This window comes from Bubalus kerabau, chromosome 5 (assembly GCF_029407905.1).
Source record: "Bubalus kerabau isolate K-KA32 ecotype Philippines breed swamp buffalo chromosome 5, PCC_UOA_SB_1v2, whole genome shotgun sequence".
Classification (NCBI taxonomy): domain Eukaryota; kingdom Metazoa; phylum Chordata; class Mammalia; order Artiodactyla; family Bovidae; genus Bubalus; species Bubalus kerabau.
Genome location: NC_073628.1, coordinates 82,820,367 through 82,961,878, shown reverse-complemented (window position 1 = coordinate 82,961,878; position 141,512 = coordinate 82,820,367). Strand labels below are relative to the sequence as shown.

The window sequence follows — 141,512 nt, the reverse complement described above, 5'->3', positions numbered from 1 at the left end:
CTCAGTGAGAACCGCAGGACATCTACCATTTCTCTTTCCTAACATTTAGAGGTTATGAGATTTTTCACTTAAGGTAGGATCATTTCGCAGTGTGTGTAACTACTACTAACCTTGTGCACTACATAGCTTGCTTTAGGGGAACTCCAGTTCAGGCACACCCATTGTTCAAGAGCACAGCAAGTCCACCAACTTAGGCTCTCACTCTATATCTATCTCTAGGTGGAAAGGAAGATAGAGACAGGAAGAGGACAACAGTCCAGGGTAACCGCATAATGATGCTCCAGACCAGGTGCACTCCAAAGTTGAGGGAAGCATACTTTATTGGTGTTTCTTTGCTCCCACTGTGCAAGGTGGGGACACCCTCTATCAGAAGAACCAGAGAAAAGACGAAGAGCACTGGATGCTGGTCTTCTGTCTTTCAGATGGGAGCCACCTCTTTGTGCCCTACGCCCAGCTCAAAGCAGATGCCTTTGGCAAGTATACTGAAGAACTAGAAGTAGTTTGACCCTTAGACCTTGTTAAAGAAGAGTATGATCTTTTTCTGCACCAAGGCATAGCTTCAATAGGATCTATCTGATGGTGAAAAATGACCCCCTGAGGGCTCATTTGATTATAATACCATCCTCCAACTAGAAATCTTTTGTAGTCAAGAAGGAAAATGGTCAGAAGTGCCATATATACAGGTTTTGTCTTGAGAGAGAAAACCCTCTTATCCAGGAGTTGTGGGCTTGCAACTTCCATGCTGCCTATAACTTCCTCCAAGTCCTCAGGTCCAAACTGTCACCCTTAACCAGAGCTGCCCAAACCTAGCCCGCAGGAGCCTCCACAATCTCTGGTAATGCCCTGGGCTCCAGCAGCAGCTCCTACCCCAGTGGCTCCTAACCCAACACTGGTGATCTCTAGGCTATATCCTCCCCTCCTTCCATTACAAGAAGCTCCTAATGGGGACTTGGGAGCCACAGGAGTCCATGTTCCTTTCCCCCTCTGAGATTTAAGGCAAATTAAATTAGACCTAGGAAGCTTTACTGAAGATCTTGAAAATTATATAAGTGTTTTCCAGGGTCTAAACCAATCTTTGAAATGGCACGGAAAGATATTGTGCTAATCCTGACTAGCGCCCTTACTGACAATGAAAGAAGTAGTAATTAAAAATGCCCAGGGATGGGGAGATGAATGGTATGCTATTGGCATGCAGGAGAGACCTGACAGTGAATTAGCCTGGTTACCTACAGGGCTCCAGGCAGTGCCCGTAGCTGATCCTAATTGGGCACATGACAAAGACAGTGATGACTGGAAGAGAGTTCACTTTATCACTTGCATTAGGGAAGGCTTAAAAAAATCACAAGCTAAGCCCTTAGACTACTCCAAACTCTCTGGAGTGACTCAGGGAAAGGAAGAAATTCACACAGCTTTTCTGGAAAGGCTCAGGGAGGCACTAAGAAAGCACACTATTTGGACCCAGATGCCCCAAACTTATTCTTTTTTTTTTTTAATTTTTACTTTACAATATTGTATTAGTTTTGCCATACATCAACATGCATCCACCACAGATGTACACGTGTTCCCCATCCTGAACCCCCCTCCCACCTCCCTCCCCATACCATTCCTCTGGGTCATCCCAGTGCACCAGCCACAAGCTTCCTGTATCCTGCATGGAACCTGGACTGGCGATTTGTTTCTTATATGATATTATACATGTTTTAATGCCATTCTCCCAAATCATCCCCCTCTCGCTCTCCCACAGAGTCCAAAAGACTGTTCTATACATATGTGTCTCTTTTGCTGTCTCGCATACAGGGTTGTCATTGCCATCTTTCTAAATTCCATATATATGTGTTAATATACTGTATTCGTCTTTTTCTTTCTGGTTTACTTCACTCTGTATAATAGGCTACAGTTTAATCCACTTCATTAGAACTGATTCAAATGTATTCTTTTTAATGGCTGAGTAATACTCCATTGTGTACATGTACCACAGCTTTCTTATTCTTAAAGAGAACTTTATTAATCAGTTGGCTCCAGATAGTCAGAGGAAACTCCTAAAACTGGCCTTTCCAGGTCCTCCTCACCATTCTATGCAAAACAAAGAACTCTGACCTGAAGAAAAAAAATGGACAATAAGGTTGATCACACCCAGCTCCTAACTGGTCCCAGCTGGTCTCCAGAATTCCTTGCCCCAGCTGTTTAAGAAATACCTACTCCGAAGACTTCCCTGGCTTCCCTGTGGCTCAGACGGTAAAGCGTCTGCCTACAATGCAGAAGACCCGGGTTCAATCCCTGGGTCAGGAAGATCTCCTGGAGAAGGAAATGGCAACCCACTCCAGTATTCTTGCCTGGGAAATCCCATGGACAGAGAAGCCTGGTAGGGCTACAGTCCATGGGGTCACAAAGAGCTGGACCTGACTGAGAGACTTCACTCACTCCAAACAACCTTGGAGAAGAACAGGCACCCGTAACAGTAGATGTCCACATATATGCCTATATATACTTACTCTTTTCTTGGGTTAGCGCAGCAGGTCATTAATCTGATGCTGCCCCTTCTTGCCTCATTAAAGGTGAATCCGTTCCGTAAAGTGCCGGTCTCCTTCTTTTTCCGAACCTCGCCTCCTCTAACTCCCTTACCCTACACTGGTAAGAGCTGCCACATCAGTATTCTTAAACAGAAATCAGGAAGAACCTAAAGAAAAAGGGAATAGAGATAAGAGAAAGGCCAAAGCTCTCCTTATGGCCCTAAAGGGAGTTAACTTTAGGGCTACAAAGGTGGGAGGATACAAGCAAAGCCTGAAGTCTTTTTTTGTTGTGGCAAGAATGGACACTTTAAGAGACAATGCCCCCAAGGCAAGCAGAGGCCACCACCAAGGCCCTGCCCCACTTGCAAGGGAGATCACTGGAAGAGTAATATCCCCAGGGACGTAGGTTTCAGGGGTCAGAAACTCAGACACAAGATCAAGATACACGGGGCCCAGGGCTTCCCACTTTGGCTTCTGTCCTCATTACCACACAGGAGCCTCAGGTGACTCTAACTAGAAGAGGCCATCCTGTTAAATTCCTACTGGATACAGGAGCCACTTTCTCAAGCCTCCTGTGTAATCCGGGTCCTCCTTCTACTAAGTCAGCTACTAAAGGTGGCATTTCTGGAAAGCCAATTACAAAATTCTTTACACAACAGTTGAGTTGTAACTGGGATTCTCTTTTTTCTCATGTGTATATGTGCCTGTGCTCAGTCGTGTCCACCTCTCCGACTCTACGACCCCTTGGACTGCAGCCTGCCAGACTCCTCTGTCCAAGGGATTTTCCAGGGAAGAATACGGGAGGGGGTTGCCATTTCCTCCTCCAGGGCATCTCCCCCACTCAGGGATCGAACTTGCATCTTTTGCAATTGCCTGCATTAGCAGGCTGATTCTTTTCTACTATGCCACCTGGGTATCCCAAGTGAGCACAGGGCGCCTGGCGTGCTGGGCGTGGGGTGAAGGGCAGTGGCAGCAAAACTCCACGAATTGAAGAAGGGGGAGGGTGATCAGCCGAGGCCGGGTGATCCGCTCCTCCCATGGGGAGGCCGAAGGATCCCCCACACTCCATCCACTAGGGACGCAGCATCCTTCCCCAAAGTTTTGATGGGGAGACCCTCCTCCAGGGCCCAGGTGCCGGAAGTGGGGCTTAGGACACCAGTCGGGCACATCAGGGACGGCCGTGGCCCCTCACTTCCACCCCCCCAGGGGTGGCGGTATAGGCATGGTAGCCAGCCGGTGACCTGTGCACACTTGGACGACCGCACCGCAGGGGGCTTCGCGCCGGGGGCTTAGGCGCTCTTCCTGGTCCAGCACGCGACAACATCAGCGGACAGAAGGAGGCAAAGGGCAATGGAGACGGGGCAAGGCAGGCCGGGGAAGCGAGACGCACCAGGGCGCAGGCCCAGGGATCAGAGGCTAGGACGAACGAGGCACCAATGGAGTGCTGCCACGTGGCCCACGTGGCATACATGCAGCAGAGGCATAGAACCGACAGTGCAGGTCGGGTGGCCGTCAGCTACTGCGAGGGGCCCGGAAGCCATTCTGAATGACCCGGAAGCGAAGCTGCTTCTGCGTCAGGCCACCGAATCTCACCGCAAGAAACCTCCAGCGCAGGAGTGGTCCCCTGGTACCCAGGATGTCTATTGCCCTTCCTGGCCCCCATGAAGCTCCCCTATCGGGGCTTGCGCCGACCACCGCCAACACCCAGAGCCACAAGTGGCCCGGGAGAGCACTCTCCAGCCATGTACCGGTGCCTCCACAGCCCTCACGTGCAACTTGTTGTGCCCAGCTTCCCCCCTCGGGGACCGAGGGCACTTCTGTGCCCGGAGACACCACCAGCCATGGAGGCCAGGGAAGGACACCACATGAGGCGAGACGGGTTAGGTCCTAAACAGGGTAAGGGGGTACTGGGCGGTCACCAGTGTGGGGCGGGCCGGGAGCGGGGAAAAGCTGGAAGTGACGGGGAAGAGCAATAAACACGCACAGGGAGGGCCGGGGGACAGGGGCACGTGCGCTGTCTGGTGATCAGAAAGACTGAGTCACGGCCGGCCACCTAGTTTTCAAGTAGGAATATTGCTATTTTTAAATAAAAACACGTCCACACCTGTTAAAGGATTTTGAGAGGCAGGTTGGAACCGCTGACCTTATGTATACTATCAGCTGATTGAGTAGAATGATTTGAATTTGTTTCATGAATATAAAGATATTTTGCTGCATTGTTTTCCAAACGTATACTACAGATTTACACTCCAAATAGTAACAGAGATGAATTTCAGGTGTTTAATACATTCATCACCTTTGGGTAATTTTTTTTCTTTTTTATTCATCCTGTTGAGTATGTAATGGGTCCTAATTTTCTTGAATACATATGTTTCCTGATGACTAATGATATTATGCAAGTAAGCTTTTGGGTCATCACTTTTTTTGGCCAAACTTTTGTTGGGTTATTTGCCGTATTAGTACATTAAACTTCTTTATAATTGGGACTATGAGTCTTTTCTTAGAATAATATGTATTTCAAATAAGTTTCTTCATACTTTGGCCTGTGTATTTACTCAGAAAATGCATTTGGTAAGCAGAAGTTCTTATTCATAATATATTTCAGTTCCTTTTATTTTCCTGTGTAGTTATTACTTTTCAAATCCTGGATAAGAAATAATTCCTACTCCAAGATTTTGAAAATGTTTCCTTATGCTTTATCTTCTAAGAGACAATTCTATTTTTATTTGCACTTATCTCTATAATCTATCTAGAATATATTTCTGTGTTTAGGGTGAGGTTGCTGTTGTTGTTTAGTCACTAAGTCCAACTCTTTGTGACCCCATGGCCTATAGCCCTCCAACCTCCTCTGTCCATGTAATTTTCCAGGCAAGAATACTGGAATGGGTTGCCATTTCCTCCTCCAAGGGATCTTCCCAACCCAGCAATAGAACCTGTGTCCCCTGTCTCCTGCTTGGCAGGTGGATCATTACCACTGAGCCACCTGGGAAGCCCTTAGTATGAGGTAGGTGGTTACATTATTATTATTTTTTGTGTGTGCTTATTTAAACAAACTCATTCAATTTCTTAAAAATAGTAGAATTTCCTCTCACTTCACTGCAGTGGAACATTTCTTACACATAACATAACTTTGTAAAGTATTAATATATGTTTGTCTGTCTTCTGTTTTACTGGCCATTTGTTTTTCTTCCTGTTTTTATACTAAGGCTTCACAATCTTATTTACCAATGGTTTATAAGAGCCTTGATATCTGGTGGTAAATGATGATGATACCAGCAATTGATATACCAGGCTCCTGTGTCCCTGGGATTCTCCAGGCAAGAACACTGGAGTGGGTTGCCATTTCCTTCTCTAATGCATGAAAGTGAAAAATGAAAATGAAGTCGCTCAGTCGTGTCTGAGTCTTAGCCACCCCATGGACTGCAACCTACCAGGCTCCTCCGTCCATGGGATTTTCCAGGCAAGAGTCCTGGAGTGGGGTGCCATTGCCTTCTCCAAAAATTGTGTTTACTAATCTTTATAATAAAAAAACTACTTAATCAGATGGTTGTATTGACGGCTATGATGATGTATGTTAATATTTTGCAAAATACAATATTCTCTGAAAATGTATGTATGTATATACACTCTTGAGAGTCCCTTGAACTCTCAAGATCTTGAGAGCTCAAGGAGATCCAACTAGTCCATCCTAAAAGAAATCAGCCCTGAATATTCTTTGGAAGGACTGATGCTGAGGCTGAAGCTCTAATACTTTGGCTACCTGGTGCAGAGCACCGACTAATTGGAAAAGGCCCTGATATTGGGAAGGATGGAAAGCAGGAGGAGAAGGGGACAAAAGCGGATGAGATGGTAGGATGGCATCACTGACTCGATGGACATGCGTTTGAGCAAGCTCCAGGAGTTGGTCATGGATAGGGAAGCCTCATGTGCTGCACTCCACGGGATTACAAGGAGTTAGACATGACAGACAGAGAAGGCAGTGGCACCCCACTCCAGAACTCTTGCCTGGAAAATCCCATGGATGGAGGAGCCTGGTAGGCTGCAGTCCATGGGGTCACTAAGAGTCTGACAGGACTGAGTGACTTCACTTTCACTTTTCACTTTCATGCATTGGAGAAGGAAATGGCAACCCACTCCAGTGTTCTTGCCTGGAGAATCCCAGGGACCGGGAAGTCTGCTGGGCTGCCGTCTATGGGGTCGCACAGAGTCGGACACGACTGAAGCGACTTAGCAGCAGTACCGGCAAACATGACAGAACAACTGAACCAAACTGATACATCAGTTCGGTTCAGTTCAGTCACTCAGTCGTGTCTGACTCTTTATGACCGCATGAACTGCAGCACGCTAGGCCTCCCTGTCCATCACCAACTGCTGGAGTTTACCCAAACTCATGTCCATTACACAGGCCTCTAGGGTTTCCCAGGTGGTTTAGTGGTAAAGAATCAGCCTGCCAAGCAGGCTGACCCGCTTCAGTCTGTGGGTTGGGAAGATCCCTGGAGAAGGAAATGGTAACCCTCCGCAGTCTTCTTGCCTGGGAAATCCCATGGACAGAGAAACCTAGGGGGCTGTAGTCCATGGGATCACCAATGAGATGGACATGACTTAATGACAAAACAAGGAACGGAAGGGTCCTCTAATCTCCCCAAAGGAGGGAGAAGGGGTGGAAGAGAGATGGGAGGTAAGCAGGTTGACAGGAGTCTATCAAAGTTACAACTCATTCTCAGGGCCTTCTTTCCCAATCCAAACTAGAAATTTCAAGCCAATGAACATTTGAAATTACATTATAATATTGCTACTCTCAGGATTAAAATGGAGAACTTAAATTCAGATAGATGTGTTTTCTGCATTTCCAAGAAATTAGAGACTCTGAGCGTGCCCACAGAAGATGTTCTTTGGCCCAAAACCTATAGCATGATTCCAGAAGAGTACAAGGGATAAGTTTTGTGGTTGTTGCTGTTGTTTGCCACTGAATTACACTGACTTCCACTCTCCCAGTTCCGTGCAAAATAAACCATTGCCATCCTCGAACCTAACCAGATTAGACAACGTATTCCAGATTCCAGCTTTAAGGGTCTCTTTCCTGGAATCACTTCTGTAGCATATGGTTTCTATTTTTTCTCTTTTTATCCTGGATTAATTTTTCAAGAAAACAAATTATTATATACTTGGTCATATTCATTCTCATATAACTTAACATCCATGTAGTTGTGTAATTTTTCTTCTCATTACTCCTTCAAATACAAATTTAAATGTAAATATTTATGGGGTAACTCTTCTGAAGAGGAAAGTGTATGAGAAACATACATATATATATACACACACACACACACACACACACATATGTATATACAGATGTGTAAAGTCAAAGAAAGAAAGGGAAGTCACTCAGTCGTGTCCAACTCTTTGCGACCGTATAGACTGTAGCCTACCAGGTTTCACTGTCCATGGGATTTTCCAGGCAAGAATATAGGAGTGGGTTGCTATTTCCTTCTCCAGGAGATCTTCCCGACCGAGGCATTGAACCCAGGTCGCCCACATTGCAGGCAGAAGCTTTATCGTCTGAGCCACCAGGGATAGACAGATGTATATATAAGTGTATATTCACACACACAAATATATGAATTATCCCCTGATATTTGAAGGTGATCTAGTTGATAAAAATTTTTATCCTAGCATTCTTTTTTTGTGATTTTTTTAAGAAGTTTCATTGGAATGTGGTTGCTTTTCAATGCTGTGTTAGTTTCTAATGTATAGCAATGTGAATCAGCATACGTATATATACATCCCCTCCCTTTTGTACTTCCTTGTTATTCAGCTCATCCCAGAGCATTAAGTAGAGTTCCCTGTGCTGTAACATTCTCACTAGTGATGCTTTTAAAATACATAAAATATTGCATTATATAACTACTGAGCAGTCTGATGGCTAGCCCAATCTTTGTCAGAGTCTCAGATGCAGTCCTTGGGAATCTCAGCCTGTTGTGTAAATTTGTGGGTGGGGAAACAGTTGCAGGCAAGACCCGAACTTGTACATATCTTTTCTAGTTTATGCACAAATGAGTGCCCAATAAAAGACAGCTACATGATGTCATGAAACTGATAAAGATCATTTTTCATTACTTCCATGTCCAGCTTCCCCAAAGGGCAATTCCATTCATGGGACTGGAGAGATACTGAATTCATGGTGACTTAGAAGGAAAGGAATAAGAAAGTTGAATGTCCACAGATGTGCTGTTAGTTGAAACCAATATTCATCTCTTCTGATAATGACCTGTGAACACATAGGCTAGGTGTCAAATCTTGTGAAAGAAAAAGATCACAATTATCCTGGGGAACCAGAGAGAAATAAGAAGTCAATGGAAGCATTCCACACTATTCTATTTAATGCATATTCAGTATTCACTGCAACACTGATGCTAATTTTTCCGACCTAAGAGACTCGTTTGTGAACATTTTTGTCCTTAAGCCTTTATATAAAAGCAATTCTAGGGTATATAGCTGAAAGTGGAGTTTTGGGATCATGTACAAGGGCATCTTAAACTTTCTCAGATATTAGCCAAATGTAATCTAAAGTACCGTAACATATTTCTATTTAAATGCAAGCAGTGTGTTAGAGTTTCTTTTACATTTTTATAAAAGAATAATATTTTAGACTATTTTAAATCAATATTAAATAAGTGTATAGTAGTATCATTGTCCTTGTTGTTCAGTCGCTCAGTTGTGTCTGACTTTTTGCAACCCCATGGACTGCAGCATGCCAGGCTTCCCTGTCCTTCACCATCTCCTGTAGCTTACTAAAACTCAGGTCCATTGAGTTGACGATACCATCCAACCATCTCGTCCTCTGTTGTCCCCTTCTCTTCCTGCTTTCAAACTTTTCCAGAATCAGGGTCTTTTCTAAGAAGTCAGCTCTTCACATCATGTGGCCAAAGTAGTGGAGCTTCAGCTTCAGCATCAGTCCTCCAGTGAATATTCAGGACTGATTTCCTTTAGGATTGACTTACTTGATATTCTTGAAGTCTTCTCCAATGCCACAGTTCAAAAACATCAATTCTTCAGCACTCAGCCTTAACAATTAGTATTTTAGACTATTGTAACTCCATTTTATAGGTGGACAAAGGTATCATATAATCTTTTAATTTGAATATTCCTGATCATCAATGCGATTGATGATTCTTTTATTTGTTTTCTGACTATTTTGATTATTCTTCTGCAGATTACCTGCCAATCCAAAGTTTTCATCAATTATGCTCTTGGTCTTTTCCCTTTTTGTGTGTGCACATTTAATGTGTATCTTTGAGACTAACATTGGTGATTTAGTTACATTGCATATTTGTCATAGTATTTAAGGTCAATTTTTAAAAAATAAATTCTTTTCTTCTGTGTGTGTGCTTAGTCACTCAGTCGAGTCTGACTCTTTGTGACCCCATGGACTGTAGCTTGCCGGGGTCCTCTGTCTATGGGGATTGTCCAAGCAAGAATACTGGAGTGGGTTGTCATGCCCTGCTCCAGGGGATCTTCCCAAACCAGGGATTGAACCCAGGTCTCCTGCACTGCAGGCAGATTCTTTAGCATCTGAGCTACCAGGAAAGCCAGTGTTGTTTTATATTTTAGATGTCTAGTAGGTGGAGTCCCCCTTTGTACTTCTCTCTTTTTGACTGGAATGATGTTTATTTTGGAGATTATTCAGGAAAAATAATTTCTATCAGTGATATTGTTACTGTAGACTTATTACCTTTATTTTTGCATGAGCACATTTTTGTTTTAAACTTCAATGTTACTTCTGAGCAATTTCAAAGTGGTTTATTAATATTTTCTGTGTTATATTATTCTTACGATTTTTCATTTTCTGATCACTTTTTTCGCGTTTTTATATTCTGAATTTATAGAGAACTAACTTGGCATTTTTATTTAATTTATTTAATAAATCTTTTTATTCCTTAACACAATCTATCTATCTGTCTGTCTATCTATCTGTCTATCTATCTATATAACCTTTTGGCCATCCTAAGTGACATGCGGGATTTTAGTTACCCAACGAGAGATCGAACCTGTGCCGCTTCAGTGGAAGCTGAGAGACCTAACCACTGGATCTTCAGGGAAATCCCTAACACCTGGCATGTTTTTAATTTGCTTGTTTATTTACTTAATTTATTTTTAAAGATGGATATTTGCTTTTCAGAATTTGTTGGTTTCTGCCAAACATCAACATGAATCAGCCATAGGTATACATATGTCCTTTCCCTCTTGAACCTCCCTCCCATCTCCCTCCCCAAACCACCCCTCTAGGTTGATGCAGAGCCCCTTTTTGAGTTCCCTGAGCCATACAGCAAACTAGCTATCTATTTTACACGTGGTAATGTAAGTTTCCACGTTACTCTCTCAATATATCCCACTCTCTCCCTCCTCCCTTCTCCCCATTTCCATAAGTCTGTTCTCTATGTGTCTGCATTGCTGCTCTGAAAATAATTCCATCAGTACCATCTTTCTAGATTTCATATATATGTGTTCAGTTCCGTTCAGTTCAGTCGCTCAGCAGTGTCCGACTCTTTGCGACCCCATGAATTGCAGCACGCCAGGCCTCCCTGTTTATCACCAACTCCCGGAGTTCACTCAAACTCATGTCCATCAAGTCGGTGATATCATCCAGCCATCTCATCCTCTGTGGTCCCTTTCCCCTCCTGCCCCCAATCCCTCCCAGCATCAGAGTCTTTTCCAGTGAGTCAGCTCTTCACATGAGGTGGCCAAAGTACTGGAGTTTCATCTTTAGCATCATTCCTTCCAAAGAATGGACTGGTTGGATCTCCTTGCAGCCCAAGGGACTCTCAAGAGTCTTCTCCAACACCACAGTTCAAAAGCATCAATTCTTCGGGGCTCAGCTTTCTTCACAGCCCAACTCTCACATCCATACATGACCACTGGAAAAACCATAGCCTTGACTAGACGGACCTTTGTTGGCAAAGTAATGACTCTGCTTTTGAATATGCTATCTAGGTTGGTCATAAATTTTCTTCCAAGGAGCAAGCGTCTTTTAAATTCATGGCTGCAGTCACCATCTGCAGTGATTTTGGAGCCCCAAAAAATAAAGTCTGACACTGTTTCCACTGTTTCCCCATCTGTTTCCCATGAACTGATGGGACCAGATACCATAATCTTCGTTTTCTGAATGTTAAGCTTGAAGCCAACTTTTTCACTCTCCTATTTCACTTTCATCAAGAGGCTTTTTAGTTCCTCTTCACTTTCTGCCATAAGGGTGATGTCATCTGCATATCTGAGGTTATTGATATTTCTCCCGGCAATCTTGATTCCAGCTTGTGCTTCTTCCAGCCCAGCGTTTCTCATGATGTACTGTGTATATAAGTTAAATAAGCAGGGTGACAATATACAGCCTTGACGTACTCCTTTTCCTCTTTGGAACCAGTCTGTTGTTCCATGTCTAGTTCTAACTGTGGCTTCCTCACCTGCATATAGGTTTCTCAAGAGGCAGGTCAGATGGTCTGGTATTCCCATCTCTTTCAGAATTTTCCACTGTTTATTGTGATCCACACAGTGTTAGGATACCATATTCGTCTTTCTCTTTCTGACTTGCTTCACTCTGTAATAGGCTCTAGGTTTATTCACTTCATTAGAAAGGACTCAGGTGTTTCTTTTATGACGGAATAATCTTCCGTTGTATATATGTACCACAGCTTCTTTATCTATTCATCTGTCCATAGACATCTAGATTGCTTCCATGTTCTAGCTATTGTAAATAGTACTCTAATAAACAGTGGCGTATATGTGTCTTTTTCAATTTCTCTAATCTGGCATGTTTTTAATAAGCTTTATTTGTGGTAAATAATAACTATAAAATAATAAAACGTATTCAGAGTTTGTTACTTTTTACAGTCTATTTTTAACTCTGATGCAATATATATATATGTGTATATATATATGTATATATATATAAATATAAATATTGAAGCATAGTTAGAAAATGAACATTTACCAGTAATTTCAAGAACTACAAAAGTATTATTAGTGTTGAATCTAGATGTCTGATCTAGTGTAGTTTAGTTTCACTCTATTTTATTCCATAGTTTATTACTCATTTAAATGTAAGTTATGCTTTCAGATATAATTTTGAACATCATTTTCAGACTTATTTCAAGACTTTGAAATGTTGCTCTTTACAGATTAATTTTATCAGAAATCAATTTTTAGCTGTCAACTTCATTGGGATTTTCAAGATTGCCTTTCTTATTGTTTTGTTTTAACTTTTGTTGAGAGTTCATTGTCAGCAAGAGCTTTTGGATTTTTTATTTTTCTTTTCTTCTGTTTGGCATTTTGAAATTAAGTAGCTCATAAGGAATTCCAGCTTTAAGACATGTTTGAGAGAGTGATTGCTAAGTCACACAGTCGTGTCCAACCCTTAGTGTCCCCATGAACTGTGCCCACCAGGCTGCTCTGTCCATGGAATTTTCCAGGCAAGAGGACTGGAGTGGGCTGACATTTCCTCCTCCAGGGGATCTTCCCAATCCAGGGAGATATGTTTAGTAGTACTTAATTATTTTCCCTTCTTTTATTCACTGATAGAAGTGGAAATACTGACTTCGAGTATTAAGTTAACCTGAGGTCCCCATAATCCTAACAATAAATTGGCATACCAACCAAGAAGGAGCAATACTCATGTGATAGTCAAATTCCTTGTTCTCGGATTTATTTCATATATGAACCCAACTGTCCTTGTTAGCTTTCTTCATGTTTATAGTTGCTCTGATTTTCAATAAAGGGCAACATCAAAGCTATAAATAACTTTCTGTACTGTGCCAGTTGTTTGGGCTGAGTTTCAAAACGGCTTCAGAATCCGATAGAAAAAGCAATTTTCAATTATTGGAAATAAGTACGATATACTTTCACAATATAATAGGTAGCCTAAACTGTATACAAAGGGTCATTCTATGTCATATTGCCTTCTAATTTATGATTTTGAGGAACCATCGAGAATTTTTATGCAGCATTAATGACATTTTAATCTATGCTGATTTATTTCGATTAGAAAATGTTATGTTTTCTAGTTTTGTGGATAACTTCTCAGTAGCATTGCTTGTGTAATCATATGTACTCATATGTATAGTATATCAGCAACTTCATTTTTTAGTTTGAACTGTTTCTGTTACATATATTTTATTTCCTTTTTTCTTTTGGAACAATTACAGTGACATAAAAATTAATTTACTTAAATTTACAAAATGCGTTATAAGAACCAGAAAACTGGTGCCTCTCACTGTGGCCTGTACAGACAGGACTGGAGATTGAAAGGCTATGAGGAACTGATATTCTTTGGGAAGATTCAGCTTAAGCTTTTATCTATCATTAGTGTTCATGTGATAAGTGTATTCAGCTATTCATGAATTCTATGTTTGTTCCACAATAAGAACTACCTAGTCAAATACCTTACCTTTATGACTAAGAAACACAAGGATCAGACTTGTGACATTTGTAACAAACTGTCACAAGTTGGAATGCATTCTTAAGATGATAAAAATTTACAAGTAAATGGATACAGTTCTTTGACATTAAGCATTGTAAAACTGCAAACTTAAACTGTAAAACTCCTACATTAACAATTGAAAAGTATATTCAAGTTTAAGAACTGTGTTCTAATGTTAACCTAATTATTTCTTACACAATACAGTGGCCTGTAGTTGGATTACTTCCATCAGATAATTCAGGTTTAAGAAAACATAATTTAGCAATGGACTGGAATATATAATGGCTGCTTCTGTGTACTATTCTGCTTGAGTGCATGCTGTGTGTTTGCTTGTGACACCAAGGACAGCAGCCTTCCGGGCTCCTCTGTCCGTGGATGTTTCCAGCAAGAATACTGAAGTGAGTTACCACTTCCTCCTCCAGGGGATCTTCCTGACCTAAGGATTAACCCCAATTCTCCTGTGTCTCTTGCATTGGCAGGCAGATTCTTTACCACTGACCCACCTGAGAACTTCATTCATTACTTGCAACAGTGCCGATCTACGCAAAGCAAATTACACACCCTCATTATCCTAAACTAATGTCAGCCATGACGTCTCCGGAATAACAGCGTTTAACTTTCTTAAGGAAATTAGGTGTGACAGGAATGCAGCTTTCCCTTACCAAGCAATAAATAAGAGCTTGTTTTATTTTGGTTAGTCTGTGTGACTTCAAAAAGCAAAAGTTAAAAATATTCCATAAAATGATTATTTTCTACATTATATAGATGTTCTGAAATAAAAGTTTTAGTCAGTACTTTTTATGCATATCAGAAGATGGAATGTAAACAAAATTTCCACTTGAAGGCGGAAGATTAACTATATTAATTTAGATCCACAAAATTTGTTTTCTAAGTGTGAATGAGTGTTATCCCTTTTTTATGTTTCTTTCTATAAAAATGAGATTTCTTGTTTTAAAATCTTCTGCTCTTGGATATGTGCCTTACTCCTTTTCATAGAATTAATGTGGTTTGCATCATTTCTCAGACAGGACTCTTGGTGTCTCTTTCTTTCTTCTGGACTGGTGTGAGTCCATACCTTTTGTAAGGTCTGTATAGACACAGGACTCTTATAGAAAAGTACACTCTAGTTCGCTCTGTAGAGAAAAACAAGTGATGTTCTTTCTGTTCTTCTTGGTCACATTTCTGTCTTATATCAGAAAGTTTGGGTTCATATTCTGATCAAAAGAAGTGATATTTATTATGTCTTATCAGTTATTTTATTCTTTACTATAAAAGTACATTTAATTACACTTAACAAAGTTACTTGCTCACCTATTTTCTGTATTGAAATCTAATTCTGTAATTTCTTTTGTATATTTTCCCTTGTGTACAGGAATAATAATAATTACATTTACACTCATTAGATGTAGCAACTAGTTGAAACACACACACATAATTTATTCTTCACAACAGTTTTATGAAATAGATGTTATTATGTCTCAGTTAAGGAAGACAAGATAGGAAAAGGATGACTAACCACTCCTAGGATACAGACCAAGTAAATGGTAAACTAAAGATTCATCCTCAAACAGCTTAATTTCAGAGTTCATATCTTTTAAAATTTCTTTTATATCTCACATAGCATTTTTAGTAATTTCTTCATTAAAATTGTATATAACATAAAACAAAGTAATTGTTCCAAACAACTGACCGTGTACTTCAGTTCAGTTCAGTTCAGTTCATTTGCGCAGTCCTGTCTGACTCTTTGTGACCCCATGAACTGCAGCTTGCCAGGCTTCCCTGTCCATCACCACCTCCCAGAGCTTGCTCAAGCTCATGTCCATCGAGTCGGTGATGGCAGTGGCACTGAGTAACCTCTCTCTCTGCCAGTAGTGCTTCGAGCCCCATTAGATCTGCTGACCCGTGGGACTTTAGTGGCAGAGCAGTTGCAGCTGGTGCCCCTGGGCGTCCAGTCCGCTGCAGTCTTCCTGTCTGACTGCTGCGTGTAGACATTAAGCTTCAGCTCGGTGCTGAATATTCTCTGACTCTTAATGAGTATTGCTTGTACATGTGAGTAGAAATAGGATGTTTAAATTACTTTGCATCTTCTTCTTCTTCTTATTTATACTTCTATTCCTGTTTATCATGAGGCAAGATACTCTGACCTACCAAGGCACAAAGTCAGGCACGTGTGACAGTGCTCCATTATCAAATGGAAGTGGGAATGAAGGAGACAGGGCTTGAGCAGGGCTGAGGAAAAGTAGCTTGTGTGAAGGAGGTAGCTCACATCCCCATGGCTCCAACTCATATATCACATTCTTGAGCCCAGGAAAGACAGTACTGTGGGATATAAAGAGACCACCTAAAGCTGACAGCTGGGGCCATCTAGTTTCTGTCTGGGGGTACCTCTAAAGGACAGGGCTGAACGGAGGCTCGACCAGGAGACTTGTCACAGAGCACAGCCAAGAGCAGACCTCAGCACAGCCGTACCTGTGAGCTATTACTCTGCACCCTGTTACCAGGCAGCAAGTCCTGTTCAGCCATTTTCAATGGGCTCCTCCCCCCAAGGAAGCAACTGTCAGTAAGTGACTGTTAGTGGGGACAACCAGGCAAGGTCAGCGGAGCGGGGGTTGTCACATGGAAAGTGAGGTAAGAGTCAATCCTGGCCTCCCCTCCAGGGTGCTCCAGTTCATCCAGCCTCAGACCAATGGTGATCTGGGGGCATCAGGGCACATGTGGGGGTCTGTGTCCTGTTGACCCTCCAGAGCCCTCACTGCGGCCTCTACTGGCCGCGGCCAGGCCTTGAGGAGGCAGTGACCCTCTCCCCGCCTCTGCCACCTCCTGGCAGCACCATCTGCCCTGGATACCATCTGCAAGACCTGCTCCCACACCCCCCACATGGCTGGCCTGAGGAGCCTGAGGGCCAGTTGCGTTTGGCGCCTGGCTCCCTCAGCAATGACAGCTGAGCAGGGTCTGAGGACCCAGCGCTGAGGGCGCTGCCAGCTGAGCTCTCACTCTGCCAGAACTGGACCCTGGAGGGTAAGCCGTGCCTCAGGACCTGCCCTTTCTTGTCAGAACAGAAACTAACACTCATGAGGTATTTACGGGAACAGTTACCTGACCCTGACCTGGCCCCCAGATCTAGAGCTCTGACAGCAAGATGTTTAAACACCTCACCATGCTCCTGCCTCAGCTTTCTAGGAAAGGGCTTCCCTGAGAGCTTTCAGGCAGTTTGGGGTTTTTAAGGCATGAGCCACTCCTCTCCTTGCAGGGCCCTCAGTACATCTTTCTGGGCTCCACACCCTGACCTTCTGTTCTTGTTTAGCCTTCCTGTAAGTTGGGCATAGGGACTTGTTTTTCAGTAAAAGGCAGAGCTTCAGTCAGGGTAATTGCCTGTTTGCTTTTGCCTTTAAGGCGAAATGCCAAATGACCAGCTCGATACCAATTCATGAAATGTGGCCAATGGTTTGGTGGAATGATTAGCGGCACAATTGTAAGATTCATGGAAAAAGAATCTTGAAGATGGTCTGTAGGTAGATGTCTTTAGAAACAGGATAGGAAGATATTTGTGTTCCATGTGAATTAGTAAAATGAAAACCAACCAACCAACCAAACAAACACACAAAAAAGAGGTACTTTAGCAATCAAGTGACTAAGATGGCTTCTCCTATGAATGTCTGTGAGCATCCTGCTCAGCCACCTCTGTCTTTGCTCAGTGACTCATGAACAAAGCAGCTCTGGTGACAAGGATGGGATGAGCATGAGGTTACCAACGCTGAATTCTACCCCCAAGGCTGGCCTAGCTGTTGACTCTGTTGAGTGTCCTTATCCCCAAAATGGAGACTGACCCTGAGTTCTCTGAGGTGATCAGCCAGCTACCTGGTGGCAGGCTGACTACATCAAATCCCTTTCTTTATCCAAGTGGGTAACATCTTGCTTTCCTTACTCAGAAAATGAATTTGCTTTCCTTGTCCACAGTGCTTCCCCCTAGACTACCATGACTGCTATATCCACGGTCATGGTTTCCCACACAGCTTTGCTTCTGAAGTAAATCCTGCAGAATTCCCTTTCTAGTGTGTTTCTCCATCAGGTAGGCTGTAAGAGCTACAGTCCTGTGAAACTTCAAGGAGGCTTTGAAATAACTATTTTAGAGTGCACACAAACACACACCTCCTAATGACCTAGTTACACACTCATCTTTGCACTGCTGTGTAGGAGTTTTGAAGCTGCAATGAAATTTATTTAATGAATCAGGCCTAAGAAGTCAATTTGATTAAAAGATATATCATCTTGGGTGGGCCAAATTTAATTAATCCAAAGGCCTTTAAAAGATGGGCTGTGCATGTTAGTTGCTAAGATGTGTCTGAATCTTTTGTGACCCCCTGAATGAAAGCCCACCAGGCTCCTCTGTTCATGGGGTTTCCCAGCCAAGAATCCTGAAGCAGATTGCTATTTCCTTTGCTAGGGGATCTTCCTGACGCAGGGATCAACCCAGGTCTCCTGCATTAGCAGGCGGCTTCCTTAGCATTGAGCCACATTGGAAATTCTGTTAAAAAAGGATAGACCCTTTTTATGTCCAAAGATTCCAGGCTTCATTTCATATAGTTTCCAGTCATGATTTTTAGCTCCTGGCTATATGCCTTGCCAAAGTTCTCTTCTTTAATCAGCTACCAGAAATGGGTGAACCAATCCCTTGTAATAAGTATTGCTTCTTTTATTGAATTTCTGTGCACAAAAGTAATTCATGTTATTAGAGATTATTTCTAATGTGAGAAGCACTTTTGTTAATTACATTTCTTTATTTTTGATTATAATTTTTACAACTGATGGACCAATGTTGTCACCTGATGATTCAGTAAGCACCATAATTTATGTTAGGCATCACTCTTCCTGTTGCACAGTTTTGTGGATTTTGACAAATGCATCATGCCATGTGTCCACCATTGTAATATTGTATAGATAGTTTTAGGACCCTAAAGACCCCTGGGCTCCACTTATTCTTCCCTCTTTCTCCTCCCCTTCCACCAAACTCTTCCACCAAACTTCTGGCAATCCTTGATCTTTTCAACAGCTGTAGAGCTTTGCCTTTTCCAGAATGTCATATAGGTGAAAGCATCCCTTTTTATTCAGGATTTTGAGAATGACTTCTTTCACTTAGTAATAGCTCTTTAAACCTTCTTTCTTTTCTGAACATTTCTTTCAGCCCTTCATGGGTCCTTAGCATCCCGGACCCCACTCTGTTCGTACTTCGCTTATGAACACACTACTTTGCTTGTTAGTGGTGCTATTGAGCTGACAAGGTGCTGTCACCCATCACGTCCAATAGGATTCTCACAGGATCTTGGGATTCTCACAACATCTTCCCTGGTGGGAAAAGCGAGAAACCTGGATGCCTACACCTGGGTTCCTCCCCTGGGCGTCCCAGGCACTTTCTCAAGGGCCCCAGGATGCAGGCTTCTCAGAGATCATCTCAGTCAATACACACCATATACACCAGTCTTGCTCAAGAAGAAGCCTTGAATAAATAAGTACTTGGCCGCCTGATGTAAAAAGCCAACTCATTGGAAAATACCATAATGCTGGAGAAAATTGAGGGAAAGAGAAGAAGGAGATGACAGAGGATGAGACGGTTGGATAGTATCACTGACTCAATGGACATGAGTTTGAGCAAACTCTGGGAGATGGTGAAGAACAGGGAAGCTTAGCATGCTGCAGTTCATGGGGTCACAAAGAGTCGGAAATGACTTAGTAACTGAACAAGAGGGGATGTAGTGTACAACATAATGAAGGTAATTAACACTGCTGTACCATTATAAATGAAAGTTAAGAGAGTCCTAAGAGTTATCATCACAAGGGAAAAATGTTTCCCTATTTCTTTAATATCTTATGAGATGATGGGTGTTCACTAAGCCTCTTTCATGATGTGTGCTGCGCTCAGTCGCTCAGTTGTGTCCAACTCTTTGGGACCCCGTGGGCTGTAGACTGCCAGGCTCCTCTGTCCATGGAATTTTTTTCAGGCGATAATACTGAAGCAGGTTGCTGTTTCCTGCTTCAGGGGATCTTCTTGGCCTAGGGATTGAACCAGCATTTCTTGCGTCTCCTGCATCGGCAGGTGGATTCTTTACCACTATGCCACCTGGGAAGCCCATTTCATGATGTATGTAAGTCAAATCATTATATTGTTCACCTTAAACTTATGCAGTGCTCTATGTCAATTATATCTCAATAAAACTGGGGAGAAGAAAGTGGATTTGAGAGTCAGATTATTCAGTGGTCCTGTGGCCTTGGGCAAGTTACTTACCTTCCAGGCTCCTATCTGCTGCATAAGGATGATAACAGTCCCCACCTTGGAGGGTTGAGATGAGGATTAGATGAGATAAAGGGCTGGGCTTGGTGTCTGGCAGGAGGTGAGCGCTAATGACTGGAGTTTGCTTTATTTTTACTACAATCGTGCAGGTATCTGAAACTCAGGGAAATTAAGCAGGACAGATCCAGAGCCAGGGCCTGGTGGAGCTCAGACCCAAGTGCGCATGGCCCCTGTTCCCTGGGCACCACTGGCTCCAGACCTGGTTCTCAAACCAGTCTGTCACCTGCCTTTTTGTAAACTAAGGGAAATGTAGAGGAAACTAGCATTTTCATTTCCAATCTTGTTACCCTTGACTCTCGAAAATCTGGGCCCCAGACCTATCCTTCCCCATATGCCCCTCACTGTGCTCACCCCATCTCCGCCACTGGAAATGGCTTCTCCTTGTCTTTTCCACTTCTGTAAATGTGGCAGATCCTCATCTCCAACTTAAAACCTCAGAATCAGCAATTCCAAGCCTCAGCAGTGTGGGAGCCACTGCCCAGGACTTGAGAAACAGTTGTTGAGTTGAGCTGACTGTGGTCACAGCCAACATTCCCAGGTATCCATGGAGATAGACCAGAAAAAAGATGAAGACCAGAGAAGAATACCTGCGTGATGACCAGTCAATGTATGTTCATGTAGAGCTTATTGTGGACCCAGAAAACGCAAATTGTTCAGGTACAGTGTGCTCTGTGGTTTGGTGTCAGTATCCCAAGCCACGCAGGGCAGAGAGGGTGGCTGGCTCTCCTGTTACCCTGTGCCTCCTCAGCTGTGTGAGGATTCAGTGGGAGGAGGAGCAAGAGGCACCTGGCTTAGTTCGAACCGCCTGCTTCTTTCTGCCATTCATTCGTTCAGTCGGCTCACCAGGGGCACCACTGTGTGCCCAGCCCTGGAGCAGCAAATGTTATCAGACCTGGTCTCTTCCTGCCCTGATGGGGTTCCTGATCTAGCAGGGAAATAGACACAAATGTCACTGCAAACTCCAGATTACAAGGTGATAAATGCTCTGATGGGGGCAGTGAAGCACCCTGGGAGCAGAGAGGTGTTTGGAAATCTGATGAAGGAAGGGATGTTGGCGATGGTTCTTGAAGGATAACAGGAGTTCTCCAGACAGAAAGAGGTGGCTATGAGCAGAGGTGGACTAAGGAGTGACACTGGGGTGACAAGCACTGCCTGTGTCCAGGTGTGGAGGTGGACAGAGGCCCAGTGACTCTCACTTGGCAAGTGTGAAGGGTGCGGGACTGGACAATAGGTGGGAGACCGTCTACGCGCTGCTCTGTGTAGACGCGGGCCCACTGAAAGCAGGAGCAGCCGGGGAGATTTTAAGCAGGAAGGGATCAGGTCTATTTTTGCTAAAGAAAGGAAATTCTGGAAGCCTCCGGGAACTGTAACTTGAGTCTTGCGGCTATCTGGGGAAAAGACGAGAGACCAGCTGAAGAGGGTGATCCACCGGCTTAAGGATCCCTCCCTCACTTCCCTCAACACACCCCCTTCTCCAGTAGCTGATTGTTTAAAAATCAATTTGTTTAATGAAGGTGCAGATAAGCTGAAGCTCCTTACCGCCCACAGGCTTCCTCCAGGCTGCCTGTTCAATGAGGAGAGCATAATGGCTGTTGTTTAGTAGGTGCTGGATAAGGATTGTTGAGCTAATGAAGCAAACACAGGTCAGCTCCAGGAGTGGGGGAGGCGCGTGGCGGGAGACGGTGTGGAGGCCCCTCCAAGACTCCCGGCTTGGTGGCTCTAGGAACTGACCTGGGAAAAACTGGGTCAGGTTTAAGAGAAATAATAAAAACAACAGCTGCCATTTGTTGAGTCCCAAGTAAGGGTCAAACCCAGGGCTAGGCCTTTACACAATTCTTCCCAGATCGTTGCATGCACCTCTGTTGAGTGGGCATTCTGATCCCCACTTTTACAAGGAGGAAATCGAGGCTCACCTGTTTGCCCTAGGGCTGCAGTAGAGGCCAGAGCCTGTGTTCACCCCTCTCTGCTGTCAGGAGTTCCACTTGGGGTGAGGCAAGGGTGAGGTGGAGCCCTCTGAAGAGCAATCTCAGAAGCTTCTAGAACCAGATGTGGATTTGCAACCTAGCACCATACATTAGAGCTAAACAGAGTTGGAGCTTTGTGGGCATCTGTGTGAGAAAAGCAAAATATTAGCTTGCTAGGGCCACTCTAACTAACCACTGCAGACTGGATGGCTTAAGCAAAAGGTGTTTATTGTCTCATAATTTTGGAGGCTGGAAGCTCCAATTTGCGGTGTCAGCAAGGTCTGTTTCTTCCTAGGCAGGTAGACATTTGCCTTCTTGCTGTGTCCTCACAGGGCCTTCTCTGCATTTGTGTCCTATGGGGTTGGCTAAAATATTCGTTCATTCTTTTCTTGTGAGATGGCTGTAATAGCACTTGTGTGCATGCCAAGTCGCTTCAGTCGTGTCCAACTCTTTGCGACACCAGGGACTGTAGCCCGCCAGGCTCCTCTGTCCATGGGATTCTCCAGGCAAGAACACTGGGTGGGTTGCCATGCCCTTCTCCAGGGGGATCTTCCTAACCCAGGGATCGAACCTGCGTCTGTTATGTCTACTGGCAAACTGTATTGGCAAATGGGTTCTTTACCACTAGCACCAGCTGGGAAGCCCCTAGTAGCACTTGGTTGTCTTTAACTTCTTTTGAAACAATTTTGTAACTTTGTATTGTGACAGTTGTCCTACCAGCATGCATTAAAAAAAAAATATTGATGAGTCAAAAAAATTGCTGCTAATCCTATGGATGGAGGAGCCTGGTGGGCTGCCGTCCATGGGGTCACACAGAGTTGGACACGACTGAAGTGACTTAGCAGCTGCAGCAGCAGCAAGTCACTTCAGTCGTGTCTGACTCTGTGCGACCCCATAGACGGCAGCCCACCAGGCTCCCCTGTCCCTGAGATTCTCCAGGCAAGAACACTGAAGTGGGTTGCCATTTCCTTCTCCAATGCATGAAAGTGAAACGGGAAAGTGAAGTCGCTCAGTCATGTCCAACTCTTCGCGACCCCATGGTCTGCAGCCCACCAGGCTCCTCCGTCCATGGGATTTTCCAGGCAAGAGTACTGGAATGGATTGCCATTGCCTTCTCTGGAGTTTTTGTGTAGCCATTTTAATATTGAAGATGGAAGAAAAAAGCAACATTTTCAGCATATTATGCTTTATTATTTCAAGAAAGGTAAAAGTACAACTGAAATGCAAAAAAAGATCTGTGCAGCATATGGAGAAGGTCCTGTGACTGATTGAATGTCAAAAGGGGTTTGTGAAATTTTGTACTAGAGATTTCTTGCTGGAGAATGCCCCACTGGTAGACCAGTTAAAGCTGATAGCTATGCAATTGAAACATCAAGAGCAACAATGTTGTATGATGCAGCAGATAGCTGATGTACTCAAAATATCCAAATCAAGCACTGAAAATCAGTTGCACCATCTTGGTTATGTTAATCACTTTGATGTCTGGGTTCCACATAAGCGAAATAAACCTTCTTGACCGTATTTCTGTGTGTGAATCTCTACTTAAATGCAGTGAAAATATTCTATTTTTAAAACAAATTGTGATGGGTGATGAAAAAGTGGATACTGTATAACAATGTGGAGTGTAAGAGATCATGGGGCAAGCAAAATGAATCACCACCAACCATACCAAAGACCAGTCTTCATCCAGAGAAGATGATGTTGTGTATATGGTGGGATTGCCAAGGGAGCCCTCTATTATGAGCTCTTTCTAGAAAACCAAATGATTACTTCCAACAAGTACTGCTCCCAATTAGGCCAACTGAAAGCAGCATTTAACAGAAAGAAATTAGTCAACAGAAAAAGCATGATCTCCCATCAGGATAACACAAGACCTCACGTTCTTTGATAACCAGGCAAAATCTGTTACAGCTTATCTGGAAAGTTCTGATTCATCTGCCGTACTCACCATACACTGCACCTTCAGATTTTCATTTATTTTGATCTTTACAAATTTCTCTTAATAGAAAAAAAGGTCAATTCCCTGGAATACTTTAAAAGGCACTTGGGACAGTTGTTTGCTCAGAAAGATAAAATGTTTTAAGAAGATGGAATTATGAAGTTGCCTGAAAAATGGCAGAAGGTAGGTGGAACATAATGGTGAATAGTTGTTCAATAAAGTTCTTGGTGAAAAATGAAAAATGTGTCTTTTATTTTTACTTTAAAACCAAAGGAACTTTTTGGCCAACCCAATACTTTCCCTTCTTATAAGGACACCCATCGGGTTGGATTGGGGCCATGCTAATGGCTTCATTTCAGCATAATCCCCTGTTCAAAGGACCTGTCTCCAAGCATAGTCACATTCTGAGGCGCTGGGAGTGAGGGCTCAGCCCACCACAAGCAGAGTGTGGGGGTCGTGGAGATTCAAGGGCTGAGGGGAGAAGGACCAGAGAGAGCCTGGGAGGCCGGAGAGGGTGTTCTGGTAGTGCAGTGGCAGCTCGTAGGACAAGGATTAAGCAGAAGCCCTTAGGCTGGCAAATGATGGGAGGCTCCATGTAATCCAGGGAGAGGGGACCAGGGTGATGGGGGCTATGTGCCTGAACGCAGAACTCTGGGAAATGGGAGAGTGCTCAAGAGGAGGAGAAAGTGGCTGAAGCGGCCACCTCCAGCTGCTAAAGCATCAGTCAGACCTGCTTCAGAAAAAGGTCAGTGCAGCCATGGAGGCACTTCTGGTCATCACCAGCACGGGCTGTGGTTTCTTCATTGGAGGGGGTGAAGGCCACTCCCCAGAGCTGTGGGAAGGGGTGCCTGCTGCACTCACCACCCCCTGGTGGCATGACAGCTGCAGAGCCAGGGCACAGGGAAGCGGGCTCTCGCCAGGTGTGTCCACCCCCATCAGCACATAGTCCGCCTCAGGCTGAGCCCAAGCCTGGGGCAAAGGTGGCCTAAGCATCACCGAGCCACTGAGCCACTGACCACAGGACCTGGAACACCGGCCCAACCCAGAGATGGCGTGTGAGCCACTTCCAAAGGGGCCAGTTTGGTTTCTTTTCTTTCCCCATCCTGTCCATGTCTGGAATCTACCTCTAACTGCTCCCATGTGGAGCCCGAGGGACCTGTTATTGAACACATTCTGGGGACCTCAGGGTCACCTGGCAGGAGCAACCAGTTTTCCCACTAAAACACGGGGGGGGGGGGGGTACAAAACACGTTTTCCTGGAACCACGAGCTGCTCTGTGGCGGTAGTGAAATTACAGAGTCTGAGGTCCTGCCCTTGGTCAGGCTGTGGTCAGGAAGGGGATTGCACACCCATGTACACACTCACACACACATGCATACCCCGATACATTTGTTTTACTCAACTGCTGCTGACACTGAACTAACACATCCCAGGATCTTCTTAGGGGAAACAGTACAATGGAGTGGAAATAAAATAGAGGCACCTCTGGAATGATTCTGATCTGAAGCCATGGTTGAGAAGCAGTCTCTGGAGGGACGTGAAGATTATACAGGTCTAACCGCTCATTGTCCAGAGTGGGTCCTGGGCTGCTCAAGATCACACACCACAGGCCTGTGCTGAGTCCACTCCCCCTTGCAGGCTCCCTTGGTTTGCATTCAAGCCACAAAACCCAGCTCCCAGGCCAACCTTTGTCAACGTTGACCCACACACAGGCACTGGGGATGCTCCCACCTGGTGCCTTGATTTGAAGTGAGCCTCCAACCACCTGCATGGCCTCCATCCCTCGGGAGGCCCTGGGTGGAGTCAAAGCTCCATGTGAGAAATAAGAGGCTGGTCCCCTGGCCGCCCTGGGGACCAGCTCCTGCCTCGCGTCACATGTTATTTCATTCTTAATTACAGAGCTCAGGCAGCAGAGCCTCCCAGGCTGAGCCAGACATAGTGTTCTGTTTAATTTGATTTTTGTTCTGAAGGAAAGCCTTTGGGGCCCACTGCATGGAACACAGGGTGAGGGAGGGGCTCACTGGGGCCTGGAGCTTGGGGATAGCGGGGATCCTGTGACCAGGCTGGGAACACCCGCTTCCTCAGGCCCTGGTTTCCCCATCTGTGAAGTGAGGTGTGGGCGTGCGTGCCAAGTCACTTCAGTCGTGTTGAACTCTGTGCGACCCTATGGACTGTAGCCAGTCACTTTTCTCTGTCCAGGGGATTCTCTGGGCAAGAATACTGGAGTGGGTTGCCATGGCCTCCTCCAGGGGATCTTCCTGACCCAGGGATCAAACCCACGTCTCTTATGTCTCCTGCATTGGCAGGCGGGTTCTTTACCACTAGCGTCACCTGGGAAACCCATGAAGTGAGGAGATGGACCAAAGCTTCCTCTCAGGTCCCTTCCTGCACTAAAAACCTGTAAAAGCTGAACAGCCCTTTGTGCTGTACCTGCACAGCTTTTCAGGGCTCTGACCTCTCCTCCGTTTCTGGGCCTTCATCTTTTATTGTCGCTCCAGCATTCTTGCCTGTGAAATCCCAGGGACAGAGGAGCCTGGCAAGTTATAGTCCATGGGGTTGCAGAGTCAGACACAACTGAGTGACGGAGCACAGCAGCACGAATGTCTTCTCCTTACTTCCCTCTCCACAAGCCCGTGGCTCTCTGGAGTTAGGGGTGGCGGTGGGGGTGTCTCCTGCTTCTCTACCAGTGCTTTTCTGACCCATTTGCTAGCTTCCTCCTTCTTCCACACCCTCAGCCACTAGTTATTTCCAAGTTTGCCCTTGGCCCCTGAGTCCTTCCAAGCAAGCACCTGGCCACTCTCTTCTCCTGCTGCTCCTGCCTATGGCCAAGGAACCCACACCTGACCTCCAGCAGGTGACTGGTTGTGGCCTCTGGGCTTCCCCCTGACGTCTCAAATGGACTCGGTCCACTCTCTTCCCCTACATTCCCCACCTGCATGGTCTTATTCCTCCCCTGCCTCAGTGAATGGAGCCCCCCACCCCCACTGCATGGTCCGTGCCGTTGGGTCCCGGGCAGCACAGAAGGACGGGGCCTTGCCTCAGGGTGGGAGGGACCCTCCTCTCAAAGCTCCCCATTGGAGCTTGACCCTCCTCCTTTCCCTGTGCCCACTGCAGTTTCTTGCTTTAAAAGTTGGGAACAGTACTGATTTTTTAAGCAAATTTTCTTTCTTTCTCTTTGGTTGTGCTAGGTCTTCGTTGCTGTGCAGGCTTTTCGCCAGCTGTGGAGAGTGGGGCTACTCTCCAGTTGCAGTGCACAGCTTTCTCACTGCAGTGGCTTCTCTTGTGCAGCACAGGCTGCAGGGCACTCAGGCTTCAGTACTCGTGGCTCTTGGGCTCTAGAGCGTAGGCTCAGTGGTTGTGGCACCTGGGCTGAGTTGCTCCACAGCATGTGGGACCTTCCTGGAGCAGGGATCGAGCCCTTGTTGCCTGCATTAGCAAATGGATTCTTTTTTTTTTTTTTGAACAATGAATAGCTTCTTTATTAACCTTTAAATCATTAATTAACCTGTTAACATTATGAGTTACAGCTATTTTCTTTAAAAAAATTTATTTATTTTTAATTAGAGGATAATTGCTTTACAATATTGTATTGGTTTCTGTCATATAACAATATCAATCAGCCATAAATATACATATGTCCCCCCACCTCCCCCGGTGGTTCAGATGGTAAAGAATCCACCTGCAATGCAGGAGACTTGCAGGAGACACAGATTTGATCCCTGGGCCGGGAAGATCCCCTGAGAAGGAAATGGCAACCCACTCCAGTATTCTTGCCAGGTAAGTCCTATGAACAGAGGGGCCTGGCAGGTTACAGTCCATGGGGTGCCAAAGAGTCAGACATGACTGAACAACTAACACACACACACACACACACACACACACACACACCCCTCATCCCACCCCTCTAGGTTCTCATGGAGCACCGACTTGAGCCCTATGAGTCATACATCAAATTCCCACTGGCTATCTGTTTTACATATGGTAATGTATATTTTGGGCTTCCCAAGTGGTGTTAGTGGTTAAAAGGAAAAAAAAAAAAACAACTCGCCTGCCAATCAGGAGATGCCAGAGACATGAGTTTGATCCCTGGGTTGGAAAGATCCCATGGAGAAGGACACAGCAACGCACTCCAGTATTCTTGCCTGGAGAATCCCATGAGGATTCTGGTGGGCACAGTCCTTCGGGTCACAGACACGACTGAAGCGACTTAGCACGCACAGTATACATGTCTCCTTGCTACTCTCTGAATTCGTCTCGCTCTCTCCTTCCCCAGTTGGGCGGACGTCCACCTGGCTTTGACCCGACTCTGTCACCAACTCATAATGGAGAATCTACCTGCCCCCAAGTCTGTCCTCAGGGGAGGCGAATTCTTTACCACTGAGCCACCAGGGAAGCCCAACAGATACTTAGCTTTGAAATTCCAGCAGATCTGTCGGTCAGGCCCCGAGTGCAGAGGCGTCTTGTTATGGGCTGGTGACAGAGTTGGGTCAAAGCCAGGTCTCCAGACTCCTGCCCCCCGGGTGTCCCTGGGCTGCGCTGCACTCCAGGCCCTGTCCCCAGCCCACCACCATCTTGGGCCCTGGGCGCTCTCAGACTGTAGCACCTGCTGGTTTCTGTAGGACCTGCTGCCCTGGGGCTGAGGGAGGCCAAGCCCCTGATGCTGTCTCCAGGCGAGGCCCCCACAAGAGGCACAGGGTACCTGCCTATCAGGAGATGCCTTGGAGAGGGGCAGGGGGGTCTGGGGTGGCCAGAGCCCTTCTGGCCCAGGGAGACCAAACACTTAGATTAAGAGCTTATTTTCTCGAGGAGCACTCAGGTCCCCCTCCTCACCAGACACATCCTGCATGGACCAGGTCAGCCCTGCAGCGTAGAACCAGCTGGGTCTGCTGTGTGGAGCCGGTGCCCCGTTCCTTGCTGGAGCTGAGCGCAGACAGGTGTGAAAACTTCCCGTCAGCACCTGGGCTTGCTGCCTGAGGAACAGTCCTGCCCGTGGGCATGGGCCTGGCGCTCAGAGGGCCTCTGGGCAGAGGCCCACAGCTGGGAAATGGTCAGCCCTTCCTGGTCCTGGAGAGACCAGCATTGGCAGGAGTCTGGCAGCATTTTACACTGGTGGCCATTTGTCCAGGAAGAAGCCCAGACCACCCTTGTTTTCTCTTCTGGTGTTTTGGAGCTGGAAGAAAGTTCTTGTTTATCTCCCTCATTTTATAAAGAAACTGAGATCCAGAGAAACTTGCATGGCTAAACCCTCCAGTGTTTTTTTGACTTCATGGCGTGGCATGTGGGATCTTAGTTCCCTGACCAGGGATCGAACCTGTGCCCCCTGTGTTAGAAGCACAGAGTCTTAACCACTGGACCACCAAGGAAGTCCCTAAAACTCCTATTTTTAAAAATTAACTCATTCATCCAATAAGTATTGGAGCACCCAGTAGGAGGGCTGGACATTGTTCTCAGAACAGGCACGCAGCAGTAAATGGTAGACAAAGTCACTGAGCTCCTAGAATCTACATTCTGACTTGGAAACAGTCAATAAAGAGTTAAGCAAATGGATGAAGAAAGTAACTGTAGATGGTACTAAGTGCCAAGAAGGAAATAAGCCAGGGCGATAAGAGATAGTAACTGGAAGAGACAGGAAGGGTTATACAGATATCTATGAATATCTAAGAGAGGGGCCTTCTGAGGAGGTGCCATCTGATCTAAGTCCTGAATGATAGCTAACCTTGCAGAGGTCCGCATGCAGAGCCTTACAGGCAGAAGGAACAGCTAGTGCAAAGGTCCTGAGGTAGAACCCAGCATGGCATGTTTGGGGACAGTAAGACAGCCCCGTGTGGCTGGACCTTAGGGAGCACCTGATCAGTGGTGGGACCTGAGGTGGGAAGGTGAAGCTGGCTCCAGTCAGTCTCTATTTTAATGACATGGCAAGAAATTTTAATTTTATTCAAAGCGGGTTTGCTTGTTTGTTTTTTGAAATAGACTTTAGTATTAGGTCATGTATGGATGTGAGAGTTGGACTGTGAAGAAGGCTGAGCGCCGAAGAATTGATGCTTTTGAACTGTGGTGTTGGAGAAGACTCTTGAGAGTCCCTTGGACTGCAAGGAGATCCAACAAGTCCATTCTAAAGGAGATCAGCCCTGGGTATTCCTTGGAAGGAATGATGCTAAAGCTGAAACTCCAGTACTTTGGCCACCTCATGTGAAGAGCTGACTCATTGGAAAAGACTCTGATGCTGGGAGGGATTGGGGGCAGGAAGAGAAGGGGACGACAGAGGATGAGATGGCTGGATGGCCTCTCGGACTCGATGGACTTGAGTCTGAGTGAACTCTGGGAGTTGGTGATGGACAGGGAGGCCTGGTGTGCTGCGATTCATGGGGTCGCAAAGAGTCGGACACGACTGAGCGACTGATCTGATCTGATCTGATTAGGTTCAGAGCAAAAATTGATTGGAAAACATAGAATTCCCTTATCCCTCCCTGACCCCCAACATGCACAGCCTCCCTTTTTATCAACATCCCACACCAGGGGGGTACATTTGTTACACTGATGAACCTACACTTACACATCATAAACACCTGAAGTCCATAGTTCACATTAGGGTCTGCTGTTGGTCTATACTCAGTGGGTTTAGACAAATGTGGAATGACACATATCTGATGTTACAGTATCATACCGAGTAATTTCACTGCCCTAGAAATTCTCTGTGCTGTCCCCTCATCCCCCTCCACCAACCCCTGGCAACCTCTCTGATCTTTATATTATCCCCATAGTCTTGCCTTTCCCAGAATGTCATATAGTAAAATCATATAGCATGTAGCTTTTTCAGAGTGGCTTCTTTCATTTGGTAATACGCATTTAGGTTTCCTTCGTGTCTTTTCATGACTTGATAGCTCATTTCTTTCTAGCACTGAATAATGTTCCATTGTCTGGAGGCATCATATTTTATTCATGTACCTATTGATGGGCATCTTAGTTGCTTCCAAGTTTTGGCAATTATAAATAAAGCTGCTGTAACATCCACGTACAAGCTTTTGTGTGGACACAAGTTTTCACCTTCTGTGGGTAAATACCAAGGAGCACAAATGCTGGATCATATGGTACAAGTATGTTTATTATTGAAAGAAAGCACCAAAGTATTTCCTAAAGTGGCTGTACCATTTTGCATTCCCACCAACAATGAAGAATTCCTGTTGCTCCACATGTTCCCTAGTATTTGATGTTCAAGATCTTAGCCCTTCTAATAGGTGAGTAGTGGTATTTCATTTTTATTTAATTTGCACTTCTCTGATGACAAATTATGCTGAGCACCTTCTCACATACTTATTTGCCATCTGTTTATCTTCTTTGGTGAGGTGTCTGTTTGAATCATTTGCCTATTTTTAAATTTAAGTTGTTCATTTTCTTATTATTGAGTTTCAAGGGATCTTTGTATAGTTTGCATAATAGTCTTTTATTAGATGTTTCTTTTGCACATGTTTTCACCCAAACTGTGCAGCTTGTGGTGGTGTTATCTTGACAGGATCTTTTGCAGAGCCAAAGTTTTCAATTTTAATAAAGTCCAGCTGATCAATTCTTTCTTTTATGGATCTGGCCTTTGGTGCTGTGTCTAAAACATCACTGCCAAATTCAAGTTCATCAGGATTTTCTTTTATGTTATCTTCTAGGAGTTTTATAGTTTGGGGTTTTATTTTTAGGCCTATGATCCATTTTGAGTTAATTTTTGGAGGATTTTGGGAATTCCCTGGCAGGCTGGTGGTTAACACTCTGTGCTTCCAATGCAGGGGGCATGGGTTCGATCCCTGGTTGGGGAACTAAGATCCTGTAAGCCATGCAGCACAATCAAAAATAAAATAATTTTCGTATCCCATGGACAGAGGAGCCTGATGGGTTGCAGTTCATAGGGTCCCAAAGAGTTGGACATGACTGAAGCAACTGAGCACACACACACATGTAGGGTTTTAATGGATAGAGTTCATGTGATTAAACCTTGCCTAGGATTACTATTGACTGACAGAGGAGCCTGGTGGGCTGCAGTCCATGAGGTCGCTAACAGTCAGACACGACTGAGCGACTTCAGTCAGACACGACTGAGCGACTTCAGTTTTACTTTTCACTTTCATGCTTTGGAGAAGGAAATGGCAACCCACTCCATTGTTCTTGCCTGGAGAATCCCAGGGATGGGGGAGCCTGGTGGGAGGCCGTCTATGGGGTTGCACAGAGTTGGACACGACTGAAGTGACTTAGCAGCAGCAGCAGCAGCAGCAGCATGGGGGTGGGGAACAGGAGCAGGGAGAGGGCAGGGGCAGTTGCCCAGGTAAGTGATGGAAGGTCACAAACAGGATTGACTTTGCAGGTGAGACCAATGGGGCTTCCTGGGAACTGACTCTGAAGGATGTGGGATAGGAATCAAGAATGACCCTTAGGGTCTTCCCTGGTGGTCCAGTGGCTAAGAATCTGCCTGCTAATGCAGGGGATGTGGATTCAATTCCTGGTACAGGAAGATCCCACATGCTGCCGAGCAACTAGGTCTGTGGGCCACAACTACTGAGCCAGCCCTCTAGAGCCCGCGAGCCGAAACTACTGACGCCCGCATGCCTAGAGCCTGTGGTCCTCAACAAGAGAAGTCACCGCAGTGAGAAGACTGAGCACCACAATAAAGACTAGCCCCTGCTTGCCGCAACTGGAGAAAGCCCCTGAGCACCAACAAAGACCCTGTGCAGTAAAAAATAAATCTTTTTTAAAGTAAATAAAAGTCATTTGTTAAAAAAGAGAAAAAAAAAAGAATGACCCCTAGGTCTGGAGGTCTAGCTGGGTGTAGGGTGGAGCCATTTACTGAGATGGGAACAGGTAGGGGTGGAAGGGTAGCTGGGTATATGGTTCTGGCACTCAGCAAAGTGTGAGCCTAGAGTCATCAGTGATTGGATAGCCAGGGAAGCCAGGAAGCTGGACCACATCACTTAGGAGGAAAGAGCAGCAGGTTCTTTCCATGACCTCAGGCTGTTTGCAACAGCAGGTCAGCCCCCGGGGCCCTACTGGCCTGGGGTCAGAGAGATGATGAGATGCCATTAACACAGGGGACTGATTGGGTGCAGATCTGGCAAGGGGATCAGTAGGGGCAGACACTGGGCAAATCCCCCAGACCTGTTATCCCTCTGCAAACACAGGCCCCTTTGGATGTGGATTCCACATGGGTTCAAGAGTTTTGCTGGGGAAATAAAATAATTGGGCAATCAGCCAGAAGAAAGCCAGTGTGGATTGGGAGGCTTCTTACAATGGGCTGTTAGCCCTCAGGGGTAATCTTTGTCATGCAGAGGAAGGAGCCTGGCTTCCGGCTGAGGATCTAGGGAGAGTCTGGCCTTCTGCGATTGGATTTGTCCTGAAAGGCCCAGAGGGGACTTCCCTGGTGGTCCAGTGGTTAAGACTCTCCCTTCCAATGTGTGTGTGTGTGTGTGTTTGTGTGTGTGTTGTGGGGGCGGGGGCGGGGTGGGGGGAGTTCGACCCTTAGTCAGGGAGCATGCATCATGGCCAAAAAACCAAAACATAAAATGGAAGCAATACTGTAACAAATCCAATAAAGAGTTTAAAAATGGTCCACACTAAAACAATCTCTTTAAAAAGGTAGTAAAGTTGGATCTGCTGGCCTGGAGGACAGGAGGTGAGCGAGCGGTGAGGATGGGGAAACGCTCAGTACCCCTGACTGAGGGCCTGAGGTTGAGGACACTGAAGAGGAGATGGGTGGTGGGAGCCATGCTCACCCTCCTGTCTCTAGAGGCTAGGATCTGACTCCCAACCAGAATCCAAGCTGCTAGCTGAGGCCTGGTAAGAAGACATGAGGGCCAGAGGTCATCTCAGGGGCTTGGTCAATGGGACTGAGCTGGACCTGGACTCAGAACCAAAGAGGACTCAGCTTAGTGAAGGCTGGAGCCAAGGAGTGGGTTCCCTCCTAGATTAGAGCCCAGCATCTGGGGGTGCTCCAGGAGGGGTTCCCAGCCTGGTAGAGACACACTCTGTGGGACCCAGAGACATCCCTAGGCCCAGGTGCCCTGGATACCCCAATCCTGTACCCATCAGCCTACTGATCCCAGACCTGGGGGCCCATGTGGCTCCTTGGGGGTCTCCAGACATGCCCCTGGGTGGGCAGTGAGGTCTCCTTGTCCTCCAAAGCAACTTGGCCTCAGTGTCAGCTAGCACTTCCCAAGGGTTCCCTGGGCTAAGGAGGGGTGGGGACAGAGAAGGACTAAAAACCCAGGTTTCGGTTCATCCAGACCTTCCAGGCGAGGGTGGGTCCTGGGTTCAGTCCTTGCCGTGCCACTCATCAACTGTGTGGCCTTAGGTGGGTTTTCTACCCACTTCAATATGTCTCCCTCTACAACATGGGGATAATGTACTTTTCTTACTCCAGCTGCACAGCACAGCTTGTGGGATCTCAGTTTCCTGACCAGGGATTGAGCCCAGACCCTCGGCAGTGAAAGTGCCAAGTCCTAACTACTGGACCTCCAGGGCATTCCCAATACTGAAATATGAATTTTTTTTTTTTTTTGGACAAAAAACATGTCAGTATTAATGGACAGGTCATCAGAGTGCCTTGCACAGCAGCCCCCACTATGCGCGCGCACACACACACACACACATGGTGCTCAGTAAATGGTAGGGGTCTCTCAACTGATACTAACAATGTTTAACTTTTTAAAATTTTAAGTTAACAATGTCTCTGCATTATTTTATAGTTAATACACACACTACAAAAGTCAAAAGATATAAAGGCTTTTGTGAAAAATGTCAGCCTGTGGGCCCTCCCTGTCCTCCAGAACAGCTTGGCCTTGGCATCACAGGGCTGGCCCTTCTCTGGGGCTCCCTGAGCTGAAGTGGGGGTTGGGGGGGAACTAAGGACCCACGTTCAGTTTCATCTACACCTTCCAGCTGAGGGTGGTCCTGGCTGCAGTGTTCACTGAGCCACTCCCTGGCTGTGAGACCTCAGGAGAATCACTGCGCCCCTCTCTGACAGCTGTCTGTGGTCAGCTGGGTGAGGCAAAGAGGGGCCCGACTTCCGCAAGGAGGGCCAGGAAGGACACCTCTGCAACCAGATAATAATTGCTGGTCTTGACTGTTTACTCTAAGCCATACTTCACTGGACGCTCACCATGAGCTTGCGCAATATGTACTATTAGTATTCCTATCTCACAGATAAAGAAACCAAGGTGCAGGCAAGGTGATGAACTTGTCCAAGGTCACTGGCCAGGGCTGGCTCCCCTCAGTGCTCTCATTAGTAATCTATGGCCTTGGACCAGGGTCTTAACTGCTCTGAGCCTTTGGTGTTCAGTGTCAACAATGTCTTCCTCCCAGGGTGTGAGGGGAGTGAAGCAAAGGGAGATCCCAGACCTGGTGGGGCGAGGGTGTGGAACCACCCAAAACACAGCATTTAGGGAACCCTTGGGCTGCCCCCACCCCCAACTTTCTGGCACTGAACTCAAGCTTCCTCTTGAATCCACTGCCCTTTTGTCTCCTTAGCTGTCCCCAGGATACAGAGAAGGGGCAGAGTCATCAGTAAACATTTCTTTTTTTTAGTTCTATCAGTTTATTGCTACCAACCCATCTCCCTCCACCCTCATGCACTCATGCTCAGTCATGTAACCCCATAGACTGCTGCCCACCAGGCTCCTCTGTCCATGGACTTTTCCAGGCAAGAATACTAGAGTGGGTTGCCATTTCCTTCTCCAGGTAAACACTTCTTAATTAATAGAAGAGAGGGAGGCAGGAAGAGGAAAGTATGGAGACAGATCGCTTCTAGAAGTTCCTTCTTCAGGGCAAGATTTGAGGATAGTTTATGTGGGTGTTTTTCTTTCTGGACATTTTTATTTGGGTTGAGGGGGGCGCAAATAAGAGACTAATACTGATAACAACACTTTGAGGGGGAAAAAAAAGAAAAAAGAAAAGAAAGGGAGAGAGTAAGGAAGAAAACAACTTGTGTTACAATTACAACTGTGTTTTTTGGAATCCAGGAAACTCTTGTCTTTTTTTTTTTTTTTTCCTTAATTTTTCTTTTCCTTTTGGCCATACCACATGACATGTGGGATCTTCGTTCCCCTACCAGGGATCAAACCCACGCCCCCTGCATTGGAGTCTTACCACTGCACCACCAGGGAAGTCCCCAGAAAAGTCTTGTCTTTATAATGGAGAGGCATGTTTGGACTCTACTGCTGGGCAGGGGTGTGAGGTGAGGAGGAGTTAGCGGGGAGTTTGCTGCTGTTGACAGAGAAAGACAGGCGATAGCTCACCAGCAGCAGACCCGCTTTTGTCCCCCAGACAAAGCCTGCCTAGTGTGTGGTGTGGCCGACCACAGGCGGGGATGCGGGGGAGTTGCCCTCACCATAAACTCTCCAGGTGTTTGCTCCAACAAAAAATGTTCATTGACAGATGGAGCCTTAAGCCGTTAAGAGGAACAAAATAAACAAATATACAGAACCAAACAAAACCAAGCCTGCTTGGATCTCTGTCTAGAGGCTTCTCTGTGCAGGTAAACATGGCTGCTCTGCACACGTAACCGATTCCAGAGCCTCCCAGGTCTTCTGCACTCTTGTCCTGGACAGAGTGAGACCCCCCCAGTAAGGCCCACCACAAAGGAAGGAAAAGATGAACTCTTGGGCACATCTTTAATGCTGGAGGGAAATGGCAGGACTTCTCCCTGCAGTGGGAGCAGCGGTAGGCAGTGAAGGAAATGTTGTCGCTTTGATCTGGGCCTGGATTTGATCTGGGTGGCACAGCCACCCCGTCCCCGCCAGCTGCCCAGCCTGTCCCAGCCAAGACCCGGCCCTGGAAAACGGGTGGCCGGTTCACCATGCAACTGCGTCTCCTCTGAGCCCCATTCGCTTAGTCTGGTGTAGATCCCCTTGCCCTCTCAGATGGCATAGAGAAGGGACACTAGGCAGCTGGTGGTCTCAGCTCATGGCAAGAACCTCAACGGCTCTGGCAGCTCCCTGTACCCTGGGAGACCCCAACCCAGGGCCTGGGGGAGCCTGTGGAGGCCACATCTCCTCTGCCAGAGGCCCATGGGCTTGGCAGCATGGGTGGTGGAGGAGTCTGGGGCGGGCGCACTCACTCGGGCAGGAGACAGCGCTCCCTGTGTTAGGGGAGGAAGCCACCCACCCTGGCCAGGCACCACAGTAACCATCTGCATGAGTTATTTTATGACAGGAGGCCCAGTAAGGAACACGGAACTAACACACCACCACCAACCAGAAGAGTTCGGGAAAGGTCAAAAGGAGACACCACGTGTCTGACCGTCTTTCAGAATCCTCTCACTGGCATCCATCTTGGCTGAGCAATGCGTGCGCCACCAGGCAGGACTCTGGGTCAGAAAGACTGGCCAAAGACAACCTGGGAACTGATCCCATTGCCACAGAAGCTGAGACTGCGAACAGACTGTGGCAGAGCTGTTCTCCTGGGTTCCCTTACCCTAACTGCTCTCCACCCGGGTGCCCCTTCCCAGTAAAATCTGTTGCTTTGTTAGCACGTGTGGCTCCTTAGACGATTCCTTTCTGAGTGTTAGACAAGAACCCACACTCAGGCCCTGGAAGTGGTCCCCTTTCCTGCAACATCTGGAGCTCGCAGGGCAGTGTTGATGGGATGGCTCGGGGATCATAGCCTCCCTGGAACTCTCATGGGCTTTAAATATGGGGACATAGGTGGTCTGACAACTCCCCCCACCTGCCCCCACTTCCTCTTCCTGTTGGCGAGCTAAGTAAAGCTCTCATCCAGGAGACAAAAGGGCCGAAGGAGGCTCTGTGGGCTGGGAAGTCGCCCTTCCTCCTGCCACTGCTGTCCAGTCACTCCGTGCTGCTCTTCCTTCCCTCTGAATACACCCCCTCCCCCACGGCCAGCCCCCTCCCTGAAAGCCTCCCAGCGGGAGCGAGTGTCCACCCACTGTCCTGTGGGTCAGGGTACAGCACGTCACTCAGCGAAGGCCTTGGTCCTAAGTCTGGATACCCTTCCTCCAGGCCTCTACCGTTGGCTTCTGGTGAAAAGGCTGTGGAAAGGCAGTTGTCAGGCCAAAGCTATGAGGCTACAGACGGACTTTGTTCTGGGCCTGTGGCTGGGAAAGAGTTCCCCCAGGGTGGACTCCCACACCACTGACCTTGGCCTGCACCAGCAATTGCAGGAAAGCCTCTTCTTCCTGAAGGACAAACCCCTCCCCGCAACTCAATGCCCTCTCTCAGGTAAGCTTAATATCACCCTTCCTTTCAAGGAACTTCTTTTTTTATTTTGGCTGCTCCAAATGGCATGTGGGATCTTGGTTCCCTGACCAGAGATCAAACCTGCGCCACCTGCATCAGAAGGGTGGAATCTTAACCACTGGACCACCAGGGAAGTCCTCAAAGAACTTCTTAGCGAAATTCCTTTGTTCATCAAAGAGCATCTATTGAAGGATGCACCCAACGCTGAGGTGATAGATCGATGACTCACACAGTCCACTCCTTTAACTCAGCTTCTGTGTCCTCCCTTCTACACATTGGAACTGCCTCACCACAAGAACATGACTGTATGTTTCTCCCTAACAGGGGACAGTTGTCCTTCCTACCTGTGCAGCAACTGTCTCTCGGCTCCAAAGATTAGAAGACTCATCATCCCAACGGTTATTGTATCGATCACAGGCTGTATTAGTTCCTCCTCAGGTTTGGTCATGGTCTCACTGAAAATTCTGTTGCCTAAAGTTAACCTTCAATAACTCATGTATAGAGACCTCTCTGGTAGTCTAGTGGCTAAGACTCTGCAACTAAAAAATTCTGAGTGCAGCAACTAAGACCCAGCGCAGTGAAATAAATACTTTTTAAAAAGAAAAAGAATAACTCATGTATATAATTTTTTAAAGAGGGGTAAAGGAGAGAGGAGAATGATTACTTTATACAAAACGATACACTCGGACTTCCTTTTGGACCAGTGGCTAAAACTCCATGCTTCCACTGCAGCAGGCACATGTTTGATCTCTGATCTCTGGTCAGGGAAGTTCTCTAGGTCATGCAGTATGGCCAAAAAAAAAAAAAAATCCAAACCAAACCAAACAAAAAACAATGCGTACGTGGAACAAGCATAGAGAGACTGTGCAAAGCTGTCAGTGAACCCATCCTTTAAAGGGATGATTACACTAAATGAGGCCCCTAGGGTGGGCTGTAACTCAATCTGACTGGTGTCCTAAGGAGAGGACATTTGGACACACGGAGAGACACCAGGGATGTGTAGGCACAGAGGAAGACCGTGTGAGCACACAGCAAAAAGGCTGCCATCTGCAAGCCAAGGAGCAAGGCCTCGGAAGAAACCAAATTTGCTGGCACCTTGATCTTGGACTTCCAGCCTCCAAGACTGTGAAGAAACAAATTTTTGCCGATTCCCTCCCTCCTTCCTCTTCCCCACCCCCCACACAACATTTTGTTATAGCAGCCAGAGCAGCAGCCTGAGACAACCTTCCTCAGAAGGTGGTCGCACAAAACTGTCCCAACCACCCCTGACTGACAGGGATTGAGATACTTTCCGATTTCACAGAGGCAAGTGTGTCAGAACAGTAAGCCCCTTTGAATCAATTGAGCTAACAACACTGGTGGGGTTGGGGGAGTGGATAGGGAGATGATGGGGGTGGCGGTGTGTGCCCGGAATAGCAGAGACTTTTTACTGTACCCTTTAAAAAACAGGCTTACCTTGTGGCTCAGCTGGTAAAGAATCCGCCTGCAATGTGGGAGACCTGGGTTTGATCCCTGGTTGGGAAGATCCCCTGGAGAAGGGAAAGCCTACCCACTCCAGTATTCTGGCCTAGAGAATTCCATGGACTGTATAGTCCAAGGGGTCGCAAAGAGTCGGACACAACTAAGCAACTTTCACTTCACTTGCAAAATTAGAGGACTTCCCTGGTGGTCTAGTGGTTAAGAATCTGCCTACCAAGGCAGGGGATGTGGGTTTGATCCCTGGTCCGGGAGGATTCCACATGCCGTGGATCAACAAAGCCTGTGCAGCACAACTACTGAGCCCGCACGCTGAACTACTGAAGCCCACTCACCTGGAGCCCGTGGTCCGCAATAAGAGAAGCTACCACAGTGATAAGCCTGCGTGCTGCGGCTGGAGAGTAGTCCCCAGCTCATCGCAACTAGAGGAAGCCCGTGTGCAGCAACAAAGACCCCGCATGACCAAAAAACAAATAATTAAAAATTATTATTTTTAATTATAGAGTTGTATTGAATTATAAGAATTCTAATAATAAAATTATAATTTGAAAAGAGGATATGGGTCACAATGATAGATTAGTAAGATTCATGTGGTGGGAAAAATATCTGAGTTTCTTGGTAGGCAGACTGTCTCTGGGGAGGTGAAGTGGGAGACGAGCAGCAAAGTCACAGAGGCTGACATTTTTCACAAACACCTTTGAACTTTTGACTTTTGTACTATGTGTATTAACTATATAATAATGCAGAAACATTAACTTCAAATTTTAAAAAGTTTAACATTGTAAGTTAGTATCAGTTGAAAGATCCTTACCATTTATTGAGCACCTATTGTGTGTGTGTGTAGGGGAGTTGTGTGCAAGGCACTCTGATGACCTCTCCATTAATACTGACAAGTATTTTGTCAAAAAAAAAAAAAGCATATTTCAGTATTGGGAATGCCCTGGAGGTCCAGTAGTTACGACTTGGCACTTTCTCTGCCAAGGGTCTGGGCTCGATCCCTGGTCAGAGAACTAAGATCCCACAAGCTGTGTGGTGCAACTGGAATAAGAAAAGTACATTATCCCCGTGTTGTAGAGGGAGACTTATATTGAAGTGGGTAGAAAACCCACCTAAGGCCACACAGTTGATCAGTGGCACAGCAAGGACTGAACCTACGGCCCACCTGGAAGGTCTGGATGAACCGAAACCTGGGTTTTTAGTCCTTTTCTGTCCCCACCCCTCCTTAGCCCAGGGAACCCCTGGGAAGTGCTGGCCCAGCTGACACTGAGGCCAAGTTGCTTTGGAGGACAAGGAGGCCTCACTGCCCACGCAGGGGCATGTCTGGAGACCCCAAGGAGCCACATGGGCCCCCAGGTCTTGGGTTGGTAGGCTGATGGGTGCAGGATTGGGGCAGCCCAGGACATCTGGGGCTGGGGCTCGGGGTATTTCTGGAGCACCACAGCAGTGCCTCCCTCATCAAGAAGGAGATAGGAGTCCCTTCCCCCTCAGATGCTGGGCTCTAATCCAGAAGTGAACCCATGGTCGGACTCCAGTCTTCACTGGCCTCACAGCTCCCTTTGGTTCCAAGCCTAGGCTCTGGTCTAGTTTGTCCCCATCCACGGAGTCTGCAGGATGACCTCTGACCTCACATTTTCTCACAGCCTTCAGCGGGCAGTCTGGACTCTGGCTGGGATCAAAACCAGCCTGTAAGAGATAGGAGGGTGGTCGTGGGCACCTGGCCCTCCTTACCTGCCCTCCTGCCTCAGTCCCTGCATCCATCTTTCCAGACTCTCTGGGGGCCGGGTCTGTGGCCCCCACCTCAAGATGGCCGGCCCATTGCCCTCCGCGCTACCCTTAGCTCTGGGCAAGGTCCAAACTGGTCCTTCATGGGGTGAAAGTGAAAGTGTTAGTTGCTCAGTTGTGACCAACTCTTGCGGCTCCATGGATTGTAGCCCGCCAGGTTCCTCTGTGCATGGAATTCTCCACGCAAGAATATTGGAGTATGCCCTTCTCCGGGGAATCTTCCTGACCCAGAGATCAAACCTGGGTCTCCCACATTGCAAGCAGATTCTTTACCACCATCTGAGCCACCAGGAAAGCCCAAACCCTCTATTCCCTTGGCCCCTTTCCTCCTTCCAGACAGAAGATCTACCTCGGGGGCCACTAAAGCATCTCCAGCCAACCGGACCTGGCAGGGTGTTGGGCCAGACACAGGTGAGAGTGGAAGTGGGGGAAGCCTGGCTCCTTCTTCTGCATGACAAAGGGTGGGGGCTGCCCTCCCCGCCTGACGGCTAATCAGCCCATTGTCAGAAGTCTCCCAATCCACACTGGCTTTTTCTCTTTGGCCTCTGGCTAGGGTTGCCAGATTTAGCAATTAAAAATATGGGACTCCTGGTGAAAGGTGAAATTTGAATTTCAGATAAACAACAAATGATGTGCTAAAGTATGTCCCAAATTGTGTTCTGTATTTTATCTGGCAGCCCTACCCCCTGGCTGATGGCCCAATTGTTTTACTTCCCCACTAAAACTCCTCTACCATGCAAATCCACATTCATTTGGTGAAGCCACAGGAAATTGAAGGACATGCCCCCTACCCACACCGAGTCCCCGGTCACCTGGGCTGAGTCCACTTGGCTGGTTCAGAGGATTGAACAAGGACTCTGGCTGGAAACAGCTGGAGGTTGTGGAAAAAGCTGTGGGCTAGGAATCAGACTTGACTTCAGGCAGGCATCCATCATTAACTGTTGTGAGCCAGGGATATTGTTGCCTCTCTGAGCCTTGGTTTTCTTAGCTCAAAAACTGGTGGAGGGAATGGGCTGACGTTTTTTTCAACTCCAATCTCTGAATCTGTGAACAGCCAGGGAAAAGGAGAGGATGAGGTTCCTTATTGGACAAAATCCCATTGGTACTAAATTATCCCAGGCTCCCTTGTCTAGGAAGGTCGCCCCTTCCCCCCTAAGCACTGGGAAAAACATTGGGTTTTCCAATTGTGGACAGCCCAGGAGCTCAACAGCCCCCAGGAGTCCTTTGAGCACCAGGCTCAGATGCTCATCCTTGTAGGCAGAATCGGTCCTTAGCCAGAGAGCCAAGGTGTTGGTGTGCACACACAGGAGCTGTAGCAAGAATCAGGACTCTAAGTCCACACCAGGGACTGGAGTTTGCTCTGTGACTGAGGGACAGGGAAGAGAGCACATAGAGATCCTTGCCTCTTCTTCAGGGAACAAGCTTTTTAATTTAACTGGTCCAGCAACCCCGGCCGAGGTAGAGGCACCTGACCACAGTAATACCATCTGTCCACAGTCTAGACAGCCCCCTCCTCGGGCTCAGGGACCTGTCTGGATGCTGAGCTCCCAGGAGGTCTGAGGGGTGTGACCTCCCTTCCTCCCAGCCTCTCCCCCCTCCCACCACCCTGGCCCAGCCCAGGGCTGCTATAAAGCTGGCCCAGCCTGGCTCTCAGCACACCCCGCTGCTGGGACCCTCCTGGAGCCTCCTCTGGGGACACATCCACTCTGCCCCTCCTTCTCCCCAGCAGCGCCATGCGGCCGCTGTGGCTCTGCTGGGCCCTCTGGGCGCTGCCCCTGGCCTGCCCCGGGGCGGCCCTGACCGAGGAGCGGATCCTGGATAGCCTGCTGCAGCAGCTGCACCTCAGCGAGGTCCCCATCGTGGACAAGGCCACCGTGGAGGGGCTGGTCATCCCCGCCCACGTGAGGGCCCAGTATGTGGCCCTGCTGCAGCGCGGCCACGGGGTACGCTCCCGGGGGAAGAGGTTCAGCCAGAACTTCCGAGGTGAGGCCTGCCCTCCTGCTGCAGCCTGGTCCTTGTGGTGGTGGTGGTGATGGTGGTGGTGGTAGCTGTCTGGGGTGCAGGGTCCAGAGGGCGGTGAGGGGGTACCATGGCCTGTGAGGATGGTGGGTCTGGGCTCCTGGTCTCTGTCTGCACTGAGGACCCCGCCTCTCAGGGCCAGGAGGAGCTGGGCCGGCTGGACTGGCTGACAAAGCCAAGGCAAGAACAGGGAATCATGGGGCAGGAAGCAAAGTGGAAAGAAGAGAGATTAGAGAAGAGAAGACAGATGGTCAAGGTGCCTTTGTGCTAGGGGACAAAGAGGCTGGCCTCCGCAGAGTGTTGCCTTAGAGGGAAAGGACCTCTGCATTCAGTTATCACCTCTGGTATTTGTTTTTGGACAAGTCTCCCAACAACTCTTGCGTTTCTTGAAATGAGATTAAATTAGCTTTGACTACTTCCCAGAGTAGTGGGTATTTTATGAGATGGAAGGTACCAGGTCTGAGTCCTATGGCAGCCTCTCACCTCCCCAGGGCTGAGGACACCCACAGATAGACCAGGCCAGGCGCCTGGGGAGACCAGGAGGCCAGTGCTGGACACCTCAGCAGGGGTGACTGCTGGCAGCCATGGGGCTGGCTGATCAGGTGATCGCGCTGCCAACCTGGAGCCTCAGGTGCTGGGATGGATTGCTGGGGCCTCTGAAGAGGGTGTTGTGCCTGACCTCACCATTTCCCTCAGGGCTCGGTAATTCCACAAAAATTGCCCCTGTTCCTTTTCACCCGCAAGAGTCCCCTCACCAAGCAGGGAAACGAAAGTAAATTCAGAGCTCTTTCTCTGCCTCTTAGGAAAAGCCGGTTTCAGCTGGTGACTGTAGGTTTTCACTGGCTGGTCCTCAGCCTTCCACTCTCCATTCCCACTCCTGCCCCTTTGCCTAAAGAAGCCTGCAGGTCTGCAGTCTTCACTCAGAGTCCCAGCCCTTGCTCAGTATCCCAAAGCTGCCCCTCCCCTCACTAGTGGTGAGGGGGGTCACCACTAGTAAACAAGCCCCAACCCCAGATGATGGTTTTTCTAGGAGTGGAGGTGCTCTGTTTCTGGCCTGGCCCATCAGTTTCCCAGCCTCCAAACTCTCCCTGGGGATTCCTGGGGAAACCCTGTTCGCTCGCCCTGAGCCCTGCATCCTCAGAGCTCGCCTGGTGCTCGGAGGGGCCCCGCTGACTCCGCTCCTGTCCCCAGAGGTGGTCGGCAGGTTCCTGGAGTCCGAGGCGTCCTCGCATTTGCTGGTGTTCGACATGGAGCAGCGGCTGCCGCCCCGCAGCGAGCTGGTGCAGGCCGTGCTGCGCCTCTTCCAGGAGCCGGTCCCCAGGGCCGCGCTCCGCAGACACGAGCGCCTCTTCCCGCGCAGCGACCGCGCCCGGGTCACCGTCCAGTGGCTGCACGTCCGCGACGACGGCTCCAACCGCACCGCCCTCATCGACTCCAGGTGCGGAGGTCGCGGCTGAGGTGTGGGGCTGGGGGGAGGAAAGGAGGGCTGGGCCCGGGGCGGGAGGAGGGGCGGCTCGATCCCGGCGGGACACCCTGGAGCGAGTGGGAGAGGTGCCGCCCCCGGGGCCACCCCGGGCAGTCCCAGTCCCCACGCCTGAGCGCGGGCCTGTGTCTCCCTCCGTGCGGTGTCGCAGGCTGGTGACCATCCACGAGAGCGGCTGGAAGGCCCTGGATGTGACCGAGGCAGTGAACTTCTGGCAGCGGCTGCGCAGCCCCCGGCAGCCGCTGCTCCTGCAGGTGTTGGTGCAGCGGGAGCACCTGGGCCCGCTGGCGTCCAGCGCCCACAGGCTGGTCCGCTTCGCCCCCCAGGGGCCGTCGAGCGGCCGGCAGGGGGAGCCCCAGCTGGAGCTGCACACCCTGGACCTCAGGGACTATGGGTAGGTGCTGTGGGTCACTGAGGGTGAACCTATTTTGAAACGGGCAACTTTATAGGGTGCTGTGGGAATGAATGAATATATAAAATATCTCCTTCCACTCTTGGGAGTAATGTCAGCTCTAATTATCATTTTGGGGGTTATTTCTAGTTATCCATCCTTATCATAAATATCCAACATTTTGAACATAATGAGAGATGGCTCATAAATCTTTCCAGGTGTCCCACTAGGTCTCATCCTGGGCCCCATGACCCCTGCCCTCTCAGCTGACCTCTGACTCTGCCTCTCTTTGCTCCCCACAGAGCTCAGGGAAACTGTGATCCTAAGGCACCAGTGACCGAGGGCACCCGCTGCTGCCGCCAGGAGATGTACATTGACCTGCAGGGGATGAAGTGGGCTGAGAACTGGGTCCTGGAGCCCCCAGGCTTCCTGGCCTATGAGTGTGTGGGCACCTGCCAGCAGCCCCCAGAGTCCCTGACTTTCAAGTGGCCTTTTCTGGGGCCTCGACAGTGCATCGCCTCGGAGACGACCTCGCTGCCCATGATTGTCAGCATCCAGGAGGGAGGCCGACTCCAGCCCCAGGTGGTCAGCCTGCCCAACATGAGGGTGCAGATGTGCAGCTGTGCCTGGGATGGGGTGCTTGTGCCAAGGAAGTTGGAGCCATAGGTGTGGGGTATAGTCATCGAAGGACTTGGCTTGTGTGTGTGTTGAAACTGTTCCAGGCGCCAGAAGCAATGGGGATGACTGAACTGATGATGGCATGTGCTCTGCGCTTCGTACTGAGTTCTGACCAGTCAGCTCGCCTTCTGATTTTTGTTTCTCAGGAACAAGACTCCTTGGACACTGGGAGCCCCTGCCCAATCTTCTCTCTTTGACATTTTTTCACTGCACTGTATCCTAAGCACTTACCTGTGTAGATTTTGTAACCTAAGAAGAGAAACCCCAATTTGTCATTGTTTCCTTGTCCTCTTATTGGACCTGGGCTGAGCTCCGTGATATGGCTGGGAGATACAATTGCTGCTCTGGGCTTAAAAATCTGTAGTAAGTAGAGGTTGTGCATTCCTAACTCAAATAATAAGGGTATTCTGCAAGAAACAAATAAAATACATTTTATTCTGTTTTATCCAGAACCCTGCAAATTGTGAGAGAACAGAAAGTTCTGTAGGAATTAGGTCAACCAGATTAGAAAATTAAGGAAAAGACTTTAAAAGACTTGCTCAAGTCTTTTAAACTTGCTCAAGTTAAGTGATACAGGATGCTAGGATTGGAATGCATTGATTCTAATGTGCCTGTCCTCTTAAGATTGAGGCAGAACTTTTTTTTGTCATTGCTGTTGATATTTTTACTTTTCTTGGCACAGGGAGTGGGCTTTATTTCCATTCTAACTGATACAAAATTTTTAAAATCTGTGATCAAAATCATCATCTACAGGAATGTGAATCACTCCTTTAGATTTGAGGGTAGATAAAGGGAGCAAATGATAAAATGCTGATGTAAGATTTTAGAATGCCAAGATTACACTGGCTTTAAACGGAGTTTGATATAGGGTTCAGGCCTGGGGTATGGTTGTCTTGGATTCCTTGCTTATCTTTACAGCTCAAATTAACTGTAAATTCTACATCCTCTAAATTCCCATTTTCTTCTCTATCAGATAGGAACAATCCTTGACTTCTCTGTACTTCTACTGGAAATTTAAAGAAGTAGTGTTTTTATAAGCACTCCACATGCTGCCTGACACATAGTGGGGCTATGGTTATCTCACCTCACATGTTGATCTGTCTAACCTTCTCTTGATTTTGAAACAACCTGCTGCTGCTGCTGCTAAGTCACTTCAGTCGTGTCCGACTCTGTGCGACCCCATAGACGGCAGCCCACCAGGCTTCCCCGTCCCTGGGATTCTCCAGGCAAGAACACTGGAATGGGTTGCCATTTCCTTCTCCAATGCATGAAAGTGAAAAGTGAAAGTGAAGTCGCTCAGTCATGTCCGACTCTAGTGACCCCACGGACCGTAGCCTACCAGGCTCCTCGTCCATGGGATTTTCCAGGCAAGAGTAATGGAGTGAGGTGCCATCGCCTTCTCCGTTTAAACAACCTACTGAAAGTCAGTTTAGAAATCCCTTCCCTCTCTGAAATCAAGGATCCTAACTTTTCTTTTTGTCAGTGTCTCCACCAATGTAATCACTGGGGTTAGAACCTTATACTTCCCTGGACCCCACGGCGCAGGCCAGGGGTGGCTGCAATCATTGAGGAAGGGGAAGAATAAGGACACAAGGTGGAGGATATGCGGGGAAGAGAGTGGACAGAGTCCGTCTGAGGCGCCAGGGGCCACACGCAGGCACCTGCTGGAGGTCAGCTGTGGTTCCTTGGCCCCTGGAGGGAACCGCAGGAGGAGAGATGGTCAGGCGCTTACGGGTAGGACAAGGGCTGTGCTGAGCACAGAGGTCAAGGGCAAACTCTGGAAATAACTAGTGACTGGGGGTTGGGGAGAAGGAGGAAGCCAGCAAATGGGTCAGAAAAGCACTGCTAGAGAAGCAGAAGACACCCCCGCCAGGCTCCCTCCAGAGATCCCCAGGCTGGCTGGGGAGAGAGATAAGGTGAATACATTTACCATGACAACAAAAGATGAAAGCCCAGAAATGGAAGAGAGGTCAGAGCCCTGCAAAACTGTGCAGGTACAGAGTGCGGAGCTGTTCAGGATTCACCGATTTTTAGTGCTGGAAGGGACCTGAGAGAAAGCTTTGGTCCAACCCCCTGCGGAAACGGAGGCCTGCGGAGGAGGGCAGATTGCTGCAGCCGGGGGGCTGTGCTCTTTGGTTTCACTGGGGGCGCGGTCCTCATTGAACGCCGACCTGTGTGTTGCCCAGAGCACACCCCGGCGCCCTCGAGGAGCTTACAGTCCAGCTGCGGGGGCTGCTGCTCATACGGAACTCTCTGGGACCCAGAGCTCAGCGAGCTGGGCTAGAACGGTGACCCTGGCGGCCCAGTATTGGCAGTTCCGGCTTTGGCTCCAGGGCACCGCCGGCAACACTGCGACTTCTATTTGGAGCCAAACGTAGGAACCCCCCGGCTCCCCCCCCCCCCACCCCGGCCCCAGGGCTTTCACTGTCAGGCTATTCAGAACGATAGCGGAGCCGTAGTCTTCCGCTCTGGGAACCAGGTGACGACGGACTACGTGGAGCCGAGGTGCGGGCTGAGCCCACCCGATTTCCCTATTCCCCCCTACCCGGCCCCGATACAGGCGGGCCTAAGAGCTGGTCTAGGAAATTCAGTGCACTACAGAAAAATCAAGAACTTTCGCCGACGCGCTGCCCCCACGTCCCACGGATGTGACCACCCTGTACTAGGCCCGGGGCTCCCCAAGGTGTCTGTCGGGGGTAGGGGGACGCGCCGGGGGGCCGGGGAGAGGAATCAGCCCTGGCGGCACTCTCCTCGGTCTCAGGACACGAGCTGGCCGGGCCGGGACCTGCAGACTTCAGGGAGGCGCAGTGAGCTCAGCTCAGTGGCCCCGCGGCCGGGCCTGGACGGAGGATCGCCGAGGGGCGCACAGCGCCGGGGGCGGGAGGCGGCGGCAGAGCTAACACCCACTCGGGCGTAGCTGCAAATTGAGCAAGCCGTGGACGCGGCTCTGCGCATGTGCAGGAGAGCGGGGAGTTTCACTTTATAACTTTTAAGTGGTCAGGACGCAGCCCCGCCCAACCAGGTGGAGCCAGACAACTTCTGGTCTGCCCGGGTCGCTGCGCCGCCGCCGCCGCCGCAGGTAAAGGGGAAGGGGCGTTGAGAGGGGGCATGACGCCTTCCTCCTTTCCCCGAGACGGGCAGGACCCGGGGTCTACGCCAGGGTGCCACGTCTCGTGTCTGGTTCCGGGGTGAGGCCCTCGTGCCTCCGCAGTCCCAACTCCGGAGCAGGGGTGACCGAGTGGCTGGGAGGAGAGTGTCTGTCCCCGGGCTGCGCAGACCTCGCGCCCCGCTTCCAGCGTCGCGCCTGATGCCTTTACGCAACTTCCCAATCCAAGGCTCCAACTTTTCGCTTTTAAGGCTAATCCCTTTCTCTTCCCACCCTCTCTCTGGGAATTTGTCAGCTGAACTCGACCTCCCAGCCTAGCCCGGGGATCTCAGCCCAGGGGCTCTTTTTTCTCTAAGCGAGATATGCGAGGTGGGCCTGGGTAGGGGCTGAGCATCTGAGTCCCCTGCCCCTGGGAAGGTAGAAACCACTCTTTGGAGTCCTGAGGAGGGAAGCTAGGGGTTTTGGAGGATAAGGGGAAGAGGAGAACTCTGCTAAGAAACCAAAAACGTAGAGGTCCCAATACCTGATAAGCCTGGCTACCTGAGACTCTGGGGTGGCCTCTCTTTCAGCTCAGTTGGTATTCTGAAAAACAGGAGACCACAGGGGTATACAAAATGACACCCCTTCCCCCTTTGCTTCCTTCTGCGCTGAAGTTATGTGACTGTATCCAGCCCCAAAAGTGTGGAAGGTTTGAGGTTAAGCAGTGGATTGTGCTCACCAGTCCAGGCCTAGTGTGTACAAAGGGGCTGTGTGTGGGGGCATCCTGAGGACTTCTTGGGCCCTGACTCAAGCAGAGTTGTGGACTCTTGTTGGGGATGAGGAAAGACTCTAGGTCATCTCTTATTGGAGAAACTACCCGTATTTCCCTCTTCTCCTCCATGCTTGCCTTTCTACTTCCCTCCTCTGACACCTCTCAGAGAGTCCTGAGTCTGCTGCTATCTTGAGGTGGAGTATACAGAAGGAGAGGCTTCTTTCTGCCTTCACACACCTCTTGTCTGGGCTTCCCTGGTAGCTCAGATGGTAAAGAATCCACCTGTAATGTGGGAGACCTGGGTTCGATCCCTGGGTTGGAAGATCCCCTGGAGAAGGGAATGGCTACCCACTCCAGTAGTCTGGTCTAGAGACTCCCATGGACAGAGGAGCCTGGCAGTATATAGTCCATGGGGTCACAAAGAGTCAGACTCAACTAAGCAACTTTCACTTCACTTCACCTCTTGTTTGTTTAGTTTATGGGCAAAGATCTCCCTTGGGTGTTCATTGTGCTCTAACAGGAAAGATGTCAGATGGGGTTTTGCTATCATGTTTCCCATTGTCTGGAGAGGTGACTTAAAATGAAAGCAGATTTGGAGTGCCCTTGAGGGTTCAATTCTTTATGGGCATTGCCTCCCACTCACCCTGCAGGAAGAACTTCATTGTCTCCATTTTACGGAGAAGGAAGCCAAGGCACAGAGTGGTGAAGCCACGTGGTGCTGGGAGCCTCACTTCAGAGCCTGCTCAGGGCTTCAGTCCACTGCAGCGGGACTCTGGGCCATTTCCCTAGTGCTCCACTGCTGCAGTCTGTGGAGGTGAATGGTTGTCCAGGTTCCTGGACTCTGTTTGGTGGGGCTTGAAGGAGAAGTTTGCAACCTGCCATCTAGAACATCAGAGTCTTCTCTTATGGCAGAGGACCTGGAACTGTTCTTCGCCCTGCCATCGTAGTAACAAAATCAGAAGATTTGGTGATGATAAAAATACCCTGAATTTGCAAGAGCTGATGATGCTCACACATTCTGCTCCTGTTTGTGGCAGGGAGGCACAGAGATCTTCTGGTGTGCTACAGGGGCCAGCAGCTGCCAGTTTGTATGGGCAAGGGGTTAACATGGGTGGCTGACTTCTTTCGCAGTTTGGGGAATGGCCATCGCATTGAGCCCTCTGTCCCCCCACCACAACCAGACTCTGGGGTGTATGTGGGTTGAACTTTGAGTTGGGTCCTGAGTCACCTGCTGCTCACCTGACCCCAGGGCCTCAGCAGTATATCTTGGCTTCCCTGAATGAGATGATGAGCAGAGAGCTCCCTAGAGAAGGGATGGATAAGACCAGGCATTTACAATATGTATCTGACAAATATGGGATGACTGAACATGACCAGGCAGGGCACCCATGGCCACAGGGCCTAATTGCTGGTTTGGCCCCTGCCCAGTGCTGTCAGTCTTTCAGCCACTAAGCCAGCTCTCTCCCAGTTGCCACCAGCTGAGTCTCCTTCTCTGCCCCTCCTGCTCCTCCTGAGCCTGGGGGAGGGGGGGGCTGCCCTGTGGTCGATATGTTGCCAGCTGCCCTCTCAGCATGCCCGTTGGGGAGGATGCAGGGGGCTGGCCTTGGAGGCACTGTGATGGTTCCGCAGTCTTGCAGACGTGTAACAGGCGGAGACAGACCTCAACTAAGCAGAAAGGTCTGAGAGACACTGCGGGCCCCCAAAGCCATGCCTGCACCTGGAGGGCGCAGAGGGGACAGGCCACCTCTGAAGATCCCTGAGGTTTCATCCCAGGCTGGCTGGCTGACCTCACTGAGTCCTTCTTATCAAACCTTGTTAAACTACCCGGGGGAGCCTGTTTGACTTAGAGGCATGACAGGGGCGGAAAAGTTGGGGAGGAACCTAGGTCCCTGCCTCACATTAGACTTCTGCTCTCTCAAAGCTCCACACAAAGCAGAATTGGTGAGGCGCCCCCCACCCTCCACCACAGCAGCGCCTCTTGCTCTTGACAATACTCCCTCTGTGACCATTTTATGGGGATTTTTTTCCCCCTACTTCACTGTTCAGGCCTTCCTTGTTGGTTCTGTTGCCTTTTTTTTTTTCCTGATTCTAGTCTTTGGGGGACCTGGAGAAGCCTTCCCAGCTACCCTTGGGGCCTGTGTGAGGTCCTGGACTCCGTCTTCCCAGAGCCTACAGCTCCCAGTGCTGCTGTGGGAGGAGTCCCAGTGCCCTGGGCTCACCAGGGCCTTGAGCCCTCGGACAAGAGGGGAAAGGCTGGAGCTTCAGGTGATGCTGGGGAGGAGAGAGGAGAGGAACAGGGTGCACAGAGGAGGGTGGCCCCTTCATAGCGCTAGGTGCCTGGAGAGAGAGCCAGGACACGAGGGAGCCCGTTGGGAAGAACCGTAGGCTCTGGACGAGTGTTTGAGTTCCGAGACACCGGGCAAGTGTGAGTGCAGGGGATGTGTGCTGGAGGGTTTCACACCGGAACCCTGGCCTGGGTAAAGAACAGCTCCCACGTGACTCTGGTTGTCTCCTGTGTTCCTTCAGGGAAGTCTTCAAAGGCTGGTGCCCTATGACCTCCATCAGAAAAGCCCAGCAGGAAATGAGCAGTGGACCCGAGGCAGCTTGGGAGGCGGCCAGGGCCACTGCTGCTTTTGCCAGCGCCAGTTGAGGCCCTCTCCAGGGGACACATCCACATTTCCTTCCCCAGCATCTGGTAAGTGTGGGGACAGGAAGGAGGGGCAGGCCTTCGCCAGCCAGCGTCAGGCTGGGTGTTGCATTGGGGCGGTGCCACTGGGTGGGGTTTAAAGGAGAGAAACTAAGACCATCTGTTTCCCAGAGGCAGCTTTTGTGACTCTGCGCAGGGCCAGCAACTCCATGGCTCTGCCATCACACCCTCCAGCCACTGCCAAGTCTCTAATAGGGATGACAGAATGACTTGGCCTCTTGGAGAGTCCTCCCATGCCCCCGGACGTACCGTCTCCCTCATGCCTCCTGCATCTCCTGTCCTGTGTGCATGAGATTGTCCCAAAAGAGCCGTCCCAGCGGCCAGAATTGGAAATCACTGGCTCCCTAACACACACCCAGGCTGTATTACTGCATAGTCCAAATATCTGTCTGTTCTCTATACCGTTTCTTGTCTCCCAGATTTTTGCCCCTCTAACATGTAGGAAGACAGACTTAGCCAAAGTCCCCCGGGAATCTAGTCTAACTAGATTTAAGGAGATGGGACCTTGAGAGGAAGGGATGCTGAGCATTTTTCCAGGCTCTTCAGCTGCAGACAGTGTGAAAGCAGGCCAGAACCTGGGCACTAACGCCGGGGCCTTCGGAGTTTGGAGATTTCCATTAGTTTCACCTGCGGTTACCAGGCGTCTCTGAAAGGAAAGGTCAACAACCAGCCTGGAGCAATATTTGCTTTGGAAATGCTGGACCTTCCAGAAAGGCCAGGAGTGTAAGAATGAGAGGGCAGAGCCCGGGGAGTGCTCCAATGATGCACAGTGGGTGACTCAGGGATCCCTGAGGAGGCTTGGGGCCCTGTCCTCCTCCTCCCCCTAGTCCACCTCCTCCCCCTTTGCCTTCTCTGTCTCCTCCTCTCTGCTGCTCTTTCCCTGCCTTTTTTTTTTTTTTTAATCTTTCTTTCTTTTTAAAACATATTTATTTGGCTGCATTGGGTCTTAGTTGCATCATGTGGGATCTTCATCAGCACACGGATTCTCTGGGTGTGGTGCATGGGCCCCAGGGCATATGGGATCTTAGTTTCCTGACCAGGGATGGAGCTCACATCCCCTCCATTGCAAGGCTGATTCTTATCTACTGGGCCACCAGGGAAGTCTCCTTCTCTGCTTTTTAATCTCTCACTGAACAGGTGTGGGTAGTCAGCTGCAGAGGGAATGTGGCAGAGCAGAAAGAGAACTGGCATCTGAGACCCAGAAGGCTGGGTCTGAGACTTGACTCTGCCCTGACCAGCTCTTTAATCTTAATGGAACTCTTAAGGCCCTGAGCCTCAGTTTCCAAGTATATGGCATGGGCCTATCCTTGAGTTCCCAGCTTGACATCTCTTGAGCTCTTGTCCATGGGCCAGTTGTTGCATTTGGACACTCTTCCTCCTCTGTTGATTCCTCTGCCCCATCCTGTCCCCTGCCTTCACTCCAGGCCTCCCAGGGCCACTCCCACCTCTTACCCCTCAGGAATGACTTCCTGACAGTCATCCCTGAGGCTGGAGGAACTTGGCACACCTTAGGCAGGCTCCTGTCCTTCCCTTTCCTCCTATTCATCCCTGCCCTTGGGGAGGCAGCCAGCTGTGTCCTGGGTGAGCCATCTGCCCCATCCATCTGACCCTTGGGCTGCATCCACAATGGAGCTATTCTCTGTAGACTCTGCGGGGCACTCAGGGCTGGTGTCTGCCTCTACCGGATCCCTGTGCCTCAGCAGCCCCGGTGGAGACACCCGCCCTTGGCTCTGCTGGCGCTGGCTGCAGAAACCACTGGAGAGTTGGTGCCCTGACTCTCTGTTGGGTCTCCTTCTCCAAGGAGGACCAGCGTGATGACCGACTCCCCTTTCCTGGAGCTGTGGCAGTCCAGAGCAGTGACCATCCGCGAGCGGCTGGGCATCGGGGACCAGGCCAATGACTCCTACTGCTACAACTCGGCTAAAAACAGCACCGTGCTCCAGGGGGTCACCTTCGGGGGCATCCCCACTGTCCTGTTCATAGATGTCACCTGCTTCCTGGTGAGACCCCCGGGGATCATGTCAGTTATTTGTTTAACACTAACCCCCTCCCCCACCACAGGGCTTTCTGGGAAACTCAGGTGAGGAGCCAGACATCCCTGGGTTTAAGTCCCAGTTCTGCTTCCCGGCTCTGTAACCCTGGGCGTATTACATAGCTTATTGGGGCCTCAGGTTTTTGCTCTGTGAAAGGGGGGTAATAATTCTTATCTCGGAGATTCTTGGAGAAGGTTAAATAAGGCGAAGCATGTAAAGAATGTACATTACTGCTCTTTTGTTTATTATCATTGTTACCACGCTGTCAGCCCGTCATGTGTCTAAGGCCCTTAGGAAGGGTCACTCTGCTGGAATGAGAGAGGTGACTGGAGAGTGTGGATGAGAATTAGAGCAGCTGCAATTCCCAATTTATAGATGTCACCCTTGTTCCCCACTGGGGTCCTTGGGCCTTTAGAGAATCAGACGTGGAGAAAAGGAGAGAACTGGGGGAAGGAGAGTATGCTTTGTTAGCTCCTCACAGTGGACTTTTGTTAATTCAGACCTGCTTGTTCCCAAAGACCCCCACCACCATCACCCAATTTGAAATATGCCGTCTTCCCCCCTAGACTGGCTCAGACTTGCTAGGTGTGATTTACTGGGGTGCAAGGGCACCTTCTTTTCAAAAGTGTCCAAGGGATGGTTGGTCCCTCTTGTCACCTTCTCCTCACATGTAGTGGAGACCATCTGGGTAACCGAGGTAAGAGGGGTGGAGGGAGTGGACCCCCTGGACTGCTTTGGACCAGAGGCACCTGGGAGAGGGGAGATAGGGTATCTTAAGGTGCATGCTAAGTCACTTGGGGGCCCCATTGTCCTAAAGGAGGCGGCTATCCATCCCAAGTTTACTTGCAGGGAAAATGTTCATAGGAAGAGAGGAAGGGAGTTTTCCATTTTCCTCCCTAGGATTAAGGTCTTAATTGTTGCATTAGAGTTTTGGTACATTGTTGATCTTCTACTGGCAGATATGGAAACCTGTGTGCTACTCATGTTGCTTTACCATAAAGGGCTCTTTAAGTGTCAAGTAACCTACCTCTTTGGGCCAAAACCCATTCATAGGTTGAGAACAGTCCTCTCTACCAGGCGTGGTTGGGCAGGGGGAGTAGGCAGGAGTGTGGTGATGGATTTCAGTGTGGGGTTAATGGAGGAGGGTGGTTCTGGAGCTGTTATCCAGCGTCTTCAGGGAGGGGAGAGTCAGGGCCAAGGAGAGAAGTCAGGAGACACAGGCTGGGGTGGGTCTGTCTTGAACAGGGTTTGATGAGAAGAGAGAGTCACTCTCCGTTGGAGTGTGCTAGTGGGGTAGATTTTTATTGCAGGAGATTTGGGGATTGGAGCCAGAGGAGCCTGAAAGACATCAAGTCATGGGAAACACCCACACCACTTGAGCCAAGGCAGCAGCCAGGGCAGAGGGCTGGCGCTCATTGAGCGGCTTTCATATTTTTCTGATGACAAGACTCACCTGCCCTTGAAACTGTATCACCAACTTCCACCTTCACCTTGAGAAAATTCAGCTGGAACTTAGCCACTCTGGAGTCCAAAACCCACATTTAAAAACTGAGTCCCTGACCAGGGCATTCAGGGATATGCTGATTAAAATGTGTCTTTCTACCTCCCTGGATTTTGAAGGGAGGGAGCCTGTCCAGGGTGGGGAGAGAAGCAGGAGTAGGGCAGAGGACCTGCAAAGGAAGGGAGGAGAGAGTCTAGAATCCATGGTTTTTAGAGTGTAAATGGGGTTAGACTTGAGTCCAGCCCCTTCCATTGCCATTGGGCATGCAGGGCTGTGGATGGCCCCTGCTTGTGGAAGCCAAGCCAGCTAGCACTGGGCCTTTGGTGGGCGTTGCCCCCACATGCTCTGTGCCAGGGTCCCCAGGGCTTGGCTCCTGGAGAACCAAACTCAAGGTAAAGATCTGACCACTTCTAGCTCAGCCTGTGGGTGAGGGGCTCTGCTATCGTGGTTCTGTGATTAAAAATGCAACCTGATGTGAAGGCAGGAGCTGGTCCCCAGGGGTGCTGTTAGGGCCTTCCTGCTCAGGGGCCCTTGCAGGCAGACCAGGGCTGAGGAAGGCTGTGGCTGCTAGTACTGCCTTGAGAGCAAAGGATAGGCCCTGGGAGCTTGACTTGGAGGCCACCAGGGCAAGCTCAGCATCAGCATTGATGGGGACAGGAGCTGGTGAAGAGGGTGAACGCAATGTTGAGCTCTTGAGCTGTGTGGCCTCGGGCAACTCAGTGCCTTCTCCGGTCCTCTAGCCCTCTTGAGTCTAGGCGGGTGGCCTTTGCCCCGAAGACAGCTGTCTCTTCTAATTAGAAGCCATTCAATAAGATTTTACTTGGTTTCTTTTCTACTTTTAGTTTTTAATAGCGGCATTTTCCATCATAAGAAGAAAATTCTGGGATTATGGTCGCATTGCCCTGGTGTCAGAAGGAAACAGGTAAAAAGACTCATTATTTCAAGTGTGTGTATGTGTAGGTGGGGGGATGGGGAGAGAGAGCATGAGAGGCTGGGAGGGGCTTGTGAAGCCCACCAGGCTTAGCCCACATGTGTTGCCAGTGTTAGATGGTGCTCATTAGTATGTCTGCCAGGCCTGTACCAGAAACTGTTGTCTCTGCTGTTTACCACAGACCCGTGAGGTTAGCCTCGGTACCTTCTTTGTGGTGGGGAAAAAACTAGGGCCCACACGCCCAGCTCTCCCTTGGGGCTTAGGGCTGGCCATAGCCATGAACCTTCTGCTTCAGACTACAGAAGGAATCTAGTTGCTTCAGATACTTAAGGCTTTCATCATCAAAGAAGGATGGCTGCTTTCTTCCTTGCCTTGAACATTTCCAAGTGTATCTTCTTTGAGATTAATTAGTTTGGGGCTGGGGACAAGGAGAGCTGGGTTGGGAAGGGCAGCAGGGCTGCAGGCGAGCTGCTCCCGTCCCCAGGGCAGGGTCCGCCCGTGGCCCGAATCCACCAGCTTCAGAGGGTCTGCGTCAGAGCACAGACTGCCTTGGCCGGGACTCAGGCCCTTCCACCTCCACCCTGGGCTCTGCTGGCTCTCTGCGCATGTCACCTCAGGGCGGAGAAAGAGTTCTAGGTCTGCACAACTAGAATTTCCAGCTCCATCGGCTCCCCCTCACCCCAGGATTTTGTGTCAGATGCCGAAATAGGAAGTGAGTGGGGAAACAAAGACAGGCCCGGGCTCCCTGTCCTCGGCCTCCCCAGGGGTTCCCCAGGCAGGCCCCCACTCTTGCTCCACAGGTGGCTCCTGTGTTGAAATGTGGTCTGTGCAGGAGGGTCGATGGGGGTTGTCTATCGATGCCCCTCCTTTCCCCACAGTCTCCACTCTGGTTTTGCAGAAGCCTGAGGGTTAGGCTCTGGGGCCTCTTGCTTCAGCTGTATGTGAGCCTTGGGCCATTTAGGGGAACTTTTGAAACACCTGGTACATTTTTGGCACATTCACCCTTAGGAGGACTGAGTGCATGCATGCATGTGTGCTTGGTTGCTCAGCTGTGTCCGACTCTGCAATCCCACGGACTATATAGCCCACCAGGCTTCTCTGTCCATGGGATTCTCCAGGCAAGAATACTGGAGTGGGTTGCCATTCCCTTCTCCAGGGGACCTTCCCGACCCAGGGACTGAGCCTGGGTCTCCTGCATTGCGGCAGATTCTTGACCACCTGAGCCATCAGTATTACTGAGTACTACAGCAGAATAGGGCACCCGGAAATCAGGAGACACCCCCACTTCCATGGCTGTGTCATCTTGGTCGGGACCCTGAACTTGAGCTCGTTGGATTGTTTCCTCTGGCCCTTTCTTGCCTGGAGGATTACCGTGAAGGTCGTATAAGGCAGTTCTCTGGAAGGGCTTTGACAGTTGAGTTTCACCAGGGCTTGTGCCATTAGAAGTGGGTTAGTGAAGCTGGGAGCAGGAAAACAGAGAGAAACAAAACTTAGCATGTTGCAAATACCTCAAATCGGGAGCACACGGGAAGCTTTTATGGGTTACTCAGAAGAAAGGATGTGCCCAAATTAACAACGTAAAATGCCCCAATTTGTCAAGTCCAAAATACATGCTTTGGACATTTTCTCATCTATGAGATTAGGTGCAACCTGTTATCAGTGGTGGTCATAATTTAACTGACAGCATCCTTTCCTTTGTAGTGGTTCAAAAAATAATTGTGCCATTTACAACCAGAGCTGTCTTAGATTTAATAAGATAGTATTTATTCCAAGTTTTACTTGCTATGTTGGGAAATATATTGTAAACAGGCAACGCTTTGATGTCACTTTATGTATATCAGTCACAGGGCTGAGGTTCAAGGGGGTGAAACACAGGATGGTCCATTGACACCCTGGCCCCCTGTTCTCCATCCCACATAGCAGAGTTTCATGTCTCACCGTTCCTTGCAGTGGTCAGTGTCTTTGCCTATATTTTTATGAAGGCCAGTAGCTTTGGTCCTGAGCTCCAAGAGGGAGCAAGATACTAGACACAAGTTTACAAACTTTTAAAATAACTATCTGTCATTTTCCCCTTTTGTGTTTCTAGTGAGTCCAGATTCCGGAGACTGTCGTCTTCCTCTTCAGGGCAGCAGGACTTTGAAAGCGAGATGGTTGGTATTTAAGGGGCTGGTGTGGTTGTGGCTGGGAGGCAGGGCTTTGCATGGATGGGCAGGAATGAACTGGCAGGGAGAGGGCAGTTGTACTCCCGGTGAGCTGCTAACTTCGCACCCTTGACCTTGAGTGGCAAATCTGGTGACAGCGCTTCTCTGCTTTGACAGAGGCACCTGAACTTGAGGATTACTATGGCACAGATGGCGGCTGAGTGACCCACGATCAGGACACTTGACTGACTCTCAGGCACAAGGCTGCAGCACTTGTCTGTGTTACCACATTTATGACTTTGTGTGACAGTTAATTATTAACTTGCCTGCTGGTTTATGAGTCGGCTGCAGGCAGGAACTAAGTCTTATCCAGCTCTGTTCCCCATCTCCTGACACCCAGGAGGTCCTAAGTAACTGGCGAATGAATGACGAGCAAATAATTGTCTTTCCCAACTGGGTGACAGTCCAACTTTAAGGCGAGCTAAGTTTAAGAGACGTGTTGGACATTAAAACCCACGACACCCTGTCCCTCTCTAAACCCCGCTCCAGGGAACTGTCCAGTTAAGCAGGCTTGTTTCCTTGGCTTTGTCTTGCATCTCATTCAGTCATTTTGAAAAGAACAGAAGCCCTCATCAACTTCTTCAGAGTGACGCTGAACTTTCATCAGCTCTTGATTTGAATTTCACCATTGGACCCAGAAGCCTGTATAATTCCACAAATTGTCAAAACTTGAGAGGTTTTCCCAAGATTTTCAGGCCCAGGATGCACGTTGCCAAGGACTGGGAGCATGCAGATTCTGTCGTATTTGAACAAGAGCGTTGCTTGCTGAATTGGGGACAGAAGTAATTTGTTGTTTGTTTGCTTATTTTTATATAAAACAGGAAGTTAGATGGTTGTTTAGTGTCAAAGCTGATGATTGTATCTGCCTCCGAAAAACAGAGATTATTGGAAGCTAACCCCTGTTCTCCATTTCCAGGGATTGTGCTCCTGGCTGACCGCAATCTTCCGCCTGCAGTGAGTACAGCGCGGGTGGCTGGGGATGTCTTGTTTGGGTGGGTTTGTTTGGGTGTTTGGCCAGTCAGGAGGAGAGAGCCAAGGTGCTGATCCTGCTGCTGCTGCTGCTAAGTCGCTTCAGTCGTGTCTGACTCTGTGCAACCCCAGAGACGGCAGCCCACCAGGCTTCCCTGTCCCTGGGATTCTCCAGGTAAGAACACTGGAGTGGGTTGCCATTTCCTTCTCCAATGCATGAAAGTGAAAAGTGAAAGTGAAGTCGCTAAGTCGTATCTGACTCCTAGTGACCTCATGGACTGTAGCCCACCAGGCTCCTCCGTCCATGGGACTTTCCAGGCAAGAGTACTGGAGTGGGGTGCCATTGCCTGAGCCGGAGTCTCTTAGATACTTTTCAGGCCCAAAGCAGTATGTGGGGGCAGAGAATTAAAGTGGCCCAGGCAGCCTCTATGCAAGCTAATTAAAGCTAATTTTTTGCTTTAGGCAGTAATTCTGTCTGCTTACCATTTATCACTGATATATTTGCATGGAAGTTCTTCTAGGCAGCATCATATGTCTTTGAATTGGTGAACAATGGAGAAATAATGATTGTTTAATATATTCAGCTCATTTGGTTAAAAGTTTGCTGTTTTTCAAAACTTGGACCCCTTGGAGAGAAAGAGGTGCTTGGGGCCCAGTTAGTTGCGTAGCATGGGATTGGCAGTCATGATACGGGGCTCGGCTCTCCTGCCTGTGGTGTGTTCTATCCCATCTGAGAGGTCGGTGTTGTAAGATGCACGCTATTTTACACAGCACCGAGAATGAGAAAATGCTTTCTATTATGCTGTGATCAGCTATGATCCCACCCCATTTCAGAGATGTTGAAATATGAAAAGATGTTGAAATATCTTAGAACTGATGAAATGTGGTAGTTCCAGGACATTGGGTAAATCCTTCTCTCTGGCCTTCAGTTTTCTCAACTAAGCTGAGAAACACAACATTGTAAAGCATTTGTACTCTCCCTGCCCTTGCACACCCAAAAAAAGACTGAGAGCAACAGCTGCTCTGCCTAATTCAGGTGCATTCATATGTGTGAGACCATGTTATAAAGAGCTGAGGTTGCTGAGGGTTGTTCTCAGGGGAAATGGCAGGAGGCAGTCTGTGCAGAATAAAGCAGAGAAATCTGTTCTGAGGCCAGAGGAAGCAGGAGGAAAGGTTCCTGGCGGGGAGGAGAGGACTGAGGTCAGGAAGGGTGGATTTGCTAGCGTCTCCCATCCCTGCCCATTATGAAATCATGTCAGTGTTTCTTCTTTGCATTGGAAGTTGTCACACTCTGTGTAGTAAGTCTATCACAGACAGAAAAGAATCAGCAAGAAGAAATTTTAGTCACCCCTAGCCCTACCTCTGAAAGGTACCTACCTGGCGCGTTTTCTCCTGCTCCGCCACTCTCCATATCACTGCTGGCTGGGGCTCAGGCGATCCCCACCCTGGACTGTGGCCCCCAACTCTCCACCTGGATCGGGTTGGGGCAGAACAGAAATTTTGACTCATTGTCTTCATGATGACTAGAAAAGACTGCTTACAGTTTGTTCTATAGTCCACACCTATGGTTTCCATCTTTCCATGTCCCCTTCCAGTGTAGACCTCACTGAGTGGGGCTGTAACCTATACAGCTGTGTATTCTGCTTTGTCGTATTAATGCTATTTGTTGTTCAGTTTCTACGTTGTGTCTGACTCTGACCCCATGGGCTGTAGCACACCAGGCTTCCCTGTCCTTTATTATCTTTTGGAGGTTGCTCAGACTCATGTCCATTGAGTCAATGATACCATCCCACCCATCTGGTCCTCTGTCACCCCCATCTCCTCCTGCCCTCAGTCTTTCCCAGCATCAGGTCTTTTCCAGTGAGTTGGCTCTTCCAATCAGGTGGCCAAGTATTTGTTGAGTAAGCACATGTTATGGCAAAGTATATAGATTTTGGTAGTTTATTTAGAAGTGAACACAGTGTAATCAGTTGCAGTGTTTTTCCTCCACCTAGGCAGTAAAAAGGAGGGATCTTAGCAAGCATCCCCACCCAGTGCCAGGTAGGCATCAAGCCTTGATCCTCACTGCCCCTTGTATGCCTGCTGAGTGGCCAGATAGCCAGCAGGTAGCAGCCTCTCCACTTTAGGTCCCAGCCTCCCGTGGTTCCTGTGACCCTCTCTGGAGGTGGCTTAGCTGGATTCAACTGTGGTCTGTCTGTGTAGCTGAAGAGCCCACTCGCCATACCATTCACCACACCTTTCAGACCTGCCTTTTTATGCTGTTCAGTTCGGTTCAGTTGCTCAGTCATGTCTGACTCTTTGCGACCCATGGACTGCAGCACGTCAGGCCTCCCTGTCCATCACCATCTCCAGAGCTTGCTCAAATTCATGTCCATCGAGTTGATGATGCCATCCAGCCATCTCATCCTCTGTTGTCCCCTTCTCCTCCTACCTTCAATCTTTCCCAGCATCAGGGTCTTTTCAAATGAGTCAGTTCTTCGCATCAGGTGGTCAAAGTATTGGAGCTTCAGTTTTAGCATCAGTCCTTCCAATGAATATTCAGGACTGATTTCCTTTAAGATTGACTGGTTTGATCTCTTTGCAGTCCAAGGGACTCTCAAGAGTCTTCTCCCACACCACAGTTCAAAAGCATCAATTCTTGGGCACTCAGCTTTCTTTATGGTCCAACTCTCACATCCGTGCATGACTACTGGAAAAACCATAGCTTTGACTAGATGGACTTTTGTTGGCAAAGTAATGTCTCTGCTTTTTTATTTTTTTCTCTCTGCTTTTTAATATGCTGTCTGTTACTGCTGCTGCTGCTGCTAAGTCACTTTAGTTGTGTCTGACTCTGTGAGACCCCATAGACGGCTGTCCACCAGGCTCCCCCATCCCTGGGATTCTCCAGGCGAGAACGCTGGAGTGGGTTGCCATTTCCTTCTCCAATGCATGAAGGTGAAAAGAGAAAGTGAAGTTGCTCAGTTGTGTCTGACTTTTAGTGACCCCATGGACTGCAGCCTACCAGGCTCCTCCGTCCATGGGACTTTCCAGGCAAGAGTACTGGAGTGGGGTGCCATTGCCTTCTCCGAATATGCTGTCTAGGTTATTTATAGCTTTTCTTCCAAGGATAAGTGTCTTTTAATTTCATGGCTGCAGTCACCATCTGCAGTGATTTTGTAGCCCAAGAAAATAAAGTCTGTCACTGTTTCCATTGTTTCATCATCTATTTGCTATGAAGTGTTGGGACCAGATGCCATGATCTTCGTTTTAAGCCAGTTTTTTCACTCTCTTTCACTTTCATCAAGAGGCTCTTTAGTTCCTCTTTGCTTTCTGCATAAGGGTGGTGTCATCTACATATCTGAGGTTATTGATATTTCTCCCAGCAATCTTGATTCTAGCTTGTGCTTCATCCAGCCTGGCATTTTGCAGGGTATATTTTGCCTATAAGTTAAATAAGCAGTGTGACAATATACAGCCTTGACGCACTCCTTTCCCGATTTGGAACCAGTCTGTTGTTCCATGTCCGGTTCTAACTATGGCTTCTTGACTTGCATGCAGGTTTCTTAGGAGACAGGTAAGGTGGTCTGGTATTCCCAACTCTTGAAGAATTTTCCGCAGTTTGTTGTGATCCACCCAGTCAAAGGCTTTGGTGTAGTCAATAAAGCAGAATAGATGTTTTTCTGGAACTCTCATGCTTTTTCTATGATCCAACAGATGTTGGCAATTTGCTTTAGCCCTTTCTTACTTGAGCTCTTCCTTTCTTTTCTTTTGGCTGCACTGGATCTTCCTGTGGCACCCAGGCTTCTCTTGTTTCAGTGTATGGGCTCCTCTAGTTGTATTGTGTGGGCTTAGTTGTTCCACAGCCTGTGGGATCTTCGTTCCCCTACCAGGGATCTCACTCACAGTCCCCTGCATCGGAAGGCAGATTGTTAACCTCTGGAGCACCAGAGTAGTCCCTCCTGGAGTTCCTTCTTCCCAGTGCGGTGCTTTCCTGGACTTCTGAGACCAAGACCCTCAGGGTACCTTCATGTCAGGAAAGAGAAATACCCCCCATGCCTTCTCCCTCCGTAGCAGGAAGGTCTGGCTGTCAGAAACCAGAATTTTAGTTTTCTGAGTGCCCAGATGACCCAGAGCCTCCAGATATAGCACTGAGGGTGGGAAGGGGTGGAGCAGGTTGCCCCCGCCCAGCTCTGGGGCCACAGCAGGGACAGGCAGGAAGCAGGGCTGGTCGGGTGGACAGAGCCTTGCAGTGTTTGAAGCAGTGACCTCACGTCTCTCTCCTAGTTTGTCTGAGGGAGACGGGAGGAAGGGTGGGGCTGTGAGCCTGACACACACAGCTTTGCTCAGAAGATTCCCAGCAGCCCTCTTGTCAGCGGCTCTGCTTGTTCATGGATGCAGGAAAGGGCTGAGGGATAATTGTACTTACACACCTCACTCCCATACAGATGTAGGCACAGATGTTTCTAGAGACAGTAAGTGGAGTGGTGGCAGGTTCTTTCATCCAGGAGAATGGGGTGGAGGCTGAGAGGCAGGCTCTGGAGTTCACGTCGTAGCTCTGCTGTTACAGGCTGGGTGATTGTAAAAGGTTTATTTTTTAAAAATGTTTATTGTTTATTTGACTGTGCTAGGCCTTAGCTGTGGCACGTAGGATCTAGTTCCCTGACCAGGGATCAAACCCGGGCCCCCTGCATCGGGAGCATGGAGTCTTAGCCACTGGACCACCAGGGACGTCCCAGATGGTAGACATTAATGTGATTTTTCTGTTCCTGTTTCCTCACATGTAATATGGTGGTCAGATTGGGACCAACCTCCTGAACGGTCATGAGTTTTAAATGAGATAATCTGCGAGAGGCCTCAGGGGCCTGGCCCGGTACCACTGCTCATTCGGATTCTGTGTGTGTCTTGGCCAGCGACGACCAGATCCTGGAGTGGTGTGGGGAGGACGCCATTCACTACCTGTCCTTCCAGAGACACATCATCTTCCTGCTGGTGGTGGTCAGCTGCTTGTCACTGTGTGTCATCCTGCCCGTCAACCTCTCGGGGGACTTGCTGGGTAAGGACTCCTCGTCTTGCCTGCGTTGGGCCCCAGGCAGGGCATCAGCCCTGGAGAAAGGGCTCATGGTGCTGGGTCAGAGCCCCGGCATTCCTGCTGAACTCAGATGTGAGAAGGTCTCAGGGTGACTTTCTGAACTGGCCCATTTGATTAAAGATCTGGTGGAGAATCTACCCCAAACCTGGACCAAGAGTTGGGGACTCTAATATTTAAGTAGGAGGAAGACCTCAAGATTTGCAAGATCGGAGCTTTCAGAGTGTGTTTCATAGCTTCCTGTCACCACCCAAATCAGGTGGCCACAGTTAGTGGATCTGGAAGATGGTTGTGATGCTCATAAAAATCCGAGTGTGAAATTCTATTTCCAAGCACCCGTAGGACTCCAACATCCAAAACGCCATTGTAAATCTACTTCTTTTTTTTTTTTAAGGGTTTTTGATGTGGACCATTTAAAAAAAAATCTTTATTGAATTTGTTATAGTATTTCTTCTGTTTTATGTTTCGGTTTTTTTTTGGTTCTGAGGCATGTGGGATCTTATTAATAATTCCCTGACAAGGGATCAAATCTGCACCCCATGCATTGGAAGGTGGATTCCTAACCACTGAACCGCCAGGGAAGTCCTATTAATCCACTTCTTATACCCAGTGATTCCCAGATTTGGTTTTGGGAACAGCTTAGGATGTTTCTAGATTTCCAAAGGGATGCCACGAGAATCTCAAAGCAAGATGAAGTCAAATTTTGACTTCAGGTAGGTTGAGAAGAAGTTGTCAGGAGCATCTTGGAGTAAAGCAAAGGTCTTGGGTGGTGTAGCTCTGAAGACTGGACAAGCGTCACCATCCTCGGACTGGTTTGGATATCGTATCCTTCCCCTCCTCAGAGCTCCACAAACCAAGGCTGCTCCCCTTACCCCCGCGTGTCTCTAGTGTGACCCTGAGTATCTGTGCTTCTCTGCAGACAAAGACCCTTACAGCTTTGGGAGGACGACAATCGCAAACCTGCAGACTGAGTGAGTACAAGGTGGCCGGGCGTGAGGGTGCTGATGGGTGAGACCAAGCAGAGGGTGGACTCTGGAGCCCAGGAGAGGCCAAAGCGAGGGGGTTAGCATCCCAAAGCTTCTTTGCTGCTAGCACCTGTCACGGCTATGGGCGTGGACACGCCCCAGGCTGCTGCTGTTTTGCAGTGGGTCTTAGGAGACCCGGGGGTGTCACGTGGGGCTGGGGTGCATTTGCCAGCACAGTGCCCTCTATAAAGGGGCACTGGCCATGCCATCTCTGTCAGAGGAATCTGTTTTGATGAAGCCTTTGGCCTTCAGCTCAGGGCCATGAAGGTAACCAAGCCCAGCCCCTGCCCTCCAGCCCCTGCTTGGGGCCCAGCCTTGATGGCAGGTGCTGTTCCCCTCTCCCCACAGCAACAACCTCCTCTGGCTGCACACCGTCTTTGCTATCCTTTACCTCATCCTCACTGTGGTCTTCATGCGACACCACACCCAGTCCATCAAGTACAAGGAGGAGAGCCTGGTGAGTAGGGGGTAGTCTGGGCATGTGCTGGGGAAGGTCTCAGGTGGGAGCCAGAAAGGAGTGCAAGGGGGGCCTCAGGCTTGCATGTGTGTGCTCAAAATTGGCATTTAGAATTTTTTTTGTTTGCTAGATTGTTTTAGGATTTGGCTATTACCCACTGTTTTGCCAACTAGCCTTTAGATTGTGGGGTTTGGGCTTGTATTTACTGATTCTAAGTAACTTCCAAGAAGTTTGACTTGATAGCAGCTCCTTCTCTCTTTGCAGCCCACAACTTGATGGGGGTAGGGGAAGTTTCTGTTGTTACTGAGTCACTCAGTCATGTCTGACTCTTTGTGACCCCATGAACTGCAGACTACAGCATACCAGGCTTCCCTGTCCATCACCATCTCCTGGAGTTTGCTCAAACTCATGTCCACTGAGTTGATGTTGCCATCCAACCATCTCATCCTCTGTTGGCCCCCTTCTTCTACCCTCAATCTTTCCAAGCATCAGGGTGTTTTCCAATGAGTTGGCTCTTGGGTCTGACTCTGATCTGCTGTGCGACCTCTTTTGAGTCACCTCCCCTCTCTGGGTTCTTTCTCAGTCTCTTGTCATGCAAAGGAGGCTCATAGAAATTGCTTTGGAAATGTATTTTTTCTTGGCTGTGTCACTGTGTGACATGCGGGGTCTTAGTTCCTCAACCAGGTATTGAACTCATGCCCCTGCAGTGGAAACACAGAGCCCTAACCTCTATACCACCAGGGAATCCCTGGAAGTGTATTTTTGATTGCCTAGAAAAGATGCTATGTAAATAACAGACTTCAAGGCTCTGTCAGGCTTGGAAGATGAGCCTCTAAGCCCCTGAGCCCCCATTGTTTTCCTCGAGGAGGAAAACAGGGTGAACAGCTTGAATAGGGTGTCCTCCTGCAGACTGGCTTGCCCTGGTGACTTTTCTCGCTTGGGTGTTTCTCTGGCAGGTGAGGAGGACCCTGTTTATCACGGGACTCCCCAGACATGCCAAGAAGGAGACGGTGGAGAGCCACTTCCGGTGAGCAGGGCCATTTCCGCTGGGAGGGAAGGGGAGCACGGCCACCCTCCTGGTGGGATGGGCACCTTAGATGAGCTTGGGCACCCACAGAGACCCCCAGAGGGCCTGGCCCAGCCACAGAGCCTTGGATGCTACTGTGGGCAGGCTCTGCTGGGGCTGCAAGGGCTTGGGCTGGGGTGATGCGTCCTCTGCCAGAAGCCACGTGACTGCAGTAGCCAGAGTACAGGCCAGCATGTGGGAACAGAGAAACATCTTGAAAGCTAGTGGGGAAAGAAAAGGATTCATAGGAAACCCTCCTTCCCCACCAAAAAAAAAAAAAGGATTCACCCTGGGCTTCTCCGTGTCAGCTTTGCAGAAGAAGAGATACCTGAGAAAGAGTAGTTTCAGAGGGGAGGGACCTGGGCCTGCATTTCATGGTCCATTCTTCTGATCAGTGTGTGTTTCCTGAGTGAGTGCTCTGTGTCCAGAGCTCTGTCCTCAGAGCTCACTCACAGCCCTCCCGCCAGAACGTCCTTTCCCAGCAGCCTCCTCTGAGCACCTGCACAGGGATCCTGCAGGGGGAGGCTGGAGAAAGGGCTTTCCTGTGAGAAGGAAATTATGTGTGTACAGTGTCATGAATGCAGAGCATCATATGGCACATCAGGAAAGGGGGTGGTACAGGGAGAGCAGGCCAGAGACTCCCAGGATCCTGGGCTGGAGGGCTGGAACCCCAGCCAGGGAGCTGAGGTTTCAGTCTATGTTCCTTCCTCATCAGCAGTCAATAATTTGTAGTATGGGTTAAGGGTTGGCTGTGGCTCAGCTTGGGCTTCCCTGGTGGCTCAGTAGTAAAGAATCTGCCTGCAATGCAGGAGACCCAGGTTTGATCCCTGGGTTGGGAAGATCCCTTGCCTAGGAAGATCCCCTGGAGGAGGGCATGGCAACCCACTCCAGTATTCTTGCCACTCCAGTATTCTGGAGAATTCCATGGACAGAGGAGCCTGGCAGGCTACAGTCCATAGTGTCACACACAACACAACTGAAGCAAGTAAGCAACAGCATGGCTTAGCTTTGCCTTATTTATGAAGAACACTTTCTAAACAAATTACTCAAGTTCAAGTTCAGTCATTCAGTCATGTCCGACTCTTTGCGACCCCATGAACCACAGCATGCCAGGCCTCAAATTACTAGCATAAACAGAATTGTAAAATGAAATGTTTAAAATTTATTGACTAACCTCTCTTTCAGAAACGCAAAGCATTTTAGAAATATTTTTCTGTATGTAAACACCAGATACTGGAATCATTTTCCTTGATTCCTTGAAACAGCTCTCCCAAGTGTCCTGTTAGGCAACATCTGGAAACAGTGCGTGTGTACGTGCCCAGCTGTGTCCAACTCTTTGTGACCCATGGACTGTAGCCTGCCAGGCTCCTCTGTCCGTGGGATTTCCCAGGCAAGAATACTGGAGTGAGTTGCCATTTCCTCCTCCGGGGGATCTTCTCAACCCAGGGATCTAACTCCGGTGTCCCCTACATCAGCAGTCAGGTTCTTTACTACTGAGCCACCAGGGAAGCCCTTCGGAAACATTAGCTCCACTTAATGTATTACCTAAAAGAGAAAAAAAAAAGTCCTTGCATTCCCATCACGATCACTGAATCACACTTTCTCCTATTTTAGGAAGCCCTTCTAGTGAACACTGCTGCAATCCATGGGGATGATGTGTGAATCAGCCTTGTAGCAAGGATGTTTTCACTGTTGTTCTCGTCCTCAAACCTCCTATTGGGACCTGAACTCGTGACAATTTCAGGCTGTCTGTCTCTCACTAAGATATAAACTTTTCCAGGCTCCACGCCCAGTACCCAGTGCCTGGCATGAAGTAGTTGGGATTTACACGGTTTAGAAATGCCCAGGAGTTGTACATATGATTATGTGTATATGGTGAGGGAGCATCATATGGTGGGTGCAGGTGTGGGCCCTGGACCTGGGCCGCCTGGATTCCCTTCGTGGCTCAGACATGCACTAGCTGTGTGATCTTGATCACAAGTCGTTTTACCTCTCTAGCATTTGTTTTCTTCATCTGTAAAGTGGGCACAGAAACCTCACAGGTCATGGTAAGGATCAGATAAGTTAATGTTCTTACAGTGTCCAGCCAAGAATAAGTATACATGCAGTATTTTACTATGATTTGTGAATGCATTTACTGGGCTGAGGGTCCTTTGCTTTCATTAGACCTGTGATTTTTCAAAAGGGTCACAAACTGAATAGGATTTCAGTGATGGTCTAATAATGACCTGGAGCAAAGAACAAATTTATTCCCTTGCGTGGGTAGAGGAGGTAATAGATAGTGTTATTTTTTTCTCCAAAAGAAGTGCTGATTTAAAGCCAAGTAGATGTAAACTTGTCAGTGTCAGGCAGTTACTTTCTTGTTATTAAAAAGGACCTCTTTGTATTATATTTCAAAATTTCCCCCTTTGGTAAAAGATAAGAAAGAGGTCTCCACTGGTGCAGAAATGAAAATGTAATTGCTCTGCCACCCTTGGAGTCTTTGGGGTCTCCCCTGCCAGGGGTTCTCTTTCCCAATGGTCTTCTTTTGCTTCTGGGGCACAGGGACGCGTATCCCACGTGTGAAGTGGTGGAGGTCCAGCTGTGCTACAATGTGGCCAAGCTGATTTACCTGTGCAAGGAGAGGTAAGGGAGACCTGGCAGGGCAGTGGGCATGGGCAAAGCTGGCCTGCAGCTTTCTGACCCCTTCCTTCTGAGATGCCCACCTTCGTTCCTTGCTGGCCTCGGCTTCCCCAGCGAGGATGGGAGGAGGGTGGCTCTGCCCTTTTCTTGCTTAGAAAGCTGGTGGTGACCAGGGGGTGATGACGGGTGGAGGCTGTGAGTCACACCACAGGATTGCGAGTCTGACGTTTGTCCCTCCCACTGCAGAAAAAAGACTGAGAAAAGCCTGACCTACTACACAAACCTGCAGGTGAAGACAGGCCAGCGCACCTTCATCAACCCCAAGCCTTGTGGCCAGTTCTGCTGCTGTGAAGTGCGGGGTTGTGAGTGGGTGAGGGCCCACACCCCACCGGGGGCATGGGTGCTGGGCCCCCTGATGCCCGCACAAGGCCGCGTCATCACAAGGGGTTGTGTCCTCTGATAGGAGGACGCCATCTCCTACTACACGCGCATGAAGGACAGGCTGATGGAGAGGATCACAGAGGAGGAATGCAGGGTCCAGGACCAGCCCCTGGGAATGGCCTTCGTCACCTTCCAGGAGAAGTCCATGGCCACCTAGTGAGTGTGGGTGTGTTCTGTGCTTCCAGACAACTTGCTGTTCCTCTCGGGTTGAGATGGTCCTACTGGACCACCATCTCTGGGGTTTGTTTGTGGCATCTGCATCTCCTTCTCTGGCTGTGGCTGGCGTGGGGGGCAGCCACCCACTCCACTCACTCCCTCGGTGAGCCCAGCCTGTGTCTGTGTGACGACTGGGCTTGGGTGATTGCAGCTGGTTGTGGTAGCCTTACCCCACTGCTGGGCTCTCACCAGCTGCCCAGGGATCCTCTTGCCTCTGTGGCCCAGCATTTTCCTAGATGGGGTGTACACACCCTCCTTCATATACGCAGTCTGGAATCAGATTCTCCTTCCGTGTGTGTCCTTCCCATCTCCCTACAGAGGCTCCACTGGGGGCGGAATGCTCACTGCTGACAGGAGCCTGGCCCAGGGGAGTGGGTTTTCACCTCAGCTCTAGCTCCTAAAGCACTCTCATGCCTGGCATCTCCATGTCACCTTGTGCTGGGGGCAGCAGGGGATGAGGGCAGGAGAGGGAGGCGGAAGGGAGGTGACCCAGCAAATGCCCCTCCCCCTCCCTTCCCTGCCTCGGGCTTCATGAACCCTGGGAACAGACCCCCTGGATGTGCCCCGCAGACCCTGAAGTGAGGCGGGGTCAGGAGAAGGCCAGTGAGAAGGGGAAGGGTGTTCTGAGATGGGAATGGGGGGCTGGTGGGTTCTTTGTGGGAGACTAAGGGGGGAAAGAGTGGTGAAGGTGGATGTGGGAGTCCCAGGGAGGGGTATCTTGGGGTCGTAAGTAATGCAGTCTAATGCTGCTAGGGAGTCTGGGGGTGGTGGGGGAGTGAAAGGTGAGGCCGTGGCCCCAGCAGGGGGATGCAACCAGAGCCCAGCTTAAAAAAGGCAGCGTGTAGCAGGGGGGCAGCACGCAAGGAGGAGCCCCCTGTGTTGGGGTGACGGGAACAGCGCAGGAGCTTTAGTCAGACAGCTGGGAGGCAAACCTCACTCTGAGAGCCTGCATTTCCTCATCTGTAAAATAGTAACGGTAATCCCTGACTGGCAGGCTTGTTCTCAGGACTGAACAAAGTTCTGCACATAGTGTGCTAAGAACGGCATCTCTTTCATAGCGTTAATTATAATAAGCTAATGATAAATAGCACCCCACTCCAGTACTCTTGCCTGGCAAATCCCATGGACGGAGGAGCCTGGTAGGCTGCAGTCCATGGGGTCGCTAAGAGTCGGGCATGACCGAGGAACTTCACTTTCACTTTTCACTTTCATGCATTGGAGAAGGAAATGGCAACCCACTCCAGTGTTCTTGCCTGGAGAATCCCAGGGATAGGGGAGCTTGGTGGGCTGCCGTCTATGGGGTCGCACAGAGTCGGACACGACTGAAGCGGCTTAGCAGCAGCAGCAGCAACAATGATAAAGTAGAAGTCCTGCGCCACGGGGCTTCCACTCTCACAGGGTCCTATTTGCCACATGTGTACATGGTACCCTGAGGGGTCTAGACCCTGGCCATTTCTGCATTTCCTGGCAGCGTCCTGAAGGACTTCAACGCCTGCAAGTGTCAAGGCCTTCAGTGCAAAGGTGAGCCACAGCCTTCATCCCACGGCAGAGAGCTCAGCATCTCCAGGTGGTCGGTCACCTTTGCCGCTTACCCCGAGGACATCTGCTGGTGAGCCCACAGCCAGGAAGGGGTGAGAAAGAGGCCGGGATGTCCTGTGGGGCGGCCCAAGTCACCTGGAAGCACAGGTTTGACTCAGGGAGACACACACTCTCCTGCACGCCTCTGGGCCGTGGGTAGGGGGCATCATGGCGGGGGGGAGGCCTGTCCACATCCAGGGCTTCACTCCAGTGTTTCTCCCTGGCATCAGCAGTGTCCAGTAGGGTTATAATAGGAGCTGTGTGTGTAATTTTAAGTTTCCTTTTAGCCACATTAAAAAAAGTAAAAGAAACAGGGGAGTTCTCTGCTGGCCTAATGGTTAGGATTCCAGGCTTTCACTACCATGGTCTGGCTTCAGTTCCTTGTCGGGGAACTGAGATCCTGCAAGCCATGTGGTGTGGCCACAAAAACCCAAAAATTAAAAATAAAGAGCAGGTCTAAAAAATATATTAAAATTAACTCTCATAAGAATTCTCCCTATATATATATAATGTTATCAGGTCAACATGTAATCAATTTTTAAAAATGGAAAGGTTTTACAGTCTCCTTTTCCTATGTTGTGGTCTTTGAAATCCAGCATGTATTTGGCATTTCTGGCCCATCTCTGTCCAGACCAGCCACATGTCAGCACTCAGCAGCCACCTGTGACTCGAGGCTGCTGTATCAGACAGGGCAGGCTTGCATTTAGTGCCAGCTGCCTCTGGCCTGGGGCACAAGTTGGTGACCTGAGCTGTGTCCACGGGAGCCTGAAGCATGATGCCCAGGGCAAGGATGGCCCGGCAGAGGCCTCAGCTCGGCTCGCCGTCCAGCCTGGCCTCAGTTCCTTGTCCAGAGCGAGCTTTGGGCCCCTGCCTCTGCCTGCTGTGCGTCAGCCCCTGGCGGTCTGCTCTTTGGTTTGCTGACCTTTCTAAACTTGGGACTGCTTATCACTCTGCTCTTGGGGGCAAGAAGCCAGGGAGTTCCCAGCTGGGCCTTTTGCCTTTGTCCCCTGCCTCCCTCCTCCTCACACCCCAGCTCATGGGCCCCTCGGGGGTCATGTATCTCTAGTGTGTCTGAGAAATGCCACATTGTAGCCTTGTTTGGTCTGCCCTGGGGCTCATGGCATCTCTTCAGGCAGATTCTGGCCCCAGACTCCTGCTGAGGAGCTGTGTTAGCAGCAAATAACTTGTCTCCCCACTGAGCTCACAGGGACCCCAAGTTTGACCTTCTTGGAGCTGAAGGTCAGTGCAGGACACTTGCCTGTGCTCCTGAGGTCAGAATGAGCCCTCAGCCGGAGCCCTCGGTCTAGTCGCTTGCCTTGCCTGAACCTGACCTTCTGACCCACCTTAGCCAAGTGCAGTGTTGGTGTCTTAGGTGACCAAAGCCTGAGAGATAAGCCTCCAGGGCCCGTGTCCTCCTCTCTGCAGGAAGAACCTCTCCATTCAGGGGTTCCGCTGGTGGTTCCAATGGCTGGGCATCAACTTCATCCTCTTCGTGGTGCTGTTTTTCCTGACCACACCCTCCATCATCCTGTCCACCATGGACAAGTTCAATGTCACCAAGCCCATCCATGCACTGAATGTGAGTGACCGTTCTGCAAGACCCCTCCTGGTGGGGCTGGCGATAAGAGGGTGGAGTGGGAGGTGGAGGGATGAGGCCAAGGGCTGGGGTGGCAGGGTGGGGGTCAAACTAAACCAGGAGTTTAGTTTCAAACTGAACCACTCGACTCATGTCTGTGTTTTTAAGCCCTGGACATATATGGCAGCATTTATTACAATGTGTTTATAGTAATGTTATGTGTATATATATATGTGTGTGTGTGTGCATGCATGTATATGAATGTGTATAGTGAAGCTGCTCAGTTGTGTCTGACTCTCTGCGACCCTGTGGACTGTAGCCTACCAGGCTCCTCCATCCATGGGATTCTTCAGGCAAGAATACTGGAGTGGGTTGCCATTTCCTTCTCCAGGGATCATCCCAACCCAGGGATCAAACCCGGGTCTCCCACATTGCAGGCAGACGCTTTACCCTCTGAGCCACCAGGGAAGTCCATGTATGTGTATATGTGTTACTATAAAGATACAGATACAACTCTAATGGAATCAATCTAAATGCTCAACAGTAGGGGAGATTTGAGTTGAATGAGGTGTATTCAGTCTGATAGACCATTAAGCTTTCATTAAAAAATTACATAGACTTTGTGGCAGACATAGGGGGCTTATGATAAGATCAGGATATAAAATTATCTCTCAGCAGTGGTCACAGTGATGTGCCAGTGAAGTGTGCTGCTATGGGGAGTGGCTAGCAAAGAATGAAAAAACGTCTTTTGCTCTCTGGGATAGCAGGATCATGAATCAATTATTATTGCTGGTTTTTTTTTACATTTCAGTTTCTGGTAATCTTGTTGTAAAGTTATTTACTCTAGATAGCTAATGAATGATTTTTTTAAAAATCTTACATGAATTGATAACAATTAAACACTCCCTAAAATGGCATCTACTTGGTTTCCCATAATTGGCTTTGCTGAAATATCATCCTCAATCTTGTTTCTTTCAGTTCCGCTTGGCATTTGATTAATCATACCCTGGGAAACACACAGTGGACAGAGGGCCTGAGGGCCTGGTCCTAACTCTGCCATTCCCTAGCTGATTAATTCTGAGCCTTGCGTTTTCCTCTAAAGACTGGTTTTTCTTCTATAACACTCTGCCATGTTATACTCATGGGGCTGTTGTGATAAATGGCTCAATAGATAATTTTAAAAATTCATAAGTTTTGTTGAGATTTTCAGCATGTCATTGAAGAATTGATGCTTTTTGAACTGTGGTATTAGAGGAGACTCTTGAGAGTTCCTTGGACAGCAAGGAGATCAGACCAGTCAATCCTAAAGGAAATCAGTCCTGAATATTCATTGGAAGGACTGATGCTGAAGCTGAAGCTGAAGAACTGACTCATTAGAAAAGACCCTGATGCTGGGAAAGATTGAAGGCCGGAGGAGAAGGGGACGACAGAGAATGAGGTGGTTGGATAGCATCACTGACTCAATGGACATGAGTCTGAGCAAGCTCTGGGAGTTGGTGATAGACAGGGAAGCCGGATGTGCTGCAGTCCATGGGGTCACAAAGAGTTGGAAATGACTTAGCGACTGAACTGACTGTATGGTTGGGCTTCCCAGGTGGCTCAATGGTAAGGAATCTGCCTACTAATGCAGGAGATGCAGGTTCGATCCCTCAGTTGGGAAGATCCCCTGGAGAAGGAAATGGCAACCCACTCCAGTGTTCTTGCCTGGGAAATACCATGGACAGAGGAACCTGATGGGCTATATGAGAAAGGATCTGCTGATTAGAATTCCCTTTTGTCCATTTTACAGAGAACATACCCTTATTTCATTGTTTGTGATTCTAGTTTTAGTTTCTTACAGTAAAGCAAGATCTTAAACATACTTGCAAAAAGTACAGAATCCTAGATTTCATTTTCCTTGCTCTTTTCCAGTTAATTTACTGTCAAATTCAACAGCATTTTTCAGAAAGTCACCTTTATCAAGTCTTTCTAAAGTGTCCAACCTAGTTTTCAAAGAAATCTTCTATTGTTACAAGGCTCATTTTTTCAGAGAAGGTAATAAGTTAATCAAATCATGAAACTGTAATAACAAGTACAACAGGCAGAGACCAGATTGGGAACTAACATGGCACGGTTTTGGGGAGCTGTGAGTGGGCCAGTGGGAGCTGAGTGGGCAGGAGGCTGGAGAGGGGCCCTGGCCGTCAGTACTACATCTTGCTTTGGTGTCTGCTGTTGGCTTTTTATAGGGAACAGAAGAGGTTCTCTATCTGGCCAGGAAGATGAGTGGAGTTCAGTTGTATGTGAAGCTGCTTTCAACCTTCTCAAGTGCTATATAGGGACTTGCCTGGAGAGCCAGTGGTTAAGACTTGGTGCTTTCACTGTAGGGGCATGGATTCAATCCCTGGTCAGGGAACTAAGATCCCACATGCTGTGTGGCATGGCCAAAATTAAAAAAAAAAAAAAAGAGCTGTGCAAATGTTAGGTGCTATCATCGATTCAGCCAGCATTATGGAATATCTACCCTGTACCAGGCACAGCATTGGTTCTAGGGGACAAATACGACCAAAACCCCCGAGTTCACTGAGTCACCGTGCCAACAGGTCATGACCCAGATCGCCCAGGCTCACAGCTCTCTCTGCTATGGACTGTTTTCTAGAACCCCGTCATCAGCCAGTTCTTCCCAACCCTCCTCCTGTGGTCCTTCTCTGCCCTGCTCCCAACCATCGTCTACTACTCTACACTGCTGGAATCTCACTGGACCAAGTGAGTTTTCTGAGACTCACCCCTGAGGGAGGGGTCTCTGGCCCTGCAGCCTACCAGCGCGATGGGCACACAGCAGGGGCCTTCCTGGGAATACGTGGGGCTTCTGAGGGACTGCGAGGGCTCACGTCTGACTTCCTGCAGGTCAGGAGAGAACTGGATCATGATGACCAAGGTCTACATATTCTTGATCTTCATGGTGCTGATCCTGCCCTCCCTTGGCCTCACCAGGTACACATTACCGCCTCCTGCTCTAAGTTCAGAACCAAGGTCACATCCAGAGAACACTGTCTCCAGGAAAATACAAATGGTTTGGAAGTGGATCCAAATTGTTAACAACATTTAAACCTGTCACACCCCCTTGGAGTGCAGTTGTGCCGGCCCACTGATACTTTCAGAGCTAGGTTCTTTCTGCCTTGAAAACAAAAAAGCTTAAAATGAAACTTATCATGGACCTTCCACTTAGGGAGCGAGTCTAATCGTGGCTTTGGTTATTCTGAGGAAGGAAGCTTTTGCGAAAGCAGGCCCTGATAAGTTATGGTGTAATAAGTAACCAGTGTACATGCAATGTAGAAAACCAATGTAGATCTTGAGATTAGGCCTTTTACAAAACAAACAACAATCAAAAACAGAAAGCAAAAAAAAAAGAAAGAAAGAAAATATAGGTATGATCACATGGAGTATTGGAAATAAATTCTTACAGGATTTATTTTTCTTTCAGTTTGGATTTTTTCTTCCGGTGGCTCTTTGATAAAACGTCCTCAGAGGCCTCTATCAGGTTGGAGTAAGTATCGGCCACATTGAGTTCTGGCTCTAGGTCCCGGATGATTGTCCCCTGGGGCTGGGCCTCGGGCGACAGAGGGGGAGGGTAGTCTGTGCTTCAGCGCCTGTAGCCTCCCCTTCACCCCTCCAGCTTCCTGCCTGGGCTGCACCCTGGGAACTGACCCACTTTGTGCCACGTGTGCAGAAATGTGGTTAATCTTTTAGGTTAAAACTCAATTAGTGACAGTCTCCTTCATCCTTTGAAACTTACTTACTGAGAACAGAACTGCTTGGGGAGAGGGAACTGCTAGGTCTCAGGGGTGCCAGGGAAGGGAAAGGGAAATAGTGATTAACACTGCAACCAGAATAACTGTCTGGCCCCGGGTTATTTTTGCTATGAGAGTGGAGTTAAACTAATTTCTAAATGTGTGTCCTTGTTAGTATTTTCAGCTTATACCACACGCTTTTAATAACAATACCTGTTATTTAAGAAGATGCTCTGCCAAATGCTTTCTTCTGTTTCTCATCGAATCTTCACAACAAGCTATGAGGCTGAAATGATGACTATTTCCATTTTACGAATGAGGAGACTGAGGCCCAGAGGTGTTAAAGAACTTGCCCAAAGCTACCCAGCCAGTTAAGAGACAGAGCTGGGATACAGCCCAGCCCTCTGGTACTACACTGTAGGTCCTGATGTAGACCCTAAGGTTCAAGATAAACTTTTCTAAGGGAGTGTTCACAGGGAGGCCTGCGTGTGCCTATCTGAAAGGAGAGAGCGAATTTTCTTAAGTTCTCGCTGGGTAACCTGAGGACTTGGGAGCTGGCAGCCACAGACACACTGACACCCAACTAGCTCAGGTCTAGGTTGACAGTGATAGCCAGATGGCCAAATCCATGGTCAGTTCTCAGTCCCTCCTTTGCCCAGCTGCGGGCTCCTCTCCCTCCCTGGGTGCTCAGCTCACATACCTGGCGGCTCCCCAGGTGCGTCTTCCTGCCCGACCAGGGCGCCTTCTTTGTGAACTACGTCATCGCCTCGGCCTTCATCGGCAACGGCATGGAGCTCCTGCGGCTGCCTGGCCTCATTCTCTACACCTTCCGCATGGTCATGGCCAAGACCGCGGCCGACCGCAGGAACGTCAAGCAGGTACGAGGGTGAACGTGGGCCCTGCCTTGGTCCTAGAGTCTCCCCACCAACCACGTTTACCTAGCGGAGTGCCAGGCACCATGCTCAGGGCCTCCTAGTTCGGCCCAGGGCCCCACTGCGGGGAGTGGAGGTGTGAGGCACCTGTGTGAAGGTGGCCTGGCTACATCGTCCTCCATCCACTGTCTCGGGCAGAGGAGAGAGTGGGGAGTTTTGCATTTTAACTGGCCTGATCTCTCTCTCTCTCTCTCACACACACACACACACACACACACACACACACATTCACACAACTAAGATCCATACATTCCTTTTCCATAGCCCTTCATTTGCATAAATTGTTAGATAACCCGAGAGGTCAAAGGCATTTGGGACTGATGGCATTTGTTTCAAGACTCTAAATTGGGTGTGTGGGGTTCTCTTTTACTCTCCTTTGCTGTTGTGGGAACCATGAGCGGAGAGGCCCTGCATCCTGTCACTGAAATCTTCAGAGCCCCTGTGAGATGGGCCCTACTGGAGCCCACCTTGCAGACGCACAGACTGAGCCACAGGGAGGTCAAATGCTTGGCTGAGACACAGGGCTCCAAGGGGCGGAGCTGACCTTGGGTCTGACGCCAGAGTCTGCGGAGGATCGTTCTACAGTCAGACGTATCCCCTCTGTCCTTTGGAGGCTCACAGGCCTGTTGGGTGGACACGATCAGAACAAGGAAAACACTATGAAAACATGAGTCATCGTGCCTCGAGAGGTCTGGGTGTGAGCTAAGTGAAGCTGGAGGAGGCTTGTGGAGGGGCAGAAAGGGCCTTCCTTGAGAGGTGGGGGTCGCTGTGAGTCTCCCATTTCCAAAGTCCTCCCCGACGTGTTCTCTCCGACCACCTCAGAGAGCACGGAGGTCGGCTGGGGTGGACCAAACCCCTGAGTTCCTCACCATCTCGCACTCCCAGAACCAGGCCTTCGAGTACGAGTTTGGAGCCATGTACGCGTGGATGCTGTGCGTCTTCACCGTCATCATGGCCTACAGTATCACCTGCCCCATCATTGTGCCATTTGGTGAGTGGCCCTGGAGTGGGCCCCAGGGTAGGCAGGTGGCTGGTTCCGCACGGTTCCCCAGGACAGCCAGCACCAGGACGTCATGGAGCGCCCCAGACAGAGGGCCTCTTGTAACCCCAAGAACCACAAGCTGTGGCTCATAGCCACAGCCACACCAAATTTAATTTCACTTCTCGTGGATTGCCGCCACTGGCCTTCCAAACTGAGACCTCTCTGAGTCCTCCTCTGGTCTGATGGCCTCTGCTGGCCGAGTGCTTCATTCTCAGCCAGCAGCACTGGGGGAGGCCCTTGAGTTTGTCGCTGTGGCTGCCACTGTCGCCCTCCATGTGGATTACCACACTTCACTCTCTTGCTGCTGCTACTGCTGCTAAGTCGCTTCAGTCGTGTCTGACTCTGTGCAACCTCAGAGACAACAGCCCACCAGGCTCCCCCGTCCCTGGGATTCTCCAGGCAAGAACACTGGAGTGGGTTGCCATTTCCTTCTCCACTTCACTCTCTTACAATCCTTCAAAGCAGGTCTTGTTTCTGTCCCCTTTTCACAGATGAAGCACTTAACGCTGTGTTAGTGAGGAGTGGAGGCAGGATTTGAACTTAGGACTTTGAAGGCCAAGGCCTCCTTGACTTAAAAGGCCAAGGTCTTGCAAATAAAATACATCCTCAGGAGCTGGCAACAAATGGAAGACTCTGGAAGGAAAGAGAACATCCGGGAGACTGTTGGCTGAGGTTTAGGAGGAAGTTTTCATTTTCTCTATATAATCTCTTGTACTATTTTAAAGATCTACAGTAGTGTTACTCTTTCAAAGTAACAACAATTTTTTTTTTTTTAAGAACCTGACATAATAGAAAAGGCTGCACCTGCGTACCTTCTGTGCCATCCCTGGGTTTAGACCCTTGGGCCTCTGTTGACAGGGACGGTGCAGGGTGTTGACTTGGGTAGGAAAGGAGAGGAGAGTGGGAGCACTGAGGGCAAGGGGAGGGGCTCAGCCTGCTGGGGGGTGCTCAGTGTGGGAGGAAGTTGAGGCCAGGCATCTGGGTGTAAAATCTCCTCTTTCCCCAAAATGGTCCTAGAACTGCAGTGATCCAAGAGGATACATAGAAACCTCTACTCCCTGGGGTCAGAAAGAGGCTAGGAAAGGGGAAGAAGAGAGGAGAGAAGGGAAGAGGAGGGGTTGGGGAGAGCGAGAGCCAGGAGATGCAGGTACACGTGGAGCCCAGCAGCTGCCTTGGCTCCAGCTCTGGCACAAAACGTGCCTCCAGGAGGCAGGGGGCAGAGCAGCCCCTGGTCCCAGCCGAGGTCCAGCTCACAGCCCTGGCTCTGCAGGCCTCATCTACATCCTGCTCAAGCACATGGTGGACCGGCACAACCTCTACTTCGCCTACCTCCCGGCCAAGCTGGAGAAGAGGATCCACTTCGCGGCCGTGAACCAGGCCCTGGCCGCTCCCATCCTGTGCCTCTTCTGGCTCTACTTCTTCTCCTTCCTGCGCCTGGGTAAGGGGCCCTGCCAACTAGGGCAGGGGTGGAGGGCAGGAGGCCACCCCCAACCTCCCATTCCCACATCAACACCAGCCAGTCAAATCTCTCACTGCTTTAAGAGCATCAACTCGGTGTCCAATCAGAAGGTGGTACCCCAGGGTGAGGGCTGATTGGGTGCAGCACTGACAACCCGGTTCCAAGCTCCTAAGGTCAGCTGTAAGCTGGGGAAGGCCAGGTCCATTGCCCCAGACAGCTTTCAGGGAAGATGAAGGGACAGGACCAGAGGAGAGAGGGGAGTTTGTCTGCGTGATTCTTTTAGGGTGTGGATGGGCCCAGGTCCTCACATGTCACAGTGTGGAGGAGGTAGGGGCAGGCAGGAGGGAAAACTGCTACTCTTGGGAAAAAAGAAAATGCAGAAGAGATGCCCGACTCTGCCCAGGGCACTGCAGACTGGAGGGAACCATCCCAGCAAGGAGGTTGGCCTCTTGCCATTGACTCAGTGCCCCAGTGTCCGAAATTGACCCGGGATGATGGCAGCTATTCAGTGCATCACTCTGCGCCTCTGGGGTGAAGACAGCATCCCAGCTTCTGGAGGCGGTGGGAAGGGGGCAGTGGAATGATGTCTTCTGTTTTATTTGTGGCCTGAGGGAGAAGCCACACAGCAGTTCGTGCAGCAGGTGTGACCTCCCTCCATCAAGGCTGGCATCCCTCTGTCCCCAGGTCTGAAGGCCCCCCTCACCCTGTTCACCTTCCTGGTGCTGCTGCTCACCATCCTGGTCTGCTTGGCATATACCTGCTTTGGATGCTTCAAGCACCTCAGCCCTCTCAACTACAAGGTAAAGGGCCCCTCCCCGATCGCTGCCCCGCCAGAGTGTGGCAGAAGATGGCTGGGTTCATCCTCCAGCCCTCCTCCACCTCTTCCCATATCAACAGATCAGCAGCCCTCTCCAGATTTTATTTATCCACAGGGAAGGCGTGGGTAGTTGGCTGTGATGTGTAGCTTCCCCGCCCTCCCCCTTCCCTGCTCCCTACGCTGCCTTTCCCCCACCACCCCATCCTCTCTTGGGCTGCTGCTGGTAGCTTTGTGCCATCTGGTACTATTATTCTGGGTGTTAATAGTCTGTTTGTTTAGAGGGTGTTAGTTCAGAAAGATCAGTTATGTTTATCATTGCAAGTTTTTGCTGTTATCTGCAGACAGAAGAATCGGCGAGTGACAAAGGCAATGAGGCAGGGGCCCACGTACCTCCACCATTCACAGTAAGTGTGTTTCTTACCCGAGCGCTGAGCACCTGCACAGGCCCAGCCAGATGGGCCTTGCAAACACGCTGTGATCTTCTCTCTTAAGACAGAAGTCCCCTGATCATGTGGCAGGAGGGTTTCTGAATTAATGTCATTTGAGAAGGAATCCCTGGTCCCTCCGGATGTTTTCTCTCGCATGTGTGAAGCCACATCCATCACCCAGAAGATAATTAGTTTTACCACGATACGTACCCGTCCCCCTTGGTTTCAGTTCCCTGCTCACTTTCCTTCTCTGCATATTTCATGCTTGTGAGTTTTTGTTGTTGCTGCTGCTGCTGTTGTTTTTTCAATTGGAGGATCATTACTTTACAATGTTGGGTTAGTTTCTGCTGGACAACAGTGTGCATCAGCTATAAGTATACTTATACCCCCTCCCTCTTGAGCCTCCCTCCTACCCCTCATCTCTTTCCTTCTCTGCATGTTTAATGCTTGATGAGTTTGGATCTTTACTGAAGCCATTTCTCAAGGCCCTGTGGTTTGATGAAGGTTTATCAGAGCATTTCGTCAGCACCTGCCTGTGTGAGGTGCTTCACGAGGCGTTAAGAGGCTATCACACTAACTCCTCTCTGAATTCAGTAGATGAGCATGGCACCTGCTTTGGAGGAGGACACCGAGTTAGAAAGATACCAGAACTCCTTTCCTTCCTGGTTCTCCCCGCTTCTGGCTTCCAGGGTCCTCCTCCTGTGGTGGGCTTGGGAAAGGAGAATGGAGCCCCAGGCTCCCAGAGCTGTGACCGCCGGCCTGGCAGATCGGGCTGGGACTGACCAACAGGGCTGGGACAGGGCCGATCTGGTCAGTAGCAGTGTTCTTTCCGCTGGCTCCCTTCCACGTGTCGGGCACTCTTATCAGTGTCTGTCCTTGGACCAGCCCCGGAGGTTTCAGGAAGATTCATCACCCAGAGGCACAACTCTGAGTTTGTCTGCCAGACACGGCAGGTGGCGGATGTAAACCCCTCATTCGCAGCCTGGTTTGGGGTTGGCAGCCAGAGTCTGGGATTGAGAGGAAGCACAGCCTGCACAGATTCACTCAGCTCCTCAGAAGTCCCGCTGACAGCATTCTAAACCTGTCCTCTGTTGATAGACCTGATTCCTATAAAAAGTTCCTCTAGAGTTGAGGATGTTTTGTCTCCTCTGAGAAAGAGGTCTGCTTTCTTCTCTAGCACCATGAGAACTATATGGCTGTGCTTTCTGATTTGCTCTGGCTGCTGGCAGAATGTGCCAGTTGCTATCTTTTAGGTCCTCATGTCCTAAGCTGATGTTGTTTCTTTATGTGTCCTTTATGAAAATTCTGTTGTGTCTTCCTGCTGGAGGCAGTTGGGACTGTAGGGGGAGAATGGGGTCTGGAATCTCGTGCCCAGCCCTCCCAAGCACTAACACCCCCATTTGTTGGCAGCCCTACGTGCCCCGGATTCTGAACAGCTCGTCCTCAGAGAAAACAGCCCTGTCTCCGCAGCAGCAGACCTACGGCGCCATCAACAACATCAGCGGGACTGTTGCGGGGCAGTGTCTGGCACAGAGCCCGGAGGATAGTGTGGCAGCCGCTGACCAGGGGGACTGAGGGCTGGGGAACTGCCGGGCTGGTCCAGGCTCGGGGCCCTGGGGAGTCAGGAGGTGAAGAGACAGGTGGAGAGGCGGCTGGCCCTCGAGCTCAACCAAGTTCAGGACTTCTTTCCACCTGTTTTAAGCACAGCCACTCTAAAGAGATGAAAGCAGAAAGGGGCCCTGGCCCTTGGCTGAGCAGGGAGGGCGGGACCGCCATCAGGTGGAGTTCTTTTGGGCACAGGTGCAGCCCTGGACTCTCACTTGCTCACCTGAGGCTCTATTTCTTTCCAAGTCCCCCTCTTCCTGCACAAGTGCCCAGCTCTGTGGCTGGGATGATGGCCCTGGTGATTTTTAGCAGGATCATGTGTTGAAACTGTGTCCCTCCAACCCATGAGCGTGGTGACAGAATCAAGGAAGAGGGGGCTGCACCGTGTGGAAGACCTTCTCCCTCTGAGCATCCAGACACTGCCCACCCCTCTCCAGGCACACACACATACCACCGATAACCAAAGAGGCTGCAGCAGCCACAGGCCTGAGATAGGTTCCTGATGGTGGTCCAGGTCCATCCCAGCTTCCCCTCATGGGTACCGGACCCTTCCCACCCCTGCCCCACCCTGGGAGTGAGTTGCAGGAAGCAGGAGGGGTTGTGGGCCAGCGCCAGGCTGCAGCAGGCTTCTCCATATCCCCACCAGGGTTTTTTTTCTTTCATGTTGCCAGTGACATGGTGGCTGGGTCAGGGTCACCTGCACGGCAGGGACCATGAGGACCACTAATAAAGTGCCCACTCAGCCAGACTGCAGAGATCCAGCCTTCCCTGCCTCTTCACATCCAGTGCATGGGGCTCCATCTGAAGCCCTTGATTCCATCTGTCTGTTCCCTCCAGAAGGAAGAGTGCTCAGGGCCTCCTTGAAGCCAAGAGAAAACTATATACACAGAAGGAGGGGCTCAGCCTCTTGCCTTTTCTCTCCCAACCAGATCCCATGGCTGCAATGCTTCTTTGGGCATTTGCTGGAGAAGCCACCTCCCAACTGCCTCCAGGGGGCGCCCGAGGCACAAGCCTGCATGATAGGTGCAGGTGGGCAGAGCTGGGAGGCTGCCTCCAATCGCTGAAGCAGGCAGTGAGGGTCCCCAGTAGTCACTTGGCCTCGCTGCCTCTGTTCCGAGCTGCCCCTGGAGGGGACCCGGATGGGCAGAGTGGCCTCTTGTTGTCCCCAAGAGTGGAATGGGACACCGTCCCAACACAGGCCGCAGGCTTGCCAGCTTGGCAGGAAGGGGCACCCTACGTGGGATCGGGGCTCAGCAAGTCACTTGTTCCAGCCACTCTTAGAAGAAAAATCATTTATCATCAAAGCCATGTTTCTTAGCAAGTGCGTGAGGCATTCGCATGGAAGGGTGAGCCTGGGGTCCCAGCACAGGCAGGGGACAGAAGCAAACACATTCCTGGGGAAAGGGGCATCTCTCCCCACAGAGGACCAGAGATGGGGAATGGGCTCCCCGCCAGCCCCACTGCTACTGGGAGCTGGGCTGCGAGACCAGGGACTTCTCTGTGAAAGGGCGGGTGTCAGGAGGGAGCCTGCCGTGCTAGGGCAGGGGCTGCCAGGGAGGTGACAGGCCCCGCCGGGGTCACTGCCGCTCCTGCAGCCCCACGAACTTGCAGATGTCCTGGGCGAGCAGCTCTGGCTCCTCAAAGGCAGCAAAGTGGCCCCCACGGGGCATGTAGGAATAAGAGATGAGATTCGGGTACTTGGTCTTCACCCACTTTTCTGGCAAGTGCATCAGCTCACAGGGGAAGGCAGCAAAGCCCGTAGGCACATACACCTTCAACCTGGAAGAGATGGAATTTCACTGAGGGGCAGGCCGGGCTGGCTCTCCTGCACAACCGGGGTTCAGGGAGCTGGGGGGGAGGGTCAAATTCACTCAGCCACATGGATCCATAAAAGGACAGACCTAGGTTTTAAGTACCCACCTCAGCTCCAACCCCATAAGGGCCCTCTTTTCTGGAAGGGCTGCCCCAGCTGGAAAGTGTGGCCGAGGTGGGAACAGTCTCCAACTTCCACCTTTGCTCCCTTTCCCTTTGCTGCTGCCTGAGGGTCTCCCTATGAGATCTGGCAAGGGGTCCAGGGAAGTTCCAGAACCACTGTGCCACGTAAGTCTAGCCTTGGCCCTGAGGGAGTCCCTGGGGATGTTTGGGGACCAGGCCTGGCAGCAAAGGGAGCTGCTGTCTCTCTTCATTAGCTTCTGTGAGCTAATTCTAAAGAGAGGCCCAGCACCCCTGACCTCCTTTAAATTGTGTCCTATTCTACACACTTGGTGCACACCCAAGGCTTGGCTGCACTTTTCCGTATCAAATGTCCTTTGAGTCCAAGCGGGCCACCTCCCTTTCTCTGTCTCAGAGGCACCCTCCCCAGAAGCCCTTTTCTGGGCTCAGCTGGACTTACATCTCATGCTTATTGACTCGCCCCAGGTTCTCCTTGTAGAAGCGCTGGGAGGAGGTGATGGTGCCCGTTGTCCAGTAGAGCATGATGCCCGTCAGCAGGTCGTCCAGGGAGAACTTCCTGGGAAAGCAGACCGGAAGGCCACACTCAGGGCCAGGTGCACCTGAGAGGTGCCACTTTCAAGCTATGTGTCGGATGCTGTGCCCACCTGGCACCCCTCCTTAGGCCTCACTGCCCGCTCAGTGATCTTATTTCTCCCTGTGCTACAGGCAGGCCTGGTCCAAGGTCACCAGTTACCATGAAGACAGGTAATGTAGAATGATGAGCACGTACAAGGCAGGCTGTCATCCTGGGTGGTGTCAGCCAACCCCCTCCCTCCCTGACCTGCCTGCAAAGGTTCAGGCCAGATGGGAAGAAGCAGGTGTGGTCAACTGAACCAGGAGCTTGGCTGGTCACCGCTAGGTGGTCTGTGGGGAGGGTGCTGCAGCCTCTGCTCAGCCCACCCCTCAGTGCAGGCCCACCCCTGACCGGTCCTGAGCAGAACCTGGTCTCCAGGCAGCCTTTGGGACCCTGGCACCAGGAAAAGCAGGCAGGGTCAGCAGCTGCTGGGGCATTTGTATTCACCTGACCCCAGCTTACCTCCTGCCAAACCTGTGTCACCCCAGGAAGGAGCCATGGGCCCTGCAGAGACCCTCCTCCACATGCTCAGCACTGGATACCCCTTTGCTTCTCCAGCCTAGGAACTGCTGAGCAGGTGAAGCCCACCCAGACTGCAGGGCCCCACACTCCAGGAGGAAATAATCATTTGGTACCGTTGGAGCATGTGGCCTGTGGACTCTGGAAAGCTCCACACCCTCTCCGGCCCGCCCGCCCCTAGGGCCCTTGCCCTGTCCAGTCGGTGCGGGGCACTCTCAGCCCAGCCTGCGTCCAGAGCCCAGAACTCTCCATGACCTCCCCCTCTGCCCACGTCAGCGGCTGCCATCCATGGGCCGTGCCTCCTGGGCCTCCATTTCCTCACTGCTCTCCCCAACTCAGCTTCCACTCGCCAGCCTCCGTCCTTGTCTCCTGGAATAACCGCCCACCACCCCCCAGCCCCTCTAGCTTTCCTGACACGCACTCACCCCTTCAGGGCCTTCATCCTGGGGACCCTCTGCCACCTTGAGCCCCCCTACAGCCCACAGACCCAAGGGGACTCCAGCACTCCTGACAGCCATGCTCACCAACCTCAGTTGCCACGTCCTCAGAGGGCCCTGACAGCCGTGTGCCCACCCACAGCCTCCTGCCCACCCACAGCCTCCCGAGCACCCACCTTCCTCTGTGAGGAAGTCTAAGTTCATGGAGCAGCCGTCCCTCCCCTCCCCACCCCCCGCCCCAGGCCGTTCCCTGGTTGATTCCTGATTCGGGGCTCAGGGGGAGCTCTTGCTCCCTTGTCCTGAGTCCTAAATCCCTCCATCTGCCTCTTCAGTCACCTCCCACATTGTCCCCAGGCCTTCCCTCCCTCCCTGCCCTGCTCTGCTCTCTCTCCCATGCCTCCTCACTCTGCACACCGAATTATCCTTGCTGCCCAGGCCTCGTGGGGAGGGTCTTCTCCCTAGGTCTGTCCTCCCAGACTCTCTCTTCTGGAGCCACTAAGGCTCCTCTCAGCACCCCTGGACGCTGCTTTGCTGTGCTCTGTCTTGAGGAGATCCGCCCCGTGACTCCAACTACTAACTCACCGAGAACACAGTGGGAAGAACTGCTCCAATTCGACCCCTCACCTAAAGCTTCAGAACTGTGAGCCCAGCTACCAAGTGGACACCCCTGCCCGGGCATCCTGCCAGCATCTCCCACTCAGCCTGTCCGTGACAGAAACCAGCTCAGCCTCTTGGCATCCCTTCCATGCCCACTGCCTTTGCTCCTGCATATCCACCCCATTCTCAATGTCTGGACTAAAGAACATTTGCTGCTCCGCCTGCAAGGATCCTCAGCTCCAGGCAATGAGCTGAGTTGATTCGGCAGAAGCCAATTTGCCAAAAATGGTCAAAGGTCAGTTGGCTAAATGTACTTGTTTGCTTCAGCCATTTAGATACAGTTGGTCAATCATATTTTTATTCTCAGAACTGCAATCTAAGGAATGTTCAATTCACCTCTGCCCTGCTCCCAACTACTACAGCCTGAGACAGGAGCAGAGAAAGGAGAATCTGAGGGGCACAGGAGGGGGACAGAAGAAGGTATTAATGTTAAATATGAAAATACAGTAAGAAAAGAGGCTTCTCAGAGATAAAGAACATCTTCATAAGACACCTTCGTATTCAGGGGTCATATTTCTCTTAGCCCTCAGTCCCTCATCTCTGAAATGCTAGATCTCTAGCCACGGCAGCATGGAGCAGGGATAGAGATAAAATGAACATTTTCAAAACGCAGTTTTGATAACAATTAAAACCAGTCAGTGAAAGCTGAACAGTTACAAGAGGCACTTACACTTGGTAACTGTCTTTTAGCGAGTTGGCCAAGCGCTTCCACCTCCCCTGCAGCTCCAAGCACAGCTTGAAAACTACCACAGCAACCATTTCTACCCTCCTGCAGCTAGTGATCTTTCTAGAACACAGATCTGATCACGTCTGTCTGCTGCTCAAAGCTTTGGTTCTCCAGGCATGCAGGAGGGCAGAAGCTACAGGGGGCAGCCTGCGGGTGGTCTGGTTGGCCTCATACCTGGTTCCAGGTATTCGTGTGCAAGAAGCAGGCCCAGACCCCTTGCCAAGGTGCTCTTAGTGGCATCCAATAAACCCTTGGGTGCTGCCCAGTGTGGGACTGGGGAAACAGATCCCATGAGAGGCTCTTCGAGGACCCATCTGTAGGTCTGGCCCCATTGTATTTGCTCCAGCCTGGGGACAAATTACCCCTTCCAAGTACACCAAGCATTTTAATCAATCCAACCTCTGCTTCTGCTTTTCTCTTTGCCTATATTCCCTTCTTCCACCCTTTCCCACCTGGCAAACTCCTATTCATCCTTTAAGGCCCAGGTCAAACAGATTCTCCCAGTCATTTCCCCTCCCTGTCTCTTAAACAAAGTGAATCCCCCTTTCTCTGCACCCCAACAGTCCTTTGCATGTATCTTCAGAGTTCATTTCATCAGACAACTATTTGTGGAGCATCTACTATATGCCCACCTTTACCAGCTGGTGGCTGAAATGGTAAAGAACCTGCCTGCAACGCAGGAGACCCGGGTTCGATCCCTGGGTCGGCAAGAGCCCCTGGAGAAAGAAATGGCAACCCACTCCAGTATTCTTGCCTGGAAAATTCCATGGACAGAGGAGCCTGGGAGGCTACAGCCCATGAGGTCTCAAAGAGTTGGACACGACTGGGTGACACTCACTTCACTTCACTTAGTAGCTCAGTGCTGTTTTAGGTGCTGGGCATGGCTTAGACCAAGTCCCTACTTCTGGGCCAGATCCATACACTCCTTCTCATATATTAGACACTGGTGCTCTGAGTGTCTCTGAAGGAGTAAAAAAATGGCTGGGCCCTGGAGCAGGTGGGTCAGGGCCAACCTTGAGGAAGCTCGAATCAGGCCAGGGACCTGGGAATCATGCGCCGTACAGGCTGCAGCCTTTAAGGTTCCAGGAGACAGGACAGCCTCCCCACACTTTCTGTAGCCACCCTGTAGGACCAGCTTCCAAAAATGAGACAGGCATACAGCCATGATGTCAGGCACTTCCGGGATTCAGGAGGGACGGTCCGTGGGCTGCTCTCATGTCTTAGTGACAAAGAGGCTCTTGCTGCCCCTCTGGACTCCTTGATCCCAGAAGGAGGCTGTTTAGCAAATTCTTGAGCCTTGCATCCTATAATTTTTATATCTCCACTGCGCGGCTAGACCTATCTGGGCCTCAGCTTCCTCATCCAAAAATTGGGGCTGGGTTGGTCACAGGCTGAGGATCTGTGGGACATCTGACAACAGATGGAACTTGCTGACCATCCCACTCAGAACAACAAGAGATGAAATTGGTGAGAAGGGAGGTGGGTGAGGAAGGTGAGCCGACAGCAGGCAGGGGTGGATGGGGTCTTACCTCTCTAGGCCTCCATCCTCCAAGTCTCGGAATTCCGAATTGGTCCAGGTAGAAAACTTCTCTAGAATATAGGCAGCCAGTCCCACGGGAGAGTCATTCAGAGCACAGCCTGGTGTGGGAAGAAGCAAGGGAGCGACTCAGGCCTGGGACCAGGGAGCTGGCCCCACAGAACAGCAGTGTGAACAGGAAGCCTGTGTCAGAGCACAGCTCTGCCCTGACTCGGGTGCTCCTGCACCTCACTTCCTTAACCCTGGGCCTTGGAATCCTTACCTGACAAAAAGGGATAACACCTCGCCCACTACTTGATTGACATCCATATGCTATATGGGCAGCTTCCTTCAAACCAAAGAGGCTACAACTCCAGGTTTTGTAGGATCCAAATGAGAAATATATATAAATGCTGTTTTTTAAAAGTGTTTTTTTCTTTTCGTTTCTATTCTGTGATTAGAGAAAAATTAGAAACCACCTAAAAGCCCAAAATAGGGAATCAGTTTTAAATAAATATCGATCCATTCATAGGCCCAACGATAAAGCAAGCATTAAAAATGGGATGGATGGGGGCTTCCCTGAATGGTGAAGAATCTGCCTGCCAATGCAGGAGACACGGGTTCCATCCTTGGTCCAGGAAAATCCCAGATGCCAAGGAGCAGCTAGGCCTGTGCTCCACAACTACTGAGCCTGTGCTCTAGAGCCTGGAAGCTGCAACTACGGAGCCCACGGGCCACAGCTCCTGAAGCCCGCAGGTCCTAGAGCCTGTATGCTGTAATGAGAGAAGCCACCGGAACGAGCCTGCATACTGCAACTAGGGAGTAGCCCCCGCTGGCCACAACTAGAGACAAGCCTGCAGAGCAATAAGGACCCAGCACAGCCAAAAATAAATAAAATTGTTTTTTAAAAAAGAAATCCTTTTTAAAAAAGGCATGGATGGATCTCACAAGCAAAATATTCAGCTAAAGAAGCCAGACTCAAAAGAGCACCTATTGGAGGATTCCAATGCATATAAAGTATAAAAACCAGCAAAAGCAATCTATCTGTCAGGTCAGGAGGGTGGCTGCCCTGGGCGTGGGGGGAAGTACCCAGAAGAGGGTGCAGGGAGCTTTTGGGCTGGTGGGTCACGCTCTGTTACTTAAATGAATGCTGGTTGTATGGACAGATTCCATTTGTGGAAATTCATCAATCAAAATGTTAGCCAGTTCTTCTGAAGGCCTGGGAGAGGAGAGGTAGGGAACAAGAGGTTATAGGTGATTGTCTTTTCTGTTTTGTGCTTTTTTGCATCTTTTGATTTTTTGACATTGAACATGGGTTACTTTTATAATAAGAGGGAGAAAACTGGTTCTATAAAACACTGTTCTTATTACCGTGAGCTGCCCAAGGTGTGAGTATGGACTGTCATGGAGACTCTAAAAGACCATGGGCAAAACAATTCCTGGGTGTCCTCTGAGTGGGGTTCAAGGAGTTTCTAGTGGACCCTTCTGATATCATATGATTGTAAAGGGGGCCTTTCTTCCCTTGTCTTACAGATATTTTACAGGTCTGCAAATTGTTGAAAACTAATAGTAATGCAAGTGAGTCTAGTTCATAGAGAAGCAAGTGAATTTTGTCCAGAGAGTAGATCCTACAGATTCTCTTCACAAGGTTAAAAATATTTTTAAGTTTTTTAATCTATATGAGATGTTGGATGTTAACTTATTATGGCAATCATTTTACAGAAGATGTAAGTCAAATCATTATGCTGTACACCCTAAATGTATACAGTGCTGTATGTCAATTATATCTCAATAAACCTGAATAATTAAAAAAAAAAAGTCCAGTGGAGATTTACTTGATTATTACCCTGTAGATTTTGACAAGTTTTGTATTTATTAACAAATTTATTTTAGTGTTCCTAAATGCCTTTGAACTGTTTTATTTTACATTTTACTAGTTGCTTTTAGTTAATGAGTTAAATAAAATTTTGACATGTGTTCATCTTTTATTTTTATGATTTTATCTTTAAAAATGTTTTTTTTTTAGAATTTGGAAATTACTTTATTGACAAAGATACATAGTATGCCCCTCCAAATTAGTATAGCTATATGATTGATACCTTAAAAAAAATATTATCCCTTAACAGGGCCCTGATGGCAGTAACTCCATCCATGCTATCTTCCCTCACTGAACTGGGGAGCTCCTCCAGCCCTGGGGAACCCCCTTCTTCCCACAGTCCCAGAACTGATAAACACTAGGCTTTGTCTTACCCGCTCCTCTGTCCATCTCTATGCTTCTCCCTGTAGGACTCATGGGTGGAGGGACCGGAGGTCAAAGTCACGAGGAACACTGATTCTGCTCAGTGGAGCTGTTCAGGAATTTGGCCAGGCAGCGTAAGAGTGGAAAGAGCTGAGTCCCTCACAAGAGGTTTTCACCCCATGAGCAGTGTTCCGAGCGTAGGTAAGGCTTCCCCCGCTGGTTGGGAGCCTTGCTGAATGGATTGGATGTAACCTCACCCCCACCCCCACCGCTGAGCCAGGTGCCTTGCGCCTGCGCACTCACCCACGGTGTCCGGCTTGGTGCTCTGGATGTGCAAGTAGCCGCTCTCCCTCAGTAAGCTGAAGAAGATCTTCTTAAAGGGGTATATCAACTCCATGTCTCTCTCGGTGTAACCGAAAAGCCCCCCGAAACACCGTCCCAGAGGAAGGGTCAGGGTGTAGAAATTTCTTAAAATCAAAGCCATGTTCAAGTGCAGGCCCTTGATGTGGCTGGGGGCAGAGAAGGGCCAGGTGAGCCTGGGTGCCATAAAGGATGGGGAGGGAGATGGAGGAGGAAGAGACCACAGAGCTGGGGAGCACAGGGCCAGCCCCCATCAGCATCTGCCCCCTCGGGTGACCACACGAGGTGAGGGAGCAGGCTGGGGAGAAAATACAGGTTCTACAAAGTTCTGGTCAGCTCTCTCCCAGGACTTGGTCCATCAGAAAGGTCTACTCCCTGACCGTCCCCCTCCTCTAGCTGGCTCTCCGGGCCTGGGCAACTGGCCCAGAGTCACCAGTCCTGTGTGACACCAAAGGGAGGGAAGATTTGTGTCGAACTTCCCCAGGCAGAGCTGAGTGATGGGGACCCTCTCTTATCTCCCCTGGGCCCACAAACATCCTGCCTGCGTGGCCACTGTGCCAAGCCTCAGACACTATGCCCAACCTTCCTCCCTATGCATTCACCTCGCACGGGCTGTGCACACACACCCGCACACATACACACAACGCCTGACAGCCACCCTCACCTGGGCACCAGCTGGGCCATGTTGGTGCAGATCAGGGCCCCCCAGTCCCCGCCTTGAATATAGAATTTCTGGAAGCCCAACCGCAGCATCAGCTTATAAAAGATCCTGGCAGCGGCCACTGAGTTGAAGCCTGGTTGTTAAGGGGAGAGAAGAATCATGGGAGGTCACGCCTTTGGTTCCGCCAGTGACCTTTGCGATTTCTCCCTGCCCCCCACCCTGCCCTAGGCTGAGGGGAGAGCAGCTCAGAGTGGGTGAGAAGGAATCCTGGGGCCCAAGGGTGGGGTGCCCAGTGCCCAGAGGAAGTGCTCCTGGTGCTAGCCTTGGTGCAGGAGACGGTGAGGCCAGCCCTGCTGAGGTCCGTGGGTCCACACTGTGTGCAGTGCTTAGTCAGCCTTGCTGGCCCAGAATAACACGGAGTCCAGACATGGACCCGCCCAGAGGGAGCAGCTCCCAAGGACACGAGAATCTAGGCCCTGAGCCCACTCTGGACAGTCATGACTCTGCCTGGTCCCTGGCCCACCATGCCCCTCAAATCCTGAGAAGACACACTGGCCCTTTGGCAATCAAATCATCCCCATTGCTTCTCTTTCCTCAGGTCTCAGACGCTCCCCTCCCCCAGCTCCCTCAGGCTCTGAAGGAAGCCGGCTCCCCACCCTGGGGCAGGTGCCCTGCCCGCAGCAGCCCCATACCCTTCTTGGAGGATGCCTCGGAGAAGCTGTAGCCAGGAATGGATGGACAGATGACTTCAAAAACATGCTCATCACTCAGGCCGTGGTTCTTGGGGTCCGTCAGGAACGGGATGATCTTATAAAACTCGTAGAAGGAGCCAGGCCAGCCGTGCACCATCAGCAAGGGCTTTGGGGTTTGGCCGGAGGGGAGGTTGGGGGGCTTCACGTGGATGAAGTGGATGTCCAGCCCTGGGGGGAGAGAACACAGTCAGGGCCGGGGGAGAGGGCCCTGTGGTGGGGGAGGCTGCTGTCACCTCTCTCGGGGTAGCCAGTCAGGCTTTGCGCCTGCCTGAGCGGGACCATGGTGCTGCCACTCCAGGTGCCCCATGGTACAGACCGCAGTCACCACCAGCGGCGCTGGTTGAGCGCTTACACTGAGCTCCAGACCCCCCAGGGGACTTACTCGGCCTTCACAGCCACCTGCAAGTGACGGACTGGTGCGCCCCTGCAGGTGAGAACATGAGCTGTCTGTGAGGCCGGGCCAGGCTGCTCTCAAACTGCTGTATTCCCAGAGCCCAGAACTGGCCCTGGCTCATGGCAATGCTCAACGTATTCATTGTTTAAGAATTTACAAATTGTGTGTGGGGGGCAGGTAGCCTTATATATCCAGCAGTAGAGAATGAAACAACTTATAGTTTAACAGTACACTGTAAGGGACTTCCCAGGTGACGCTAGTGGTAAAGAATCTGCCTGCCAACACAGGAGATGCAAGAGACACAGGTCAGGAAGATCCCCTGGAGGAGGAAAGGGCACCCCACTCCACTACTCTTGCCTGGAAAAATCCCATGGACAGAGGAGCCTGGTGGGTTGCAGAGAGTCAGACATGACTGAGCTATGATCACACAGTACACTGTAATACAGCAGAGTCACTGTAACACAATGACGTTATGACGTGAAGTTGCTCAGTCGTGTCCGACTCTTTGTGACCCCATGGACTGTAGCCTCCCAGGCTTCTCAGACCATGGGATTTTCCAGGCAAGAGTACTGGAGTGGGTTGCCATTTCCTTCTCCAGGGGATCTTCCCGACCCAGGAATCGAACCCAGGTCTCCCACATTGTAGGCAGACGCTTTACCCTCTGAGCCACCAGGGAAGCCCGATAGTCATCTAAAATGACAGCGTCCATGTGCACTGAATATGGAAATCAGTCCTGTATATGTTGCTAAGTGGTAAAAGCAAACTATGAAGCCAGATCCATTGTATGACCCCATTTCTGTAAATAGTTACATGTATGCATAAATTTATATGGTGTGTATAGGAATTTTAAAGTCTGAAAAGATAAACTACAAAAATGTAAAAAGTAGTCTGAAAAGATAAACTACAAAAATGTAAAAAGTAGTCCTTTCTGAGCAATAGAATTTCAAGCAAATGATAGTCTTTTTTGTGGTTGTATGAACTTTAAAATTTTTCTACAATGGACATATGCATAACTCTTTTTTTAAAGTGGAGAAAATTATTTTAAGGTAGAGTGCTGGGCATTGAAACAGCACCCTGGCCAAAGATGGATGAATGGATTCCAGGCCCCCCTCCCCGCTGGAGTCACTTTGAGAACAGTCTCTCTTCCCAAGCAAGTGGGCGTTCATAGCAAACACGGCCAGGGAGGCTGTCACACCTCCACCACGAGGGCTGGCATTGACAGAAAGGTCTGTGGTTTATTCACTATGACAGGAAGGTCTGTGGTTTATTCACTATACAAATAATACGTGCTTTCTGTAGGAAACAGAAAACAAAGATAAATCAAAAGCGGGGTGGGGGAGGAATCACATATAATCTCATGATCCGAAGAGAACACTGTGTTACCCGTCCAACTTTTTAAAATAATTTTTTTTATTTGGGGACAATTTTAGATGTATAGAAAAACAGTGGAGCTAGCACTGGAAGTTCCCAGATACCCATGCTTAGTCTCCCCTACTATTAACATTTCGTGTTAGGATGTACAGTTATTATAATGCATGAACCAGCACTGATACATTAATAACTAAAAGTTCATACTTTATGGATTCAGATTTCCTTAGGTTTTTTTTTTAAGTTTTAAGTGGTGGTAGGAACATTTAACACGAGACCTATTGTCTCCACAAAGGTTTTTTTTTTGCCTTTTTCCCCACAAAGTTTTAGGTGTGTTGCACAGTGCACAGTATTGCTATCTACAGGTACCGTGTCATTCAGTGGCTCCTGAGAACTTGTGTGTGTGTTGTGCGTGTGTATCCAGTCACTGAGTTGTGTCCAACTCTTTTGAGACCCCACGGACTGTAGCCCGCCAGGTTCCTCTGTCCATGGGTTGCCATTTTCTTCGCCATACTTAGAACTTACTCGAGTTGGATAACTGAAACTTCATACCCGGTCATTAGTAACTCTATAGTTCCCCACCTCCCAGCGCTTGGCAGCCACCATCCTACTCTCTGCTTCTATGAGCGCGACAATTTTAGATACCTCATATAAGTGGAGTCGTGCAACCTTTGCCTCTTCTGTGATTGGCTTATTTCACTTCTCGTAATATCCTCGAGGTTCGTCCATGTCATCACATCTTATAAGATTTCTTTCCTTTTAAAGACTAAATTAATACTGGTACATACACACATGCAATGGAATATTACTCAGATTTCCTTGGTTTTTACCCAGTGTCCTTTTTCTTTTCCAGGATCCTATCCAGGACTCCACGTCACATCTAGCTGTCAAGTCTCCTTAGGCTCCTCCTCGGCTGTGACAGTTTCATACGTTTTTGAAAACAGAGAACATAACTTGCCTTTAACAAAAATAGAAGGCTACATACATTCTATTTTGGAACCTGATTTTTTTTTTCCACTTAACAATATATCTTGGGTGTCCTTCTATGCTGCTAAATTTACTCCTAAAGTTGAATTTAGTAGTTAATGTTAACTCCTTTGGAACACACAGTGTGGTGTGAGATTATTTTTGATTCAGATTCTATCACATTATCATCTGAGTTTAAAATTAGAAAAAACACACATATACATCCATTCTGTATAGCAGCGTATACGCAGGTGATCCCTGGAAGCATGTTATTTAACAGAAGCAGCTGCTGTCCCTGGGGAGGGACGAGAGGGAGACTCTGTCTCCTTCTGTACTTTTTGAATTTTAAAGATTGAAATTTTAAAAACTAAAAAAAAAAAAAAAGTTAAAATTTGCCCTATGGGTCCTCCTTCCCTTTGGGGTGAAAACGCTCTCCTGGTCGCCCTATGGATCTGTGGTGCCTATAGGATCTCTGTGCCCAGGCTGCTGGGTCAGAATTGAGGAGACAAACTGGGCTCAGAGGGCATCCATGGGCTTGGTGAGGGGAGAGGGCAGTGGAGAGTGGTTGGTCACAGCCGAGGGCCAGTGCCGAAATAGTGGCCACAGGTGAAGGAGGAGGGGACAGGCTGGGACACCAGAGAGCTGGGTTCCAGCCCTGAACCTCCACTTCCCTGTGACTCAGGCGACTCCCTGCCCCCGCTGGGAGGTGCTGGGCTCCCCAGAGGCCACCACATGTGTGTGTGTGTGTGTGTGTGTGTGGCTTTGTTCATGTCTGACTTTTTGCAACTCTATAGGCTGTAGCCTGTCAGGCTTCTCTGTCCATGAGATTCTCCAGGCAAGAATACTGGAGTGGGTTGCCATGCCCTCCTCCAGGGGATCTTCCTGACCCAGGGATCAAACCCAAGTCTCTTATGCCTCCTGCATTGGCAGGTGGATTCTTTACCACTAGTGCCACCTGGGAAGCCCCTGAAACCCCTGCATGTCTCAGACTGTCTGAGAACAGTCTGATCTGAGACAGTCTGAGACTGATCTTTAGCAGGACGTCCAGGACATGGCCTGGAGCCAGAAGCTCATCACAGAACAGGGAAGTGGCAGGGACAAGAAGGCCGAATAAGGAGGCTAGTGGGGATGAGGAGAGAACGTCGAGAAGAGGTCACAGATTGAGCCGTGAGCAGCCGGGAGCACAGGGGTCAGTGCGGGAGCAGAAAGGACCCTGAAAAGGCCTAAATATGAGGGAGGAGGATGGCAGCAGAGAGAGTGAGAAGGGAGGTCCTCTTGGGCGAATTTCAGGCCAGGGAGTCAGGAAAAGAGACACGCTGACACACACACACACATACAGTATGTATGTGAGCAGTTAGAATTTTCAATTTATATGTATTCCTTGGGTGGAAAATTAGGAACCTGGGCAATTTTGACCCTTTTCACCCTTGGGAAGGTAAATTTAACTTCTCTGAATATTTTAAGATAAACATATATGGTACAACTGCTATGGAAAACAGTATTATAGTTCCCTCTAAAATTAAGCATAGAATTACTAGTTGACTCAGCAACTTCACTTCTGGGTATATACCCAAAGAACAGAAAACAGGAACATAAACAGATATTTGTACATTCATAATCACAGCAATATTTTTCACAATAGCTAAAAAGCAGAAGCAACCAAAGTGTCCATTGACGGATGACAACGTGTGCCGTTATTCAAAATGTACCATTATTCCCCCTTAGGAAATTCTGACCCATGCTACAATATGGATGAACCTTGAGGACAGCATGCTAAGTGCAGTAAGCCAGTCAAAAGGACACATATCGTATGATTCTACTCATACAAGGTCCTTAGATTCAGAATTCATATTTACGTTTACAGAACAGAAAGCAGAATGGTAGTTTCCAGAGGCTAGGGAGAGGGAGAGAAACAGGAGTTAGAGCTGAATGACAGAGTTTCCGTTTTTGCAAAATAAAAAAAGTTCTGAAGATAGATGGAGGTGCTGGCTGGATAACAATATAAAAGTACTTAGTCCACTGTGACATTACAGGTAACAAGGTATACTTTATGCTTTCAATGGTCAGCTTTATGTTATATGTATTTTACTCTGTGGGTGTGCTCAGTGGAGTCTGGCTCTTTGTGACCCTATGGGCAATAGCCTGCCAGGTTCCTCTGTCCATGGGATTTTCCAGGCAAGAATACCAGAATGGGTTGCCATTTCCCATTCCAGGGGAATATTTTACTATAATTAAAAACAAATAGATAAATTTGTACAAATTAACAGCATGAGTTTGATTTTCTTAAACATTTCTATATCTGATTCTAAATCTGTGTTGGGCTAAAAAAAATACTTTTCCACTATGGAAACTATTATCCCAAATTAACTTAGGTTGGGCTTCCCTGGTGGCTCAGAGGTTAAAGCGTCTGCCTGCAATGAGGGAGACCTGGGTTCGATCCCTGGGTCGCGAAGATCCCCTGGAGAAGGAAATGGCAACCCACTCCAGTATTCTTGCCTGGAGAATCCCATGGACGGAGGAGCCTGGTGGGCTACAGTCCATGGGGTCGCAAAGAGTCAGACACGACTGAGCGACTTCATTTTCACTTTCACCTTTCCAAGAACATTTTGAAGATAGCTTTCCTTCCAGGTGAAGTTAGGTGACAACCTATGATACTGTTGGGACAGGAGGTCTAAAGCTTTAGACACAGGACAGTTTTTATTCGAACCTTGACTGACAGCTTGAGCACCCTTGAACAGTCACAGTATCATAGACTCCAAAGCCTCAAGGAGCGGCTGAGTTGACTGAGGCCATGCCCAGATCTAGGTCTCATCTCCATCCTCCCAAAGATTGTTCCATCATTGAACTGGATGGTGCAATTCTTTGGTTTTTAATTTATTTATATGTTTTCCCATTTAGCTCAAAAGACCATTGGATTTGTTGGGATTTTGCATTATTTTTGCATCTGAGTGGGGTTATACCTTCCAAATACATCTCACTGACCAATAATCGAATTCTGGGTCTCCCGGCTTTATTTAAGTCCCAGTGTTATTTAAGTGTCTATGAAGGTCGTTTCTGTCATACACATCCCCCTCCAGCTGGTGTTTTGGAAACATACCTTCAATCTTAGTCTTGAAGTGAGGGTATTTGTTGAGAATCTCCACCTGCTTCCTCCAGTCAAATTCTGTCCTCCAGTAGGAGATGATTTTCTTCAAATAGTTGGAGTTGAAACCATAGTGGAAACGACTGTCCTCCAAAGGTGGAGTTAAACGGACCCTGTCAATCCTCTGATGTAAGTCCTGGAGAAAATGTGAGACCCCAAGGAGAGAAGGTGAGTGGGGCAGAGCACAAGAGAAAGTTTGTTTCCAGAAGACAGAGAAAACCCTGCAGCCACCAGACCCCATGCTACAGTAAAGGCAAAGCAAAATTTCACCAGATGGGATGAGGAGGCTCCTGGCCTCCAGACATGTGTTCTGGGTCATCAGGTTTATCCCAGAAGAAAGCTCCTGGTTTCCCAATGGTGGCTGTTCCCCAAACATAGGTTTTTCACTTTCAACTTCAGGTTACTTCTCATTTTTGTTTTTAAATGTATGAACAAAATGTGTTTTTAATTTATCAAGGCTTATATACAGCAAGGGGGGCTTCCCAGGTAGCTCAGTGGTAAAGAATCTGCCTGCTAATGCAGGAGACTCAGGAGATCCCTGGGTTGGGAAGATCTCCTGGAGGAAGAAATAGCAACCCACTCCAGTATTATTGCCTAGAAAATCCTGTGGACAGAGGAGCCTGGTCAGCTACAGTCCATGGGGTCACAAAGAGTTGGACACAACTGAGCGACTAAGCACACAGCACATAGATGGCAGGGGGTGGCCAACTTTTTTATTTTGGGGGGCCAACTTTTTTCAAAAGGGCCAGATCAGAAGTAGCTTAGGTTTTCTGAGCCACAGCTAACCTACTCTGTTCTTGTAGGATGGAAAAAGTCATAGATGGTACATGGACAAATAGGAGTGACTGTGTTCCAATAAAACTTTACTTATGGGCACTGAAATTTGACTGCCAGGTAATTTTCATGTTACAAAGTATTATTCTTCTTTTGATTTTAAATAGGTGTAAAAACTATTCTTAGCATGGGAGCTGTACAAAAGCAGGTGGCAGAGACTATTATACATAAAATAGATAACCTATACTACAGCAGAGGGAACTTTTCTCAATACTCTGTAATAACCTATATGGGAAAGTGAAAATTGCTCAGTCGTGTCTGACTCTTTGCAACCCCATGGACTATATAGTCAATGGAATTTTCTAGGCCAAAATACTGGAGTGGGTGGCCTTTCCATTCTCCAGGGGATCTTCCCAACCCAGGCATCAAACCCAGGTCTCCCACATTGCAGGTGGGTTCCAATCTGAAAAAGAATGGATATATGTAATATTTATAATTGATTCACTTTGCTGTACATCTGAAACTAATACAACATTGTAAATCAACTATACTCCAACGTAAAATCAAAATTAAATTTAAAAAAAAGAAGGTAGCAGAATAGATTTGCCGACTCTGATACCAGTGTTAAATGATACACTATATGTGAGTATGTGTGTGTTAGTCACTTAGTCATGTCCGACTCTTTGCGACCCCATGGACTGTAGCCCGCCAGGCTCCTCTGTCCAAGGACTTCTCCAGGCAAGAATACTGGAGTGGGTTGCCATTCCTTCTCCAGGGGATCTTCCCAGGGATCAAACCCGGGTCTCCTGCACTGCAGGGGGATTCTTCACTATCTGCTCCTCTTCTCAACTGCTAGATGAGAAGCTCTTTGAGAGAAGGCTCTTTCTCTTCTTCCAAGTACTTGGCACTAGGTCTGCACACAGAAGGTGCTCCCATACCCACAGAATGAAAGAAATGATGGGTAGGGATGTCCCAGGTCCCACCCACCCTCCTGGTCCTGCTCAAGCCTGGCTCTCAGCTTAGCCTACTCCAGGGTCACACCTATCCTTGGTGATTCCAGCCATGTGCGGAGGACGGGGCCCAGGCTTTGGCATTAGACAGATCTGAGTCTAAATCCGCCAGCTTATTATCTCGGTCACTGTGCATTAACAGCTTTGCCTCTCTGAGCTTCAGTTTCTACATGACCGCAGTCACTGTACGTGATCACGAGGGTCTAAACACACAGCAGGTGCCTGGCCACAGCTGGCCCCGGGCCAGGTTCTCTGCGCTGCAGCATTTTATGTCACCACAGCCTTGTTTTCACTCATGATCTCCACCCAGGCTTCAAGAAGGGCCTCACTTCTGCCTTCAAGCTCATCCCCAGGGTTTCAGGTGGGGCACAGAGGAGGCAGAAACAGCTGCTCTCTGTGACCCTTAATGCAGGTAGCTGGATTCAGCTGGCACTTCTTTCCTCGCGCGGGCACTACTGGGCCTTGGGAACCAGGAACATGGAGACAGAGGAGGGGGAAGGAGCAGAAGGGATGGGGTGAGCAGAGTAGGTGAGTCCAGTAGGAGAAAAGCAGGCAGAAAACAGCCCTAGAGGGACCACTTTGGAAGACCCTCCTTGGTGCCAGGCCCAGCCTGAGGCCCAACCCCAGATGGGGCCTCCCCGCCCTCCCCTCTGCTCAGCCATCTGGAAAGAGGTGCCTTACATTGATCTCCTCATCTGATGTTTCCACCTTGAATGGGCGGATGCTCTTATCCTCCCCAGCTGTGGGCCTCACCCCAGGCCCCCACCATCCATCTTCAAGGGGCAAAGTCTCCTCCTTGTCCTTGGAGACGAACCAGTAGATGACAAAGCCCAGCACTGAGGCGAGGAGTATTTCCAGCCACATGACTCCTGGAAAAGTAACAGCCCATCAACAACAGAGTCCGCCAGATAGCCCTTGACCTCTGGCTGGAAACGCCAGAATCCTGACTTCTTTCCCACCCAATCCTTGATTTTGTGTACTTTTGACATGAAAAATAACATCAGCATTTGTTGTTGTTTAGTTGCTAAGTCCTGTCCAATTCCTGCCACCCCATGGACTGCAGCCCGCCAGGCCCCTCTGTCCATGGGAGTTTCCAGACAAGAATACTGGAGAGGGTTTCCTTTTCCTTCTCCAGGGGTCCCGACTCAGGGATCAAACCTACATCTCCTGCACTGGCAGGCGGATTCTTTACTGGTGAGCCACCAGGGAAGCCAACATAAGCATAGTATGGAAAAATTGGAAAACAATAGAGAAAGCCACAAAAATCACCATAATCCTACCAAGCTATGGAATTCATTAATCAGATTTAGAAAAGATGAAGCTGGGTTGGCTTCTGCATAGCCTTGGGTGGTGGGCTCTGCATGTCTGAGGCCTCATGGTTCTCTGAGGGGGTCTCTTCCTCCAGATACTTCTGAGAAGCTTCTCTCCACTGTTGTGACATCCCTCCCCCACAGGAGGAGCAGGGACGTCTCTGAGCAGTGGGCTCAGGAGAGGAGATGGAGTCACACTTGCTCTTTGCTGTCTCTCCCTGAGAGGGGCCTCTCCTCAGGGTGTACATACAGGGCAAGGGGGGGCCGTCTGAAGAGCTGGGAGGTTACGTGCATCTGGGGTTGGGGGGAGTGTTAAGTGGCCCAAATGTGGCCATATATCTCAGCTGGTTGTCAACAGTTTTATTGAGATTTAATTCACATACCATGTAATCTAGTGGTTTTCAGTATATTCACAGATACGTGCAACCATATTCACAATTCTAGAACATTTTCATCACTACAAAAAGGAACCCTGTACCCTTTAACTATTACTGGCACTTGTCCCCCACACCACCCTGGCCCTAAGCAGCCACTAATCTACCTTCTGTCTACAGACTTGCTTATTACATTTCACATAAACTCAGATGTTTTAATCATTTGTCTGACTCCCCTACTTTTTTCGCAAAAGGGGAAGAAAGAAGAGCTTAGTTCCTGCAAACCAGTACCAGGCCGACAATGGCTCGGCATTATTATCTAGCTATTCATTTTGCATGTTTCCAAGGAAGTAACCCCCCTTCCCCTGAAGGTTCACAGTCAGAGAAATGTGTGAATATGGGCGCCATCCTCAGGCCAGAGACCTTTGCAGAGCCACCTCCCAGGCCCAGCCCAACTCTCCCCTGGAAACCTGGGGCAGGGGGAGGATGCCGCTACCAAACCCACCCCAGTGTGCCCTCTATCCACTGCTGGGGGCTTGCCAAGGCCCTGCGGTTTGCTCTGCCAAGAAAATACGCACAGGCTTCTCCCACTTCCCACAAAGAGATGCTTTGTCTCTGCCAGGGAAACCCCTCCCCTTTGAGAAGAGCCAGCTGCTAGTCTTTGTGGTATTCGAAGGCAGGGACTGTGAGGTGCTGGGGAGTGTGTGGGAAAAGACGGAAGGCAGAGAGCAGAGCTTCCCTTGGCAGCAGGAAGAGACAGATGTGGTTCACCTGTTGGGTGGGTCATAACGTAAGAATCTGGAGCTGGGAAGACAAGAACTGTGTCTATCCTAGTCCCTGCCCTGACCACAGTGCCCAGCATAATGTCTGGCACAGAAAGGCATTTTGCCAATATGTGTGCGATCAACATATACAGTGGATGCAAATAAGATGTTGCAGGATGTTGTCAAGGGAGCTGCAATCATGATGAACAAGAGGAGTTGACTTTAATCTCCCAAGTGAATGATACACATCACCTTCCTTACCTGACTTCAGCACAGAGAGGTCAAGAGCACGGTTGTCACTTTCCGCTGGGTTTTAAATGCCCTACTTTCCCTTTTCTGTGTTGAATTATCCCAGGGCTTTCACTTGTCCATGTGAATTCTGAGTTCTCACCCTTTGAGCAGCTCCTTGGGAAGCAGCCAGGGAAACAGAATTGTGAAATACTGCACCCAGCTCCATGTTAGGAGACTGCGGGTGCCACCTTCACTCTCTACTGCCTTTTAACAATTGCTGGGTGCTACCAGCCTAGCAGATCTGATATGTGTGCAGATAGTTAATTCCCCTGGACTTCGACAACAAACAGAACCATGAGCTAGAGTGTTGAAATGATCAGTATTCAAGCACTGCATCTAAACTCTGGGGACCTGGACAAGGGGCACCATGATGGGCCATGCTGGCACAGCCCAGGGCAAAGTGACAGATTCAAGGAGAAAGTTTAAAGCCCTTTCTCTTGCACCTTAATTAAGATAATAAGAATATTAGTTCTTGGTTCAAGGACAGTGCTTTAGTGCTATTGATCTCAGATTACAAAGCAAGTTTTAACTGCAGTATGTTAATTTGCCACCTATTAACTACCCTTTATTTATTAGCAGGTATTAAATGCACATGAAGCAAGGAGCTCTAGGTTAGCCCAGTGTAACAGGACTGTCTGCTGGTAGGTTTTCAAGGGATATGATAAACCATGGCCTATGAAAACCCACCCACTAAGGAGCCAAATTTCACTGAACTTTCTTTATCACTTAAGGTAAGAACCAGGGCAGGCAAGGCACTTGCCCCAAATAACATCGCACTTTCGAGGATTAGAATCTGTAGCCAAAGCATTCATTCCCGGTCTGTCGCTGGGTATGTTTCCCCTGCCACCCTGACCTACCCACCCCATCTTATTTCCTCTCAGCATCTGTTTCCAGCCTCAAGCCTTCATACCTGCCCTTTGGGTCCCAGTCAGAGCACAGGCGAGCCACGACTGCACGGGAGGCCTCTCTCAGGTCAGAATATTTTTTTCCCAAAAAATTAAATAATAATAAAAAAGACCTTCCCCTTCCCCGCGCACTGGAGCTGCGGGTCCGTAAGGAAGGAGGTGGTTGGTCCGCGAACTCCGAGAAGAGGCGGGGCCTATGAGTCCGACCAATCAGAGCTCAGCCCCTCCATCCTTAGGTTTAACTCCACCCCCACACTCCCAGGCCAGTGAGTGAAACCCTAGACAGACGCTCACTGCCAGGGGCGTGGAGGGTCTCGGAGAGCTGCGGCTGCCCTCAGACCTCCGGATCTCCCCAGTCAGGGCTGCTGCTTTATTTAGAGTATGAGGAAAGTGGAAGTCTGAGGCTCAGGAGAGACGGCGCCACTCTGCCTACCCAGCTCCTTGTACAAAGCAGGCTATGGCGTGGAGCCAGCTGATGGCTCTCCTCCCCAGAGCGGGCTCTTTGGGGTGGGGCTGGTTGAAGAAACTTCGCTCACAAGGGGGAGAAGCACTGTTCACCAGGAAATCCAAGGCCAACTGCACTCTGGCTGTCGCAGCCTAGGTTGGGGGAGGGGATGGCTCCAGGCAGGTGACACAGCTTCCCATCCCATTCCCCCAACCTCCACCTCCAGGGGAAGAGAAGGGTTGCATCAGTCCAACTTCCCTGGGCCGGCCAGTCGCTAGTTTGGAGCCACTGAACAGACAAGCTGAAGAGGAACTCAGCAACCTGAGTCCAACTCCTTCACTTCATAGCTGGGGAAACTGAATCCAGGGGTGGCCATAACTCACCCAAAGCCACGTGGCCAGGGAGCAACACATCTGGGGGGAAAAAAAAAGGAGAGAAGGACCACTGTACTCCTGCCATCTGTTGTAACTGGTCTAGGGCAAGGTTTCTCAACCTTGGCACAACTGACATTTTGGACCAGATAATTCTTAGTAGGCCTGTGCATTGTAACAGCATCCCTGGCCTCTAGCCAGTAATACCACCTCCTCCCCAATGTGGGATGACATTACATGTCTCCAGATACTGCCAAGTGTTCCCTGGGGGAGAAATTGCCTTCAACAGAGTGGAGAACCCATGCTACCGGTCAGTGATTTAACTTCAGTATTTGTTGGATCATCTGAGGAGCTTGTTGAACAATTCAAGGGATCTCGGGTATGGCCAGAGAATCGACATTTCTAACTAATTCCCAAGCAGTGCTGCTGCTCATGGTCCATGGACCACACTTTGAGAACCCCTGCTCTAGACTGGATTATAAACTTGAAGAAGGCTGGCCGTCTGTCTTGCTCCCCAAGGTATCCCAGTGAACACTGAGCCCAGTTCTGGCAGATGCAGGAATCCCAACAGTTACTGAATAAACACTTGGGTCTGACCAAGGTAGGAAGGACTGTGACCCTTCTACAGAATCAAGAGGCAAAGAGAAAATATGATCTCGAAGGTAACAGGTGAGCATCGCAAAGCCTCTCTCTGTGCACAGACTGGTAAACTAGTCTCATGCAGAAAGCTGGATCCAAGTACTCTCCTGGTTATGGGGAAGGGTGGAACCATGACTCCACATCCACAGAGTCCAAGATCCCAGCAGAAATTTGAACTAAATGTAACAGCTCCAGAGGACCCTGCCACCCCCTAGCCAGGCCAGTGAAAGTCTCAGCAGCCAAACTCTCATGTTTTACCAACTTTCTTTTCCTGGTGGGGAGAAATTCCATAACCTCTCCTTCTTACAGTCTGCAACTTTGGGGGCAGTGGGACCTCAGAAAGCTTGGAAAGAAGCTGGGGCAATGCTGCCATACTGACCAAGTCACCTTCCTTGCAGGAGTCTTTCCTATCTTCCCTCAGCCTCCAGCTTTTTTTTCTTCTGTCCCCTCCAAGTCAGTGCAAGCACACACTTGAAGCTGGGGGGTTTGGGGTTTCAGGCCCACTTCTGGCTGGTGGGCCTCAGTCTGATGACTGGACACAGATAAGACATTGACCTTTAAGATGGAAGGGTAGGTGGAGGGTCCCATCAAAATTGGAATTGAGGTAACAATCCTAGGAGAGAAACTAGGATGAATTAAAATGTAACAGGAGGGAATTCCCTGGTGGTCCAGTGGTTAAGAATCCATCTTGCGATGCAGGAAACAAAGGTTCAATCCTTGGTTGTGGAACTAAGATCCTACATGCCTCGGAGCAACTAAGCCATAGTTACTGAGCCCATGTGTTCTGGAGCCACACCACACAACTAGAGAATTGGTGCACAGTAACAAAAGATCCTCAGTGCTGCAACTAAGATCTGATGCAGCCAGATAAATAAATATAAAAAAATAAATAAGAAGAATTGTTAATCACTGTAAAAACATGTAACAAGAGACTCATACAGTCACTCTGGAAGACTGTTTAGCAGAATCTACTAAAACTGGGCAGATACCAACTCTATGACTCAGCAATTCACTCCTAAGCATAGATCCAACCAAAATGTGTCCACATGTGTTCACGTGCTTGCCAAAAATCACAACCTAGAATGTTCATGGCCACATGATCCATGTCTGATGTGTATAAACCAAAACTAGAAATAATCCAAATGTCCTCCCACTGCAGTTAATGGTCTATTGATACAATGGAACACCCTACAAGGAGAACAAATAATCTATAATTACACACAGTGACATGGATCTGTCCCACAAGCAGCGCTGGGCCAAAGATGCCAGACACAAAAGAGAACTCACCATGTGACTCCATTTGTATAGAGAACAAAGACAAGCAAAACTGATCTATAATAAGAGACTTTAGCAAGGTGCTTTTCTCTGGACTCAAGCATTATATTGTAAACTCTCCAGTGAGTGCAGTGTATAGACAGGTCTAGAAAAGAAAGGCTTGAAGAGCAAGACTTGGGCAACTTCATTGATGCAGTTCAGCAGTACACTGAGGAGTCACCCCCAGGATGCCCTCTAATGAGTCTGGGGTGGCCATGGTCGCAGGCCTCCCCATAGCCTATATGCCACCCCTCAACTGTGGCACCCCAACCCAAGCTTTCTTTACTCAGTAAGACTTACTGACTCAGAAATCAGCCACTGGTAGCTTGATTCCTGGAAGAAGGTGGGACATTAGAGGGCAGACCTAGTCACTGGGTCCCTGGGAACAAAGTGTCGCCCAGTCCCACCATAACATCAAGGAAAATGCAAACACCTTGCGAGTTTGGGGAGGCCCAGTGGCCCACTATGGTGTTCCCATTTGAGGAGCCGGCCTGGCTTCTTTGCAGAACCTTCATTCCATGGGAACCCCCTTGCCTCCAACAGCAACTCGGACTACCTTTAAGAACTGAAACATTTTGGAGTTTACAATAAGGGATCTTCTGGCATGCTTCCTTGTTTAAGTAATTCAAAGTCCAGCTCTGCCATTTACCAACTGAAGGGCTTTGGCCAACTTACCAAACCGCCCTGAGCATCTGTGGTGGGGGTGGTGGTTTAGTCACAAAGTCGTGTCCAACTCTTGGGACCTCATGGACTATAGCCCACCAGGCTCCTCTGTCCAAAGGATTTCCCAAGCAAGAATACTGGTGGGGTTGCTGTTTCCTTCTCCAAGGAATCTTCCCAATCCAGGGATCGAACCCAGGTCTCATATATATTGTAGGTGGTCTCCTGCATTACAGGTGGATTCTTACCAACTGAGTCACCAGGGAGCATCTGTGGTCTCGTTTGTAAAATGAGGATCGTGCCAACTTCACAGGCTCAAAGCAGATACTCCACAAATGTGTGCTCTTATCACTATGTGGAATTTTCATGCCTCAAGAGACCCCAGAGGACCCCTGTCCCTATCCCTATTAGATGACAGGCCTAGAACCCTGCCAAAGACGTGCATAAGCAGACTGGGAGCAGGAGAGTGCATGGCGTGTTCATCTACTGGCCTCCTCTCACCGAAGACAAACTTGAAGGTTAAGGAAAGTACAAGGTTATATACATCTTGGCTACTAGTGTTTTGCAATAGATGTCTCTGGGGGGTAGGCCCCATTCTTCTTTTCTGTTCTGAGAAGTTACATTAGGGTGCAGAATTCTGTTTACTAAGGCTTCCTGTTTCCAAGGAAAGCTATATTTATCTCATCTGTGTGGTCAGCTCCTGCTGGTGTAGAAAATATTCTATCCACATAAAAACATCAATATTTAGGAGACACTATGAAAAATTCAGAAGTAATACACCATGAAACGAGAGTTTCTGCTTTATTATGCTAGCATCTGAAATTGGAGGTTAATTCATTTACTCCAAAGCTTCCAAATATATATTTAATCTAATTAGGTTGTTGTTTTGTTTTGTTTGTAATGCACTTTTCCAGAATACTGGCAAAATACTTTGCTGAAAGAATTGGGCAAGTGAGGAGCCTTTCAGAATGAAAACATTTTTTCCCCCTGGAGCCACAGTACCCTTCCTTAAAAAAGGATTCGTTGGCCTCAGAAGGAAAAGGTAGTTTTTGTTGCAAAGCAGCCAGATATTTTTAAAGACACAATAACTGGAAGATGGTAGTCATTTATTTCTAAGATGTTGAACTTAGAAGGAAATCTGAACAACAATTGACTACTCTGATAAGAAATGCGATTGTATGCAACTTAAGTCTCCAAATTCTATATCGAAGGTTTGAGCATGTGCTTATGAAACTTGGGAAAAAAATCAGGAATTAGTTCAAGCTGAAACAGTCAACTGCACAATATAGTGATCTTTACCCCTAAAAGACACAAACAGAGCAATTTATTATTTCACTTTTCTTTTGTTTTTCTGGGTTTGACTTGCAAAGGACAATTTTAAATATAGGAGATCAAGTAAAAGCAGTGCTTAGTTCTCTTTAGCATTGTTAAAAGGAAACTCGAGCTCAGAATTTTACTGACTGTAAAGTATTTCTGTTATGCTTGGGGCAGAAACAAGAGTTTTAAAACAAACGAGTTCACTATGAGATTGATGCTAAAAGTTCAAAAGAAAACTCTGTTTGCAGTTGGAATGTATAAAGTATCAGGAAGTCATTTTGCTCTTTTAAAGAAAATAAGAGAGCTGGATTGGTGCCTTGGAAAAGCAAGTATAAACTTGCTTTTGGATCAAAGGGCGGTTTAGCAAACACTGCCTGTGATGATGAGCTGACATCTTTGCAGGCACAAGGAACAAGACACAGTCTTGTGCCTGCTGAAGTTCATGCTCTAGAAGGACAAACAAATGAACAAATGACATCCCTTGAATGAGAGATACAATAATATCTACACAGATGGAAGAGAAGTGTACAAAGGTAAGAGTGGTAAGCCTGCCACGAAGGCTTCATGGAGTAGGGTTTTTAGGGATGAATAGGAGTTTACCAGACAGAAAATAATGGCGGAATAGAGATACATCCAGGGAGAAAAGAGAGCGTGTGCAAGGACTTCCCTGGTGGTCCAGTGACTAAGACTCTGCATTTTTAATGTAGGGGGCCCAGGTTCATTCCCTGGTTAGGGAACTAAATCCCACATACCACAACTCAAGATCCTGCATACTGCAACTAAGATCCAGTGAGGATAAATAAATAAATAAATTCATTGGGCATTTAAAAATCCACAAGTAAAAAAAGAGAGAGAGCATGTGCAAAGACATGAAAGTAAGAAAGTGCATGGTATAAGCAAAGATCCACAATAATCTACATCCATGTTCAGTGTAAGAGTTGATTACAAGCTTTGGAGGGCAGTCATTTAACTTCTTCCTGTATTAACTGAAAGGCGTTCCGATCTTATTTCTTTTATAAATTGTTACTTCATCATGATGAAGCTGACTCAGGAGTTTTAACTTAGAAATCGTGTTTGCAATTCAGAGGACCCTTCTGTGAATTAGATCCCAAGAGGATCAAGGGAAGGAAATATACTTGGGAGGTGAGTCTTTCATGGTTGTGTGAGAAAAACGTGGCCAGGGCAGGAGATTATTCAAACCCAGCATTCCACCCCAGTTGCCCTTAGTGATTTGGCTGCTCCAGCAAACATGCTCCCAGATTGAGATACTGTGGCAGACTGCCAGCTATGTTTTCCTCTTCCTTCTCAGCACTGAAATTTTTATTTTAGTCAGAGAAGCCCAGCTAAACACTACATTTCTTGGCTTTCAGTATGACAGGGTGATTAGGTACTGACAAAGAGCTGGAAGTGTGTTTGAGGCAGAGCTGTCTGTGATCCAGACAGAACCTTCGTGTGAATTAGGGAAAGACATCCATTCCTCAAAATACTGTCAGAAAATGAACCCAATATACTGCTTTTGTTACAGGACACCTCACTGCCATCTGCTAGAAAGCACTTGGAAATAAAAATACAGATCCATGATGATGATGATATGAATGGTTTCCTTGTCCGGTGAACAACCTGCGCAAAGGTACACTGGTCTTGTATGTGTGTGAAGACTATGTAGAGAGCTCTGACTCAGCTGGAAATCTGCACATTTTGCCCTTCCCCTTCTTTTTCATGCTCCCTGGGACACAGACACAATGGTTGGACTCTGGTAGCCATTTTGGACCATGAAGTGATCTTGAGGACGGAAATCAAAGATGATGGGGAAAGATGGAAGTCATCATGGAACCACCAGCCCAACACTGGACTACTTACTCCCAAACTTCCTTTGTATAACAGAAAAATAAACTTCTATATTGTTCGAGCTGTTGTTATTTTGAGTTTTCTATTATATAAAGCCTAAAGTAATCCTAACTTATTGAGAAAGTCAGGGGGAAAAGAAAATATATCAAGTCCTCCAGGGCACATACTCTTAGGAACAAATGCTCAGTTTTCAAAATTTTCAGTGCTATATACAATTTCCATGCTATGCTGCTGCTGCTAAGTCGCTTCAGTCGTGTCCGACTCTATGCGACCCCATAGACGGCAGCCCACCAGGCTCCCCTGTCCTTGGGATTCTCCAGGCAAGAACACTAGAACATGATAAAAAACATGTCCCTGCTGCCCTAGTCACAGAAAGGTATGTTCTCAAAAAATAGACATAACACAGTAGGTGGCTCCTCGAAGAGGTGTTGTGAAGAATGGGGCCATCGTTCTTGAGAACAGGAAAGGGTATTATCCCACTTGACTCCAACTATTCAGACCCTTCTTTAAATAAAAACCTCGGTGAGAAGCAATTTTGTAATACCTGTCAGAATGTAAAATACAAATGACCTTTGACTCAGCAATTCTAGTTCTAGGCATTTCTGCCTCCAAAATACTGAATTTATGTTTAAGTAAAATGCCATATGTACAAAAATATTAACTACAGCTTTTTTTTTTTTTTTGGTAAAAGCAGAAGACCAAAACAATATAAATATTCATCTTCCGGGACCGTGAAATAGTCTGTGACATTCATACAGCGAATATGTGCAGAAGGTAAATCTATATGCTAATACGAAAAGATCTCCATGATGGCTACGTGAAAAAAGTAGGGTACAAAAGAGTGTGTACAATTATGGAGTGACATTGGTGTGGACCAAAGGACACACACAGGAAAATGTGGAGACTGCCAGATTCATGCAGATGCCGGTAACAGTGGCCTCCGGCAAGGAGGAAACACTTGCACTGAATAAACTTCTGTGTGTCTAGAAAAACGTTTTTTACCACACGCATGAACTATCTGCCCCCAAATAAAATAATCATACATTTTCTAAAGTATAGAAGACCGCAAGAGTGACTCTTCCCTGTGATCCTGCTCCAAGAGTGAGTCAGACACCTCACAGCACCAGAGCTGCACAAACTCGATGGTGTGACTTCCCAGTGGCCAGGAAGCCCTTGAGACAAAGGTAAGTCTGGAAACCTGGAAACCCATGGGCATCTGAGAGCTGGGGGCCTGGCAAACATATGAAATGGGGTAAAGAAATCTGACTGGGCTGTGGGAGAACTGGTGTCCAAACGGGGCTGTCCTTTCTGTGCACGTAGTTCCCACTGCCTCCTCTGGAGAGAGGACACACACGTGACTCTCTAACCCAGACCTACCCTGGACAACAGACTCAGGCACCCACTTGCCAACTTGACAGTTCTTCAATGTCTCAAAACCTCCTCCAATGCATCTGAGGTTGCACTTGTCTCCTGAAACTTTGTCTTCTTCTGTGGTTCCCTCTTCCTGTAGCTGGAAGTACCCACTTCTAACTGCCAAAAACCCAGGCGATGGCCTTGAAACCCCCCCATCCTCCATTTCATCCACATCCAATCTATAGGCGAGTTCCGGAAGCTCCACCTCCCAGTTATACCACAAACCCACCTCCACCATCACCAGCCCACCCGCGTGCCCAGGTGGTGCCCCTCTCTCCCTGGACTACAGCTGGGTCCACTCACCCCTGCTCTGCCTCCTCCAGTGTGCTCTGCAGCCAGAGCGATCTTCCAGAAACCCAAATCTGACCTTATCATGCCCCTGTTAAAACTCCTAAATAGCTTTCTGCTACTTTGGGGACAAAACTGGAAAAGGTCACTTAACATTCCAATCCCAAAGAAGGGCAATGCTGAAGAATGTTCAAACTACTTGCACAATTGCACTCATTTCACACGCTAGCAAGGTCATGCCCAAAATCTTCCAAGCTAGGCTTCAACTGGGCTTCCCTGGTGGCTCAGCTGGTAAAGAATTTGCCTGCAATGCAGGAGACCTGGGTTTGATCCCTAGGTTGGGAAGATCACCTGGAGAAGGGAAAGGCTACCTAATTCAGTATTCTGGCCTGGAGAATTCCATGGACTATAGTCCATGGGGTCTCAAAAGAGTTGACAAGAATGAGCGACTTTTCACTTTCAGGCTTCAACAGTACATTAACCAAGAGCTTCCAGATGTACAAGCTGGGTTTAGAAAAGGCAGAGGACCCAGAGATCAAATTGCCAACATCCAGTGGATCATGGAAAAAGCAAGAGAATTCCAGAAAAACATCTACTTCTGCTTCATTGACTACGCTAAAGCTTTGGACTGTATGGATCACATCAAACTGTGGAAAATTCTGAAAGAGATGGGCCTACCAGACCACCTTATCTGCCTCCTGAGAAACCTGTATGCAGGTCAAAAAGCAACAGTTAGAACTGGACATGGAACAACGGAATGGTTCCAAATTGGGAAAGGAGTATGTCAAGGCTATATGTTGTCACCCTGCTTATTTAACTTCTATGCAGGATACATGGCAAGAAATGCCAGGCTGGATGCAGGACAAGCTGGAATCCAGACTGAGATCTAGAGGGTGAGGATCAGCTTGAGGATCCTGGCGAACACAGTGGGAGGGGCACAGCCTGAACTGGAGACTCTCCTTCCTCAAACCCAGGCAGGTGGTGAGAACCTTGCAATTGGAAAATGCTCCCTAAACTATAGAAAGCTACCAGCTAACTCCAAATCAGCGCTCACCATGTACCTGCCCTTCAGCCAGAAGAGGCCGAGAAGGTGGCCACAGCCCTGAGCCTGCAGAGAAGGCCCAGCTCTGGCCTCCATCTGGGAATTCTTCCGTTCACCCTGTCGTCCGAAGTCTTCCTGACAGGGATTCAGACATGAGAATCTCATGCTCCTTCTGGGAGAAGCCAGCCACTGGCCAACAGTGGCGTGGCAGAGGGGTCCACTGTGGGCCCCCAGACTCCGGGCCAGAGAAAGGTGGGGCTGGGGATCTGTGTGCTTCGGTAGGCTCGGCCCCTCCCCACCCTACCCAGCCTTGCTGCTCCTCTGGGGGGAGGCACAGCCTGCAGAATGGGGAAAACAGACAGCCTCCCCTCCACTTCAGGCTGGCCTGCCAACACAGACCTTGAACGTTCTTCCTCAAACGCAGGCCAACAGGCAGCCACATCTGGGGCTCCCGGGGCTCCCCAACCATGACACTCGATATGGCAGAGAGCACTCAGGCCCAGGGTAGGTGGGGGAAAACCCTGGGTGCAGGCACCTCCCCTACTCTGCACAGCCCAGCACATGACCAGCCTCTCCACTCACAGCCCTCTCCCTGAACCCCAGTGGCTGGCAGGGCCCCAGGTGGATGGGGTCCAAGGGTAAGGTCATCTGGGTTGGGCTGATTAGAATCTTCTGCAGTAGGGTGAGGGCTGTGTTTATCTCCCTGAAAGACCTGGAGCCAAAACTGGGAGAGCAGCCTGGAGCCGGAATCCGGGAGAAAGGAAAAAGTAGTTTATAGGCAAAAACAAAGGGACGTAAAAAAGTGTAAACAGTGTGGGGGGCAGCCTTCTGATGGGGCAGCCCCTGTTCTGGGTCCTGAGGGAAGGAAGACATCCCTGTCTGCCCTGGAGAGTCACCCTGCCCTCTGCCCCCAGCTATATATGCATACACACACCTGAATAGATAGACAGGAAAAATACAATTAGTGACCACTGATCTGATGAAAATCGTGGAGTAGGGTGCCAGCTCAGCTGGTGGTCAGGTACTAACGGCCTGCTTTGAATCCTGGCTCTACCACTTGCCAGCCATAGGCCAGGTAACCTTAGGCCCGTGACTTCATTCCTCCATGCCTCAGTCTCCCTGTCTGCAAGGTGGGCAGAATAAAGTACATCTCCTACTGAGCGAACAAAGGTAAAGTGGCCACACAAGGAATTTTTGACTGTGAAAACAAAAAGGGCATTCACTTTTTGTTTTTAGATCCTGGGAACACGAAGGTGAGGGAGACAGACCTAGCCTGAAGCTGAGGGAACCTTTTCTGAGGAAGTGCTACCTGAACAAAGGTGGAAAGTTAAGGAGATTTCTTCGTAAGAGGGAAGAGCAGCAGGCTCCAAGGTGGATATGTTGTTGTTGTTTAATCGCTCAGTTGTTTTCGACTCTTTGCGACTCCGTGGACTGTAGACCACCAGGCTGTTCGGTCCTTGGAATTGTCCCAGCAATAATACCAGAGTGGGCTGCCATTTCCTTCTCCAGGGGATATTCCTGGACCAGGGATTGAAGCTGCGTCTCCTGCATTGGCAGGAGGATTCAGCCTGGGATAAGGAAGGGGCAGCCTCAGCATCTGACAGGAAGAGTCTGGAACGGTGAAGGGGGGCCATGCCATGAGCTGGCTGGCCCAGAGCACCTCCAGGGAGGAGACAGTGACCTCCACAGATTTTAAACACCCCTGGAGCAGGGGTGGCCACAAACTCATTCACTCAACCTTCAGCCCATACTTTTAGTTAAGCAACACAAGTGGGGAGCAGACCCTCTCTCTACCCTACAGGGTGCACATGCTCACGCTCAGGGAGTTTTATTTGAACCCTTTCCATCTCACGTTTGCCAATTAAAATAAGACCTGTCAAGTTGTCCATTGGTTCTAAATCACCAAAGGAAAAACCCAAGTGGAACACAGTTCACTGCCTATGAGGCAAAAGCATTACCTTCCTGGAATTTCAATACGTGGCATTTTCTGTTTGAGGAGAGAAAGACTCCTATTCAGGAGATAATAGGCGTGGGCCATATAATACACCTGTTGGATTTCCTTCCCACCATTAACCACACTCTCTCCCCTCCCTCCCATCCCCAGAGTGGCTTTTCTCAGCAATGTGCTCCGGCTCTGGGAGCTTCCTCAGTAGTGTGTAACAGGATAGCACCGCAGGCTGGGCCACAGCACAGTCACCTGAGCTGGCTCCCTTGTCTAAAATGCACAGAAAGGCGTCCCTGTGCTCACGTACTGCAGCCCTAAGGACTCGGGTTGGAGTTTAGAGGAATATTCTGCGTTGCTGCTGTCTTGGTGGGGTCAGTCTGCTTGTGGAAGTGTTTAGGTTGCAAAAAGAAATACAAAAGCTAAAAATACTTTTGGCATTCAACCAAAGAAATTAAGATGTTCCATCTTGACAGTATCACCGTGACCCTGAGACCTACCTGTGGGAAGGGGGCAGGGTGAGGGCAGCTGTTCCCTGCAGCTGGCAACCAGGCTGCCTGCTCCTGCCTTCTCACAGGGACAACTTGGTTCACAGGGAGAAAACTGGAAAGCGGAAAAGGCCATCCATTTTCCTCCAAAGAGCTGGTAAGAGAGTCAGACTTCCCTGAGCCCTTGGCACTCATGGTGTTAATCATGGAGCATGGCACTGGAACCTGTGTTTCTCTTACTTTCCAAAAGGTCCAAGTCTCTCCAGTTCTGACAAGAGTGATACAACCGGAAAGCTGCACCCAGTATCGCAAAGGTCACTCATTCCGCAGGAAAAGCCAAGCCCCAGGTTGAGCTGCTGGTGGACATCCCGAGGTGGTGGTCCTCGGGGAAGAGTGGAGTCCCAGGCCCAGCCAGCGAGGAGCACAGTAGGGGTCTCTGAGCCGGAGGCACCTGGCCTCCCATTTGCTCCTGATCAGCTTCCCACTGCCCTCAAGGCTCACACTGCAGACCACAGCCCAGCTAGAGCCAGCCCGATGGGCCCACAGGGGATAAGGGTGCTCAGAACCCTTCCAGAACATCGCTATGCGTCTGGGTGCCACCACCTCCCTGGACGAAGCCCTGGACCGGGCCATGGGGGTGGGAAGACTCTAAGCACAACATCTCATGTTCTACAATAACCCCGAGAAGTAAGGCATGTTAATAGTTTTGTTTTTCTGTTTTAAAGAGATTTAAAAATGAAGCTTCAACAAGTTAAATAGTTTGCACAAGTTAACCCAGCTTGTAAGTGCCAAAACTGCATTTTAATGCAGTCTGTTTATGAATCTTCCCAAATGTTAAAGGCAGCCAAAACTCCTGCTCCTGACTCAGGACAAGCCCCACGGTCTCCGTTTGTAGGTTAGCTATGGAATCCTCCGGAAAGTCCTTAAACTCCCCAAACAGAGGAGTATTTTTCCCCCCATAATGCAATCACTTCCAGTTGGGCAACGGAGAGTTTAGCACATGTGGCTTTGCAGTAGCTGGACTGTGCCCTCAACCGGCTCCTTGAGACAACAGTGTCCGCCGTCTGACAGCAAAGCCGAGACACAGACAACGGGGTCCAGTGGACAGGAAGACTCCCCTGCAGGTCCTGGAGCCTGCCTGGGGATATGCTCTCAGGCTAGACTTTAGACAGTGAACATAGCTGCTCTTTGGTGACAAAGGATAAGCCTCCCTCAGGAATGTAAACAGAGTTATTCTTCAGTGTCCATGGGGGACTGGTTCCAGGACCTCCAAATACCAAAATCCATGGATGCTCAGGTCCCTTATATAAAATGGTGGCGTACAGTCAGCCCACTGTCTTGGCAGATTCCACATCCATGACCTCAAAACCCAGGGTTACGGAGGGCCAGCTATATACCCTTGATGGCAGAAGAGACTGTTTCAGTTTGAACTTGGCTTGTATAATCGCCTGTTCAGTAATACAGTGTGCAAGGAAGGGCAGGACGGCACAGCTGTCCCCTTGACAAGGGAGCGTCCAGCACTCCCCCGTCAGGGAGGGAGGTGGAGGCGGCTGGCTCCTTGGCAAAGTTTCAGTTCCCTCTAGGGCGAACTTCTGGGGTGCCTTCTCCCTGCTGCAACCTCCCTACCTGACCACACAGCCCCTGGATCCTCTGCTCCTAGAGTCCGGGCCAAGAGCCCCCCATAGGCAGCCCACAGGTAATCCACAGGGCCAGCTGGGCTGGGAAGTGATCCTTCTGCCTTAACCCTTGGCCCTCAACCTCTGCCTGGGGTTTTGTCCTGGGCCCACACCCCAGGCATGGCCCTTCACTCCATTTCGCATTGCCCTCAGTGGGCCTGGCATGGGCTGCAGGTGCACCCCAGCCCCTCAAAGCTGACCATTCCCCACTAACCTATTTCCTTTTCTGAAGATCCCTTTGGATTCTTATGCACAGAATCACCACATAATAGAGCTGTAAGAAGCTTTGCACATTATAAAGTCCAACCTCATTTCATGGATGAGGTCCACAGAGGGGACCTGACTGGCAGAGGTGGGACACCAGCCGGATCTTCTTTCTAGCCAGTTCTCTTCCACATCACTGTATTACCTCTCAAAGGAATGAATCACTCATGATGGGATGTAGGGTTTGATCAGAGGTGGGGTTTGAGCATGGGATCCTAGAGGCCCCTCAAGTCACCACAGGCTTGCTCTTTGCCCACTCCAGCCCAAGTGGGTCTGCACTGAGCTCTTTCTTCGGCAGCAGTGAGCAGCACATACTGAGCCCTGCCTTGTTTTTTTAAGCCCAGTTGTGTCTCATATCTTTGAATATCTCAGCTCGAGGATGGAGAACTAGAACCTGGGCAGCCCCTTCCTTCTCATGTCTGGGCCAGGATAGGATGCTGGGAACAAAGTCAAGGTTCAAGTCAGCAAAGACCAAGTCTGGGCATACTGGGTTATGTCCATGGGTGGGTCACCGTGCAGTGATAACACGGGGGCTCCTTGTGACCTCCAGCTAGTGCTGATTTAGACCTCAGACACGAACAATGACACCACAGGAGGGGGCTAGGGGAGGCATTCCACTTCCTCCAATGATCCAATGCCCTTTTGCTAAGGGTCCCTCCGCCCAAAGACCCCCTAGTACGTCACTTCCCACAGACCTCCCACTCCCGTAAGTCTGTACCAGCCAGGGTGCTTAAGGCATAGCTGGGAGGCAGGTGGGATCATACAGGGAGCATGTGGGTTGGAGCAGATGGTGTTGAAGTTCATCCTGGCTGCCTTGCTGAACAGTTATTTTCCATGGAAGACTTTCTTCTTCTTGGAACTGGAGGTGGGAGAGCCTCTTGTTCTCAGGCTGGGCCAGTTCAGTTTATCCAGTAGATCACTCACACCAAAGGACACGGGTGGCAGCTTGGCCCACACTCAGCAAACAGACATAAAGTTCACCCATGCCAGGCACATGCCTGGTATGGGGCCTTTGCACTTGTTTGACCTGGTATGCCATCACTTCAGAGAGCGGCCTGCCACTCCCTCATTTCACCTTCCCCCACCCCACCCCCCACTTCTTTCTTCACTGCTTTGTTTTTCTCCCTGGCACACATGGCTTTCTAACATACTTCATATTTTACAAATTTATTTTGTGTATTGTCCATCTTTCCCCCAACAAAACTATAGACTCTATGAAGACATGTTCCCTACTGAGCCCCTGTGCCCAGGGCAGAGCCTGCACACATGGTCAGTCCTCTGGATTTGCACGGGAAACATGAAGAAGCCAACACAAAGCCCTTCTAGGTGTGGACATTTGGGAAAGAGAAACTGCTGAACCCTCTCCGTGCTGTGCTAAGTCACTTCCGTCGTTTCGACTCTTTAAGATCCTATGGACTATGGCCCACCAGGCTCCTCTCAGAATTCCTCCTCATAGAATTCTCCAGGCAAGAATAGTGGAGGGAGTTGCCATGCCCTTCTCCAGGGGATATTCTGACCCAGGGATACAACATACATCTCCCGTGTCCCCTGCACTGCAGGCAGATTCTTTACCCCTGACCCACTGGGGAAGCCCAGAGTTTCTTGCTAAATCAGACCTACTAGGGCTAGTGAAAGACCCCCACAAGGTCCTCAAGCCCCTACTCCCAGAAGGACGCAACCACCACACCAGAAGACAGTGTTACTTTCCAGACTGCGGCCACTTCTTTCAGTGTTAACTTTTAACACTTCTAACACTAAATTCAGAGGAGTCTGCAGAGTGGCACTAAAACAGGCATAAATCCCAATGTTCTCAACAATTTCCCGCAACAGCTCATACATCCGATGTACTGGGTGCTGAGGTGCCGAATGCAGAGGTTCCCACCCCCCCCTTACCTTTCACCCCTATTCTCTGTACAAAGCTCGCGGGGCGGGGACAGGGCTAAAAGAGGGCTGTCTGCCCATCCCTGCGTCAGGGGCCCAAATCCCCCGGCTTTGTGGTGCCGGAAGTTTATATAGTAGAGGAGAGTGAACGGGGTGTGAGCGCCGCTTTAAAAGAAATCAAAATCAGAGTCACAACATCGTCAGAGCCCGCGCCCGCACCCCAAAAGCTTCAGAAGGGCCGGGCAGGTGAGGGGCCAGAGGCTAAGTTCCCCAGCATCCCTCCGGGGAGGGAGGCTTGCAGGAGTCTCGAGTCTCTGCTGCCCCTAGACTGGTCACATCCCTAGGCTCCTACTGCACGGTGAACTTTTTCCCGGACCCAAGTTTCCTCTCCTGGGCGCTGAGCTGGGCGGGGTTGGCCCTCTCTCCAGAGATTAGAGCCAGGAGCGGGAGAGAAAAAGTGGGACCGCGGTTAGAGACGGTGAGAGAGGACATCTCAGCCAAAAGACTTGAGGTCTGTTTAGGACTCCGGTGACAAAAAAGTGCAGTTTCACTGCATGAGCCAAACGCCCCCTGGAAGCTGTACTCCCCGGGACAGCCAGGCAAGGGGGCCGCCGCTGCGCTCCCCCGTCCCCAACTCCCGAGTCGGTTGGCAGAGCGCGTGCGGGCCTCTTCCCGGAATCCCGAGCGCCTGCGGACCGCACGCGGCGAGGCCTCGGTCGGGATCCAGCTGCGGGCGGCGGGGCAGGGGCGGTGGCGGAGGCCTGTGTGAAAGTCTCCCCGCAGCCCTGGCTGTACGGCGCCCGCCGCCAGCGTCCCCAGCCCTCGGGATCGCGTTGTGCCCCTGCACCCTGGGGAAACTGCGCACGACGCCCCAGAGCGCTTACGGTCGTCGGTTCCCTGGCTCCTGGGCTTGGCCGTCCCTCTGGCTCCGGCTCTCCGGGTTCCTCTGCTCCCGATTCGCGCGTCCCCTGACTACCCTGCGCTGACCCCGCCCGGGCTCGGCCCCTCAGCGGGCGGGCCGGGCCACCGGGGTTCAGTCCCGCTCCGCCCCTGTTACCTGGGCCACCCGGTTGACTCTGCACCTTCCTAAGCCCGCCTCTGCTTTGGAAGAGGGCTCTCAGAGTGCGGCCCGCGGTCGGAAATGGTGCCGAAGTTCTTAGGAACTCACTGAATCAATCAACAAACAAACTCAAGCTTCAGCCTTGTATAACTTGTTTCATATTTTTACCAGTTCATTGTTATTGTATTTTACACGTGTGTTGTGTCCAGGACAGATTGGGAAATTTTAAAGCAAACAAACCTGTCTTTCAACACACAGTCTGAGAAACACTGGTCTGAGTGAAATTTGAACCCGCACAAAGAGGGTCTTAATGGTAAGGACTGAGATCTACAAAGTGGAGCTCACGCTGGAGAGTAGCTCGTTCCTGGCTAATAAAAACACTCAACTCAGTTTCCTCTCCAAACCTTTGCTTATGTAGTATTCCTGGAAAGGATGCTCTCCTGCATCCAAATATGAAATCCTACTGTTCTTTAATCCCACACCTTCCTAGTGAAGCCTGATCTCATCCCTGCAGTCTCTGACATTTCTGTACTCCTTCAAAACTTGCAGTCTGTGAGATTCCTCCATCCCTCACCAAATCTTTCAAACAGAAGCTCTGCCTCTGGCCATTTTACCAAGGGACTCAAATTTGTTACCCTTCAAACTCAGTGATGATGAAAACATCTTAAAATTAGATATTGGTGATGACTGTATCACCATAACTCTGTCAATACACTAAAACTACTGAACTGTACACTTCAAAAGGATGGATTTTATAGTATGTGAATTATATCTCAGTAAAACTGTCATTTTTGTATAAAAAAAAAACTGCACTGAGGTTGTAACCCCACTCCTCATTCCTGTGTCCTAATACCCTCGTCCTTGGTTAGATCATTCACCCAGCGTGAAACTATGAAATCTAAGCTAGTGCTAGATATTTCAAAGTACAATCTACCTAGACACAGTAAATAAATAAGGCACTGAGTCCAACTCAGCAGGGCAAAATTTAGACAGTCAGATTTCAGATCTCAGCTTTCAGTCCAAAGCTATGGAAAGGTTTATGGACTGAAAGAATGGGTATAATGTGATCTCTAGAATAAATTATGTGCTTTTTAAAAGTCAAAACAAAGGCTGTTCTTCTGTACAAATGTCTGGAGAGTTTCCAGGTACATCGGGGAGAATTAAAAATAATGTGTGTGGGGAGACAGTTTTGGATGAAAACTGTAGATCAATTCCTGAGTCACTGGAAGGAAACAACATCTTTTATGCCAAAAATGCATAATATGTATCTAATCATGAGGAAACCTCAGGAAAAAAACCCAATTAAGTAATATTCTGCAAAATAACTGGCCTATACTTTTCAAAAATGTCAGGGTCATGAAAGGCAAGGAAAGGCAGATAAAAACGTTCATGGTGAAAGGAGACTGAAGAGTTGTGAAAACACATATGATGCTTTTAGACTAGATCCTGGACTAGAAACCGTTTCTATGAAGAATATTATTGAAATGATTGGGGATATTTGAAGAAAGTCTATAAATGATACCACTATATTAATGCTAAATATTTTGATTTTGAGAGTGAATTTTTTTCTAAGTGATTATCCTTGATCTTAGAGAATATACACTGAAGGATTTGAGGAGTCATGTCTGAAATGTTCATTCCACTTCGTACACTATATATACATCTCATATTTGTATACGTATACGTATATATGTATATATAATATATATAAATGGAGAGAGAGAATTACAAAGCAAATGCAGTAAAATATTAGCAATTAGTAACTCTGGGTAGAGAGTTTATGGGAGTTTCTTGTACTATTCTTGCAACAACTTTACTATAAATTTTAAATTATTTTGAAATTAAAAGTTTTAAAAATTGTGGATCAAATAAACATACATCTTCATCTCAGCTCCCTACTGCAAACGCTATAAACTCCAAAAGGACAAGGTGATTGGGAGAAAAGATAACAGCAGAGGAGGGATGTCATAAATTTTTTAAGATGAAAATCAGTCGACTAATTTAGCAGAACAGATAAAGCTAAAAACCTTTCTACGACCTGACGCAGGCAGATTCTTGCCCTAGACTTGTAGAGATCATTAAACTATAGCCCTCGGGCCAAATTGGACCCACAACTTATTTTTGTAAATGAAGTTTTCCTGGAGCACAGTCACACTCATTTGTCTACACACCATCTGTGGCTGCTTTCATACTATAGCGGCAGAGGTGAGTAGTTACCTGTAAAGCCTAAAATATTTATTATCTGGCCCTTATACAGAAAAGGTTTGCTAGTCCCTGCCTTAGAGCCCTGCAAAATCTTTAGGAGCTAGAGGTATGGGGAGTCTCTGAAGGTAGGAGTTTGGGTGAATGTGGGAAATGGTAGACCTTGAGTGTCCCTACATGTTCAAGCCAAGTCTGCCAAGAATGTAAGGAAAAGATTCAATAATGGGGAGTTACCTGGGTCCAGCCCCAGTTGGATCCAGGGATTCCCTCAGGAGGACGGCGTTGGCGATTAGAATAGCAAAGCAGAGATTTTAGAGGCTCATTAATAACTGGTTTATGCGGGAAATCAATAAAGTTCGTGACACCGAACTTGCTCTGACTACGGAGGCCACAGGCGCCCTCTCGAATAGCGGAAGGTGCCCCACCTTGGGCGCCTTCTCGAGTGGGTCTTAGAAGCCCAGGCAAATAAGTAGTCCCAGACGACCCCTGCGCTCCAATTATTTTGGCCTGAAAAGATAGAGAAGAAAAGGAGAGAAAAGCTGGGACGACCCAGAGGGATGGAATGGGGAGGGAGGAAGGAGGAGGGTTCAGGATGGGGAACACATGTATACCTGTGGCGGATTCATTTTGATATTTGGCAAAACTAATACAATTACGTAAAGTTTAAAAATAAAATAAAATTTAAAAAAAAAAAGAAAGAAAAGGAGAGAAAAGGAAGCAAGAAAGAACGACACGGGGAGACCATGCCTGTTGAGCAAGGTCCATAGCTTTATTTTCAAAGGGAGCTTATATACCCTAAGTTGCACATAGAGGATAATAGGGGGTGTGAAATCATGCAAAGTCAGCAGTCTTTGATCCTTATCAAGGCCAGGCTTTCTTTTCTGCAAACTTATTGTATTCAAATGGTTTAAGTGATTTACATCATCTTCTGGCCAGAAGGCCTGTTAACATTTTATGGCTCTGATAAAGGTTTGTCAACCATAAGACTTATTTTCTTTAAGAGTAATTATTTTAAAGTTTGGCGCCATCCTCCGAAGGTGTTAGATAAAGTTGCATTCCTATAGGGCAAAGGTGCAGTGGGTTTACAACAAAGGAAAGAATTTATTACCTTGAGGGTCTCAAGTTAGCACCAAGGCCACTACTTATTTTTTCTATGTACCAACTATATTAATTAATACACTTTTAAGGATACAATACAGGGGATGTGGAGACTTGGCAGCAAGCATTGGCTCAACAATGAAATCTTCTACTAGTTCTAACAATTTCTAACTCTCTGAGAGGCTCTATACTATTTGAATATCTTAAGCTTCCCATGCCTCTCATGGTTGGGAGACTGTAAACAATCTTATGCGTAGCTGTAGGAGTCTGGGTAAACCTGTCAGGCAAGTTAGAGAGCCATTTGAGGAGTTTGGATTTAAACACTCCTATTATGCCCAGGAGGCTTATTAACTAGAGCTTTAAGTTGATTTCCTTCAGAGAAGGTGGTCGGGGATAGCCCCCCCGTGACTGTCAGAGGAGTTGGTGAAAGTCATGAAGCAGTAAAACAGACAGACTCTGGTTTCAGGGTAGATGCTCAGGCAGGCCCAGAGGGGCACCCCTCGAGTTCTGGCTTGCCTTGCCCACCAGAACTCTCCCACATGACCTTGTCATGGGTGGGGACTCCTGTGCTGGCTCCCGGCAGGGAGTTATTGTTTAAAAGGTGTAGAAGTTCAGTCTTGCAGGATGGAAAGAGTTCTGGAAATGGGTAGTGGTAATGATTGCATGATAATATAAATGAATGTACTTAATACTACTCAATTGTACACTTAAAATGGTTCAGATGGCAAATTTTGTGTTATGTGTATTTTACCTCCCCCTCCCCCCCACCACACACACACACACACACACACACACACACACACACACACAAATTGGAAGGAAAACAAAACAAAACTTTAGGAGAACTAATTTAAACTTTGTATAAGGAGAATTTGTACCTTTTGTTCTCCTTATACAAAGTTTAAATTAGTTCTCCTAAGGTTTTGTTTTGTTTTCCTTCCAATTTGTACCTTTTGTTGGAGAAGGAAATGGCAACCCACTCCAGTGTTCTTGCCTGGAGAATTCCAGGGACGGGGGTGCCTCGTGGGCTGCCGTCTATGGGGCTGCACAGAGTCGGACATGACTGAAGCGACTTAGCAGCAGCAGTACCTTCTGTTGCTCGTTTTCACTCCAAGCCAGTGACCAGCCGTCCCTCACTGGCTGACCAGGGATTTATTTTCTGGAAACTGAACTGAGACTCCTTCCACCTCAGGGGCACTACTGGGCCCAGGTACAGCAGGGATGAGGCACCTGACTGAAAACAGTGGAACCAAGTGAAAGTCTTCACTTTAACCTGGGAGTCCCTTCTCAGCGCCTTCCCACTTGAGTTCACAGAGCACTGTTCCCAGGTACTAATCCCCAGGCAGGAGGAAGAGGATCTGCCTCTTAACTAAATGAGCCATCCTGCAGAGGAGCTGCAGATAGTGACACCGGGGGGCCTCGTAACAAAACAGCTGGCTCACCGTCTAACCACCCTCCACAGAGGTCAGTTAGGGTACTGGCCACCATGTGCACAGCACTTCCAATTGGTGTTTTAACGCCTCACTTCTAAATAGTAAAAGACCACCAGATACTGGGGAAAGCCTCCCACTTAAAAGGCAGAGCCACAGTTGAGAGAGAACGTACTCATAGGCAACAGAGGGAACTACAGTATTCTCAAAGACATAAGAAAGGGCTTGTATCTATGAAGAAGGGACAAGATAAGATTAAAAAAGAAGCAATTCAGAGAATTAGAAAGCACTTTTTAAAATTAAAAATTTAAGAGAAATGTCCAAAGATAGAATTGAGGAGTTCTCTCAGAAAAATGGAACACAAATCAAAGAGATGGACAGTGGAAGGAAAAAGAAAGAAAGAAAATCAAGTCGATCCAGGAAGGCACCATACATATAAGCTCCATAGAACAGAAAAGATAATATAGAGAGAAGGACATTATTAAAGAAGTAATCTAAGTATTTTTCCCAAACACAGTATAGGAATCTTCAGATTAAAAAGACACCACATGGGAAAAACAAACAAACAAACAGAAGAACACCAATGCAGGTCATGTCATTGTGATATTTTAAAATACTAAAGAAAAAGACCTAAAAGCTTCTAGAGCGAGCGGAGGAAAGGCCCAAAACCAAAAATAGTCAACACAAAGACTTAATAATCAGAATATCCTCAGACTGCTTAGCAGTAACACTGGAGACCATAAAATAGTGAAGCAAGGCCTTCAAAAGTTGTTAGGAAACTATCTCCAACAAAGAATTATATAATAAAGTGTAAGGGCAAGTTAATAAAGGACATCCTCACACATGTAAGGACTAAAAACCTTTTCACTTCTCATGTACCCATTTCTAGACATATTACTAGAGGATGTACTCCAGCAAAACAAGGGGGTAAAATATGAAAGGAGAAGACATGGTATTTGGGAAACAGGGAATCTAACAGAGGAGCAGCAATAGGAGGCCTAGGCTGACAGCCGTGCAGCAGGCTTAGAAAGCAGAGTGTCCAGATGGAAAGAGGAAGACAAATGGCTGAGAGGCAGGTCTCCAGAAAGTGAAATCACATATTAACTGAATTAACTTTTTGGAAAATAACATGAACAGATATTTGTCAAATCTGATGGCATATTTAGGAGGAAAAAAACGAAGAGAAGGAAGATAGAAAAATAAAGTGAAGGAAGAAAATGAATAACAACAGAAAAAACAGAAAGTTGTTCAAGAAAGGAAAGGTAATCATGGTATATTGCTTGGCTGTGTCGTGAGCAAGATTTACCTCATCATTATGTAAGTAGTATTGATTTAACACAAAATTATTATTGTTCCTATCTTTTTTTATTTTAGAAATTTTTATTTTTATTATCATTAAAATTAACAAAATTTCAAATTTTTATGGAACTCACAGACCTCTGAGAATGCACTCATAAGTCCACAGTTTGTAATATGCAGTATTAAACACTTGATTTATACCACTGTTTTTGAGGTTCACATCCTTTTTTATGACATTTGAGTCCTGTATGATAATCATTGCCACTTTTGTAACTACTCCCTGCCACTTTTGCTGCTGGAAACACCTATACGCCATGGTGTTTCCACACTTGTAGACTTTTCTCATATCCTTTACCCTGCCTGGAATACCTTCCCTTTTTGCCTCTGGGAAATTCTCCTTTGTTCTTAGGCCCCATTCAAAGTTCGCATCTTCTGTGGAGTATTTTGTGCTCAGACCACATTGACACCTCCCTTCACTGTGTTGCCTCAGCAATTTGCACACACTCCCTTATGTTCCCTTGTCGCTTTCTGTCTTGATTATTGGTTTCCACATTTGTCACTTTCTTTTGACTAGGAGCTTCTCAAAGCCAAGAACATCTCATTCTTTATCTGTCCTTGTATCCTTAGTGCCTTAGCATAGAGCTTATCACACCGAACAAATGCTAGGTAAAAGTGAGTTGAGTGAATGTTGCCTGAAAGTGTTCGTGGCAGAAATTAATGACCAGCTTGTACCCTTAATCTCTCCTGCTGCTGCTGCTAGGTCGCTTCAGTCGTGTCCAACTCTGTGCGACCCCATAGACGGCAGCCCACCAGGCTCCCCCATCCCCGGGATTCTCCAGGCGAGAACACTGGAGTGGGTTGCCATTTTCTTCTCCAATGCATGAAAGTGAAAAGTGAAAGTGAAGTTGCTCAGTCGTGTCCGACTCTTAGTGACCCCATGGACTGCAGCCTGCCAGGCTCCTCCGTCCATGGGATTTTCCAGGCAAGAGTACTGGAGTGGGGTGCCATTGCCTTCTCCAACTATTGTTCCTATCTTGAGAGGATAAGTGGGAGCAGCAGTGGTGGGTGCATAATACATTGTCTTTATCTATTATAAGAGAAAATCCATAGATAATGTCCAAAATTGACACACCAAGAAGTAGGCACTATAAGCATATTATTTAGATATCTAGAGGTAAATGCCGAAAGACTTGAAAGTAGATTGAGAAAAATGAGGGAAGGGCATTGTTACATTTTACTGTAAGCCTTGATTATTTGATTTATCAAAAAACATATACAAATAAAAATGTAAATTCATTTCAGAATCTTATTTTCTAGATTTCCAGGTCATTGGACGCTCCAGATTCGCTGCTTTTCTCCCTAGATTTCTAAAGCATGTGTTGCACTGCTCTTATTTCTAGGCTTTTATCAGGTAAACTGCTATTTCCTGCTGCTTCCACCCAAGCTTTTTCTTCATGTTTACTCACCACTGGGCTCTTGCCCTACACTTGCTACTCTCTGGATGCTTATCAATAAATTCCTTTTCAGATGCTAATTGAAAGATTATTGATTGCACTAGACGCTCTATGTAGTTTACTAGAAGTTAAAGTCTCATATCACCTGCTGCTCATCACAGAAGTGTTACCTACTTCAAAATAAATGGATTACAGATCCTCTGGGACATTAAAGAAGTGGGGATGGTGATAGCCAGTGGCTGTTTTACAAAACACCCTAAAAAGACAGTGTTTTATAAGAACATCAGTTATACAGAATTGTTTCATAGCTATATTTTCTCATCGTTTTTATAATCAACTATATTTAACAGTCATCTATTAGCATATGGTGCTACCAATTGATGGAAGAGATTTTCACATAGTAAGGTATGAGAAGTTATTCTGGCTTATACATGGTTTAGTATAAGTATTATATAAGATTTAGTATACATGATTTAGACACTGAAGAGATCAAGAGATGGAAAGAATACATGAAAGAACTGTACAAAAAAAAATCTTAATGAACTGGATTACTACAATGGTGTGGTCAGTCACCCAGAGCCAGACATTCTGGAAAGCGAAGTCAAGTGGACCTTAGGAAGCACTGCTGTTAGTAAAGATAGTGGATGAGATGGAATTCCAGTAGAACTATTCAAAACCCTTAAGGACGATGCCATCAAGGTGTTGAATTCAATATGTCAGCAAATCTGGAAGACCCAGCAGTGGCCACAGGACTGGAAAAGGTCAATCCTCATCCCAATTCCCAAGAAGGGTCGTACTAAGGAATGTGCTAACCATCAGACAGTTGTACTCATCTCCCATGCTAGAAAGGTCATGCTTAAAATCTTGCATGCTAGGCTTCAGCTTTATGTGAATCAAGAACTTCCAGATGTCCAACGTGGGTTTAGAAAAGGCAGAGAAACCAGAGATCAAATTGCCAATCTTGGCTGGATCATAGAGAAAGCTAGGGGATTCCAGAAAAACATCTCCCTCTGTTTCATCGACCACGCCAAAGCCCTTGACTGTGTGGACCATGACAAACTGCGACAAGCTCTTAGAGAGATGGGAACCCTAGGCCACCTTCCCTGTCTCCTGAGAGACCTGTGTGCAGGCCAAGAAGCACCAGTTAGAACCCTGCATGGAACAACTGATTGGTTCAAGATCGAGAAAGGAGTATGACAGGGCTGTCTGCTGTCACCCTGTTTGTTTAACTTATGCACTGAGCACATCATGAGAAATGCCAGGCTGAATCAGTTACAAGCTGGAATCAAGACAGGCGGAAGAAATATCAACAACGCCAGATATGCAGATGATATCGCTCTAATGGCAGAAAGCGGAAAGGAACAAAGAGCCTCTTGATGAGGGTGAAAGACAAGTGAAAGAGCCGGCTTAAAAGTGAGTATTAAAAAAAACTAAGATCATGACATCCAGCCCCATTACTCCATGGCAAAAATAAAGGGAAAAGGTGGAAGTAGTGACAGATTTCCTCTTCTTGGGCTCTAAAATCACTGCAGATGGTGGCTGCAGCCATGAAATCAGAAGACGTTTGCTTCTTGATAGCAAACGTAGGAAGGCTATGACAAACCTAGACAGTGTGGTGAAAAGCAGAGACATTACTCTGCCGACAAAGCGCCATACAGTCAAGGCTATGACCTTCCCAATCGTCACATCTGCTTTAATCATTAACAAAAAGATTGCATTAAAAAAATCAAAATGAAGTAACTGGTTCAAGGCTTCCAAATGGAGCTGAATGGTCATTTTGGACATGGTTTCAGACATTTTCCTGGATTACTAAGAACTTACATCTTTTGTATCAGACTCGAGGACACAATCGTTTATTCCCAAGACGATATAACTGACACCTGCAATGTCGTGGCCTTGTAGCTATGCAACTATCCCACATTGCAATCAGTCCTTGCTTGGCAAGCAACATTACTTTTTGCCAGCTCCAATTACAATCCTTGACAAAGTTCAGTCAGTTCAGTTCAGTCACTCAGTCGTGTCCGACTCTTCGCGACCCCATGAATCACAGCACGCCAGGCCTCCCTGTCCATCACCAACTCCCAGAGTTCACTCAGACTCACATCCATCGAGTCAGTGATGCCATCCACCCATCTCATCCTCTGTCGTCCCCTTCTCCTCCTGCCCCCAATCCCTCCCAGCATCAGAGTCTTCTCCAATGAGTCAATTCTTCACATGAGGTGGCCAAAGTACTGGAGTTTCAGCTTCAACATCAGTCCTTCCAAAGAAATCCTAGGGCTGATCTCCTTCAGAATGGACTGGTTGGATCTCCTTTCAGTCCAAGGGATTCTCAAGAGTCTTCTCCAACACCACAGTTCAAAAGCATCAATTCTTCAGTGCTCAGCCTTCTTCACAGTCCAACTCTCACATCCATACATGACCACTGGAAAAACCATAGCCTTGACTAGACGGACCTTTGTTGGCAAAGTAACGTCTCTGCTTTACAATATGCTATCTAGGTTGGACATAACTTTCCTTCCAAGGAGTAAGTGTCTTTTAATTTCATGGCTGCAGTCACCATCTGCAGTCATTTTGGAGCCCAAAAAAATAAAGTCTGACACTGTTTCCACTGTTTCCCCCTCTATTTCCCATGAAGTGATGGGACCGGATGCCATGATCTTCGTTTTCTGAATGTTGAGCTTTAAGCCAACTTTTTCACTCTCCACTTTCACTTTCATCAAAAGGCTTTTGAGTTCCTCTTCACTTTCTGCCATAAGGGTGGTGTCATCTGCATATCTGAGGTTATTGATATTTCTCCCGGCAATCTTGATTTCATCTTGTGTTTCTTCCAGTCCAGCGTTTCTCATGATGTACTCTGCATAGAAGTTAAATAAGCGGGGTGACAATGTACAGCCTTGACGTACTCCTTTTCCTATTTGGAATCAGTCTGCTGTTCCATGTCCAGTTCTAACTGTTGCTTCCTGACCTGAATACAGATTTCTCAAGAGGCAGGTCAGGTGGTCTGGTATTCCTATCTCTTTCAGAATTTTCCACGGTTTATTGTGATCCACACAGTCAAAGACTTTGGCATAGTCAATGAAGCAGAAATAGATGTTTTTCTGGAACTCTCTTGCTTTTTCCATGATCCAGCGGATGTTGGCAATTTGATCTCTGGTTCCTCTGCCTTTTCTAAAACCAGCTTGAACATCAAGAAGTTCATAGTTCACGATGGTGTGATCTCTGACCTAGAGCCAGACACCCTGGAATGTGAAGTCAAGTGGGCCTTAGAAAGCATCACTACGAACAAAGCTAGTGGAGGTGATGGAATTCCAGTTGAGCTATTTCAAATCCTGAAAGATGATGCTGTGAAAGTGCTACACTCAATATGCCAGCAAATTTGGAAAATTCAGCAGTGGCCACAGGACTGGAAAAGGTCAGTTTTCATTCCAATCCCAAAGAAAGACAATGCCAAAGAATGCTCAAACTACCGCACAATTGCACTCATCTCACATGCTAGTAAAGTAATGCTCAAAATTCTCCAAGCCAGGCTTCAGCAAAGAGCTAATGTAATTTTGTGGTTTTGCTTTTATAAACTTCCTCCATTTTATAGTCTGGTGGAACACAATTCAAGTGCTTCTTGAATCTGTGTCTCCTGAGCTGTAATCTTCAGTTTCTGGCATAAAACTTTTTTCTATTCTTATTACAGATTGGTTTATTGGTTATTTCCACCGGCACAACAGAGCTATCAATAAAAAAAAAAACACAAACAGAACCCCCAGTTTTTAGAAACTTGGCCTTGTACAATGGATAAGATAATTTACAAAGATTATCTTTTGGGAGATTATTAAGAATGACAAAATAATGTGTCCTATCATGGAGCAACCACAAATAGAAAATAATTTTAGATTTTAAATAGATTTCATAGTTTTATAAAAAGATGCAAATGAAGAGAAATGACACAAAATGTTGAGTTTTTTAAGCACTTTTCCTATGTCCACAGAAAGACAGAAGAATACATTATTACTCAACAATCCTGCGGAGAAGGCAATGGCAACCCACTCCAGTACTCTTGCCTGGAAAATCCCATGGATGGGGTTGCGAAGAGTCTGACAGGACTGAGCAACTTCATTTTCACTTTTCACTTTCATGCATTGGAGAAGGAAATGGCAACCCACTCCAGTGTTCTTGCCTGGAGAATCCCAGGGACGGCGGAGCCTGGTGGGCTGCCTTCTATGGGGTCACACAGAGTTGGACACGACTGAAGCGATTTTGCAGCAGCAGCAGCAGCAACAATCCTGAAATTTCTTTTGTATGATTTCACACTGACCGCTTTCTCCCAGGTTTCTTGAGATCACCAACTATACTACATTCCCAGGACTTCAAGGTCAATGATCAACAGTATTATTGCAGGAAGATCAAAAGTCAACAGAAAAATTTAGTAAAGAAGCCAATTGTAAACAGTTTATGCACAAAGTTCAAATGCAGTCAAGGCCCTCTTGAGCCCTCTATGGGCCTACATTGGACTCTGCATTGTGACCATGCCTTATTTGAGGATGAGTCATTTCACTTTTTTTAAATTATTATTAATTTTATTGGAGTATAATTGATTTACATTGTGTTAGTTTCAGGTGTGCAGCAAAGTGAATCAGTTGTGCACATACATATATCCATTCTTTTCAGATTCTAGTCCCATACAGGTTGCTACAGAGTATTGAGTTGGAATTCCCTGTGCTATATAGTAGGTCCTTATTAGCTGTCTATTTTATATATAGTAGGGTCTCTTAAGTATTTTGATAGAGGCAAGAAGTCAGTGAAAACAAGTTTTTGCAAAAACAGTTTTTCACAAAAATAGTCCTTTATAGCAGGGATCTAATGCCCGATGAGCTGAGATGATTGTTGCTGTTTTGTCACTAAGTCATGTCTGACTTAGCGACCAGACGGGGTCTTTGTGACCCTGTGGACTGTAGCATGGCCAGGCTCCTCTGTCCATGGGATTTTCCAGGCAAAAATACTGGAGTGGATTGCCATTTCCTCCTCCATCATTCTTGTTTTGTCCAGGATGGGGGGACTGTTGTTTAAACTTGGTATTTTAATCAGTCTTTTGAAACCTCAGTTGTCTCTCCACGGTTTTAAGACAACAGCAATTTCAGCACTTTTCCCCACCCCATCCCCATTCTCCTTGAGGAGCAAAAACCAGGTTTCACCCTTTTAACTGATTTTTAAAATATTATTTAAGTGTTTTTCTTTTTAACCTCATCTTAGGCACTACCTGTTGAAGACTTCAACAGATAAGGAAATTAGCTCAACTGACTTCACTAGGTGAATGTCCTTCCTGCTCCTTATCTTCTACCCCGCAAATTTGAGTTACAAATATTCAAGTGTTTTCATTATTATGAAGGCGATTCAGGGCCAAGTTATCATCACTATGACTTTCTTTTCCTGTATAACATGTTTTACCTAGACTTAATAGATTTAAAATTTGCTTGGTTTTCTATGTGCTAACCACTACTATACCACAGACCTCCTTATGCTATCTACATCCTTTCCTAGTACATTTATTCATATCAGATTTTTTTCATTTTCTTAAAGAAGTGCCTTTCTGAGGAAACAAATTATTGTTTCCAGGAATTTGCTGGATATATATTCCTATATTCCTGCTCTTTACTAGGTGACCTCCAGTGCTTCCCTAGAGATGGATATAATTCCCCATGTCACTGATACCAGGCTTGGGCATGTTATTTGCTCTGACCAATAGAGTATGAGGTAACATCTGAGCAGAAGCTTTATAAGCCCTCTCTCTCTAGGTTCTGCTCTTTCATCCTGGATCCTAGAATGAGGCCTTGGAGCAGGGGAGGGACTATGGAGGCACAGCTATCTGTAATCTGAGCAAAAAGTTAACTTTTTTCAAGGTACTGAGATTGGAGGGTTCCCTCAGTAAAACTTAATCTAAATGTGTCTGGGAAATGTCTTTATTCAATGCTTCCCTTTAATTGTTTGGATGAATACATATTCCAGGATGGAAATAGTCTTCTTTCAGAAATTTGAGGGCATTGCTCCACGATCTTCTAGTATTGCCCTTGAGAAGTCCAAAGCCACTCTGATGCCTGATTGTTTTAAAGAACCCCTCCTTTGCCTCTGGAAGCATAAAGGAGCTTCTCTTTATCACCATTGTACTGAAATTCTGAGATCATAGGCCTTGATATTTCATCTACTTTCACCCTTGTGCAAGGCACTAAGCAGGCCCTTTCAGTCTGGAAATACATGTTCTTTAATTTTGCAAAAATTTCTTAAATAATCTTACAGATGATTTCTTCCACTCCATGTTCTTTTTTCTGAAATTCCTATATCCAAATCTTTAACTGTTTTTCTGCCTCTTTTTTCTTTTTGACTCTATTTTCTGGATATTTCTGCAATTTTTCTTTTTCTTTTCAAGCTTCTTTTTCACTTCAGTTGTTCTTAATTTCCAGAAGTCTTTTTGTTGTTATTGTTCTTTTAATCTCGTTTCCCCTGAAAGCTGAGCCTGAGACAAAGGCTTGCTTATGGTAGCTTATTTGGGAAGTCATCCCTGGGATAAGAGGTAAGGGCTGGGAGGTGAAACTGTAAAGGAGGAAAAGTCAATACAAGGATGTGTTTCCAACTTGGCCACTGCTTGGGGTAACTGGTGTTTGATTCTGTGAGGCATTTTGAGAAGGTTTATAAAATGAGCCTCAGAACTGTTCACCCAGGGAGAAAAAACTAGGAACATTAGCTCCATCCCTCTTTGGTCGAGAGAGAACCTCACAGACTTAGAATTTCCTGTGTTTCCAAGTTGCTTATACATGATTGCCAAGAAGACTGGTGTCCAATAGAAACCACAAAGGAATGGACTAAGAGAGTAAGTGACAATATCAAAATCTGAAACTTCTGTTTGGCCAAAGGTATCGGTGGTGGGCTGAACAATGATTCCCCCAAAGACATCCCTGAGACATCCCAAAGACAACTTGTGACTGTTACCTTATATGGCAAAAGAGACTTTGCAGATGTGATTAGAATGTGAAGATTATCCTGAGTTATCTGGGTGGGAACGAAATGTAATCGCCAGGGTCCTTATAAGAGGAAGTCAAGGGACTTCCCTGGTGGTCCAGTGACTAAGACCTTGTGCTCCCAGTGCAGGGGGCCCAGGTTCAATCCCTGGTCAGGGAATTAGATCCCACATGCCACAGCTAAAGATCTCATGTGGCACAACTAAGACCCAGGGCAGTCAAATAAATGACTTTTTTCTTTTTAAAAGAAGGGGTCAAGAAGGTCAAAGGAGGTGATGTGACAGAGAAGAGGCAGGAAAGGCGATGCAGTGTGGAGCTATGAGCCAAGTAACGAGAACAGCCTCTGGAGGCTGGGAAAGACAAAGAAACAGAGTCTCTGCTGGAGCCCTTAGGTAGAACAACCCTGCTTGATTTTAGCCCTTTAAGGGTCATTTCGGACTTCTAATCCTATTAGAGAATAAATTTGTGGGTTTTTTTAAGCCACTAAATTTGTGAAAATTTATGGCAGCAATAAGAAACAAATTAGTTTCCATGGGATCAAAACAGTATCCATACACAGAGATAAAATATGAGTGACAGGATGGGAAAAATGCTTGAGGCTTATTTAACAAAGGACATTCTGAAAACATAGAGGATTTTTTTTTTTTTTAATTCAGTGAACACATAGAAATTACTATGTGGCAGGCACTAAGTGCTTAACCAATGCTAATTCATTTCATCCTCATAACAATTTTGAAAGTGAAATCGCTCAGTTGTGTCAGACTTTTTGCAACCCCATGGACTGTAGCCTGCCAGGCTCCTCTGTCCATGGGATTCTCCAGGCAAGAATACTGGAGTGGGTTGCCATTTCCTTCTCCAGGGGATCTTCTCAACCCAGGGATTGAACCCAGGTCTCCCACATTGCCTTTACCCTCTGAACCACCAGGGAAGCTCATAACAGCTTTATGAGATCCTTATTATTTACCATTTACATCAGAGGAAACTGAGGCACAGAGGTTAGGTAACTTGTCCAAGGTCCCAAGAACCCTTAAAGAAATGACAGCAACCCAGCAGAAAATAAGCAAAAAATTGTAAACTCAGACAGCACACATTTGAAGATACCATGTCAACTCAAGCCTCCAGAAAGCACATACCAAGATGGAATAAGAAGTGTAGTGGGCTCCTGGCAGAGATGTCTGTGAACAGGAAAGGGAGCAGTAGTGAGTAAGAGCCTTGGACTTCCCAGGTAGTCCAGTAGTTAAGAATCCGCCTGCCAATGCAGGGGACATGGGTTCTACCCCTGGTCCAGAAGATTCCACATGCCATCCAGCAACTAAACCCATATGCCACAACAATTGAGCCCGAGTGCCTGGAGCCCATGCTCAGCAACAAAAGAAACCACGGCGATGAGAAGCCCACTCACCACAACTGGAGAGTAGCCCGCTTCCCAGAACCAGGGAAAACCTGTGTGCAGCAACAAAGACTCAGTACAGCCAAAAATAAATATAAATAAGTAAAATTACAAAAAAAAAAAAAAAGAGCCTCAGGCCACAGTGCAGGTCTGACACTGGCATCAGGAGAGCAGGGAGGAAGGAAGAGCCTCGGCTGGCAGTGCAGCTCTGTCTTGGCCAGGCTGCACGGGGCAGGACTGGCCCAGCGCTAGTGTCCCGGCCATGCTCAGCCACAGGCTGGGAACAGCTCAGCAAGAGCGACACGTCAGTGTGAACCTGCAGCAAACCTCACAGATGCGGCGATTGCAACTGGAGGCTGTCAGCTAACTGCAGTTTTTTGCAGGACTTTTTTTTTTTTTTTTTCAAAATACTGTGTTGAGGTATAATTGGCATATAATAAACAGCAGATATTCAGAATATACAGCTTTTCAAAGTTTGGTGTATGTACACCCACGAATTAACACAGTAAATAGATCCCTCCTTCCATCCACATCGCCCCTCTTCACCAAGGAAACCACTGATCTGCAATCACCAACACTAGCTTGCACCTCCTAGAATCTTATGTGAGTTAAGTCATGCAGTATGTACTCTTTTGCACCTGGCTTCTTTAACTTAGCCTAATTATTTTGAGGTTCGCCCACCTTGTTGTATGTATAAATAGTTCATTTCATCACTGAATAATATTGCTATGTACAAATGTGCCACAATTTATCCATAAACCTATTGATGGACTTTTCAGTTGTTTCTAGTTTTTTGGCTATTAAAATTAAGGCTCCTATGAACATTCAGGTACAAGTCCTTGAATGGAATGTTGGATATATGCATAACTTTTAAAGAAACTGCCTGTTTTCCAATTGGTTATACCAGTTTACGTTCCCACCAGCAGTATGAGAGTTTTGGTTGCCCCACATCCTTGTCAGCACTTGGTATGGTCAGTCTTTTAGCCATTCTAATAGGTATGTGGGCTTTCCCTGGTGACTCAGTGGTAAAGAATCTGCCTGCCAATGCAGGAGATGCGGGTTTGATCCTTGAGTCGGGAAGTTCTCCTGGTGAAGGAAATGGCAACCCACTCCAGTATTCTTGCCCAGGAAATCCTATGGACCGAGAAGCCTGGAGGGCTACAGTCCATGGGGTTGCAAAAGTGTTGGACATGACTTAGCAACTAAACAATAGATATGTAGTGGTGTTTTGTGATTTTAATTTTCATTTCCTTAACAACTGATTATGTTGAACATCTTTTCTTGTGCTTATTTGCCATCTTTACATCTTTTCCAGTTCAGTGTCTGTTCAAATCTTTTCTGTATTATTGATGCAGGGTGGGGGATTTTACTGAGATTTCACCATTCTTTGTGCTATGGATATATGTCATTTCTCAGATATATGCTTGTAAATAAATTTTTTTCCTGATATGTGCCTTGTTTTCTCATTTTCCTAACAGTGTCTTTGGAGGAACAGAAGATTTCAATGTTGATGTCCAATTTTTTTCTCTTGTGTGGTACCTGCCTAGCCAAGGTCCCAAAGATTTTCTCCTGTTTTCTTCTGGAAGTTTTGTGGTTTTATACTTGGACTTATGACTGGTTTTGTTGTACGTAGTGCAAGGTAGCGGAGAAGGCAATGGCACCCCACTCCAGTATTCTTGCCTGGAAAATCTCATGGATGGAGGAGCCTGGTGAGCTGCAGTCCATGGGGTCGCTAAGAGTCAGACACGACTGAGTGACTTCATGACTTCACTTTCCTGCATTGGAGAAGGAAATGGCAACCCAGTCCAGTGTTCTTGCCTGGAGAATCCCAGAGACGGGGGAGCCTGGTGGGCTGCTGTCTATGGGGTCGCACAGAGTTGGACACGACTGAAGCGGCTTAGCAGCAGCAGCAGCAGTGCAAGGTAGAGGTCCAATTTCATGTTTTTTAAACATATGGATATCTAATCACACCAGCATCATTTGTTGAATAGACTATCCTTTCTCCATTGACTTGCCTTTGCACTTTAACTGAGGCTTTATAATAAGACATGAAAGAAAGAGGTTTTACCAGAATTTAAAGAGATACATGGACCCCATTGTTCATTACAGCACTGCTCACAATAGCTAGGACATGGAAGCAACCTAGATGCCCTTCAGCAGATGAATGGATAAGAAAGCTGTGGTACACAATGGAATAATACTCAGCTACTAAAAAGAACACATTTGACTCAGTTCTAATGAGGTGGATGAAATTGGAGCCTATTCTACAGAGTGAAGTAAGTCAGAAAAACACCAATATGGTATATCAACGCATATGGTATATGGTATATGGAATTTACAAATATGGTAATGACGACACTATATGTGGGACAGCAAAAGAGACACAGATGTAAAGAACAGCCTTTGGACTCTGTAGAAGGTGAAGGGGGATGATTTGAGAGAATAGCATTGAAACATGTATATTACCATATGTGAAATAGATGACCAGTCCAAGTTCAGTGCATGAAACAGGGCACTCAAAGCGGGTGCACTGGGACAACCCAGACGGATGGGATGGGGAGGGAGGTGGGACGGGGGTTCAGGATGGGGGACACATGTATACCCGTGGCTGATTCATGTCAATGTATGGCAAAAACCACAATATTGTAATTAGCCTCCAATTAAAATAATTTTTTTTTTTTTA

General features: G+C 48.3%; 3 protein-coding genes, 1 long non-coding RNA gene and 1 other non-coding gene across 11 annotated transcripts; 3 read left to right on the top strand and 2 right to left on the bottom strand.

Annotated features, from left to right (window-relative positions):
- Positions 1–3,897: 3,897 nt before the first annotated feature.
- Positions 3,898–32,871, top strand: LOC129653945 (uncharacterized). 2 transcript variants are annotated; one of them, XR_008715301.1, is made up of 3 exons: positions 3,898–4,406; positions 5,379–5,514; positions 32,718–32,871. It is a non-coding gene; the product is annotated as an uncharacterized LOC129653945 (long non-coding RNA). The 2 variants fall into 2 exon arrangements; XR_008715300.1 differs by lacking the exon at positions 32,718–32,871 and adding an exon at positions 14,460–15,593.
- TRNAR-UCU (transfer RNA arginine (anticodon UCU)) lies at positions 29,520–29,592 on the bottom strand. Its single transcript has one exon. It is a non-coding gene; the product is annotated as a tRNA-Arg (tRNA).
- A 10,571-nt stretch (positions 32,872–43,442) lies between the features above and the next one.
- Positions 43,443–46,861, top strand: LOC129653944 (left-right determination factor 2-like). 2 transcript variants are annotated; one of them, XM_055583576.1, is made up of 5 exons: positions 43,443–43,692; positions 44,920–44,950; positions 45,050–45,166; positions 45,363–45,605; positions 45,905–46,861. In XM_055583576.1, the coding sequence occupies exons 1-5, from the start codon at positions 43,443–43,445 to the stop codon at positions 46,266–46,268; spliced, it is 1,005 nt and encodes a 334-aa protein (XP_055439551.1). In that variant the 3' UTR covers positions 46,269–46,861. The 2 variants fall into 2 exon arrangements, with proteins under 2 accessions (XP_055439551.1, XP_055439549.1); XM_055583574.1 differs by having other exon boundaries at positions 44,920–45,166.
- A 1,864-nt stretch (positions 46,862–48,725) lies between these two features.
- Positions 48,726–85,332, top strand: TMEM63A (transmembrane protein 63A). Of its 4 annotated transcripts, none has more exons than XM_055582006.1 (24): positions 48,726–48,785; positions 52,664–52,832; positions 54,646–54,844; positions 57,221–57,300; positions 59,396–59,459; positions 60,427–60,464; positions 65,369–65,511; positions 66,464–66,515; positions 66,918–67,026; positions 67,983–68,053; positions 70,637–70,717; positions 70,961–71,084; positions 71,178–71,311; positions 72,843–72,980; positions 74,375–74,528; positions 77,161–77,267; positions 77,409–77,495; positions 77,986–78,048; positions 79,008–79,170; positions 80,047–80,215; positions 81,537–81,704; positions 82,410–82,525; positions 82,884–82,946; positions 84,381–85,332. In XM_055582006.1, exons 3-24 carry the CDS (start codon positions 54,659–54,661, stop codon positions 84,543–84,545), a joined length of 2,475 nt encoding a protein of 824 aa, XP_055437981.1. In that variant the 5' UTR covers positions 48,726–48,785; positions 52,664–52,832; positions 54,646–54,658; the 3' UTR covers positions 84,546–85,332. The 4 variants fall into 4 exon arrangements, with proteins under 4 accessions (XP_055437981.1, XP_055437982.1, XP_055437979.1 ...); XM_055582007.1 differs by lacking the exon at positions 48,726–48,785 and adding an exon at positions 49,246–49,359 and having other exon boundaries at positions 80,110–80,215; XM_055582004.1 differs by lacking the exon at positions 48,726–48,785 and adding an exon at positions 49,246–49,359.
- An 813-nt stretch (positions 85,333–86,145) lies between these two features.
- EPHX1 (epoxide hydrolase 1) lies at positions 86,146–122,902 on the bottom strand. Of its 2 annotated transcripts, none has more exons than XM_055582009.1 (9): positions 122,780–122,902; positions 103,345–103,532; positions 100,835–101,015; positions 94,950–95,177; positions 94,261–94,390; positions 93,540–93,745; positions 91,011–91,119; positions 86,968–87,084; positions 86,146–86,354 (listed from the first exon to the last, which is right to left on the bottom strand). In XM_055582009.1, exons 2-9 carry the CDS (start codon positions 103,525–103,527, stop codon positions 86,153–86,155), a joined length of 1,356 nt encoding a protein of 451 aa, XP_055437984.1. In that variant the 5' UTR covers positions 103,528–103,532; positions 122,780–122,902; the 3' UTR covers positions 86,146–86,152. The 2 variants fall into 2 exon arrangements, with proteins under 2 accessions (XP_055437984.1, XP_055437985.1); XM_055582010.1 differs by lacking the exon at positions 122,780–122,902 and adding an exon at positions 106,313–106,407.
- Between the last annotated feature and the right edge of the window lie 18,610 nt (positions 122,903–141,512).

Coding starts and splice junctions, on each gene's coding strand:
- LOC129653944 (XM_055583574.1), top strand. CDS start 43,443: ATGCGGCCGCTGTGGCTCTGCTGGGCCCTCTGGGCGCTGCCCCTGGCC. Junction 43,693..44,919: donor GTTCAGCCAGAACTTCCGAG/GTGAGGCCTGCC, acceptor TCCTGTCCCCAG/AGGTGGTCGGCAGGTTCCTG. Junction 45,606..45,904: donor CTGGACCTCAGGGACTATGG/GTAGGTGCTGTG, acceptor TGCTCCCCACAG/AGCTCAGGGAAACTGTGATC.
- TMEM63A (XM_055582006.1), top strand. CDS start 54,659: ATGACCGACTCCCCTTTCCTGGAGCTGTGGCAGTCCAGAGCAGTGACC. Junction 74,529..77,160: donor AGCCCATCCATGCACTGAAT/GTGAGTGACCGT, acceptor ACTGTTTTCTAG/AACCCCGTCATCAGCCAGTT. Junction 82,947..84,380: donor ACGTACCTCCACCATTCACA/GTAAGTGTGTTT, acceptor ATTTGTTGGCAG/CCCTACGTGCCCCGGATTCT.
- EPHX1 (XM_055582009.1), bottom strand. CDS start 103,527: ATGTGGCTGGAAATACTCCTCGCCTCAGTGCTGGGCTTTGTCATCTAC. Junction 93,746..94,260: donor ATGGCCCAGCTGGTGCCCAG/GTGAGGGTGGCT, acceptor CTCTGCCCCCAG/CCACATCAAGGGCCTGCACT. Junction 91,120..93,539: donor CACCAAGCCGGACACCGTGG/GTGAGTGCGCAG, acceptor TTCCCACACCAG/GCTGTGCTCTGAATGACTCT.